This window comes from Rhinoderma darwinii, chromosome 2, assembly GCF_050947455.1.
Source record: "Rhinoderma darwinii isolate aRhiDar2 chromosome 2, aRhiDar2.hap1, whole genome shotgun sequence".
Classification (NCBI taxonomy): Eukaryota; Metazoa; Chordata; class Amphibia; order Anura; family Rhinodermatidae; genus Rhinoderma; species Rhinoderma darwinii.
In genome coordinates, this window is record NC_134688.1 from 9,080,512 (window position 1) to 9,224,690 (window position 144,179).

At 41.4% G+C, this 144,179-nt stretch overlaps 1 protein-coding gene across 2 annotated transcripts; it reads left to right on the forward strand.

Annotated features, from left to right (window-relative positions):
• Nucleotides 1-33,422: 33,422 nt before the first annotated feature.
• On the forward strand, nt 33,423-118,171 carry P2RY6 (pyrimidinergic receptor P2Y6). 2 transcript variants are annotated; one of them, XR_012880631.1, is made up of 2 exons: nt 33,423-33,617; nt 95,991-96,115. XR_012880631.1 is itself a non-coding variant. In XM_075849926.1 (2 exons), exon 2 carries the CDS (start codon nt 115,226-115,228, stop codon nt 116,204-116,206), a length of 981 nt encoding a protein of 326 aa, XP_075706041.1. In that variant the 5' UTR covers nt 33,423-33,617; nt 115,183-115,225; the 3' UTR covers nt 116,207-118,171. The 2 variants fall into 2 exon arrangements, 1 of the variants encoding a protein (XP_075706041.1); XM_075849926.1 differs by lacking the exon at nt 95,991-96,115 and adding an exon at nt 115,183-118,171.
• The last annotated feature ends 26,008 nt before the right edge of the window (nt 118,172-144,179 follow it).

The window sequence follows — 144,179 nt, forward strand, 5'->3', positions numbered from 1 at the left end:
AAACGCTGCGAAAACCTCTCCGTCGGAACAGAACGCCGTTTTCCGACTGAAATCAATGGGCAGATGTTTGGAGACATTCTGCTTCCGATTTTTCGGCCATTTTTTCGGGCGTTTACGGCCAGAAAAACGACCGAAAATAGGCCGTGTGAACATACCCTAAGGGAGCCAGCGCAGCACCCCCTTCCACCTGCTGGAGTGATGTGCCCTGTGCAATGGCACAGGTCGCACACCCCCAAGTCCGGCCCTGAGTGCAATCGTACCTACTAGTTTATTTTTGGACATATGACAGATACTATAACCTAAAGGGATCGTGCCGTAGTGATGAATACCCTTAAGAGACATGTAAAAATTACTTGCAGAAGGACCATCTCGGATATTTGACCATTAGCTCCTGTCTCTTTCCAATTCTAATCTCACATGTGACTCTATTGCATCCGACCGTCCTCACATCTTCAATGAAATCTTAGAATACCCTTCAAAAAGGTCCAGACCTCCTTGTAGGGACTAATGATAAAAACAGGACATCCTTAGACTAGATCCCCCAGTGCGGCCTGTACCAATCTGATCACGGAAAAGACAATCGACTTTCAATATGTATTACAAAATGAATCAGCACAGAATTTGCACCTATTAAGAGGAAATACAATGAAACTACAATATAAACCTTCCAGTGCAGATCACAAACTCATTTCCATATCACATTTACACTATGTTGAGAAGGATCTGGGTGTACTTGTAAATCATAAACTAAATAACAGCATGCAATGTCAATCAGCTGCTTCAAAGGCCAGCAAAATATTGTCGTGTATCAAAAGAGGCATGGACTCGCGGGACAGGGATGTAATATTGCCACTTTACAAAGCATTAGTGAGGCCTCATCTAGAATATGCAGTTCAGTTCTGGGCTCCAGTTCATAGAAAGGATGCCCTGGAGTTGGAAAAAATACAAAGAAGAGCAACGAAGCTAATAAGGGGCATGGAGAATTTAAGTTATGAGGAAAGATTAAAATAATTAAACCTATTTAGCCTTGAAAAAAGACGACTAAGGGGGGACATGATTAACTTATATAAATATATTAATGGCACATACAAAAAATATGGTGAAATCCTGTTCCATATAAAACCCCCTCAAAAACCAAGGGGGCGCTCCCTCCGTCTGGAAAAAGAAAGGTTCGACCTGCAGAGGCGACAAGCCTTCTTTACAGTGAGAACTGTGAATCTATGGAATAGTCACCGCAGGGGCCGCCACAGCAGGGACAGGAGATGCTGCAAAAAAGGGTTAGATAATTTCCTAGAACAAAAAAGTATTAGCTCCTATGTGTAGAAATTTTTACCTTCCCTTTTCCCGTCCGTTGGTTGAACTTGATGGACATGTGTCTTTTTTCAGCCGTACTAACTATGTAACTATGTAACTATAAAACCAATTTCTTAGAAAACTGTGGGACTGTCTGACAGTGGTTCATACTCCATGGCGGAATCGTGTGTGGTCTAATAGTCACATTGGATATCTGAAACCTGGAATTCATGAAATTGTCTCTATACAAAGTAACACAGTGTTTTACAGGAAAGCCGATAACCCAGCGGACAGATAAAGAACGGGTCTGGTGCCGATCCCATACAAGGGAGCATTGTCCAGTTCATGTTTGTAAATCACGCTCCAACAAGTCCATGGAGGACGCAAGATCTGCTGCAAGACCTGGCCCGGTTATATATCTGAGAGCCTCATTGTCTGATTCTTGTATTACGTCCAACCGAGAGCAATTCACACCAGAGAGAAAACAATGTTTCCCGAGTGGATTTCTTCTAAAATATATAATTGTCCAAAAAAATTCTAAATGTTTTTAAAAGACATTAGTTTAAGATGGAAAAAGACTAAACCAGAGAAGTCAAAAAGTTAGTAATTATAGTAGTTATATTCTTGTATATAGGTGGGCAGTATTATAGTAGTTATATTCTTGTATATAGGGGGCAGTATTACAGTAGTTATATTCTTGTATATAGGGGGCAGTATTATAGTAGTTATGTTCTTGTATATAGGGGCAGTATTATAGTAGTTATATTCTTGTATATAGGGGCAGTATTATAGGAGTTATATTCTTGTATATAGGAGCAGTATTATAGTAGTTATATTCTTGTATATAGGAGCAGTATTATAGTAGTTATATTCTTGTATATAGGGGGCAGTATTATAGTAGTTATAATCTTGTATATAGGGGGCAGTATTATAGTAGTTATATTCTTGTATATAGGGGCAGTATTATAGGAGTTATATTCTTCTATATAGGAGCAGTATTATAGTAGTTATATTCTTGTATATAGGAGCAGTATTATAGTAGTTATATTCTTGTATATAGGGGCAGTATTATAGTAGTTATATTCTTCTATATAGGAGAAGTATTATAGTAGTTATATTCTTGTATATAGAAAGCAGTATTATAGTAGTTATATTCTTGTATATAGGGGGCAGTATTGCAGTAGTTATATTCTTGTTTATAGGGGGCAGTATTATAGTAGTTATATTCTTGTATATAGGGGCAGTATTATAGTAGTTATATTCTTGTATATAGAGGCAGTATTATAGTAGTTATATTCTAATATATAGGAGAAGTATTATAGTAGTTATATTCTTGTATATAGGGAGCAGTATTATAGAAGTTATATTCTTTTAAATAGGGGGCAGTATTGTAGTAGTTATATTCTTGTATATAGGGGCAGTATTATAGTAGTTATATTCCGGTATATACGGGGCAGTATTATAGTAGTTATATTCTTGTATATAGGGGCAGTATTATAGTAGTTATATTCTTAAATATAGGGGCAGTATTATAGTAGTTATATACTTGTATATAGGAGCAGTATTATAGTAGTTATTTTCTTGTATATAGGAGCAGTATTATAGTAGTTATATTCTTGTATATAGGAGAGGTATTGTAGTAGTTATATTCTTGTACATAGGGGGCAGTATTATAGTAGTTATATTCTTGTATATAGGAACAGTATTATAGTAGTTATATTCTTGTATATAGGAGAGGCATTATAGTAGTTATATTCTTGTACATAGGGGGCAGTATTATAGTAGTTATATTCTTGTATATAGGGTCAGTATTATAGTAGTTATATTCTTGTATATAGGGGCAGTATTATAGTAGTTATATTCTTATATATAGGAGAAGTATTATAGTAGTTATATTCTTGTATATAGGGAGCAGTATTATAGTAGTTATATTCTTGTATATAGGGGGCAGTATTGTAGTAGTTATATTCTTGTATATAGGGGCAGTATTATAGTAGTTATATTCTTGTATATAGGGGCAGTATTATAGCAGTTATATTCTTTTATATATGAGCAGTATTATATTAGTTATATTCTTGTATATAGGGGCAGTATTGTAGTAGTTATATTCTTGTATATAGGGGCAGTATCATAGTAGTTATATTCTTGTATATAGGAGCAGTATTATAGTAGTTATATTCTTGTATATAGGGGCAGTATTATAGAAGTTATATTCTTGTATATAGAGGCAGTATTATAGTTGTTATGTTCTTGTATATAGGGGGCAGCATTATAGTAGTTATATTCTTCTATATAGGGGGCAGTATTATAGGAGTTATATTCTTGTATATAGGAGCAGTATTAGGGCATGACCACACATGGCGGAATTCCTCCGCAACTGTCCGCATCAATGCCGCACAGAATCTGCGTTGCAGATTCTGCAGCGGATCTGCACAAAATGTGCAGAAAATTGATGCGGACTGGCCGCTGCGGACTGCAGGAAAAGTGCTTCTCTTCTCCCTATTCAGTGCAGGATAGAGAGAAGGGACAGCACTTTCCCTAGTGAAAGTCAAAGAAATTCATACTTACCGCCCGTTGTCTTGGTGACGCGTCCCTCTTTCGGCATCCGGCCCGACCTCCCTGGATGACGCTCCAGTCCATGTGACCGCTGCAGCCTGTGCTTGGCCTGTGATTGGCTGCAGCCGTCACTTACACTCAAACGTCATCCTGGGAGGCCGGACTGTAGACAGACGCAGGGAGTTCTCGGTAAGTATGAACTTATATATTTTTTTACAGATACATGTATATTGAGATCGGTAGTCACTGTCCCGGGTGCAGAAAGAGTTACTGCCGATCGCGTAACTCTTTCAGCACCCTGGACAGTGACTATTTACAGACGTCTCCTAGCAACGCTCCCGTCATTACGGGAGCCCCATTGACTTCCTCAGTCTGGCTGTAGACCTAGAAATACATAGGTCCAGCCAGAATGAAGAAATGTCATGGTAGTAAAAACAATACGCTCCGCAGCACACATAAGATCTGCGGACTTCATTGCGGAATTTTGACTCTCCATTGAAGTCAATGGAGAAATTCCGCCATGAGTCCGCAACCAGTCCGCCACTGCTCCGCAACAGACAGAGCATGCTGCGGACACCAAATTCCGCTCCGCAGCCTATGCTCCGCAGCGGAATTGTACGCATCGTGTAAACGAACACTGCTAAATTAAAGTGAAAGTCAATGGAGAAACGGCTCCGCTGCGGATTAACGCTGCGGAGTGTCCGCAGCGGAATTTAAGTGAAATTCCGCTATGTGTGAACCCGCCCTTATAGTAGTTATATTCTTCTATATAGGAGCAGTATTATAGTAGTTATATTCTTCTATATAGGAGGCAGTATTACAGTAGTTATATTCTTGTATATAGGGGGCAGTATTATAGTAGTTATATTCTTGTATATAGGGGCCGTATTATAGTAGTTATATTCTTGTATATAGGGGCAGTATTATAGTAGTTATATTCTTCTATATAGGAGAAGTATTATAGTAGTTATATTCTTGTATATAGGGAGCAGTATTGTAGTAGTTATATTCTTGTATATAGGGGCAGTATTATAGTAGTTATATTCCGGTATATACGGGGCAGTATTATAGTAGTTATATTCTTGTATATAGGGGCAGTATTATAGTAGTTATATTCTTGTATATAGGGGCAGTATTATAGTAGTTATATACTTGTATACAGGGAGCAGTATTATAGTAGTTATATTCTTGTATATAAGAGCAGTATTAGGGCGGGTTCACACATAGCGGAATTTCACTTAAATTCCGCTGCGGACACTCCGCAGCGTTAATCCGCAGCGGAGCCGTTTCTCCATTGACTTTCACTTTAATTTAGCAGTGTTCGTTTACACGATGCGTACAATTCCGCTGCGGAGCATAGGCTGCGGAGCGGAATTTGGTGTCCGCAGCATGCTCTGTCTGTTGCGGAGCAGTGGCGGACTGGTTGCGGACTCATGGCGGAATTTCTCCATTGACTTCAATGGAGAGTCAAAATTCCGCAATGAAGTCCGCAGATCTTATGTGTGCTGCGGAGCGTATTGTTTTTACTACCATGACATTTCTTCATTCTGGCTGGACCTATGTATTTCTAGGTCTACAGCCAGACTGAGGAAGTCAATGGGGCTCCCGTAATGACGGGAGCGTTGCTAGGAGACGTCTGTAAATAGTCACTGTCCAGGGTGCTGAAAGAGTTACGCGATCGGCAGTAACTGTTTCTGCACCCGGGACAGTGACTACCGATCTCAATATACATGTATCTGTAAAAAAAAATATAAGTTCATACTTACCGAGAACTCCCTGCGTCTGTCTACAGTCCGGCCTCCCAGGATGACGTTTCAGTGTAAGTGACGGCTGCAGCCAATCACAGGCCAAGCACAGGCTGCAGCGGTCACATGGACTGGAGCGTCATCCAGGGAGGTCGGGCCGGATGCCGAAAGAGGGACGCGTCACCAAGACAACGGGCGGTAAGTATGAATTTCTTTGACTTTCACTAGGGAAAGTGCTGTCCCTTCTCTCTATCCTGCACTGAATAGGGAGAAGAGAAGCACTTTTCCTGCAGTCCGCAGCGGCCAGTCCGCATCAATTTTCTGCACATTTTGTGCAGATCCGCTGCAGAATCTGCAACGCAGATTCTGTGCGGCATTGATGCGGACAGTTGCGGAGGAATTCCGCCATGTGTGGTCATGCCCTTATAGTAGTTATATTCTTGTATATAGGAGCAGTATTATAGTAGTTATATTCTTGTATATAGGAGAGGTATTATAGTAGTTATATTCTTGTACATAGGGGGCAGTATTATAGTAGTTATATTCTTGTATATAGGAACAGTATTATAGTAGTTATATTCTTGTATATAGGAGAGGTATTATAGTAGTTATATTCTTGTATATAGGGGGCAGTATTATAGTAGTTATATTCTTGTATATAGAGGGCAGTATTATAGTAGTTATATTCATGTATATAGGGGGCAGTATTATAGTAGTTATATTCTTGTATATAGGGAGCAGTATTATAGTAGTTATATTCTTGTATATAGGGGGCAGTATTGTAGTAGTTATATTCTTGTATATAGGGGCAATATTATAGTAGTTATATTCTTGTATATAGTGGCAGTATTATAGCAGTTATATTCTTTTATATATGAGCAGTATTATAGTAGTTATATTCTTGTATAAAGGGGCAGTATTGTAGTAGTTATATTCTTGTATATAGGGGCAGTATTATAGTAGTTATGTTCGTGTATATAGGGGCAGTATTATAGTAGTTATATTCTTGTATATAGGGGGCAGTATTGTAGTAGTTATATTCTTGTATATAGGTGCAGTATTATAGTAGTTATATTCTTGTATATAGGAGCAGTATTATAGTAGTTATATTCTTCTATATAGGGGCAGTATTATAGTAGTTATATTCTTGTATATAGAGGCAGTATTATAGTTGTTATGTTCTTGTATATAGGGGGCAGTATTATAGTAGTTATATTCTTGTATATAGGGGGCAGTATAATAGTAGTTATATTGTTGTATATAGGGGCAGTATTATAGGAGTTATATTCTTGTATATAGGAGCAGTATTATAGTAGTTATATTCTTCTATATAGGAGCAGTATTATAGTAGTTCTATTCTTCTATATAGGAGGCAGTATTACAGTAGTTATATTCTTGTATATAGGGGCAGTATTATAGTAGTTATATTCTTGTATATAGGGGCTGTATTATAGTAGTTATATTCTTGTATATAGGGGCAGTATTATAGTAGTTATATTCTTGTATATAGGAGAAGTATTATAGTAGTTATATTCTTGTATATAGGGGCAGTATTATAGTAGTTATGTTCATGTATATAGCGGCAGTATTATAGTAGTTATATTCTTGTATATAGGGGCAGTATTGTAGTAGTTATATTCTTGTACATAGGGGCAGTATTATAGTAGTTATTTTCGTGTATATAGGGGCAGTATTATAGTAGTTATATTCTTGTACAGAGGGGGCAGTATTATATTAGTTCTATTCTTGTATATAGGGAGCAGCATTATAGTAGTTATATTCTTATATATAGGGGCAGTATTATATTAGTTATATTATTGTATATAGGGAGCAGCATTATAGTAGTTATATTCTTGTATATAGGGGCAGTATTATAGTAGTTATATTCTTGTATATAGGGAGCAGTATTATAGTAGTTATATTCTTGTATATAAGGGCAGTATTCTAGTAGTTATATTCTTGTATATAGGGGCAGTATTATAGTAGTTATTTTCGTGTATATAGGGGCAGTATTATAGTAGTTATTTTCTTTTATATAGGAGCAGTATTATAGTAGTTATATTCTTGTACATAGGGGGCAGTATTATATTAGTTATATTCTTGTATATAGGGAGCAGCATTATAGTAGTTATATTCTTGTATATAGGGAGCAGCACTATAGTAGTTATATTCTTATATATAGGGGCAGTATTATATTAGTTATATTCTTGAATATAAGGAGCAGCATTATAGTAGTTATATTCTTGTATATAGGGGGCAGTATTATAGTAGTTATATTCCTGTATATAGGGGCAGTATTATAGTAGTTATATTCTTGTATATAGGAGCAGTATTATAGTAGTTATATTTTTGTATATAGGGGCAGTATTATAGTAGTTATATTCTTGTATATAGGAGCAGTATTATAGTAGTTATATTCTTGTATATAGGGTGCATTATTATAGAAGTTATATTCTTGTATATAGGGAGCAGTATTAGGGCGGGTTCACACATAGCGGAATTTCACTTAAATTCCGCTGCGGACACTCCGCAGCGTTAATCCGCAGCGGAGCCGTTTCTCCATTGACTTTCACTTTAATTTAGCAGTGTTCGTTTACACGATGCGTACAATTCCGCTGCGGAGCATAGGCTGCGGAGCGGAATTTGGTGTCCGCAGCATGCTCTGTCTGTTGCGGAGCAGTGGCGGACTGGTTGCGGACTCATGGCGGAATTTCTCCATTGACTTCAATGGAGAGTCAAAATTCCGCAATGAAGTCCGCAGATCTTATGTGTGCTGCGGAGCGTATTGTTTTTACTACCATGACATTTCTTCATTCTGGCTGGACCTATGTATTTCTAGGTCTACAGCCAGACTGAGGAAGTCAATGGGGCTCCCGTAATGACGGGAGCGTTGCTAGGAGACGTCTGTAAATAGTCACTGTCCAGGGTGCTGAAAGAGTTACGCGATCGGCAGTAACTGTTTCTGCACCCGGGACAGTGACTACCGATCTCAATATACATGTATCTGTAAAAAAAAATATAAGTTCATACTTACCGAGAACTCCCTGCGTCTGTCTCCAGTCCGGCCTCCCAGGATGACGTTTCAGTGTAAGTGACGGCTGCAGCCAATCACAGGCCAAGCACAGGCTGCAGCGGTCACATGGACTGGAGCGTCATCCAGGGAGGTCGGGCCGGATGCCGAAAGAGGGACGCGTCACCAAGACAACGGGCGGTAAGTATGAATTTCTTTGACTTTCACTAGGGAAAGTGCTGTCCCTTCTCTCTATCCTGCACTGAATAGGGAGAAGAGAAGCACTTTTCCTGCAGTCCGCAGCGGCCAGTCCGCATCAATTTTCTGCACATTTTGTGCAGATCCGCTGCAGAATCTGCAACGCAGATTCTGTGCGGCATTGATGCGGACAGTTGCGGAGGAATTCCGCCATGTGTGGTCATGCCCTTATAGTAGTTTTATTCTTGTATATAGGGGCAGTATTATAGTAGTTATAGTCCTGTATATAGGAGCAGTATTATAGTAGTTATATTCTTGTATATAGGAGCAGTATTATAGTAGTTATATTCTTGTATATAGGAGGCAGTATTATATTAGTTATATTCTTGTATATAGGGATCAGCATTATAGTAGTTATATTTTAGTATATAGGGGCAGTATTATAGTAGTTATATTCTTGTATATAGGAGGCAGTATTATATTAGTAATATTCTTGTATATAGCGATCAGCATTATAGTAGTTATATTCTTGTATATAGGGGCAGTATTATAGTAGTTATATTCTTGTATATAGGGGCAGTATTATAGTAGTTATATTCTTGTATATAGGGGCAGTATTATAGTAGTTATATTCTTGTATATCGGGGGCAGTATTATAGTAGTTATATTCTTGTATATCGGGGGCAGTATTATAGTAGTTATATTCTTGTATATAGGAGCAGTATTATAGTAGTTATATTCTTGTATACAGGAGCAGTATTATAGTAGTTATATTCTTGTATATAGGGGGCAGCATTATAGTAGTTATATTCTTGTATATAGTAGCAGTATTATAGTAGTTATATTCTTGTATATAGGGGCAATATTATAGTAGTTATATTCTTGTATATAAGGGGCAGTATTATAGTAGTTATATTCTTGTATTTAGGGGCAGTATTATAGTAGTTATATTATTGTATATAGGGGCAGTATTATAGTAGTTTTATTCTTGTATATAGGAGCAGTACTATAGTAGTTATATTCTTGTATATAGGGTCCAGTATTATAGTAGTTATATTCTTGTATATAGGGGCAGTATTATAGTAGTTATTTTCCTGTATATAGGAGCAGTATTATAGTAGTTATATTCTTGTATATAGGAGCAGTATTATAGTAGTTATATTCTAGTATATAGGGGCAGTATTATAGTAGTTATATTCTTGTATATAGGGGGCAGTATTATATTAGTTATATTCTTGTATATAGGGAGCAGTATTATAGTAGTTATATTCTTGTATATCGGGGGCAGTATTATAGTAGTTATATTCTTGTATATAGGGGCAGTATTATAGTAGTTATATTCTTGTATATAGGAGCAGTATTATAGTAGTTATATTCTTGTATACAGGAGCAGTATTATAGTAGTTATATTCTTGTATATAGGAGCAGTATTATAGTAGTTATATTCTTGTATATAGGAGCAGTATTATAGTAGTTATATTCTTGTATATAGGGGGCAGTATTATAGTAGTTATATTCTTGTATATAGGGGGCAGTATTATAGTAGTTATATTCTTGTATATAGGGGGCAGTTTTATAGTACTTATATTCTTGTATATAGGGGGCAGTATTATAGTAGTTATATTCTTGTATATAGGAGCATTATTATAGTAGTTATATTCTTGTATATAGGAGGCAGTATTATAGTAGTTATATTCTTGTATATAGGGGGCAGTTTTATAGTACTTATATTCTTGTATATAGGGGGCAGTATTATAGTAGTTATATTCTTGTATATAGGAGCATTATTATAGTAGTTATATTCTTGTATATAGGGGGCAGCATTATAGTAGTTATATTCTTGTATATAGTAGCAGTATTATAGTAGTTATATTCTTGTATATAGGGGCAATATTATAGTAGTTATATTCTTGTATATAAGGGGCAGTATTATAGTAGTTATATTCTTGTATTTAGGGGCAGTATTATAGTAGTTATATTATTGTATATAGGGGCAGTATTATAGTAGTTTTATTCTTGTATATAGGAGCAGTACTATAGTAGTTATATTCTTGTATATAGGGTCCAGTATTATAGTAGTTATATTCTTGTATATAGGGGCAGTATTATAGTAGTTATTTTCCTGTATATAGGAGCAGTATTATAGTAGTTATATTCTTGTATATAGGAGCAGTATTACAGTAGTTATATTCTAGTATATAGGGGCAGTATTATAGTAGTTATATTCTTGTATATAGGGGGCAGTATTATATTAGTTATATTCTTGTATATAGGGAGCAGTATTATAGTAGTTATATTCTTGTATATCGGGGGCAGTATTATAGTAGTTATATTCTTGTATATAGGGGCAGTATTATAGTAGTTATATTCTTGTATATAGGAGCAGTATTATAGTAGTTATATTCTTGTATACAGGAGCAGTATTATAGTAGTTATATTCTTGTATATAGGAGCAGTATTATAGTAGTTATATTCTTGTATATAGGAGCAGTATTATAGTAGTTATATTCTTGTATATAGGGGGCAGTATTATAGTAGTTATATTCTTGTATATAGGGGGCAGTATTATAGTAGTTATATTCTTGTATATAGGGGGCAGTTTTATAGTACTTATATTCTTGTATATAGGGGGCAGTATTATAGTAGTTATATTCTTGTATATAGGAGCATTATTATAGTAGTTATATTCTTGTATATAGGAGGCAGTATTATAGTAGTTATATTCTTGTATATAGGAACAGTATTATAGTCGTTATATTCTTGTATATAGGGGGCAGTATTATAGTAGTTATATTCTTGTATATAGGAGCAGTATTATAGTCGTTATATTCTTGTATATAGGGGACAGTATTATAGTAGTTATATTCTTGTATATAGGGGCAGTATTATAGTAGTATATTCTTGTATATAGGGGCAGTATTATAGTAGTTATATTCTTGTATATAGGAGCAGTATTATAGTAGTTATATTCTTGTATATAGGAGCAGTATTATAGTAGTTATATTCTTGTATATAGGAGCAGTATTGTAGTAGTTATACTATTGTACAGTGAGGGCAGTATTATAGTAGTTATATTCTTGTATATAGGGGCAGTATTTATATTCTTGTATATAGGGGCAGTATTATAGTAGTTATATTCTTGTATATAGGGAGCAGTATTATAGTAGTTTTATTCTTGTATATAGGGAGCAGTATTATAGTAGTTATATTGTATATAGGGGCAGTATTATAGTAGTTATATTCTTGTATATAGGGAGCAGTATTATAGTAGTTATATTCTTGTATATAGGGGCAGTATTATAGTAGTTATATTCTTGTATATAAGCAGTATTATAGTAGTTATATTCTTGTTTATAGGGGCAGTATTATAGTAGTTATATTCTTGTATATAGGGGGCAGTATTATAGTAGTTATATTCTTGTATATAGAGGGCAGTAATATAGGAGTTATATTCTTGTATATAGGGGCAGTATTATAGTAGTTATATTCTTGTATATATGGGGCAGTATTATAGTAGTAATATTGTTGTATATAGGGGGCAGTATTATAGTAGTTATATTTCTGTACATAGGGGGCAGTATTATAGTAGTTATACTATTGTACAGTGAGGGCAGTGTTATAGTAGCTATAGTCTTGTACATAGGGGGCAGTACAGTTTTGTAATTGACCTTATGTTACAAAAATGCTCTAGTTGTGAGACATTCCCTTTACTTCAATATAATGACGCCCCCTGTTATTTAATATGTATAGTAATGTTTACGTTTTCCTTCTGAGCTAATTGAGGAATAATACAGATGTTCACCTTCTTTCTCTAACTGCCACCAGCCAATAGAAAATGCCTTTTCTGCTTGTCAATAATAAGTAGAGAAGAAGCTTTTTGTTAATAACACAGCTTGTAGTGGATGGAGACATACACCGTAGGAAACACACAGGAGAGCCAGCAGTTTAGATGAATAGATTGCCTGTATACAGCACTACTTATATACAGCCTTGAGCTCTCCGTTTTCCTGCTTCCTTCTCACTGTGTGTAAGCTGCAGGCTCTCCCTCTTCTTCAGTTATATAGGACTTGGCTCTCCCTCTTCTTCAGTTATATAGGGCTGGGCTCTCACTCTTCTTCAGTTATATAGGACTGGTCTCTCCCTCTTCTTCAGTTATATAGGGCTGGGCTCTCCCTCTTCTTCAGTTATATAGGGCTGGGCTCTCCCTCTTCTTCAGTTATATAGGGCTGGGCTCTCCCTCTTCTTCAGTTATATAGGGCTGGGCTCTCTCTCTTCTTCTGTTATATAGGGCAGGGCTCTCCCTCTAAAAAGACATGTAATGGGTGTCATTTTTAAAGCTTCTTCTAGAGAGAAGGCAGTGAAACAGAACGATCTGCCTACTGTATATCGGGCAAACTAGCGTTCATACAAATGCTCGTTCATCGACTAATCATTTATGCCGCAAAAAAAATGATTGCTTGTTGGTGGCATCTTCCTGTTGTTTTGCTTAGCCATTAGGTCTCAGCAGAGATCTGTGGCTCAGATGGGCATTCTCTTCTTTTTATGTGGACAACTATCAGTGAAAGAAGGAAGATTTTTTTGTCCAAGACCAGACTCTTTTTGTATTCTGACATCTGTGTAAAGGATCTGGCACCTCCCTGTCTGTCCACTTACAATCTTATTCTCTGCTGTTGTTTTAAGAAGGAAATAGCTGAACTTCTGGATGCTTCGGGGTTCATACTGATATATTTTTGAGCTGTACAGACCACCATTTCTCTTAAAGGGAGTCTGTCAGGTCTTTTATGACAATGAAACCAATAACAGCGTAGGTAGGGGGCTTAAAGGAAATGTTGATATCAATTTGCATTTAGTGTTTTATTATAAAATCTTTTATTTATGTGTGTGTTTGTGTTTTACTTTTTTATATTTTGTAACTTTTTCTTCTCTATGGGGGCTGCCATTTTTTTTGCCATCTCTGTATCTGTCGATTAACGACACATACAGTGATGGAATACGGCACACACACATCCCCATAGTGAATGCGAACGGGAGACGTTCCATCCACTATAGCGTACGCGGTCTGTGTGGGAGCGGCGCATGCGCAGCTCCCACACAGACCAAAAGTCAGGTCTTCGCTAGAGCGAAATCCGGCGCCATGTTCATGTCGACCGGAAGCCGCGGCCAGACTGTGAGATGACGACTTCCGGTCGCGGCTTCCAGACTTGTGTTCTGAAGCAAGCACGAGGAGCGGAGGGAGCAGACGGAGCGGAGGGAGCGGCGGCGGCAGGAGCAGGTAAGTTAGGTCTGTGTATGTACGTGTTTTACTGTGTGTTTACTACTGTATGTAAACCTACTACACTGTGTGTTAGCTCAAAAAATGGCGACACACAGTGTAGCAGGTTTGACTGTTCAATCCCCTCCTTTCTCCCGGCACTAGCCAGGATAAAGGAGGGGGGATTCTGTGAGCTCACTAGAGCGAGTGTGTTTACACCAAATTTGCAGCATAAAGCAATGTGGTTGCTTTACCACATGCAATGCTGCAATTTTGGGAATTGCTCCATCTAGTGACCAGCACTGGGAAATGTTATAAATTAGAATCTAATTTATAATATTTCCTGACTCGTGAAAAAAATTAAAACAATTTGGACAGTGTTTAAGCATTCATACACTAACTGTTTAACTAAAAAAAAAACATTTTCTAGCGACACATTCCCTTTAAGCATCCGTTCAAACATACCTTTGTGGTCGACAGCATTTCAGAAAAAAATTACTCAATTTGCATATGAAAATAAGGTTGCAAATCCTCAGGGCTGTCCCAGGTCCGACAAATCCTTCGGCGACGTCACTGTCATCGATCGAACGCTGGAGCTGTCAATCAAGGCCAGGGGGCAAGCGTTGGGTGGAGTTTACTCACAAAAGCCAGAGCTCTCTTGCAACCTAATTTCCATATTTGGGAACTTGCGACCTATTTTGCATATGCATACTAATTCCTTTATTTCTGAAATACTTGCCAGTATGCTCTTAATTGGATACATCACATAACTTTTCCCAAATATTCTTCAAATCCAGCCAATACTCCGCACTATGACTGTAGAAGTAGATGGTGGAGGAGGGAATTTTTTTTCCCTAAGATCAAGCAGATCCTCGGTGATGCACTATCATAAAGATCTTCACTTGTGATGAAGACCTTCCCCAATCTCCAGAACTGCAATGCTGCAGCTAATGCGTACGCGGGGTTTAATAGCTATGTGCAAAATATTTTTTTTATTGCTCTATTGCATTTAAAAAAAAATAATAATCAGCAAGTATACCAATAGTCTTAATTAGAAATCGCCTACCATTTTGTGTATACAGCTACTATGCATAACTTTGTGTACAGTATTTATGTCTAAGGCTAGCCTAGCACATGACTGCAGGATCAGACAAAACCATGGAGACACATAGATCTGCATAGGAGCTGTATACAGAGCACAGAAGGAGTTGTTTTTTTTTAATCAAGACAAAGTTGTTCATTTTTTTTTTACCATGGTTGGCATCGCTGGAAATGTGTGCTAAGGTTGGCACCAGGGTCCAAACATTATCACTGGCAGTTGACACCAGACTAAAACCAAACTGACTGTCCCACATCTTCCCTTATTGGGGAATTTTTTTAAGCCAGATCTTTTGTTACCCCTGGATATAAGTGGTGCCAGGTGTCTAGTAGCCATCTTCGTTTATTGAATTATTATTAATGGTTGGTCAAACGTACATGTTTGTGCAGAAATTGGGCAACATAGTTATCTATGTGTATATAGAGCTTTAAGGGGTATTCGAATATTAATATTTATGGATTTTTAATAAAAATGTCTATCAGTGTGTTTGGTGCAACTTTATAATTAGTTTTTATTAAAAATTATTTTTACTTTTTGGGATACAGCTGCTTTGTATCCTGTATACAGAACAGTTGAATCATTCGCTGAATCCTGTACTCGTCACGTCAGCGGGACTGACAGGTTTAGTGTCAGCGGGTCCTGTGTGTCCCAGACCGTTCAGAACTTAGATGTGATCGATAATAGGTGTGTAACGCTCGTGGGGTATGTGGACCCACTAGGAAGCTCCGCCGTAGCAAAGTAGCTGCTGGCCAAACTATAGTCAATGAAAGACTTTAGGACAAGTGTACCTGGATATGAGGCGTGGCAGACACTTGGCACCGATGGCACTTGGCACTGATGACGTGAAAGACGTCCGAGGCCCATGGGCCGGCACATGCACAGATGGTGAACTGCACTCCGCAACTAGACTTTGCACTGGAACAAACACAATTACTGGATACAGGATAGAGAATACGGGAACACAGGATACAACTAAGGAACCATTTGCTAAACGAACATGGGTAGACACAACAACGCTCAGTCACAGAGAGGATGGCAGGACTGAATAAGTAGGCAGGGGTGCACAGGGATAGGCTAGGGAAGGTTTTAGTGGTGCGCGCAGTGGCCCTTTAAGAGGTCCAGAGAGTGCACGGGCACCTTACGGGAGCGAGCAGCGGGCAGGAGAAGTACACGCCGCCATCCCCGGGGAGGAGGAGGGAGACGTCGGCATGGAAGAAGTAGACACTGATCGGCAACGGTGATCAGCAACCGCCAGCATAACAGTGTGGATCAGCAAACGATACAGCTGCTCTATACAGGATACAAAGCAGCTGTATCTCTAAAACTAAAAATTATTTTTAATAAAAAATAATTATAAAGTTGCACCAAACACACTTTGTTTTGTTTTTAGTTTTTTTAAATCCCTTTTAAAGGTGTACATAGCTTTTAAAAGTAATTGTGATATAACTAGCACCAGCATCACTGAAACTATGGATGAGACAAATCACTGGCAGCTGACACCAGGTTCACCGCCATATCCCTGGCACTTGGCTCCCGGGACAAGTAAGTTTATATAACAAGCAATGAGCAAATAATTACAGAATAATTCTTATATGAATCTCAATTTTTCTGGAGTTTTCCTTTATTGTGGTTCAACCCGACTGGTATATTAGAATGTGGCTTTCCTCAGTATGAATAAATTATTTTCTAAAGATGCTCATACACATTAGACACAGCCCGGCCGATCCCACCGATTTCTGTGGGACCGGCCAAAGATCTAATGTATATGGCGGTCATCTGACTATCCCCTGGCGGCAGATGTTGTGGAAAGGAGGATGTTGGATTTAGCTCGCCCAATCCTTGGTTCCGATGAGAGATAAGCCACTGCCAGAGGGCCCTGGCAGAGATTTATTCCATTCAGGCTGAGCATGAACATTTATGGGGGAGATGGGAGAAATAAGGGTCGGCCAAAAGTTAATTAATGTGTTTGACCACCTTTATGCAAGCAGAGAATTGACGGGAACAGACTCAAGAAAGTCTTCTCAAAGTTGCACCCTGCCTCAAAACTGTCATATTGGGCGCCGAGAACCAAGTGGAAATAATAGCACACCGTACTCTGAATACATGAATATAGAAGTAAATAAATGTACAGAATAAATCACCGTGGGCACTTAGCATCAATGATTAATGAGGTATTCTGTGAAATACCAGGAGGTCCCCACTTGACTCTTGGTTCCAGCCGTGGTTTTTGCATCGGAGCGCTGAGATCAGCACATATTATAGTAGGTGCCCACTTCTATCAAACTTTAATTGCAGTGATGTTTTTCTACTTCAGTCTATCCAATCTGAAGATAGAGGTTGTAGGGTAGTCAGGAGCCCATCCTAAAGCTGGCCATGCATGGAGACATCTATGGTCACCCATGGTCAATGAGACATCTCCCTATACTCAGAGACTTCTATGCATAGACATCAAATACGACATCTCATGATCTCAGCTTGTCAGCTGTATGGCGTTATCTACAGGGGGGCTGTATGGCGTTATCAAAAGGGGGGGTTTGTAAAAAAGACACTATCTACAAGGGGGGGGGGTTGTGTGACACCCAGGGGAGGGGGGGGCCCAGTCAAAAGTTTGCTATGGGGCCCAGTCTTTCCTAGTTATGCCCCTGGTCCCAATGTGATAAATATTTCAAAATGTTTTTGGCTTGTTATAAAGTTCTTGAGAGGACGCACTGAGAACCTTTGTTACCCATTGGCAAAAAGCCCCAGACTACAAAATACCACAGAGGGATCGGTGATTGCCAAGAGGCACAAACTCGTGGTCTGCACATAGAGAAAGGAGGGCGATAGGGAACAGAAAACACATTCCATACAGACATCTCTTCAAAATGAATTCAAATATTTTTGTCCCATTTCAAGAGAATTTAAAAAAAAAAAAAAATTGCCTTTAAATGGACACTAACCTTTTAAACAACGTATGCTAATCTATTATTATACCTGATACAGACCAACTTTGCAACTTACTTACTGTTCATTTAGTCATTTTATCCATGCAAATTTTGTGTGAAATTACTGCCACTAGGTGTCTCCCTTTCTGTAATCTGCTGCCCACCCCCTGTTGTCAAGAAAAAATCCATCTCTAGTCACAGAACAGAGGAGTCGTACTGCAGGAATTGGAAGGGGTTGTCTCTTCACCGCCTGCTCATAGAAGTCTATGGAGAGGGGAGAAGGGGAGATGCAGAAGAGAGAGAGACAAAGGCATGCTGCCCATAGAAGTGTATAGATAGGGGGAGTAGGGAGAGAAATACACAGACATGCTGCCCATAGAAGTCTATGGTGGGGGAGGAAGAAGCAGGAGTAGGGAGCAGAAAGAGAGAAACACAGACATGCTGCTCATACAAGTTTATAGAGAGTGGAGGGGGAGCAGGAGGAGGGACCAGGGAGAGGAGACACAGATGCTGCTGCCCAAAGATGTCTGTGGGAGGGGGAGCAGGAGGAGATGGGAGCTGGAGCAGAGAGAGAGAAGAAACGGGCAGGCTGCCCATAGAAGTCTATGGAGAGGGGATGGGGAGCAGGAGCAGATAGAGGAGAGAGGAGACACAGACACTGTTGATAGAGGTCTATGGAAAGGGGAATGGGTAGCAGAAGGAGTGAACAGAGTGAGAAAGACACATATACGCCCTGCCCATACAAGTCTATGGGAAGGGGGGGGGCAGGAGCAGAGAGAGGAGACAAAATTGTGCAACAGCTGAAGGTAAGAGTTATATCCCACATCAGTGCTGGATTCACAGCTACTATGCAAATTACTGATGTATAATATATTCTATTCTGAGGGTGGTGCAGTGAGGAGTATCTGGGGGTTTGGGTCCCCTGTTCTCAAGATTAGTGGGGGTCCCAGCAGTGGGGCCCTCAGCGATCAGAAAATTATCACCTATACTGTAGATAGGTGATAATTTATGATTTTATGATTTTGGGACAACCCTTTTAAAAACAAAGAAGTAGTGGCATAACATGTGTTAATATTGTATTCCTGGCTGTCTTATGCGTGATCTTTCTATCCGCATAAAGTTTGATAGTCCAGAACATCTGATATTTCAGCACCCATCAGGTCTTGTTAATGGCGACTTTACTGTATATTAATATTTCAGTAGAGCGAATGGAGGTAACTGACCTCTGGCACCGCTTATCTCTAATGAGAAAAAAGGAGTGGACAGGAAAAAATCCTTGCAATACGCATCATCTGCCCTAAGGTAAGCATCTGCCAGGTCCCATATACAATTGGGTCAGGGTTGTGACGAAAACCAGTAGGACAAATAGCAAACTCTAAATGCATTTACCAGATGAAAGTGAGGGCACAGTTACCGCCTAAATCACAATAAAAAAACACAACTTCTGTAAAAGTACAACTCCCAGCATGACCTGACAAGAGGAGCATGCTGGGACCCTCACACAATCAGCCGCATAAGTACAAAATGCAGTATAGGGGCATGGGAGGCACCAAACCCCTAAATCCATTTTTCTCCAAGATAAGGCCCTAAAATAAATCCAGTCCCCAAGACCAGTCCCAAAAATCATATTCAGACCCCCAGACCCTTAAATTATTTCATACTCCAAACCAGAACCCAAAAAATAAAATCCAACCCCAGACCAGACCCCTTTACTTAATTACCGCTCCTTGGTCCTGGCTTGTCTTCATTTCACTTCTGGGCGCAACTGCCACACATAAACTCCTGACGCTGGCCAGGGTCACTACCTTGTATTCGGTCCGGTGGGATGTTCTCTCTATGTTTGTGATAGCCCAGTGTATTAGACCTTTCGATATGCCTATTAGAACAGTGATGAGTCCTCTTCATGTCCCTAGTAATCTATTGGATTAGAGTCTAGACCATGCTTGGTAGTATAGTGAGATTCATTTTCGTCCTGTCCATGGGGTCCGAGTGGACTATAATTTTCCATATGCCTGGGGATAAATGTGATTGGCACTCTTCATAATCCTGGTTGACCAGTAGACTAGTCTTTCCATTTACTTGGTGATAAAGTTTGATTATTAATCTTCATAATCCTGGTGACCCAGTGGACTAGTGTTTCCATATTCTTGGTAGTATAGTGAGATTAATTTTCTTCTTGTCTCTGGGAGCCCAGTGGACTAGACTTTCTACATGCTTGGGGATAAATATGATTGGCACTCTTCATAATCCCGGTGGCCCAGTGGACTAGTTTTTCCATATACTTGTTGGTAAAGTTTGACTAGCAATCTTCATAATCCTGGTGGCCCAGTGGACTAGTGTTCCCATATACTTGGTCGTAAAGTTTGATTAGCACTCTTCATGATCCTGGTGGTCCAGTTGACTTGTTTTTCCATATACTTTGTGGTAAAATATAAATAGAACTCTTATCAATCCTGATGGCCCAGTGGACTAGTCTTTCCATATAATTGATAGTAAAATATGATTAGCAATCTTCATAATCCTAATGGCCCAATGGACTAGTCTTTCCATTCATTTTCTTCTTGTCCCTGGGGGCCCAGTGGACTAGACTTTTCTAAATGCTTGGGGATAAATATGATCTGCCTCTTCATAATACCAGTGACCCAGTGGACTAGTGTTTCCATGTACTTGTGTTACGGCGCTGGTCGTGCTCATGTTCGAAATACCAGACAATCGCTATCACATGGGTGAAGAATGCATCAATAAAGACAGATATCAAAAGTAAATCAACAGTGGATGAGCGGAACCAAATACTGAAGGTAGTACAAGATGGAGAAGATGCATAAATGGAGCTGATGGCAGATGAAAAGCATGCAAGCAGTTAAAAGATAAATAGACAGCAGACAAGAATTAACAGGACTCACAGACCCTATCTGAATACTATTCCACAGTAGGGTAAGACAACAGCTTGGTAGCACACCAAATGCACAAGAAAGGAAAACAAACCAGTGGAAATTCTGATCCCGGGATACACATAAAACCACTATACAAAAACTAGATCTCTCAGAGGACCAATAGATCCCACAATACAAACAAATACATAAAAAAGAACAAAATCACAAACTAAAATCTGGAAAGAGTTTAGCACATGCCAGAAACAGTGTAACCAGCATCTGAGTAATGCATGCCTGAAGTATATACAGTATAAGCCCAAGAAAAGTACTCTGCCATAATTAACCAGGCAAAGCTAAATGATGACCAAATTCAGACTCAGACTAAAGGCATTTCCTAGCAGACCCCAAACACAGAGATAACAGAATCATTGATTAGCAGAAGTCCAGATGCTAATCGTAAACTTGGTGGTAAAGTATAACTAACACTCTTCATAATCCTTTGACAGTAAAATATGATTAGCAATCTACATGATCCCGGTGGCCCAATGGAGTAGACTTTCATATACTTGGTAAAGTCTGATGAGCACTGTTCATCCCACTGGTGACCCAGTAAGTATAAAGCTGTAAAAATAAATATATATTTCCTCAAATATTGAAAAAAAATGCTTCTTCCAGGACAAAGCAGTGCTTTTGAAATTTTAGTTGATCCCTTTGTAATTCACACAATTTATAACGACAAAGTAAACTTGTTTCACTAAATATCCTTTTCCTCTTTTTGAAGTAGCCTCCAACTTGTCGTCTGTTTCCTGATGATTTTGATTCTGGCCTCCGGAAATTACCTGTGAGACAAGAATATCTTCTGTTGACAGCCGAAAGCCTTTATTCTGGTTTAGTTGATTATTAACACTGACATGTAATTATTGTGTTGTAATGTACAATGTGCTATAATAAAAAAGTAAAAAAAATAAAAAATTAAAACATACTTATTTTATTCCGGTCAATGTGTTGCCCTCTTGTTTTGCTCATTATGGGGTGGGGGGGGGGCTGTAGTTGAGGTCATGACTGCTCTACCCTGATACTACAGGTTCTGTTACACCGCAGTCCATCAGAATGTGTTACTGGTTAACGTGAGACTTCAGAAGATCTAGCTATAGAGCTTTCAGCAGGATCTGTCTACAAGATATTGACTATGGGAGTTGCCAAAAACAGATTGAACTGGATGGATATGTCCTGCTTCCTGTAGACATAATTGGCACCAGAGATTTCAGGTAGACACTCACCACCTCCATCACCCACTCTATTGAAATATTGTGCATTTTTGTAGGGGGTCTCAATTGAAGAGCGCCCAAGTCTAAGGAGACAACCATTTTTTTCTACTGCATGTGAAAGAATGTTTGACAAAAAGTGGTGGTGCCTTTGGTTTTTTCGTCCCTATCCCTTTAAATAAGCCCCTCCAGTCAAACATGGAGAACACCATTTGAAGATAGTCCTCTGCCCGGTTTCTTTGCCAGGTTTCTTCAAAACCACTTCAGGAATTTGCAGATCAACAAATATGTAAGTGTCCCCATTTTTTTAATTTTAGCCGGGGGCGTAGCTAAGGGGGCAGGCGGCAAATGTGCCCTGGGCGTAATTAGGATGGAGGGCAAGGGAGGGGCAGCGGCCGCAGGATCGTGAAGTGGGATTGTGACCCGATACCTCCTGCGCTATATTGTATTCACGTTCTTAGGACGCAGATACTATGGAAGAGCCTCACTTAGCGTGGCAGGTGCAAGGAAATTTTCAGTTTCCTACCCCGGCATTTTGGCGCCTTTATTGTGATGCAGGCGGGACAATGACCTTATCCTGGCTGGCGCCTGCGCAGGAGCAGGCCTGGTCACAAGAGGCCAGGTCTGCATCGCAGGATGACAGCAGGGAGACATGCACAGGTGAGTGGGTTTGTGGCTGTTTGATACTTTCTACAGGGAGCACTATGGGGCACTAGCTAGATGAGGCACTGTTGCACTATCTACAAGGGGCACTGTTTGACTTTATCTATAGGGTACACAGCGTGTGGCAATCTGTAGAAGGGGCACAGTGTGTAAGTGTGGCACTTCGCTTTGTTTGCATAAGGCACAGTATGTGTGTGTGTGTGTGTGTGTGTGTGTGTGTGTGTGTGTGTGTGTGTGTGTGTGTGTGTGTGTGTGTGTGTGTGTGTGTGTATGTATGTTGTGTGTGTCTTTTTAGCAGGCACTGTGTGTGTGGCACTTTATTTTCAGGAAACACAATGTGTTTCATGATTGTAATCAGTGGCACAGTGTGTGACATGATGACTTGTCATGGCAGTCTAAATCGGATGGAGAAGAAAAGGAAGAAAAATTATTCCAATCAGAGAAGATGTCATCTGTGAGTCACTGAATGTAAATGTTTATTCTCCCTTTGACTGATCAGTACTGGATTCACTGTATGGCCTGCAGGGAGATGATGGGTGGTATCATTATTTTTTGTGAAACAGCAACTTCCAGCATATACTTAGCTTTGTTCAGGCCATACTGGGCGTTGTAGTTTCAAATGGCACAAACGTACATGACAGGGGCTAACCTGAATTTGCAAATGATCTCTGCACTGAGCTGTTGTAGCATCCATGGCCGCGGGCTGTCGGGTTTACTCACCTCCCGACGCCCGCAGCCATGGATCCGCTCCGTTCGGCTGTGTCCCGTAGGGTGCGCGCGCACGCTCGTGCCCGGCCTTAAAGGGCCAGCGCGCGCAAATAGGAAGTCGTCATCATCATCAACTGCCACGATTTCATGGTCTATAAGAAGGCCCCTGGCCTTCTAATCCTTGCCTGAGCGTTGTTAGTTTTCCCAGTCTGTCTTGCAAATGGTCCCTTAGTGTTTCCCGTTCCAGTTGTGACCCGTGCCTTGTTCCCCGTTCCTGTTTCCCGTGCTGTGCCTTAGTATCAAGTCGTGCCACGTCCTGTGTCATCTGCCATGTCCGGAGGAATCCGCCACGTTCTGTGTCATCTGCCACGTCCGGAGGAATCCGCCACGCCCCGTGTCATCTGCCACGTCCGGAGGAATCCGCCACGTCTGGCGCAACTTGCGGCTCCTGTGTCATCTGCCACGTTTGGCGCTATCTGCTGCACCCATCTCCATCTGTGCCAGAGCTGCGGCCACCATCTGGACTATCCAGGTACCCTTGTGCGGGACATTGTATTTCTGGGGTGTCCTGTTGTTTGGCCAGCTGCCTCCCCGCTACGGCGGTACGGCCTAGTGGGTCCACTACCCGCTTCGTGACAGCTGTATTTCTGCTTGTATTGTATATATGTACTGAGCTTGGTTCTTTTACTTAATTTATGTACTGAGCTTGGTTCTTTATAAATGTACCGAGCTTAGTTCTGGAGCTGTATATATGTACTGAGCTTAGTTCTGGTGCTGTATATATGTACTGTGCTTTCTTCTGGTGCTGTAATTATGTACTTGATTATAGTACTGTATATATGTCCCCCTTGAGCCTCCATATAGTAGTTAGGTTCCTCTTTGGGCTCCCTTATAGTAGTTAGGACCCCTTTGTATCCTCATGTTAGTTAGGTCACCATAGGTGCCCACATATAGTAGTTAGGTGCTCCTTTGGCCCCCCTTATAGTACTTAGACCCCCTTTGTGCCTCTATATAGTAGTAGGACCCTTTGTGCTCTATATAGTAATAATGCCCCCTTTGTGCCCCTATTCAGTAGTTAGGCCCCTTTTGTTTCCCTATATAGTAGTTATGCCCCCTTTGCACCCTTAGGCCTCATTTACACGAGCGTAATATACGCGCGTGCTTTTCACGCGTGTCGTACGCACCTATATTACTCTATGGGGCAGTGCAGACAATGCGTGAATTTTGCGCAGCGCGAGTGCGTTGCGTAAAACTCACGAGATGTTCTATAATCGTGCGTTTTTCGCGCATCACGCACCCATTGAAGTCAATGGGTGCGTGAAAACCACGAAGGTCGCACGGAAGCACTTCCGTGCGAACTGCGTGATTCGCGCAAGAGCTGTCAAACTGAATGTAAACAGAAAAGCACCACGTGCTTTTCTGTTTACAAACATCCGAACGGAGTGTCTTAGAGATGAGCGAACCGAACTTCACCGGGTTCGGCCGAACTCGTTTTGACCGAACCCGGCAGGAGACAGTCACTGTGCAGGGTGCTGAAAGAGTTAAACTGGTTCAGCACCCTGGACAGTGACTTCCGATCCCAATATACGTGAACGTGTAAAAAAAAAAAAAAGTTCTGACTTACCGATAACTCCCGGCTTCTTCCTCCAGTCTGACCTCCCGGGATGACAATTCAGTCCAAGTGACAGCTGCAGCCAATCACAAGCCAAGCACAGGCTGCAGCGGTCACATGGACTGCCGCGTCATCCAGGGAGGTGGGGCCAGATGTCAAGAGAGGCGCGTCACCAAGGACGCGTCACCAAGGACGCGTCACCAAGGCAACGGCCGTGAAGTTCTCGGTAAGTACGAACCTCTTTTTTTTTAAACAGGTTACTCGATATGGTGATCGGAATTCACTGTCGAGGGTGCTGAAAGAGTTACTGCCGATCAGTTAACTCTTTCAGCACCCTGGACAGTGACTGACGTCGACTAGCCTCATCTCTATGATGGCGGCTGCGCGAAAATCACGCAGCCGCGCATCATACACTGATGACACACGCAGCTGTCAAGTGCCTTTTGCGCACGCAAAACGCTGCGTTTTTTGCGTGCGCAAAACGCACACGCTCGTGTTATATTGTAACAAATGGAGAACATTACTACTGTATGGGGGCACGAAGAGTGACATTACTACTGTGCAGAAAGCAGAAAACGGGTCACTATTGCTAAAGTTATTAGACCTTACCAATATGAAAAAGAAGGTCAGATGGGGGTGGGAGCAAAATGAATCTTTGCCCCGGGTGCAGGTAAACCTATCTATGCCTCTGTTTTAGGTTAAGCGTCTCTTTAAGGCAGACAGACCCTGAGATCCTTGCCAGGGATGGAGGGCTTGGGAGTTGATGGTATCACAAGAAGCAACGGAAGGAGATAAAGAGACACATCTGTCAATTACACAGACAGAACCTGTGACTTCATTGGACTCACAGATGACCCGGGGTCTTACTATGGGTCTATAGAGAGTTTATGGCATAGATTGTGCCTGTATCAGATCTCATCGAGCAGAGTGGAAACTTCTGATCCAGATTAGTGTAACAGAAGACGAGATAACGTGTCTATAATCACAGAGATTGTCGCTATTTCTGGTTTGTTACTAAAAAGGAAGCTAAACAGTAGAGTAATACAGAAAAGCAATTTATGTTTAGCGGCTAACATACAGTATGGGTTGATTTTTATAGAAAAAAATCTGTTATAGAGTTGCACTGTTTCCTTGCAGTACTGGGGTCCTGGGCTCGAATCCGACCAGGGTCGATATCTGCAAGTTTTTTTGTATTTTAAAGGGTAACTAAACTTTTGAAAAACTTTTGACATGTGATAGTGACATGTCAGAAGTCCGAGCATGGAGACCCCCATCGATCAGTAAAACAAAGCATCAGAAGCGCTGAGGTGATCGCTGTGCCGCTTCGTTTCTGATCAGCTTTCCTCGGAAAGGCTGAGTGAGCGCTGTGCTAGGATATGCCATTGCTTTCTGATCGTTGGTTGTCCTATCTCTGGGACCCCTGTGGATCCTGAGAATGGGGGGTTTAGCACTGTGGCCCCTTGTTCAAGTGATTAACGCCGTGCTGCAATACCCTGCACAACTGGCGGCCAGCAGCGCAGCTGTGCAGGGAGAATCTTTCAAGGAGATGCAGCAGTAAAGCAGCACTGCGGCGCCTTAAACTCAGGATCGGCAGGGGTCACAGAGGTCAGACACCCCATCCGACTGTCATGGCACGTCCTGGCACTATGTCATCACTTACTACCATGGTAATACCCCTTTAACCTACAGTGTCAGTATGTTTTATACTTTGAGCTCACAATCTCCGTACAGATGGTGTCTCTGGACAGATTCGTATCCAGGACCCGAGCGCTGCAAGTAACATGGACCTTTAATCCGTTTCAGGCTGTTCAAAGTTTTTAAATATCAGGGTTATCCCCGAATATCTTATCAGTGACATATTTAACCTAAATCCCTATCAAAATAACTTCCTGGACCTTAATGCAAAATCGGTACCAGGTCCCCATCTATGATGCATCATTTATAGTGCGAGTCTCCTCATATGGAGCATTTGGGCTACCACAGGAATCAGGGACTACCTCAACCTCAACCTCGGCACCCCCTAGTTATGCCCAGTGCCCCCTCTATATGGCTCCCTGTCATTAACCTCTTCAGGATACAGAAGTTTTTTTGTTTTTTTGTTGTTTTTGCGTTGCCGTTTTATGAGAGCCATAACCTTCCTATTTTCTGTCAAAATCTTTGTATGAAGTTTGTTTTTTGTGGGATATTTATTTGAATGGCGCCATTTTGGGGTATATATAATTTATTGATTAACTTATATTCATTTTTGGGGGGAGGTGGATACTTTATATGTATTTTTTTCTCCTTTCTGCAAAGTAAATGGATTTTACTTTGGCCACTTTTAAAAAAAAAATAAATACCTAATTAAACTTTTTTAATCCCACTAGGAGGACTTGAACACGGGATCCTGCAATCGCTTATCCTATATTACAATACCATTGTATCGCCAACCTACCGTGCCTGTTAGTAAAGACAGTCGTCAGGCACACGACTGCCATGGCAGCCCGACAATCCCACTCCCGCTATCAACCTACTTTGGTGCTGTGGTCGCTATTGACCCCTGACGAAGCACCAGCGAAACGCGCGTTGTGTTAAGCAGAGGTCCCCCTCCTGGTCTTGATCTCCTATTTATCCTCTTATACGCAGGTGTAGGTATACTACTTTGCATGTCGTTTTTACTTAGATTGTACCTTATATATATTCTCTATACTTATTTATGTGTTCATCTGTGCAAAGCGTACCATGCCTAGTAGCTGCTTATCAATATGTACTTATGCACTTTAGCCATATATAGGTTGTGTCAGACCATTTTTACATCTGGGGGGCTACTCTGCTTTTACGTTCGGATTCCGTTTGTGTTCGAGGGTCCATGGCATTTTATTATGTCTAAGTGTTATATGTTGTCTCCATGTGTCTAATTGACTTTAATAAAGATTATTTGTATTTTTTCAAACACCTGGTCGTGACTTGTTTCTTGTTCTGGTTTGGTCGCTATTGACCGCAGCATCTAAGGACACGCAGGACGCGCTGTCACTGAACTCGCCAGTCCCGCGGACCTGACGGATACAGGATTCAGCACAAGATAAAGCTGATCTGTACACAGGATACAAAGTAGCTGTATCTCAAAAAGTAAAAATAATTTTTTGATAAAAAGTATTTAGAAAGTTGCACCAATCACACTGATAGACTGTTTTATTAAAAGGCGCTCACTGATCGCTCGTTCCCGATCACTGTCCTTTGTAATCAGGGCAACGATCAGTCGATGAACAAGCAAACGCTCATTCATTGACTGATTGTATCGTTTATGCAGCCAAAAATATTCTGGTTGTCGGCAGCACATCTTGGGAGACATGATAGAAATGTATGGGGATTAGCGATCGTAGTACCGATCGCTCGTCCCCATACATTACTGATCATAGCTCCTTGTGAAAGGAGCAAACAAGCGCCGATCATTAAGCGGTCTTGTTGATCAGCGCTCGTTTACACGGCACCACGTCGGGCTGTGTATAAAGACCCTAAAAGCAAACCCAGATCTGGACTAAATGTCATAAAAGATGCAGCAAAATACCCCGTAACTGAGGCTTATATGGTAGGGGCAGGGGCAAACTGGTGTAAGAAATAAATCTATGGTTACAATGTCTTTTATGACCTCAGGAGGGACATACGGAAAAAATATAATAAATCTATTAATGCAAATATAGATATAAACAAGCAAAGTAATTATAAGAAACCTAAACATATCACATATTAAATAAAGGTCTAACCACAGGGACACTCAACGAGGGTGAGAATAAAGGGGTCATGGGGCTCAGTATAGCACAGCAGCCCCTTTGGCTTTTCTCCCAGGACCTGGACGACTGGGACTCTGTTTCTTGACGAGGTCCCGGGTTTCGGAACCCCAGTAATCACACGTTGACGTCCTATTGTAGTCGCTGGGCTCCATAATAATGGCAGAACCTGCTTGTATGGCACTTACACGGCTACAACTCTCTGAATGGTAGAGAGGGGCATTGGTTGGTCCCGGGGGTGAATTTGGCAGAGGATGTTTTGCTTTTGGCTCATACGTGAAATCAGTTATAGGTCACGCAGGAAACAGACATGAGATTTCTTGATTACAATCTGCATGACAAGGGAGAAAGTGATAAAAAACAGAAAAGCTAATTTTTTAATGCCGTTGACTCTCGGTACAAGAGAAAATCATATTGATATTGATGGGATCCGCTAAACATCTGTTTGATCTACAAGACAGTCCTCCGACATTGGCCGTGGGGGAAACAAGGATACCACAGGTTCAATTCTGTCCTGTCAGATTCTTTTTTTTTTAGATAAAAGGCGCCCAAGACGTCAGGTAGCTGCTTATCTCCACCTCTATTGAAGTAACATGAGCAACTGACCAAGCCAAACATATAAGATGTAAAAGTTGTGACAGATATCTCCTGCCCATGAAACCTGGACCTTCTGACCACTAAACGTGGTGCTTGTGGTGGCCTCGTGTCATTGTCACACCCCTGTTAATGAGGGAGAGGCAGAATAAAGTTATAACAAAGAGGCTGTTAGTATCCAACATCTCTATAGGGGATAATTCCCACCAAAATCTATACAAGGTGGGTCTTCCCCCACCAGAAATTCCCATATTAAAAACTGTTACCCTCAGTATCCCAAAGGGGCGTAGTCCTGCACACACAGCTGAGGTTTTGTGACAATTGTATCCAGTCTAGACTGATACATCTTACCTGCTCTGATAGATTGTAACAAACTATCAGGACAGAGAGAGAGATTTGTGCTTCTGATGTATTTCCCTCATGGAGGATTGTCTAGACTGGATACAACTGTAACAAGACCTCAGCTGTGAGAAGTATTAAGTCTGTACAGGTTTTCAGCCTCTGGAGGTAAATAAGAATGTTTCCATTCACTGACAGCAATAAGAGATCTTGACAATAGTGAGAAATTTAAACACAAAGTCTATTAGAAAGTTGTAGAACTTTTCATTATACAATGACTAAGATTTCTTGACACAAAACTGGAACATTAGATGTTCTAATAAACAGTTCTAGATAAACTTTTTACAGTGACATCACATGATCATGGTAGCCAATCACTATCACGTAATGTCAGTGTGGATGAAACCGCTCAGCAGCAGGTGTTCATTGGTTGGTGTGGCCACATGACATAACTTTTTGGTATACATGTTGTAAACCAGAAGGTCTGCGGGCCGGCAATGGGCATCAGCGCAGAATTTTTCTTTATAGGTATTAGACCTTTTGTATTTTTTTTATAAAATTCCCTACCTCTCCTCTCCGCTATCTAGAAAGCTGCCATCTTGATTCTGACTTAAAGAGGCTCTGTCACCAGATTATAAGTGCCCTGTCTCCTACATAATCTGATCGGCGATGTAATGTAGATAACAGTGGTTTTTATTTTGAAAAACTATAATTTTTTAGCAAGTTATGAGCAATTTTAGATTTATGCTAATTAGTTTCTTAATGCCCAACTGGGCGTTTTTTTACTTTTGACCAAGTGGGCGTTGTGGAGAGACATGTATAACGCTGACCAATCAGTGACCAATCAGTGACCAATCAGCGTCATACACTTCTCTCCGTTCATGTCCATTTGTACTCAGCACAGCGTGATCTCGCGAGATCACGCTGTGCTCTCACATACTCCCACATTAACGTCACTGAAGTGTATTGAGTGTGAATAGACATCACCACCAGCCAGGACGCGATGTCTATCACACTCCTAACACTTCGGTAAAGTTTGTGTGGGACTTAATCACAGCACAATGTGATCTCGCGAGATCACGCTGTGCTGCGAGAGCAAGTCCCACAGAAACTTTACCGAAGTGTCGGGAGTGTGAATAGACATCGTGTCCTGGCTGGCAGTGATGTCTATTCACTCTCAAGACACTTCGGTAAAGTTAATGTGGGTGTATGTGAGAGCACAGCGTGATCTCGCGAGATCACGCTGTGCTGAGTACAAATGGACATGAACGGAGAGAAGTGTATGACGCTGATTGGTCACTGATTGGTCAGCGTCATACACTCCTCTGTACAACGCCCACTTGGTCAAAAGGTAAAAAAGCCCAGTTGGTCATAAGCAAGTAATTAGCATAAATCTAAAATTGCTCATAACTTGGCCAAAAATGATCGTTTTTCAAAATAAAAACCACTGTTATCTACATTACAGCGCCGATCAGATTATGTAGGAGATATAGAATTTATAATCTGGTAACAGATCGTCTTTAAGTTTCAGATTTAAAGGGGCCATGTTGTTGATTTTTTTTACTCCACCCTTCCACCTTCAGCATACACAATACCGCAGAACCGAAATATGCATCATAAATTCTTTCTCTGTAATAAATGACCCCTAAACCTGCGATGTGATAGCGCAGCCTCGTTTTAGTCATGTGTCTGCATTCCAAACATGGAGCGATAAGAGGGAAACGTTTCCAGAATTTAATATCTGACACGGCTGAAATTGGAAATAGCAGAAATTCCTGCGCAGGTGAAATTCTCGAATCCCCTGAGATGTTCCCATCTCCTCTTCGCTGCAACGTTCCACTCACTGCATTCACTTTAATATTGGAAGTTGCAGTTTTGAGCATTTCGGACGTTAATTGTTGCGTCTGTAATACCAAACAAAAATGGTTTCCAACCCATTTAAATTTTTGGGGATCCTTTGCAAAACTTTTTGGATATTTTTATAAAGGGTATATAAACTTTTGAAATCTTTAGTCTGATCTTGTAAGACATAAATGATTAAACTTTCTCTACTCGTGGGAGCAGAAGCATTGGAGCAATAAAAACTTGTACATTATTATAGGGTTGTAAAAGTATACATACCCTATAATATTTCCCTTACTCACCGATGAGTTGTCAGTGTTTTATGAACATTAGTTCATTGTAATTAGTGGAAACAGCCTACGAAAATGGTGGAGCTCCCCCTAGTGGTGTCTGCAGGCAGCAGAATGTTATCATATAACTAAAGGAACTGTATATAGTGAGCTCCCCCTAGTGGTGGCTGCAGGCAGCAGAATGTTATCATGCAACTCTATAGGGACTGTATATTTCTGTGTGTAGTGAGCTCCCCCTAGTGGTGACTGCAGATAGTGAGAATGTTATCATTTAACTTTATGGAAGCTGTAAATATCTGTATGTAGTGAGATCCCTCCAGTGGTGGCTGCAGGCAGCAGAACGTTATCATACAACTCTATAGGGACTATATATTTCTGTGTGTAGTGAGCTCCCCCTAGTGGTGTGGCTACAGGCATCAGAATGTTATCATGTAACTCTATGGAAGCTGTATATATCTGTAAGTAGTAAACTCCCCCCTAGTGGTGACTGCTGGCAGCAGAATGTTATCATATAACTAAAGGAGCTGTATGTAGTGAGCTCCCCTAGTGGTATCTTCAGGCAGCAGAATGTTATCATATAGCTCTATCGGAGCTGTATATATCTGTATGTAGTGAGCTCCCTCTAGTGGTGACTGCAGGCAGCAGAATGTTATCATGTAACTCTATGGGAGCTGTATATATCTGTATGTAGTGAGCTCCCTCTAGTGGTGGCTGCAGGCAGCAGAATGTTAACATGCAACTCTATGGGAGCTGTATAATCTGTATGTAGTGAGCTCCCCCTACTGGTGACTGCAGGCAGCAGAATGTTGTCATGTAACTCTATGGGTGCTGTATATATTTCTGTATATAGTGAGCTCCCTCTAGTACCTAGCGGCAGTATAATCTTATCATGTAACTCTATGGGAGCTGTATACATCTGTATGTATTGCAGGGGCAGACACTGACAACAAAGGGCCCCTGTTCAAGAAGTGCATCTGATCCCCTTTGCCCTGCTGTCCTGTTCTTTGATGGTGGGGTGTGATAGCAGGAACCACCACCAGCAGGGGGCCCCATTTTGACATTTCTTTTGGAGCCCACCTGTTCTATGGATACCATTGGCTTTTGCCTTTGTTGGCCATTTAATGTGTAGTAACCTATAGTACGATCGCGGCTTATAAATGAAAGGGCACTGGCCACACTTTTATTTGTAGTTGCCCCAGGATAATTGCAGATCCTTACAGGCTCCCAGCCCCCGAGCGGAGAAGTCTGAGCAGTGAGGATCTGCATGGAGTCCACTCCTACATGTGTTGGCTTCAGCTTCTGTGTAAGAAAGGGGAGGGAGAAGTAAAGTCCAGAGCAGGGACTTGTAGACCGGGGATCTGCAGACCTTCTCTGTACTCAGTCCCTGGATAAGGAATATTCCAAGGAGCAGGAGGTGCCGGTGCCCTGGGCTGGGACATACCGACCATTTATATAGGGATCTGATTACATTTAATGACCTTGTCTATTCTGGAAGAGCTGAGTATTGAAGATCTACAGGACACGGCTCTGCTGCATGGGGTATATGGCAAACAGATGACGGGATATTCTGGGACCCCTCTGCTGTAAGGTAAGGGGGGCTTCGCTGTACTCGCCGCATACTTACTATACTCCGGTACCTACTATTTATGTAGCAGATCCAGCAGACTCATCCGGAATATATTGTATATTTACTGTTTTACCACATCATAGTAGGCGGGGTGCTTCCATAATGCCCCATAAGAAACAATAGTAACAGTCTGGAAAAGTGTTACATTTTGTGCAAAATCCCCCCCAGAATAAAGGGGGATTTGTTACAATTGTATCGAGTCTAGACAATACTGCAAGTCTGATACATTTTATCTGCACTGATACATTGTAGCAAACTATCAGGACTAAAGAGAGATTATGTTGCTGATATGTTTACCTCACAGTCTAATGTCTGAGAGACGAAGTTTCTGACTGTCTCTTTATCTGAATGGAACACGCAGAAATCCACGCACATAATAACACCCATTCACATGTACGGGTTGCATTTTCCGTCAAAGAAATTTCCTCAACAGATCTGCCCCGTGTGTACATACCCTAACAAACCCTCAGCTGTGAGAAGAATTAGGACTGTACAAGATTTTCGCCTCTGAGTATAAACAAAAAAAAATCTGTTCACTGACAGCAAGCATCGATCTTGCAGCTAATGAGGAATTGAAAAACAAACGTTTCACAACTTTTATTATACGATAATGAAGCTTTATTTACGTCAAACTGCTTTATATTTACATGTTCTAATAAACTTTGCATTTCAATTAATCACTATTTTCAAGATCTCTGCATGCTATCAGTGAATAGGAACATGTTTGTTTACATCCAGAGGCTATAAAAACCCATAGAGACTTAATCTTATCACCGTTTAGGGTTTGTTACAATTGTATTCAGTCTAAACAATCCTCTGTGAGATAAAAAGCCTGAGCTCCAGACTGATCCATTTTACCTGCACTGATACATTGTAACAAACTATCAAGACAGCAGAGATTTGTACTGCTGATGTATTCAGGTCATAGAGGTTTGTCTAGACTGGATACAGCTGTAATAAACCCTCAGCTGTGAGAAGGCAGGTTTTTAGCCTCTGGATTAAAACAAGAAGGTTTCCGTTCACTGACAGTCATCAGACATTTTGAAGCTAATAATAAGATCAAATGAAAAAACAAAAAAGGAATAAAAACTGTCTGTTATACCGAGCATTGACATTATAAATGACTGGCATATGTGGTACGAACATCCCAAATCACTGGTTGGTGGAGTAAATTAGGGGACATCTACATGGGCGTAGCTGTTGAGTCCCCGCAGTCCCCTATATTTATTGTGTGATCTAGGGGCATAGTTATGGGGGCTGGCAGGTCATGTGCCCCGGGTGCAGGGTGCCAGAGGGAGGGGTGCCAACAAATCTCTCTGGGCAGCTCACAGATTGGCGGCATGCACCTGTTATAGGGAAGGTGCCCTTTAAGGGAATATCATGCAGAGCGTTAACGGTGCGGCTGTGTTGTATTTACACGTCGATTTTGTCACCGTTTTCCCACAATTTGGGGTCGCGGATTTGAATACAACAGAAAATGCGTCTATTTGAAGGTGCACTGCGGGAAAAAACGGTGTTTTTTGTGATACGATACGGCGGCTCCATTACCGCTGCGTGTCAATATACTCTTAAAGGGCACCTCCCCCATAACAGGCACTGCCAGACATACTTGTTACATAATCACTTCATAAGAAACCAATGATATCAATTCGCTGACTCCAAAAATGGCGCGCTAAAACCGTTTCTACCCAAAATCCCGGTACTGATGAATAATTGTTGAGATTTCACCCAGATTTTCACAGACCCTGAATGGCAGATACAATGCAGGGTCCATGGAAAGCTGGGTGACCACTCCGACAGGCTCAGTAATGTCATTAGTGGTGGTCACTCCGCATGTACCAATGGAGCAGCCATCTTGAGGGGTTATCTTGGGGGGGCTTATATTTAGGGCGATTTTTTATTTTTTTTTAAAGGGAAAGTGATCTTAAATCTGGTGTAAACAGAAATCCCATTTAGAGGCCGCTCTATCCTTAAAATATTTCCACATGTGACTGGTATTTGAAGAATTCACATTTTGCTCATATTAATAAACACACAAAGAAAATTGACTTCAGGTCGGCTCTAAGAAAGTTAGAAAAAAGTTGCAAAGTTTGGAAATGTGTGACATAAAGTATCACTAGGTAGTAAAATTCCATTTGACCGGCACCTGATAGTCTGGAATGCACCTGAGCATAGAAGCAAAGTTCCGGATTACTGGACTTGGATTTTCATCTCTCTTGATTGTCAGAATTGTTGTTTGAAGATGTCCGATAGTCCAGAAAATCTGATAGTCTGGAGGCCAAAAACTGAAACTTGCCCTCCCGAAACCTTTACACATCAGGGGCCCCCACTTTTGAGACGGTGCTCTCTTCAGCGGCCATATTAGCCAATGGAAAGGGAGAAGGAATTGTGTCGGACATCTCCCCGGTCATGTTCTGCCGCTTTTATATTATGTTCTGGGCTTGGAAACCAATTGACTTATTGCAGTTCAAATATCTAGAGCCATAAAGGGTGTGTAAACTTTTGTGTAATAACTTTTTTTTATTGCTCCACTGCATTTAAAATAAAATATGCTAAAACTGTACAGATAGCCTTGTTTAAAAATGTCCTACCGTTTCATGTATGCAGGCAGGGACGGCCATAGGGCTTTGCGAGCCGTGCGAGCGCTGCACCCTCCCAGCATGTAGGGGGCGCCACTGGGCTCTGCCTTTAAAGATCATGTCCTATTTCAGGCCGTAATTACGGTACGGGCAGGCCCATAAAAGTCTATGGGGCTCCCATAATTACGGGAGCGGTACTAGGCGACGTCAAGGGATTTAAATGTTTGAATAAAGAGAAGCAGAGAAAATGGCGTCTGAGCGATGATGTGACATGATTTCCAGACACCTTTTTTTAAGGGTCCGTAAATAAGGGTTAAATACGGGTTCAAAACGTGTGACAAAGGACCTGTATTTACCGCCAGTATTTACGGGAGTGAAAAAATACGGTCATGTGCATGGGGCCTTAATAAGAGCCGAGGAGCAGGAGCAGAGGAGGAAGCTCCGCCCACAGCCCGTCCCGCACAAAGCCTGTGACCCTGTCAGCATGGAGAGATGGTGAGTGTCTGTGTTTATACAGTATGTGTCTCTGTGTGTATATGTGTGTGTATACAGTATGTGTGTGTGTGTGTGTGTATATATACAGTATGTGTCTTTGTGTGTATACAGTATGTGTCTGTGTGTATACAGTGTGTCTCTGTGTGTGTGTGTGTGTGTGTGTGTGTGTGTGTGTATATACAGTATGCGTCTTTGTGTGTATACAGTGTGTCTCTGTGTTTGTGTGTGTGTGTGTGTGTGTGTGTGTGTGTGTGTGTGTGTGTGTGTGTGTGTGTGTGTGTGTGTGTGTGTGTGCCTCTGCATGTGTTTATGTCTCTTTGTAAAGTGTGTGTTCAATATTAAAGTAGAACAGATAAAACAAAGATATACCCTGATGCCTCTTATATAACCTGCTGCCTCCTATATACCCTGCTGCCCCTTATATACCCTGCTGCCCCTACTCGAAGATATCTGTGCTTCCTCCTATACACCCTGATGCCCCTATATACCCTGATGCCCCTATATACCCTGCTGCCCCTTATATACCCTGCTGCCCCTTATATACCCTGCTGCCCCTATATATACTGCTGCCACTTTTATACCCTGCTGCCCATTATATACCCTGCTGATTCCTCTATACCCTGCTGTCCCTTATATATCCTGTGGCCCCTTATATACCCTGCTGCCCAAATATACCTTACTGCCCCTATATACACTGCTGCCCCTACATACCCTGCTGCCCCTATATACCCCTGTGGCCCCTTATATACTTTGCTGCCCCTTATATACCCTGCTGTCCCTATATACCCTGTTGCCCCTATATACCCTGCTGACCCTTATATACCCTGCTTCCCCTATATACTCTGCTGCTCCTTATATACTCTGCTGCCCCTTATATACCCTGCTGCCCCTTATATACCCTGCTGCCCTTTATATACCCTGCTGCCCCTTATACACCCTGCTGCCCCTTTTACACCCTGGTGCCCCTTATATATTCTGCTGCCCTTATATATATGCCTCTGTGTGTGTGTGTGTGTGTGTGTGTGTGTGTGTGTGTGTGTGTGTGTGTGTGTGTGTGTGTGTGTGTGTGTGTGTGTGTGTGTGTGTGTGTGTGTGTGTGTGTGTGTGTGTTAGTGTGTGTGTGTGTGTGTGTGTGTTTATATGTGTCTGTGGGTACAGTTATCATCTACTACATTATCTGTTCTTAGAGAGTTATCCCTGTGTTATCTGTGGTGTTACATAGGACTGCAGGTAACGTCTACTACATTATCTGTACTGTGTTATCTTGGGTGTTACATAGGACTGCATGTGAAATCTTCGAAATTATTTGTACTCAGAGTTATCACTGTGTTATATGTGGTGTTACATAGGACTGCAGGTAACATCTACTACATTATCTGTAATCAAAGAGTTATCACTGTGTTATCTGTGGTGTTACATAGGACTACAGGTAACGTCTACTACATTATCTGTACTGTGTTATCTTGGGTGTTACATAGGGCTGCATGTGAAATCTTCAAAATTATCTGTACTCAGAGTTATCACTGTGTTATCTGTGGTGTTACATAGGACTGCAGGTAACATCTACTACATTATCTGTACTCAGAGAGTTATCACTGTGTTATCTGTGATGTTACATAGGACTGCAGGTAACCTCTACTGCATTATTTATACTCAGAGAGTTATCACTGTGTTGTCTGTGGTGTTACATAGGACTGCAGGTAACGTCTACTACATTATCTGTACTGTGTTATCTTGGGTGTTACATAGGGCTGCAGGTAACATCTACTACATTATCTGTACTCAGAGTTATCACTGTGTTATTTGTGGTGTTACATAGGACTGCAGGTAACATCTACTACATTATCTGTACTCAGAGAGTTATCACTGTGTTATCTGTGATGTTACATAGGACTGCAGGTAACCTCTACTGCATTATTTACACTCAGAGAGTTATCACTGTGTTATCTGTGGTGTTACATAGGACTGCAGGTAACATTTACTGCATTATCTGTACTCAGAGACTTATCACTGTGTTATCTGTGATGTTACATAGGACTGCAGGTAAACTCTACTGCATTATTTTTACTCAGAGAGTTATCACTGTGTTATCTGTGGTGTTACATAGGACTGCAGGTAACATCTACATTATCTGTACTCAGAGAGTTATCACGGTGTGTTATCTCTGGTGTTACATAGGACTGCAGGTAACTACTACATTATCTGTACTCAGAGAGTTATCACTGTGTTATCTGTGGTGTTACATAGGACTGCATGTGAAATCGACTACATTATCTGTACTGGGTATATATGGGTCTGTTTGTGAATGTGTCTTTGTGCTTGTATATATGTGCCTTTTATGTATTTGCATATGTTCCTGTCTGTGTATTTATCTGCCGGTGTGTGTGTATATATGTGTCTGTACGTCTATATATTTACCTGTATGTATATATTCCAGAATATGTGTATGTATATTTGCATGTATGTCTAAATATCTGTCTTTATGTATATACAGTATATATGTTCCAGTATGTGCGTGTCTATATATGAGGTTCATTTTTGGTTTGTGTAGGGGGCGGCAATAAAGAGTCCCGCACAGGGCGCCATCCAACCTAAAGCCAGCCCTGTCTGCAGGTCCTACGCAGACCTATGTGTCTCGATGGTTACAGACTACATACAAGCCTCGTGTAGTCTGGTCCTGCAGTCATGTGTTACTCCACTCTCTCTGTCCCTCTACTTGATACACTACAGACAGTAGAAGAGAAGACAGATGGAAGATTCAAGATTAGACTACGCAGGGCTTGTTTGTAGTCTGTTACCAGGGAAACACATGGGTCTGCAAAGATCAGCTGTATACATAAAACCTTAGGAGAGTTAATAATCAAGACTAATTGCAGAGCTACTTCATTTTCATTTACATTTTAGATAAATTGGAGCAATAATATAGATAGATAGATAGATAGATAGATAGATAGATAGATAGATAGATAGATAGATAGATAGATAGATAGATAGATAGATAGATAGATAGATAGATAGATAGATAGATGAGACAGATAGATATGAGACAGATAGATAGATAGATAGATAGATAGATAGATAGATAATTTAATTTTTTTATTTTTTTTGCTGATGGACACTCCTTTCCATGTCCAATTTGCCATAAATGTTTCATAGGCGCGGGTCCCTGCTCTCAGTTTGTGCCTGCTTAGGGTCCCATTCTGACGGAAACCTCCGACGGAATGTCAGAACGGGACCCCAATGCAGATGTGAACAGAGCCTAAGATGTGAAGACATTTTCTGTCCCTATAATTATCGAAAATCAGGGAACAAAATTTTTTTCTTCAAAGCAAAATAGGTACATGTAACCATCATTTAAAAAAATAAAAAAAAAAACTACATCAGAGACAAACACAGGATTTGTAAGTGCAGTGGCGTCCATGATAGAAGCAGTAAAATTCTCCATCTTTCTGCTCCACAAGTGCAATATGACACATTTTTACATATCATGGTTTAGTGTTTAGTAACATTTTCCTGTAATATCCCGGGAGGTCTGAAGTGGCTTAGCCTGTTAATACCTGCAGCTGCCACTAGGAGATGCTATTGAACTTAGTTTTAAATCAGTATGCAGTGAGCTCCCCCTAGTGGCCACAGATTTTTTCATTTATCTTAATGTTTCCTCCTGAACAAAGGGATGTTTCCAGGTGCTAGAAAAATTTGTTGCGCCAATTTTTTTTTCTTTCTAGGTTTTATGTTATAAAGCTCGGATAATGTATTTTATTGCTGTAAAAAAAACAATGAAAAAAAAAAATTACTTTTCTACCTATTTAATCATCAATATCTCCAGACATGCTCTACCAAAAACAGCCAAACGGATATATTGCGATTAGTAGAACCACTGTGTTCGAGTGAAATCACAAATCATTAAATTGTTGAGGGTTAGATTGTGATTGGAATTCCTTATTTGTTTGTTTTTCTTAGTTTTCTTTATGAACAGAAAAATTATTATTTGTAACAATTTTTACATGAAAACAGAAAAAAAAAATACAATACCAAAATGCTGTAAAAATACCATGTGAAAGAGTTACAAAACAATATGCAACAAAACCCTGGCTTATATTGCGCCAATTGGACAATTTCTTCCTTTCTGGACTCGTTTTATACTGTCTGAAGTTAAGACCCTCATGTGTGACTATACATTGTAGTATTTCTGCGCCACAAATCTTCAGCGAAGAAAGTGTTTTTAAAAATTAAAATAGCAAAAGCACAAGGAAACCTGCACTTGTGGTTTGTATTGTGCTACCATTGAAGTCAAAAGCAGGAAAAGTGCAACATAAACAAAGCAAAAATAACAGCAACATGCGCCAAAAAAATATTAGCTTTTTATTTGGCGATTTATTTCTTTATTTTTGTAAAATAAAATCACAATGCAAAAATGAAAGCTTTATCATAGCGTTATTGTCCCTTTAAATACGGTAATTTGACTTATTTGACTAATCCAACCAGATATTTGTTACACAGTAGAGATCAGCCGCGATATTGTTACTATAATCAGTTATATAAATTGTCATAAACACATTCATATTATACACGATATTAATAGCCAAACACAACACACTTATAAGTGTCAACAACAGCTTAAGAGTCTCTCTGATACATGAGATCATATCCCAGTCCCCCTATATACCCGGGAAACAGCCACGTCCAAGAAAATATGAGAAGAAACATCCCCAGCAAGGTCAACACAGCCGCACTAAACCTCAGACTATTACATTATTATAGTAGTTATATTCTTGTATATAAGAGCAGTATTATAGTAGTTATATTCTTGTATATAGGGGGCAATATTATTGTAGTCATATTCTTGTACATAGAGGCAGTATTATAGTAGTTATATTCTTGTATATAGGAGCAGTATTATAGTAGTTATGTTCTTGTATATAGGGCAGTATTATAGTAGTTATATTCTTGTTTATAGGGGGCAGTATTATAGCAGTTATATTCTTGTATATAGGAGCAGTATTATAGTAGTTATATTCTTGTTTATAGGGGGCAGTATTATAGTAGTTATATTCTTGTATATAGGAACAGTATTATAGTAGTTATATTCTTGTATATAGGAGAGGTATTATAGTAGTTATATTCTTGTACATAGGGGGCAGTATTATAGTAGTTATATTCTTGTATATAGGAGCAGTATTATAGTAGTTATATTCTTGTATATAGCGGGCAGTATTATAGTAGTTATATTCTTGTATATAGGAGCAGTATTATAGTAATTATATTCTTGTATATAGGGGGCAGTATTATAGTAGTTATATTCTTGTATATAGGGGCAGTATTATAGTAGCTATATTCTTGTATATAGGAGAGGTATTATAGTAGTTATATTCTTGTACATAGGGGGCAGTATTATAGTAGTTATACTCTTGCATATAGGGGCAGTATTATAGTAGTTATATTCTTGTATATAGGGTGCAGTAATATAGTAGTTATATTCTTGTATATAGGGGCAGTATTATAGTAGTTATATTCTTGTATATAGGAAGCAGTATTATAGTAGTTATATTCTTGTATATAGGAGCAGTATTATAGTAGTTATATTCTTGTATATAGGAGCAGTATTATAGTAGTTATATTCTTGTATATAGGAGCAGTATTATAGTAGTTATATTCTTGTATATAGGAGCAGTATTATAGTAGTTATATTCTTGTATATAGGAGCAGTATTATAGTAGTTATATTCTTGTATATAGGGGGCAGTATTATAGTAGTTAGATTCTTGTATATAGGAGCAGTATTATAGTAGTTATATTCTTGTATATAGGGGCAGTATTATAGTAGTTATATTCTTGTATATAGGGACAGTATTATAGTAGTTATATTCCTGTATATAGGAGCAGTATTATAGTAGTTATATTCTTGTATATAGGAGCAGTATTATAGTAGTTATATTCTTGTATATAGGGGCAGTATTATAGTAGTTATATTCTTGTATATAAGGGCAGTATTATAGTAGTTATATTCTTGTTTATAGGGGCAGTATTATAGTAGTTATATTCTTGTATATAGGGGGCAGTATTATAGTAGTTATATTCTTGTATATAAGGACAGTATTATAGTAGTTATATACGTGTGTGTGTGTGTGTGTGTGTGTGTGTGTGTGTGTGTGTGTATAAAGGGGCAGTATTATAGTAGTTATATTCTTGTATATAGGGGCAGTATTATAGTAGTTATATTCTTGTATATAGGGGCAGTATTGTAGTAGTTATATTCTTGTATATAGGAGCAGTATTATAGTAGTTATATTCTTGCATATAGGAGGCAGTATTATAGTAGTTATATTCTTGTATATAGAGGGCAGTATTATAGTAGTAATATTCTTGTATATAGGGGCAGTATTATAGTAGTTATATTCTTGTATATAGGAGCAGTATTATAGTAGTTATATTCTTGCATATAGGAGGCAGTATTATAGTAGATATATTCTTGTATATAGGAGCAGTATTATAGTAGTTATATTCTTTGTATATAGAGGGCAGTATTATAGCAGTTATATTCTTGTATATAGGGGCAGTATTATAGTAGTTATATACTTGTATATAGGGGCAATATTATAGTAGCTATATTCTTGTATATAGAGGGCAGTATTAAAGTAGTTATATTCTTGTATATAGGGGCAGCATTATAGTAGTTATATTCTTGTATACAGGGGCAGTATTATAGTAGTTATATTCTTGTATATATTAGCAGTATTATAGTAGTTATATTCTTGTATATAGAGGGCTGTATTATGGTGGTTATATTCTTGTATATAGGGAGCAGTATTATAGTAGTTATATTCCTGTATATAGAAGGCAGTATTATAGAAGATATATTCTTGTATATAGGGGGCAGTATTATAGTAGTTATATTCCTGTATATAGGAGCAGTATTATAGTAGTTATATTCTTGTATATAGGGGGCAGTATTCTAGTAGTTATATTCTTGTATATAGGAGCAGTATTATAGTACTTATATTCTTGTATATAGGGGCAGTATTATAGTAGTTATATTCTTGTATATAGGGGCAGTATTATATTAGTTATATTCTCGTACATAGGAGGCAGTATTATAGTCCTTATATTCTGGTATATAGGGGCAGTATTATAGCAGTTATAGTCTTGTATATAGGAGCAGTATTATAGTAGTTATATTCTTGTATATAGGGGGTAGTATTATAGTAGTTATATTCTTGTATATAGGGGCAGTATTATAGTAGTTATATTCTTGTATATAGGGGCAGTATTATAGTAGTTATATTCTTGTATATAGGGGCAGTATTATAGTAGTTATATTCTTGTATATATGAGGCTGTATTATAGTAGTTATATTCTTGTATATAGGGGCAGTATTGTAGTAGTTATATTCTTGTATATATGAGGCAGTAATATAGTAGTTATATTATTGTATATAGGGGCAGTATTATTGTAGTTATTCTTGTATATAGGGGCAGTATTATAGTAGTTATATTCTTGTATATAGGGGTAGTATTATAGTAGTTATAGTCTTGTATATAGGAGCAGTATTATAGTAGTTATATTCTTGTATATAGGGGCAGTATTATAGTAGTTATAGTCTTGTATATAGGAGAAGTATTATAGTAGTTATATTCTTGTATATAGGAGCAGTATTATAGTAGTTATATTCTTGTATATAGGAGCAGTATTAGGGCATGCCCCCACGTGGCGGATTTCCTCCGCAACTGTCCGCATCAATGCCGCACCTAATCCGGGTTGCGGATTACGGCTGCGGATCTACCCAAAATGTGCAGTGAATTGATGCGGACTAGCTGCTGCGGACTGCGGAAAAAGTGCTTCCCTTCTCTCTATCAGTGCAGGATAGAGAGAAGGGACAGCACTTTCCCTAGTGAAAGTAAACGAATTTCATACTTACCGGCCATTGTCTTGGTGACGCGTCCCTCTTTCGGCATCCAGCCCTACCTCCCTGGATGACGCGGCAGTCCATGTGACCGCTGCAGCCTGTGATTGGCTGCAGCCGTCACTTAGACTGAAACGTCATCCTGGGAAGCTGGACTGGAGACAGAAGCAGGGAGTTCTCGGTAAGTATGAACTTCTATTTTTTTACAGGTTGCTGTATATTGGGATCGGTAGTCACTATCCAGGGTGCAGAAACAGTTACTGCCGATCGCTTAACTCTTTCAGCACCCTGGACAGTGACTATTTACTGACGTCTCCTAGCAACGCTCCTGTAATTACGGGAGCCCCATTGACTTCCTCAGTCTGGCTGTAGACCTAGAAATACATAGGTCCAGCCAGAATGAAGAAATGTCATGTTAAAAAAGCAAGACGCATCCGCAGCACACATAACATGTACATGACAGCTGCGGACTTCATTGCAGAATTTAGAATCTCCATTGAAGTCAATGGAGAAATTCCGCCATGAGTCCGCAACCAGTCCGCCACTGCTCCGCAACAGACAGAGCATGCTGCGGACACCAAATTCCGCTCCGCAGCCTATGCTCCGCAGCGGAATTTTACGCATCGTCTAAACGAACACTTCTAAATTTAAGTGGAAGTCAATGGAGAAACGGCTCCGCTGCGGATTAACGCTGCGGAGTGTCCGCAGCGGAATTCAAGTGAAATTCCGCCACGTGTGAACCCAGCCTTATAGTAGTTATATTCTTGTATATAGGGGCAGTATTATAGTAGTTGTATTCTTGTATATAGGGCAGTATTATAGTAGTTATATTCTTGTATATAGGGAGCGGTATTATAGTAGTTATATTCTTGTATATAGGGGGAAGTATTATAGTAGTTATATTCTTGTATATAGGGGCAGTATTATAGTAGTTATATTGTATATAGGGGCAGTATTATAGTAGTTATATTCTTGTATATAGGAGCAGTATTATAGTAGATATATTCTTGTATATAGGATGCAGTATTATAGTAGTTATATTCTTGTATATAGGGGCAGTATTATAATAGTTATATTCTTGTATATAGGGGCAGTATTATAGTAGTTATATTCCTGTGTATAGGGGCAGTATTATAGTAGTTATATTCCTGTGTATAGGAGCAGTATTATAGTAGTTATATTCTTGTATATAGGGGGAAGTATTATAGTAGTTATATTCTTGTATATAGGGGCAGTATTATAGTAGTTATATTGTATATAGGGGCAGTATTATAGTAGTTATATTCTTGTATATAGGAGCAGTATTATAGTAGATATATTCTTGTATATAGGATGCAGTATTATAGTAGTTATATTCTTGTATATAGGGGCAGTATTATAATAGTTATATTCTTGTATATAGGGGCAGTATTATAGTAGTTATATTCCTGTGTATAGGGGCAGTATTATAGTAGTTATATTCCTGTGTATAGGAGCAGTATTATAGTAGTTATATTCTTGTATATAGGGGGCAGTATAAGGGCATGACCACACATGGCGGAATTCCTCCGCAACTGTCCGCATCAATGCCGCACAGAATCTGCGTTGCAGATTCTGCAGCGGATCTGCACAAAATGTGCAGAAAATTGATGCGGACTGGCCGCTGCGGACTGCAGGAAAAGTGCTTCTCTTCTCCCTATTCAGTGCAGGATAGAGAGAAGGGACAGCACTTTCCCTAGTGAAAGTCAAAGAATTTCATACTTACCGCCCGTTGTCTTGGTGACGCGTCCCTCTTTCGGCATCCGGCCCGACCTCCCTGGATGACGCTCCAGTCCATGTGACCGCTGCAGCCTGTGCTTGGCCTGTGATTGGCTGCAGCCGTCACTTACACTGAAACGTCATCCTGGGAGGCCGGACTGTAGACAGACGCAGGGAGTTCTCGGTAAGTATGAACTTATATTTTTTTTTACAGATACATGTATATTGAGATCGGTAGTCACTGTCCCGGGTGCAGAAACAGTTACTGCCGATCGCGTAACTCTTTCAGCACCCTGGACAGTGACTATTTACAGACGTCTCCTAGCAACGCTCCCGTCATTACGGGAGCCCCATTGACTTCCTCAGTCTGGCTGTAGACCTAGAAATACATAGGTCCAGCCAGAATGAAGAAATGTCATGGTAGTAAAAACAATACGCTCCGCAGCACACATAAGATCTGCGGACTTCATTGCGGAATTTTGACTCTCCATTGAAGTCAATGGAGAAATTCCGCCATGAGTCCGCAACCAGTCCGCCACTGCTCCGCAACAGACAGAGCATGCTGCGGACACCAAATTCCTATGCTCCGCAGCGGAATTGTACGCATCGTGTAAACGAACACTGCTAAATTAAAGTGAAAGTCAATGGAGAAACGGCTCCGCTGCGGATTAACGCTGCGGAGTGTCCGCAGCGGAATTTAAGTGAAATTCCGCTATGTGTGAACCCGCCCTTATAGTAGTTCTATTCTTGTATATTGGAGCAGTATTATAGTAGTTCTATTCTTGTATATAGGAGGCAGTATTATAGTAGTTATATTCTTGTATATAGGGGCAGTATTATAGTAGTTATATTCTTGTATATAGCAGCAGTATTATAGTAGTTATATTCTTGTATATAGGGGCAGTATTATAGTAGTTATATTCTTGTATATAGAGGCAGTATTATAGTAGTTATATTCTTGTATATAGGGGGCAGTATTATAGTAGTTATATTCTTGTATATAGGAGCAGTATTATAGTAGTTATATTCTTGTATATAGGAGCAGTATTATAGTAGTTATATTCTTGTATATAGGAGCTGTATTATAGTAGTTATATTCTTGTATATAGGAGGCAGTATTATAGTAGTTATTTTCTTGTATATAGGGGCAGTATTATAGTAGTTATATTCTTGTATATAGGGCCAGTATTATAGTAGTTATATTCTTGTATATAGGGGCAGTATTACAGTAGTTATATTCTTGTATATAGGGGGCAGTATTATAGTAGCTATATTCTTGTATATAGGGGGCAGTATTACAGTAGTTATATTCTTGTATATACGGGGCAGTATTATAGTAGTTATATTCTTGTATATAGGGGGCAGTATTATAGTAGTTATATTCTTGTATATAGGGGCAGTATTATAGTAGTTATATTCTTGTATATAGGGGGCAGTATTATAGTAGATATATTCTTGTATATAGGAGCATTATTATAGTAGTTATATTCTTGTATATAGAGGGCAGTATTATAGTAGTTATATTCTTGTATATAGGGGCAGTATTATAGTCGTTATGTTCTTGTATATAGGAGGCAGTATTATAGTCGTTATGTTCTTGTATATAGGAGCAGTATTATAGTAGTTATATTCTTGTATATAGGAGGCAGTATTATAGTAGTTATATTCTTGTATATAGGGGGCAGTATTAGTAGTTATATTCTTGTATATAGGGGCAGTATTATAGTAGTTATATTCTTGTACATAGGGAGCAGTATTATAGTAGTTATATTCTTGTATATAGGGGCAGTATTAGTAGTTATATTCTTGTATATAGGGGGCAGTATTATAGTAGTTATATTCTTGTATATAGGAGCAGTATTATAGTAGTTATATTCTTGTATATAGGGGCAGTATTATAATAGTTATATTCTTGTATATAGGAGAAGTATTATAGTAGTTATATTCTTGTATATAGGGGCAGTATTATAGTAGTTATATTCTTGTATAAAGGGGCAGTATTATAATAGTTATATTCTTGTATATAGGAGCAGTATTATAGTAGTTATATTCTTGTATATAGGGGGCAGTATTATAGTAGTTATATTCTTTTATATAGGGAGCAGTATTATAGTAGTTATATTCCTGTATATAGGGAGCAGTATTATAGTAGTTATATTCTTGTATATAGGAGCGGTATTATAATAGTTATATTCTTGTATATAGGGGCAGTATTATAGTAGTTATATTCTTGTATATAGGGGCAGTATTATAGTAGTTATATTCTTGTATATAGGGGGAGTATTATAGTAGTTATATTCTTGTATATAGGGAGCAGTTGTAAAGGATCTGCCAGGCACAGCGGGGTTAACTCCCAGAACTAATCAGTCAGCACCTGAGAATACATCCCTGAGACTGACTCCTGCTTCCACCATTCAGGCTGGCAGGCTTAGGAGTGGGAGAGCCTATCGTAACCTGGCCAGACTCAGCTAGCTCCCGCCCTCGGTCTATTTAAGCCTGCACTTCCTGTCCCTCGGTGCTTGTTATTGCTTCTTTCCTTATGGTTCCTGGCCCAGCTACAGCTCCTGCTATTTTTGATCCTGCTCCATACCGACCCTGGCTTACCGACTACTCTTCTGCTTTTCGTTTTGTACCTCGCACACTCCTGGCTTGACTCGGCTCGTTCACCACTCTGGTTGCTCACGGTGTTGCCGTGGGCAACGGTCCCTTTTCCTTGCTTGTGTTCCTTGTATGTTTGTCGTGTTTGTCGTGCACTTACTGAGCGCAGGGACCGCCGCCCAGTTGTACCCCGTCGCCTAGGGCGGGTCGTTGCAAGTAGGCAGGGACAGAGTGGCGGGTAGATTAGGGCTCACTTGTCCGTCTCCCTACCCCCTGCCATTACATAATAACAAGCCCATACCTTGTCTACCCCTGGTCCCTGACACCACTATGGATCCCCGTGAGACCCTGGCTCAGCAAATGCAGGGTCTCTCCCTACAGGTCCAGGCCCTGGCTCAGAGGGTCAATCAGCCTGATGCTACCCTGGTAGTTCCCCTCACCGCACCTCTTGAACCCCACCTCAAGTTGCCCGACCGGTTCTCAGGGGACCGGAGGACTTTTCTCTCCTTTCGGGAGAGTTGTAGGCTTTACTTTCGTTTAAAGCCTCATTCCTCAGGTTCTGAGAGCCAGCGGGTGGGTATAATTATGTCCCGGCTCCAGGAAGGGCCCCAAGAGTGGGCCTTCTCCTTGGCTCCTGACGCCCCTGAACTTTCCTCCGTTGATTGTTTCTTTTCTGCTCTCGGACTTATTTATGACGAGACTGACAGGACTGCCTTTGCCGAGAGTCAGCTGGTGACCTTAAGTCAGGGTAAGAGACCTGTTGAGGAGTATTGCTCTGACTTTCGGAAGTGGTGCGTAGCTTCTCGGTGGAATGACCCTGCCTTAAGGTGCCAGTTTAGGTTGGGTCTGTCGAATGCCCTGAAAGACCTGCTAGTTAGCTATCCCTCTTCTGACTCCCTAGACCAGGTTATGGCTTTAGCGATACGACTTGACCGACGTCTCAGGGAACGACAACGTGAACGTTTATGTGTTTTCTCCTCCGACTCCCCCATGATGCCTCCCGAAGCTCCGTTGCTTCGTTCCTCCCCGAAAGATTCAGAGATACCTATGCAACTCGGGGCCTCCGTGTCCCCCCAACAACGTAGAGAATACCGCAGGAAGAATGGTCTCTGCTTCTACTGTGGGGACGACAAGCATCAAGTGAACAACTGTCCTAAGCGTAAGGTTGCAGCCAGAGAACTTCCGCGTCTAAGTGATCATCGGGGAGGTCACTTGGGCGCACAGGTATTTCCAGTAAATATGAAATGTACTAAGATCTTGCTTCCCTTTCAGGTCTCTTTTGGTGGTAGGTCTGCTACCGGCAGTGCTTTCGTGGATTCAGGGTCCTCTACTAATATCATGTCTGTGGAATTTGCTATGTCCCTTGCTATGCCTCTTATTGATTTGCCTAAACCTGTCCCGGTAGTGGGTATCGACGCCACTCCTCTTGCTAATGGTTATTTTACACAGCATACCCCTGTTTTTGAACTCCTTGTTGGCTCCATGCATTTGGAGCAATGCTCTGTACTGTTGATGCAGGGATTATCGTACGATTTGGTTCTAGGTCTTCCCTGGTTGCAGTTGCATAATCCCACGTTTGACTGGAATACGGGGGAGCTAACCAAATGGGGTAATGAATGTTGTACGTCATGTTTTTCTGTTAATTCTATTTCTCCCCCTAAGGAGGCGAATACGCTACCCGAGTTTGTTCAGGACTTCGCTGATGTTTTCTCTAGGGAGGCCTCCGAAGTGTTACCTCCTCATAGAGAATACGATTGCGCTATCGAATTGGTACCAGGAGCTAAGCTTCCTAAGGGTAGGATATTTAATCTTTCTTGTCCCGAACGTGAAGCTATGAGAGTGTATATCCAGGAATCCCTGGCCAAGGGTTACATTCGTCCCTCTTCTTCTCCGGTAGGTGCTGGCTTCTTCTTCGTGGGGAAGAAGGATGGTGGTCTTAGGCCATGCATTGACTACCGTAGCCTGAATAAGGTCACGGTAAGGAACCAGTATCCCCTTCCTTTGATTCCTGATCTCTTTAATCAGGTTCAGGGGGCCCAATGGTTTTCTAAATTGGATCTACGGGGGGCGTATAACCTTATTCGCATCAAAGAGGGGGATGAGTGGAAGACTGCGTTTAACACGCCCGAAGGCCATTTCGAATACCTCGTCATGCCCTTTGGGTTGTGTAATGCCCCTGCGGTCTTCCAGAATTTCATAAATGAGATTTTGAGAAATTACCTGGGGATTTTTCTGGTAGTGTACCTTGATGACATACTGGTGTTTTCCAAGGACTGGTCCTCCCACGTGGAGCATGTCAGGAAGGTGCTCCAGGTCCTTCGGGAAAATAAACTGTTTGCCAAAACCGAAAAATGTGTGTTTGGGGTACAGGAGATTCCATTTTTGGGTCAAATCCTCACTCCTCATGAATTCCGCATGGACCCCGCCAAGGTTCAGGCTGTGGCGGAATGGGTCCAACCTGCCTCCCTGAAGGCGTTACAGTGTTTTTTGGGGTTTGCTAATTATTACAGGAGATTTATTGCTAACTTCTCGGTCATCGCTAAGCCCCTTACGGACCTCACTCGCAAAGGTGCTGATCTCCTCCACTGGCCTCCTGAGGCTGTCCAGGCTTTTGAGGTCCTTAAGAAGTGCTTTGTCTCGGCCCCGGTGCTGGTTCAGCCCAACCAAATGGAGCCATTTATCGTGGAAGTTGACGCATCTGAGGTGGGAGTGGGGGCTGTCTTGTCCCAGGGTACCAGGTCCCTCACCCATCTCCGCCCCTGTGCCTACTTCTCCAGGAAGTTTTCGCCAACTGAAAGTAACTATGATATTGGCAACCGCGAACTCTTAGCCATTAAATGGGCATTTGAAGAGTGGCGCCACTTCCTGGAGGGGGCTAGGCACCAGGTAACGGTCCTTACCGACCACAAGAATCTGGTTTTCCTAGAATCTGCCCGGAGGCTAAACCCGAGACAAGCTCGATGGGCGTTATTTTTTACCAGATTCAATTTTTTGGTTACCTATAGGGCTGGGTCTAAAAATATTAAGGCTGATGCACTGTCGCGTAGCTTCATGGCCAGCCCTCCTTCGGAGGAAGATCCTGCTTGTATTTTGCCTCCAGGTATAATCATTTCCTCGATCGATTCTGATTTAGTCTCTGAAATTGCTGCTGATCAAGGTGCAGCTCCCGGGAACCTTCCTGAGAACAAGCTGTTTGTTCCCCTGTAATTCCGGCTAAGGGTACTTAGGGAAAATCATGACTCTGCACTATCTGGCCATCCAGGCATCCTGGGAACCAAACACCTCATTACCAGAAATTATTGGTGGCCTGGGTTGCCTAAAGACGTTAAGGCCTACGTCGCCGCTTGTGAGGTTTGTGCTAGGTCCAAGACTCCCAGGTCCCGACCAGCGGGCTTACTGCGTTCGTTGCCCATTCCCCAGAGACCTTGGACACATCTCCATGGATTTTATCACCGATTTGCCTCCATCCCAAGGCAAGTCGGTGGTGTGGGTGGTGGTGGACCGCTTCAGTAAGATGTGCCCCTCAAGAAACTACCCAACGCCAAAACGTTGTCTACCTTGTTTGTCAAACACATCCTGCGTCTCCATGGGGTCCCTGTCAATATTGTTTCGGACAGAGGGGTACAATTTGTTTCATTGTTTTGGAGAGCCTTCTGTATGAAGTTGGGGATTGATCTGTCCTTCTCCTCTGCCTTCCATCCTGAAACCAATGGCCAAACGGAGAGGACAAATCAGTCTCTAGAACAATACTTAAGGTGTTTTGTCTCTGACTGTCAATTTGATTGGGTCTCTTTCATTCCCCTCGCCGAATTTTCCCTTAATAACCGGGTCAGTAACTCGTCAGGGGTCTCTCCTTTTTTTTGTAATTACGGGTTTAATCCACGGTTCTCCTCTGTTTCACCTGGTAGTTCCAACAATCCTGAGGTAGAGGTCGTTCATCGGGAACTGTGCACAGTCTGGGCCCAGGTTCAGAAAAACCTAGAGGTGTCCCAGAGCGTACAAAAAACTCAGGCTGATAAAAAACGTTCTGCTAACCGCCTGTTTATGGTCGGGGATCTGGTGTGGTTGTCGTCTAGGAACTTGCGTCTCAAGGTTCCGTCCAAGAAGTTTGCTCCCCGGTTTATTGGGCCGTATAAGGTCATTGAGGTCCTCAATCCTGTCTCCTTCCGGCTGGAGTTACCCCCATCTTTTCGGATACACGACGTGTTTCATGCCTCCCTCCTCAAACGCTGCTCCCCGTCCTTGGCTCCCTCGAGGAGACCTCCTGTTCCCATCCCCACCCCGGAGGGGGTGGAATTCGAGGTGGCCAGGATTGTGGACAGCAAGATGGTCCAAGGCTCCCTCCAGTACCTGGTCCATTGGAGAGGATACGGGCCCGAGGAGAGGACTTGGGTACCCTCCCGGGATGTTCACGCTGGGGTATTGGTCAGGAGGTTCCACCTGCGTTTCCCCAGTAAGCCAGGTCCACTTAGAAAGGGTCCGGTGGCCCCTCATAAAAGGGGGGGTACTGTAAAGGATCTGCCAGGCACAGCGGGGTTAACTCCCAGAACTAATCAGTCAGCACCTGAGAATACATCCCTGAGACTGACTCCTGCTTCCACCATTCAGGCTGGCAGGCTTAGGAGTGGGAGAGCCTATCGTAACCTGGCCAGACTCAGCTAGCTCCTGCCCTCGGTCTATTTAAGCCTGCACTTCCTGTCCCTCGGTGCTTGTTATTGCTTTTGTTTCTTTCCTTGTGGTTCCTGGCCCAGCTACAGCTCCTGCTATTTTTGATCCTGCTCCATACCGACCCTGGCTTACCGTCTACTCTTCTGCTTTTCGTTTTGTACCTCGCACACTCCTGGCTTGACTCGGCTCGTTCACCACTCTGGTTGCTCACGGTGTTGCCGTGGGCAACGGTCCCTTTTCCTTGCTTGTGTTCCTTGTATGTTTGTCGTGTTTGTCTCCCTACCCCCTGCCATTACAGCAGTATTATAGTAGTTATATTCTTGTATATAGGAGCAGTATTATAGTAGTTATATTCTTGTATATAGGGGCAGTATTATAGTAGTTATATTCTTGTATATAGGAGCAGTATTATAGTAGTTATATTCTTGTATATAGGGGCAGTATTATAGTAGTTATATTCTTGTATATAGGGGGGCATATTATAGTAGTTATATTCTTGTATATAGGAGCAGTATTATAGTAGTTATATTCTTGTATATAGGGGGCAGTAATATAGTAGTTACATACTTGTATATAGGAGCAGTATTATAGTAGTTATATTCTTGTATATAGTGGGCAGTATTGTAGTAGTTATATTCTTGTATATAGGGGGCAGTATTATAGTAGTTATATTCTTGTATATAGGGGGCAGTATTATAGTAGTTATATTCTTGTATATAGGAGGCAGTATTATAGTAGTTATATTCTTGTATATAGGAGCAGTATTATAGTAGTTATATTCTTGTATATAGGAGCAGTATTATAGTAGTTATATTCTTGTATATAGGGAGCAGTATTATAGTAGTTATATTCTTGTATATAGGAGCAGTATTATAGTAGTTATATTCTTGTATATAGGGGCAGTATTATAGTAGTTATATTCTTGTATATAGGAGCAGTATTATAGTAGTTATATTCTTGTATATAGGGGGCAGTATTATAGTAGTTATATTCTTGTATATAGGGACAGTATTATAGTAGTTATATTCTTGTATATAGGAGCAGTATTATAGAAGTTATATTCTTGTATATAGGAGCGGTATTATAATAGTTATATTCTAGTACATATGGGGAAGTATTTAAGTAATTTTATGTTTTTTGTATATAGGTTTGGTAAAATCAGTCTTTAGGGGATGTAATATTTGTAGCTTTTTTATTTTTTAATCAATCTCCAATGCTATCTCTAAAAGGGGGATGTGTTATGTTAAACTCTGTGGTAATATCATTGATAATCAGGATGTTTTCTTTCAGACACATAATTTAATTAGGCTGCATACTAACACAAAGACCAAATGTGTCTCTGTGACTCCCCGATCACTTAGGTGCTTACAAAGGAAATGTTTTAGATGCCAGACGGCAAGACTCCGGTACACACATCTATAGTAATGGCTATATGGGATAAAGAAAATATAAACTTTTTAAGTCAGAAACAAGCTTTATATAACCCAGCTAGGTGTATATATGATCCCAGAACTTAGTTGCTCCTCGGGTCTCGAGCGCAGGAATTCTCAGCCTTGAGAGACCCCAGAACTGAATGAATATTGGTTCAACTTATTAATATTTCATGTAGTTTGGGAAGCCTCGGTTGGTCAGGATATGCTCTGGAACTTGTCGGACATAATATCTCACTAGGAGATTCCTATAAGGATTTATGATAGATTAGAATTGCGTCCGGCAACTTTCCCTGTTTTGCATGTAATTAACCCTCCTCCTCCTCCTCCTCCTCTCATCTGACCAGGAGGAGGGGTGAGGGGTCTAGTGTGGACCCTTTAAAATGGCAAATGAAGAAACACATAGTGTCAGACCATGTTGCAGTTCTGTCCAAATTAAAGCCATTCTCCTCAGCGGGATCTCGCACCGATCGAATTAGTAACAGGTCTGTTATTCTTTATTCCTTTTTATTTTTGTTAATGTTTTGCTTTTTGTGATTCATTTTTATTATACCATTTTGTAACCTTTTTAGGCTATGGACACATTTGAGGGCATTTTTATTTATTTTTTATTTTTATTTTTTTTAATAAATAGATTAGTCAGTGTGTTTAGTGTAACTTTGTCATTTGTCTTTATTAAAAAATCGTTTTATTTTTGGAGATACAGCTGTATCGCTTGTTTTACGCTGAATTCGTCAGTTCCAGCGGACCTGATGGCTTCGGTGTTGGCGAGAGACGCAGGATCCACCTGTAAACGATCACATCTATGTTATGAACTGTCACAGACATGCAGGACCCGCCGACACTGACCGTGTCATGTCAGCGGGACTGACGGATTCAGTGTAAAACGAGTGATACAGCTGCTCTGTATAGAGTAAGGACTGCACTTTTGTCAAATAAATCTGAAAATTGATACGTCTGTGCCTTGCTGCTCCAAACCAACCCACAACCTCAAAGAGGAAAAGCGTTACCTGTTTAATCCTATACAGATCCAGTGTGTGCCTGTGTGAACGTGTGCAGTACCAGGAGGAGGCTCTAATAGGGTAAGTGGTGGCAGCGTTGTGTGTGGATGCGTGACAGTGGCGTCAGGGGCTACTCCTGGAGCGGAATCCCTGGCCACAACATGGCCAATGCTCTGGTTGGGGATTTTGCTCGTAGAGGGAGCCCCAATGGTGCTATCTACAGAGGGGGGTAGCGCTATCTACAAGGGGGCTTGTGGCACTATCTACAGAGGACAGTGTGGTACTATAGAGGGGCACTGTCTACAGGGGACAGTGTGGTACTATATAGGGGCACTCTCTACAGGGGACACTGTGGAGCTAACTAAATGGGCACTGTGTGTGGCACTATCTACATGGGCACTGTGGCACTATCTATGTGTGCACCGGCAATTTATATGTGGGCACTGGCACTAGAGGCAGCTATGGGGGCATTATACTGTATGGGGGCAGCTAAGGGGGCATTATACTGTATGGGGGCAGCTAAGGGGGCATTACACTGTATGGGGGCAGCTAAGGGGGCATTATATTGTATGGTGGCAGCTAAGGGGGCATTATAATGTATGGTGGCAGCTAGGGGGCATTATACTGTATGGGGGAAGCCTTGGGGGCATTATACTGTATGGGGGCAGCTAAGGGGGCATTACACTGTATGGGGGAGCTAAGGGGGCATTATACTGTATGGTGACAGCTAAGGGGGCATTATAATGTATGGTGGCAGCTAGGGGGCATTATACTGTATGGGGGAAGCCATGGGGGCATTATACTGTATGGGGGCACATATGGGGACATTATACTGTTTGGGGGTATCTGTGTGGGCATTATACTGTATGGGCATCTGTTTGGCATTATACTGTATGGGGCAGCATACTGTATGTGGGTAGCTATGGGGGCATTATGCTGTATGGGGGCAGCTAGGGGGCATTATGCTTTATGGGGGCATCTGTGTGGGCATTATACTGTATGGTGGCAACTAAGGGGGCATTATAATGTATGGTGGCAGCTAGGGGGCATTATACTGTATGGGGGAAGCCATGGGGGCATTATACTGTATGGGCAGCTATTGGGGTATAATACTGTATGGGGGCACCTATGGGGAAATTATACTATTTGGGGGTATCTGTGTGGGCATTATACTGTATGGGGCATCTGTTTGGCATTATACTGTATGGGGCAGCATACTGTATGTGGGTAGCTATGGGGGCAGCTAGGGGGCATTATGCTATATGGGGGCATTATACTGTATGGTGGCAGCTATTTGGCATTACACTGTGTGGGAGGCACTATGGGAGCATGATACTGTGTGGGCTGAACTGGGTGTGTATGGGCGGGGTTAAGCTGGATTAGAGGCGTGGCTTAAAAGAGGTTGTACCTCTTTGCAATACTTGAAAGCGGGGAGCTATGCGTAAATCAACCACTTAATTAGAATTGATTGCTACACCATTTACATTAACTACCACCCGACTTCTGCTGTATATATACGGCAGAGGTCGGGTGGGGGACTATAGAGCGGGCTCAGGGGCTGAGCCTGCATTGTAAGGGCATGGCCCCACGTGGTGTATTTCTTCTGCTACTGTCCGCATCAATGCCGCACAGAATCTGCGTTGCAGATTCTGTTGCGGATCTGCCCAAAATGTGCAGTAAATTGATGCGGACTGGCCGTTGCGTATTGAGGTGAAGTACTTCCCTTCTCCCTATCAGTGCAGGATAGAGAGAAGGGACAGCCCTTTCCCTAGTGAAAGTAAAAGAATTTCATACTTACCGGCCGTTGTCTTGGTGACGCGTCCCTCTTTCGCCATCCAGCCCGACCTCCCTGGATGACGCGGCAGTCCATGTGACCGCTGCAGCCTGTGATTGGCTGCAGCCTGTGATTGGCCTGTGATTGGCTGCAGCCGTCACTTAGACTGAAACGTCATCCTGGGAGGCCGGACTGGAGACAGAAGCAGGGAGTTCTCGGTAAGTATGAACTTCTATTATTTTACAGGTTGCTGTATATTGTGATCGGTAGTCACTGTCCAGGGTGCAGAAACAGTTACTGACGATCACTTAAAGAGGCTCTGTCACCAGATTTTGCAACCCCTATCTCCTATTGCATCAGATCGGCGCTGCAATGTAGATAAGAATAACTTTTTTTTTTGTAAAAAAACGAGCATTTTTGGCCAAGTTATGACCATTTTTATATTTATGCAAATGAGGCTTTCTAAAGTACAAATGGGCGTGTTTAACGTTAAAGTACAACTGGGCGTGTATTGTGTGTAATATCTGGGCGTTTTTACTACTTTTACTAGCTGGGCGTTCTGACGAATCGGCATCATCCACTTCTCTTCACAACGCCCAGCTTCTGGCAGTGCACAGACACACAGCGTGTTCTCCAGAGATCACGCTGTGACGTCACTCACTTCCTGCCCCAGGTCCTGCATCGTGTCGGACGAGCGAGGATACATCGGCACCAGGCGACAGAGGCTACATCGACTTACCTGCAAACGCTGATGCTGCTGCAGAATCAACTGTAGCCTCTGGTGTCGATGTCCTCGCTCGTCCGACACGATGCAGGACCTGGGGCAGGAAGTGAGTGACGTCACAGCGTGATCTCTGGAGAACACGCTGTGTGTCTGCACTGCCAGAAGCTGGGCGTTGTGAAGAGAAGTGGATGATGCCGATTCGTCAGCATCATACACTTCTATTCACAACGCCCAGCTAGTAAAAGAAGTAAAAACGCCCCGATGTTACACACACAAGACACACCCAGTTGTACTTTTGAAAGCCTCATTTGCATAAATATAAAAATGGTCATAACTTGGCCAAAAATGCTCGTTTTTAAAAAAAAAAAACGTTACTCTTATCTACATTGCAGCGCCGATCTGCTGAAATACGAGATAGGGGTTGCAAAATCTGGTGACAGAGCCTCTTTAACTCTTTCAGCACCCTGGACAGTGACTATTTACTGACGTCGCCTAGCAACGCTCCCGTAATTACGGGAGCCGCATTGACTTCCTCAGTCTGGCTGTAGACCTAGAAATACATAGGTCCAGCCAGAATGAAGAAATGTCAAGTTAAAAAAGCAAGACGTATCCGCAGCACACATAACATGTGCATGACAGCTGCGGACTTCATTGCGGAACTTAGAATCTCCATTGAAGTCAATGGAGAACTTCCGCAATGAGTCCGCAACAAGTCCGCCACTGCTCCGCAACATCCATTGTATGCTGCGGACACCAAATTCTGCACTGCAGCCTATGCTCCGCAGCGGAATTTTCCGCATCGTCTAAACGAACCCAACCACAAAGCTGTGGAAGGCAATGGAGAAACGGCTCCGCTGCAGATTAACGCTGCGGAGTGTCCGTAGAGGAATTCCAGAGCAATTCCGCCAAGTGGGGCTTTGCCCTAAAATGTTAAAAAAATTTACTTAATTGGTATCACCACGTCCATAAATGTCTGAACTATTACAATATAACATTATCTAACCCGCACGGGAAACGCCGTAAACAAAATGTAAACGCCAGAATGACTGTTTTTGGTCACTTTATCTCCCAGCAAAAATGGATTAAAAAGTGATCAAAAAGTCTCTTGCACTCCAAAATGGTACCAACTCGCCTCGCAAAAAACAAGTCCTCTTACAGCTCAATCCATGGGAAAATAAAAAATAAAAATAAAAAATGATGTCTTTTGGAAGGTGGTGAAGAAAAACCAAAAGTGAAAATCCGAAAAATGGCTGTGGCGGGAAGGGGTTAATATCATTTGCGTTGGTAAATTCCACTTTTTACTTGCCCCCTGTTGGGCTGTGAGTTGTACTGTTCCAGTTTTTCCTTCATCTAATTGCATTTTACTCACGAGAAGTTCATTGTTGGCGGCAGGAACGCGGACGCAGAGAAAACCTCTATTCAGGAAAAGCATAAAAGCGTGAAGAATAAATAATGAATGTTTCAGGAGGAGAAAAGTCCTAATAAAGGACATTCTATGAAGGATATCACTATATTTATGACATGATTGTTTATCTGTCCTGAGAACTGAACGGCTTACTTTGCGCAGTGATCCAGAGGTTGTGTAATGTTCTGCGCTGACACAAAGGACCAAACACTACGCTCATTTATGAAAGCACAATACAATCGTGCCAGACGCTGTGTGCGTCAATGGAGGAATTAAATCAGTCGCTAAACATGTATTTGGAACAGACCGCGGATACAGGTTACATAGAAGTCTAGAATTTAAAGGGTGTGTATAGTTTTACAACTAAGTTTTTTTTGTTTTTTTTTATTAAATAGGAAAAGTTAATGGGTAACTAAACTTTCAAAAAACTTTTGACATGTCACAAGTTTTGATCGGTGGGAGACTGAGCACTGAGACCCACACCGATCGGTAAAAGGAAGCGGCAGAAGTGATCGGGGGAGCGCTGAGCCGTTTTGCTTCCGATCGGCTTTTCTCGGAAAGACGTGCAATTGGGGTACGGGCTCAATAAAAAGTCTTTGAGCCCGTACACCTAATGCTCGGCTTTCCGAGAAAAGCCAATCAGAAACGAAGCGGCTCAGCGCTCACCTGATCGCTTCTGTGCTGTGCTTTAGCGATCGGTGAGGGTCTTAGTGCTCAGACCCCCACCGATCAAAACTTCTGACATGTCAGAAGTTTTTTTATATGTTTAGTTACCCTTTAAGCAACTGTGCATATAGCCATGATAAAAATTATCCCATTGTTTAGTCTATACAGCTAAATAAGAGCTGTGTGTCTCCATGGTTACAGACTACAAAAAAAAAACAATGTAGTCAGGTCCTGCAGTCATGTGATACTCCAATTTCTCTGCCCTCTCTTCTTGATAACCTACAGACAGGGGAAGAGGAAAGAAATGGAGTGGAGTGACACATTACTGCAAGATTACACTACTATAGGTGTTATTGATTTATAGTCTGTATCCAAGAAGACACATAGGTCTGCTAAGGAACTGTATACACAAAACGGTAGTCATTTTTTTTTGCAGTTTATTTGCAAAGTTACGTATTTTGTTGCTTCTAATACATCATCTGTTTTCTCACAGCATCAGGGGCGTGACAATAATGGGTGCAGAGGTTGCAGTCACACCTGGGTCCTTGAGTCTGAATGCGGCCATAAGGTCCCTCTGCCCCATATGAAGAGGCAATACTGTAAATTACACTTCGTAGTTGGGGGGCCCCTGTTATTGGTTTTGCATTGGGGCCCAGGAGCTTCAGTTACTGCACAGTAATAGAGTGTTTAAGGAGATGATGGAGTGATGTTACAGACTGAGGGTATATAATGGAGGAGTCCCCTAGCAGAACTGAATATTTCAGGATGGCACACAGTTGCACCACTACCCATGAGGAGAAAAAAAACGCATGCTACCACCCCATGTGAATTAGGCCTTAGAGCTGCACTTTTAGGTCACAATCCTGCCAATGTGGAGAAGATTAATCATTGATTGTTTCTAAGGGTAACTCGTAGAACTCAGAAAACAGCTCTGGATGTGAATGGAGAGAATCGGCACAAATATATAAAACTTATATAAATGAAATATAAGTGATACTTTGTACTGTGTAACATTCATGGGTCCGTTACTGATACAATGTTGCCTTTGATAAATATTAAGATGGTAAATACAACAAATCACAGTAAAAAGAGGAGGCTCAGCCTTTATTAAATAAGTAGCAAAAACAAAGGGAAAAGGTGGAGCAGATTGATTGATGTCCTCTGAGCTCCATTTATAAGGCTGGATGTTTACATTGTAACCTAAGTGCAGATATAGCCTGTCCCTAATATACTGGTCCAGTGGTTGAACATTGTCACATGCCTTGTGGTCAAGTCAGAATAACAGCATCTGAGCCCTGGTGGTCCGGTGGTTAAACCAGAAGCGTAGCCAAGTTTTCGAGCACCCGGGACAAAGATTCAGTTTGGTGCCCCCCCCCCCCCCAGCTTCTTACCCGTGATCTCCTTTCCCCTCGCCATGTTTAATTTCTCTACCAATCAATGAGGTGTCATTTTTTTCCCCACTTTTTTTTAATGTAACTCGAGCATAAAACTGTTTGTACATTTTACAAGCGATATAGTTCTATAAGGGAGATAACACAACAATAAATTATATCTAAATAAATAAAGAGGTCAGTGCCCGACTAACACAGATTGTATAACTGAGGCTAATGAGACTATATGGTGACATAATGAACAGCCCCCCTGTAGATAGTGTCAAACCCCCCAGCTGTAGATAGTGCCACACCTTCCGGTGTAGATAATGATATTTAGCCCCCTGTAGATAGTGCAACACCTCCCCCTGTAGATAGTGCTATACAGCCCCCTGTAGATAGTGCAACACCTCCACCTGTAGATAGTGCTATACAGCCCCCTGTAGATAGTGCCACACCTTCCGGTATAGATAATGATATACAGCCCCACTGTAGCTAGTGCCACACCTCCCCCTGTAGATAGTGCTATACGGCCCCCTGTAGATAGTGCAACACCTCCACCTGTAGATAGTGCTATACAGCCCCCTGTAGATAGTGCCACACCACCCCTTGTAGATAGTGCCACACCACCCCTTGTAGATAGTGCCACACCTCCCCTTGTAGATAGTGCCACACCTCCCCTTGTAGATAGTGCTATACAGGCCCCTGTAGATAGTGCCACACCCCAGCCCTGTAGATAGTGCCACACGTCCCCTTGTAGATAGTGCTAGACAGCTCCCTGTAGATAGTGCCACACACCCCCCTTGTTGATACTGCCACACACCTCCTTGTAGATACTGCCACCCCCTCTGTAGATAGTTCCACACAGAGCCCCCTTTAGATAGTGCCACACACCCCTTTGTAGATAAAGCCACACAGCCCCCTTTGTAGATACTGCCTCATACACCCCCCCTGCAGATAGCGCTACATTCCCCTCCCTGTACATAGCACCATTGGGGCTCCCTGGAGGAGCCTCTGATGTCACTGTCCATATATGGACAGGGATGTCATGGGCTCCCTCTAGGTGCGGAATACCTGGCCAGAGCATCGGCAACGCTCTGGCCTGGAGAAGCCCTTGATGCCCGTGTTGCATGCCCCTACATTCCCTCCTAGTTGCGCACTGGGCACATGCTATGCGCATGCCCCCTATCTATGCCCCTTGTTAAATAATGCCACATGCATTGTGGTTAAGTCTGAATAATAGATTCTGAGTCTTGATGGTCAAGTGGTAGCACAGGGTCATATCTCTTGTGATGTACTGGAAATAGCAGTTCCCTTATAGAACAACCTTGGTAATCTTGTGGTAAACAATGTCACATCTCTTGTGGTCTAGTCTGAATAATAGCATATGAGACCTGGCGGTACAGTGGTTAAGCAGTATCATATTCCTTGTAATCCAGTGAGACCTAAGCCCTGGTGGTCTAGTAGTTAAACCATGCCACATCCCTGGTGGTTCAGTCAGAATAACACCATCTGAGCCCTGGTGGTCCAGTGGTTAAACAGTATCATATTCCTTGTAGTCCAGTAAGAACTGAGCCCTGGTGGTCTGGTAGTTAAGCCATGTCACGTCCCTGATGGTCCAGTCTGAATAAAAGAATCTGAGCCCTGGTGGTCCAGTTGTGTGGTTAAATAATGTCACATCCCTGGTGGTCCAGTCAGAATAACAGCATCTGAGCCCTGGTGGTCCAGTGGTTAAATAATGTCACATCCCTGGTGGTCCAGTCAGAATAACAGCATTTGAAGCCTGGTGGTCCAGTGGTTGAATTGGTGGTCCAGTCAAAATTATTAGCATTTGAGCCCTGGTGGTCCAGTGGTTGAATATTGTCTATTCTCTGGTGGAAAAGTAGTACACGTGGCATTACAAGTCCACTGCTGATGCCTTCATATACCCCCACGTCACATGTACCTAGAACTAGTAATGTACCCTCTTGGGAATTGCCCCATTATCATCCAGCTGGTAAATGACTCTACCACTGACCCTCAAAGGGCTGGCTGCAGCAAGGACCCCATACCCAATGATTAAGGAGAAGTGTAGATGTCACTTTGCATTGGCACTTTACTGCCCATCACAACACCGGCCACGGTGCCAACCCTGTGAAGCGACACGTAGCATTGGTTGTACATAGTGCATTCCAATCTATGTGACGCTAATGAGGATTATTACATCCATAGCAACCGAATTCTTGTGTCAGGGACCTCTGCTGTGCAGCCAAACAAATCCTCCAACTACAGAACCTCAATTGTTCTCCTGGGCAGATTGGGAAACACAGAAACCAATCAGCACATGAGTCATTAATGGCCAAAAATGACATGGTTGTCCCAGAGCACATGAGGCACAAACCCCCTACTGTATAACTCCTCACAGGGGGGCTTATAACATCCGACTGCTTAGTAAGAGGAGACCGGAGTTCAAGGTGAAAAATAGGTCATGTATTAAAGCCTATGGGGGAGGGGGGTAATCGGAGGAGACCGTTATTTCTGCAAAGAACAGTCCAAAACCCTAGGGATACCCTTATCCCCCCCCCCCCCTCCCAATCTCCATGCCCAACAAGTGTCAGTAGAAAAGTCCCATGTTCTGTATGTGTGATCTGATAAATCTGTCCCTTATAATCCAATATGTCCCGTGCCTGGTTGAAAATTTAAAGGGGAACTCCACTTTTAAGCAACATTTTATTACCCTTCCCAGGCGAAATCTAATGTTGAGTCACTTTGTAAATATTTAGCTTCTCTTATCTTGTACTGATCTTGAGTTACAACCCATCTAAGAAGGTCATAGACCTAAAAAGAGACGCCCATAAACATGCCCATGAGGCTTGGCAAGGGTGAAAAAGCGGATGCCAGGCACATGTGGCACCACTTATCTCAAGGAAAACAAGGAGGGATGAAATCTAAACTTTCTAATCAGTGACTGATCACCTCTCCTGACCAGCTGTCAGATCAATCGCCAAACATGTCATTGGCCAACTTCATACTTTAGTCCCATCCAGAGCTGCATTCACAATTCAGCCGACTCACTAGATTTTTCTCTGCGGACTAAAGTACTTGTATTTTAAAGGAAATGATCGTTAAGACCTAAAATATAACCAAGATACACGCTGCAAAACTTGGTAACTCGGGACCTTCTCATGCCCCCGACCCCATGGCCGGTGCAGGTCATTTCATTGGAAGCAGAACCCGTATCTTTGGACGGTTTAAGGGCGGCGTATGTGGAGTCTGGGTGAAGTTGATTTTGTTTTTAAAGGAGAATATAGACAAGTTGTTCTTAGAGAGATGCAAAAAAAAAAAAATGTCAGACTTAATTTTTCTAAATCCCGTGTTATTATAGAACAAGTAGAAGATTAGCACCATAAGCTCCTCATATTTGTGTCTGGAGACTGTTTATAATCATTCTGTCCTTGCAGTAATGGAAACCAGCTCTTCAATTACTGACTGTCTGCTGAGCCGATGTATGTACACAGCAACCAATCTGAACAAGCAGAGCTGCAGTGTAAAGCATGGGGGTACAGAGACACAGCCTGAGTCTCTGCTGAGACAAAAAATAAACTTCAGATGCCAATAGATATGCGGCTAAGCTGGAGTCACTGATCATAGCTGTGCCTTAATGAAGAAAAGCTGTAGTGTAAAGCATGCGGTGGGCAGAACAGCAGCCTCAGCCTCTGAGATAGGAGGTAGATTTTAGACAACTGCAGACAATGCATCTAAGTTAGAGTCAGTGATCATAGCTGATCCCTAATGGATCAGAAGAGCAGTGTAAATCATAGGGGCATAGAGTCACTGATCAGAGCTGCATCCTAATGGAGACAAACTGCAATGTAAAGCATGGGAAACAGAACAGCGACCTGAGCCTCTGATGAGACAGAAGGTAGATTTCAGACTAGAGGGGCTCAAATAGACAATGCAGCTATACTGGAGTCACTGAGCTTAGCTGTGCCCTAATAAGGCATAGCTGCAGTGTAAAGCATGGTGAAAAAATATAGCGGCAGCTTAAGCCCCTGATTTCAGACTAGACCAGACTCCAGTAAAAAATGTAGCAATACTGGAGTCACTGATCATATCTGTGCTGTAATGAGGCAGTGCTGCAGTATAAAGCATGGTGAGAGAATATAGCACAGTCTAAGCCCCTGCTGAGACATGAAGAAGATTACAGAGTTAACTGGACTATAATAGACAAAGCAGCTATACTGGAGTCACTGATCATAGCTGTACCATAATGAGGCAGCGCTGCAGTGTAAAGCATGGTGAAATAATATAGCACAGACTAAGCCCCTGCTGAGACAGGAAGTAGATTACAGATATAGCTGAACTCTAGTAGACAATGCAGCTATGCTGGAGTCACTGATCTTAGCTGTGCCCTGATGTAGCAGAGCCAATAAGCATCACGTACAGGTAAAGTATATCATTTCCTGGACATCTAATGTAACCACGGCACTGGCATTTTAATAGAACTCTGTTCCAAAAAGTTATTTCCTCCAGATCAATATATTTAAAATATGTATCTGAGTCGGGTTTGTTAATTGATCCCCATGATTTATTCAGAAGAAATGGGTGTAAAGGCGGATCTGCTCTTATCTGTGATGCCAGCGCCCCAGGAACGCTGTCGCCCGATCAGCAGGTTCAATAATGGAACAAAGTGGTAACTGGCACCAAGAAATGATCGATCCCTGAAGTTACTGCCACTGCTTATATTACACGTGACTGCGGAGGGAACACTGGTATACAGCAGAGTCCCAATGACTTATGGGAATGATAAGGATATCTAATATGGAGCAGTCACCACTTCTGGGGGATATTTCTGGTTTTCTCCTTCAGTGTTGGCTGCTTTTTATCTTCTAGCCATTACATTTCTACTTATCCTTGCTTTACACTACAGCTTTGATCCCTTAGGACACAGCCATGATCATTGACTCCAGGTTAACTGCATTGTCTATTGGAGTCTAAGGTAGTCGGAAATTCACCTCCTGCTTCATCAGGGGTCCCGGTTTTGTCGTACTCCCATGCTAGACACTGATGACACCGTAAATATGGGCACTCTGATTGCACTATTAGTGGGGCACTCTCACGGGACTATTAATGGGGCACTCTGATGTTACTTTTATGTGCGGGCGCTCTATAAACAGGGAACACTGATGGTACTATTAATGGGGGCACATTGAGTAGGTGCTCGAGCCAACATACCCCCCCCCCAGATATGCCCTTATGGCATTGTGGTCCTTTACTGAAATCAGGGTTTATTAGGCCCCTCAGACACTAGAGCCCCGGTGCAATCTCAACCTCTGCCCCCTTTTACTTGTATCACCGTCGAGGAGATATTTGTTGCTATTTAGGGCTCGTCCACACGCAGCAGAATTACGAACGGAAAATACGCAGCGGATACAGTAGCAGCAAAGTGGATGAGATGTAACAAATCTCCACGCGCTGCGTAAACTTTCTGTGCAGAAATTGACCTGCGCTGCGTATTTTTCGTACATGTCAATCTCCGCTGCGGAAAGTGCCCAGAATTGCTTCATTTTTCAGAGGAGATGTCACCATCCCCCAATATTGTGGAAAAACGCCGCAAAAAACGCACCATTTTCTGCAGTCGAAAACACAGGAAATGGTGCGTTTTTTCCGCGGCGGAAAGTGCGACTTTTAACGGATTGCTGCAGAACTTTTCTGCAGCAATTCCGTTATGTGTGGACGAGCCCTTATAGTTCCATATAGTTCCTTATAGGTCCTTATAGTTCCCCCTCTAATACTTTCGCCTTGTAATTGTACATTTTCATTGTATACCAGCAGGACCGGCCCTACATAAAGACCCCAACAATTTATAATCTAGATATTCAGTCCATGCGCAGGTCCCGCTCAGGACTGTCCCCCGTCTGTCCCTATGGGATAATCCCCTGTAATGTGTCCAGATCCGTCTTGTTATTCCCAGAGCTTTGTTTATTTCTTGTACAATCTCTATGAAGACGTGAGAAAACTTCAAAGAGGGGTTCACATACTTATAGCACATCTTTGATTATCGGCAGGCTATTTATAACACGAGGGTCACTGTACACGTACCGCTGCCCCGGAATACTACATCTGCGCGGCAGCGGACTTGTTGTAGTTATTGTATACTTAAAAGTTCTGAGTCTTCCTAATAGACTTTGTGTTTCAATTCTTCACTATTTTCAAGATCTCTGCTTGCTGTTAGTGAACGGGAACGTTCATTGTATAAATTTAGAGGCTAATAGACAGTCCTGCTTGCACAGCTGCAGCGTTTCCTACATTCTGTGATTCGCTCATCAGCTGCGTGAGCGGGACCAGGTCAAGAACACGTTCCGTTCTGGCGGGTACATGATGTCAGAACTGTCGTCTAGTAACTTCCATGATGTCATGGGATGAGACCTGGTACGAGGCTGCCAAAAAATGAGCACCTTCGATTTAGGCAAAACCTTTCTTGTGTTTTTCGCTGTGGGAATATTAAATCCAGCGATAAACGCAGCCCGCGGCATAATTACCTGCTTTCCAGAACCGTTTTTAAGGGGACGTCATTACTACATAAGACCTGCCCAAAAACACCGGTCATGCCCCACAACAACAGCCTGGGAGCACCCAATATAGCTCCATCACAAGGGCCCCCGATTAACAATGTTATCATAAGTGCCCCCAAAGTGCACATCGGGATGGGGGGGGGGATATTTACTGTTGGTGATTCAGATTATGTCATGTAGATAATTTGTTACCAATTGCAAAAATGAAAGGATGTTATGTAATGCCAGACATGATAAATATGATCTATCTGTAGAATTCTTTATAAATACTTCCATTAATGTCAGCACAGTGTCCCCCATCTACAGTGTCAGCTGAGCATCCCCATCTACAGTGTCAGCTGAGCGTCCCCATCTACAGTGTCAGCTGAGCGTCCCCATCTACAGTGTCAGCTGAGCGTCCCCATCTACAGTGTCAGCTGAGCGTCCCCATCTACAGTGTCAGCTGAGCGTCCCCATCTACAGTGTCAGCTGAGCGTCCCCATCTACAGTGTCAGCTGAGCGTCCCCATCTACAGTGTCAGCTGAGCGTCCCCATCTACAGTGTCAGCTGAGCGTCCCCATCTACAGTGTCAGATGAGCGTCCCCATCTACAGTGTCAGTTGAGCGTCCCCATTAATAGTGTCAGCAGTGTTTCCCCCGTTATAGTGTCACATTAATAGTAATAGCAGAGTGTCCCTCATTTATAGAGCCACCTGTGTGCCCCTATTGATAGTATCAGTAGAGTGTCTCCCAATTATAGTGTCAGCTTAGTGCTACTATTAACAGTATCAGCAGGATGGTCCCTTTGTAAAGTGTCCGCTGAGTGCCCCATTAATGGCGTCAATAGAGTGTACCCCACTTATAGAATCAGCTGAATTTCTCCAGTTATAGTTTCAGCAGAGTCTCCCCATTAATAGTATCAGACGTGTGTCCCCATAAATATTATTCAGCCACAAAATACAGATCTCCCCTATTTCTTGAGACTCCGGGAGCGTTGGAAAGCATGGGCGGTGGCTGTGCGAACACTGGTGTCCTTTACATCCGTCCCTGGACTGCATTGTTTTCTGTCCTTGAGTCGCCCTCTTTTGTCAAACTCCATTCAACGGTTTCCTAGCCATATCTCTACACAACGAGGCTGATTTGCCACTCAGGGCTCTAGCAAAGATGGGTGATGCCCCCTAGAGGATCTGGTCAAAATAAATTCATTGACTCGCAAAGACTGCACGCTAGAATTATTATAAGCGACGTGAAGAAAGAAGTCACCATGAAGGGCTCTTGGCTCGGGTCATAAAGCGTCACTGATGACTGTAAACACCCCGTCGTGTCCCCTTTAAGGGCTGCGTTTCGTTTGCTCAGCTGTGTAAATCCATGATGGTTTCGTGTTTGGTATTGATATTGGCATTTTCTTTGTTTTCTGACATCATGATGAATAATAGTCTCAGGTCCCCGTCATCTCCTGAGCGCAGGGTATAAAGTCCTCACAAGGTACAGATGCTGGGAGCTCGGGGAATTTACATCAGTGCTGCCGGCAGGAGCAGTGAGTAGTGGAGAGCGCACTCCTCTCCTGAAATACTCTGTGCTGCTGGGTGGTACCCTGCTCTTTCCATTATGTGACTCTCAGTCTGTAGCCTCCCACAAGATTAGTACACTCCTCTTCTGAAATACTTTGTGCTGCTGAGTTCCCTGTTCCTTTCACTATATAAATCTCAGTCTGTAACATCTACTAGTCTACATTCCCGTCCTCATTTCATGACTCTGCCTTTGTCACATGCAGCCTTGTCCCCAGTAATATAATCATGAATGCCAGAATAGTGCCCCCTCATAAACAGTACCAACATAGTGCCCTCTTATTTACAGTGCCAGCCTAGTGCCTCCTCATAAACTGAGCCAGCATAGTGCACCCTCGTAAACAGTGCCACAAAAGTGCCTCCTCATAAACAGTGCCAGCTTAGTGCCCCCTCATAAACAGTGCCAGAACAGTGCCCCCTCATAAACAGTGCCAGAATAGTGGCCCCTCATAAACAGTGCCAGCATAGTGCCCACTCATAAACAGTGCCGGCATAGTGCCCCCAAATAAACAGTGCCAGCATAGTGCCTCCTCATGAACAGTGCCGACATAGTGCCTCCTCATGAACCGTGCCAGAATAGTGCCACATAATCAGTGCCAGCATAGTGCCCCCTCGTAAACAGTACTAGCATAGTGCCTCCTTATTTACAGTGCCAGCATAGTGCCCTCTCATAAACAGTGCCAGAACAGTGCCTCCTCATAAACAGTGCCAGAACAGTGCCTCCTCATAAACAGTGCCAGAACAGTGCCTCCTCATAAACAGTGCCAGAACAGTGCCTCCTCATAAACAGTGTCAGAACAGTGCCTCCTCATAAACAGTGCCAAAACAGTGCCTCCTCATAAACAGTGCCAGAACAGTGCCCCCTCATAAACAGTGCCAGAATAGTGCCCCCTCATAAACAGCACCAGCATAGTGCCCCCTCATAAACAGCACCAGCATAGTGCCCCCTCATAAACAGCACCAGCATAGTGCCCCCTCATAAACAGCACCAGCATAGTGCCACCTCATAAACAGTGCCAGCATAGTGCCCCCAAATAAACAGTGCCAGCATAGTGCCTCCTCATGAACAGTGCCAACATAGTGCCTCCTCATGAACCGTGCCAGAATAGTGCCACATAATCAGTGCCAGCATAGTGCCTCCTCATAAATAGTGTCAGATTAGTGCCCCTCATAAACAGTGCCAGTATAGTGCCTCCTCATAAACCGTGCCAGAATAGTGCCAGCATAGTGCCTCCTCTTAAACAGTGCCAGCATAGTGCCTCCTCATAAATAGTGTCAGATTAGTGCCCCTCATAAACACCGCCAGCATAGTGCCCCCTCATAAACAGTGCCAGCATAGTGCCCCCTCATAAAAAGTGGCAGCATAGTGCCCCCTCATAAACAGTGCCAGCATAGTGCCCCCTTATAAACAGTGCCAGCATAGTGCCTCCTCATAAACAGTGCTACACTAGTGCCTCCCTATAAACAGTGCCACAAAAGTGCCTCCTCATAAACAGTGGCAGCATAGTGCCCCCTCATAAACAGTGGCAGCATAGTGCCCCCTCATAAACAGTGGCAGCATAGTGCCCCCTCATAAGCAGTGCCAGCATAGTGCCCCCTCATAACCAGTGCCAGCATAGTGCCCCCTCATAAACAGTGCCAGCATAGTGCCCCCTCATAAACAGTGCCAGCATAGTGCCCCCTCATAAACAGTGCCAGCATAGTGCCCCCTCATAAACAGTGCCAGCATAGTGCCTCCTCATAAACACCGCCAGCATAGTACCCCATCATAAACAGTGCCAGCATAGTGCCTCCTCATAAACAGTTACAGTATAGTGCCTACTCATAAACACCGCCAGCATAGTGCCCCCTCATAAACAGTGCCAGCATAGTGCCCCCTCATAAACAGTGCCAGCATTGTACCTCCTCATAAACACCGCCATGATATGATTCAAAAATACAATTTTCGCTTCCTGCTGCCACCACTAGTGGGTGCACAACACATAAAGATTTATTTTTAAGTCAATGGGAGCAATATAAAGACATAAGCAGCAAAAGTGGCAGCTTTCAGCAACTTTAGCAGCCAATTTGCCTACTCTGACGGAAGGCTGGATATCTCTGCTATTCCGCAAGACTTCTGGACAATCCAGCAGAGTAGGCAAATATCTGCTGTAGCCTGTATGTTGTCTAATGCCTCAAGCAGTAATATACTTACGTAGTTACTGACTTGTTGGGGAAATAGACCAAGTAATCTGGATTCAGTCATATCGCACACACTGTGACAGGAGGCAGCTATTGGCGCAATACTTGATGGCTTTTAGGTTTTCAGCTCTGGCTGTAGCTCAGATGAGTGATTTATACAACGGCTGCAGTTATTCAACACAGATTACACTAGTCAGACCCAAAGTGTCCTGCAAACAAGAAAGACAAATATGACTAAAGCACGAAATACCCAAAACCAGATGAAAAAAAACTGATTTTAAAGGGAAATTCCACCTTAAAGTCGATCTCTAAAATTCTGTACTGTTCCCTATGTACAAGAATATAACTACTATAATACTGCCCCCTATATGCAAAAATATAACTACTATAATACTGCCCCTATATACAAGAATATAACTACTATAATACTGCCCGCTATATACAAGAATATAACTACTATAATACTGCCCCCTATATACAAGAATATAACTACTATAATACTGCCCCCTATATACAAGAATATAACTACTATAATACTGCCCCCTATATACAGGAGTATAACTACTATAATACTGCCCCTATATACAAGAATATAACTACTATAATACTGCTCCTATATACAAGAATATAACTACTATAATACTGCTCCCTATATACAAGAATATAACTACTATAATACTGCCCCTATATACAAGAATATCACTACTATAATACTGCCCCTATATACAAGAATATAACTACTATAATACTGCCCCCTATATGCAAAAATATAACTACTATAATACTGCCCCCTATATACAAGAATATAACTACTATAATACTGCTCCCTATATACAAGAATATAACTACTATAATACTGCCCCCTATATACAAGAATATAACTACTATAATTCTGCCCCTATATACAAGAATATAACTACTATAATACTGCCCCCTATATACAAGAATATAACTACTATAATACTACTCCTATATACAAGAATATAACTACTATAATACTGCCCCTATATATAAGAATATAACTACTATAATACTGCTCCTATATACAAGAATATAACTACTATAATACTGCCCCTATATACAAGAATATAACTACTATAATACTGCCCCCTATATACAAGAATATAACTACTATAATACTGCCCCTATATACAAGAATATAACTACTATAATACTGCTCCTATATACAAGAATATAACTACTATAATACTGCCCCTATATACAAGAATATAACTACTATAATACTGCCCCCTATATACAAGAATATAACTACTATAATACTGCCCCTATATACAAGAATATAACTACTATAATACTGCTCCTATATACAAGAATATAACTACTATAATACCACCCCTATATACAAGAATATAACTACTATAATACTGCCCCTATATACAAGAATATAACTACTATAATACTGCTCCTATATACAAGAATATAACTACTATAATACTGCTCCTATATACAAGAATATAACTACTATAATACTGCCCTCTATATACAAGAATATAACTACTATAATACTGCCCCCTATATACAAGAATATAACTACTATAATACTGCCTCCTATATACAAGAATATATCTACTATAATACTGCCTCCTATATACAAGAATATAACTACTATAATACTGCTCCTATATACAAGAATATAACTACTATAATACTGCCCTCTATATACAAGAATATAACTACTATAATACTGCCCCCTATATACAAGAATATAACTACTATAATACTGCCTCCTATATACAAGAATATATCTACTATAATACTGCCTCCTATATACAAGAATATAACTACTATAATACTACCTCCTATATACAAGAATATAACTACTATAATACTGCTCCTATATACAAGAATATAACTACTATAATACTGCCCCCTATATACAAGAATATAACTACTATAATACTGCCTCCTATATACAAGAATATAACTACTATAATACTGCCCCTATATACAAGAATATAACTACTATAATACTGCTCCTATATACAAGAATATAACTACTATAATACTGCCCCCTATATACAAGAATATAACTACTATAATACTGCTCCTATATACAAGAATATAACTACTATAATACTGCTCCTATATACAAGAATATAACTACTATAATACTGCTCCTATACACAAGAATATAACTACTATAATACTGCTCCTATATACAAGAATATAACTACTATAATACTGCCCCCTATATACAAGAATATAACTACTATAATACTGCCTCCTATATACAAGAATATAACTACTATAATACTGCCCCTATATACAAGAATATAACTACTATATTACTGCCCCCTATATACAAGAATATAACTACTATAATACTGCCCCTATATACAAGAATATAACTACTATAATACTGCCCCTATATACAAGAATATAACTACTATAATACTGCCCCTATATAGAAGAATATAACTACTATAAGGGCATGACCACACATGGCGGAATTCCTCCGCAACTGTCCGCATCCATGCCGCACAGAATCTGCGTTGCAGATTCTGCTGCGGATCTGCACAAAATGTGCAGTACATTGATGCGGACTAGCTGCTGCGGACTGCGGGAAAAGTGCTTCCCTTCTCCCTATCAGTGCAGGATAGAGAGAAGGGACAGCACTTTCCCTAGTGAAAGTAAACGACTTTCATACTTACCGGCCGTTGTCTTGGTGACGCGTCCCTCTTTCGGCATCCAGCCCGACCTCCCTGGATGACGCGCCAGTCCATGTGACCGCTGCAGCCTGTGCTTGGCCTGTGATTGGCTGCAGCCGTCACTTACACTGAATCGTCATCCTGGGAGGCCGGACTGGAGACAGACCCAGGGAGTTCTCGGTAAGTATGAACTTATATATTTTTTTACAGATACATGTATATTGAGATCGGTAGTCACTGTCCCGGGTGCAGAAACAGTTACTGCCGATCGCTTAACTCTTTCAGCACCCTGGACAGTGACTATTTACTGACGTCTCCTAGCAACGCTCCCGTCATTACGGGAGCCCCATTGACTTCCTCAGTCTGGCTGTAGACCTAGAAATACATAGGTCCAGCCAGAATGAAGAAATGTCAAGTTAAAAAAGCAAGACGCATCCGCAGCACACATGACATGTGCATGACAGCTGCGGACTTCATTGCGGAACTTTGAATCTCCATTGAAGTCAATGGAGAAATTCCGCCATGAGTCCGCCACTGCTCCGCAACAGACAGAGCATGCTGCGGACACCACATTCCGCTCCGCAGCCTATGCTCCGCAGCGGAATTGTACGCATCGTGTAAACGAACACTGCTAAATTAAAGTGAAAGTCAATGGAGAAACGGCTCCGCTGCGGATTAACGCTGCGGAGTGTCCGCAGCGGAATTTAAGTGAAATTCCGCCATGTGTGAACCCGCCCTAATACTGCTCCTATTTACAAGAATATAAATTAGTGTTAGGACAGGAGAACTGACCCGTCTCTTGCGTATCCCTGGGTATCCTAGAATCACACGGAGCCCCCTCCTCTTGCCCAGTTCTCCCTCATGAATTCTCTATACTAGCGTTTCCCCAGTCAGTCGGGGTTCATCATGGGACAAAATAGGGATAAAAGACATATAATACCAGATCAATACACAGAGATATAGGGTAAGATGGCCGGACAGCATGACACAACCGCAGCAAGGCCCCAACTATCCAAAAAGTAATAAGGGCGACAATTACCAGGCCCACAATGTAGACACTCACTCAAAACCACGTGCCGATAATTTGGCATCACTGTTTTCCCACTATGGGTATAATATATGCCCCCTATGGGTAAGATTGTGATATAGGTGAGAACTTTTATTAAAGGTTAACTAAAATTTTAGAAAACTTCTGATATGTCATAGTGATATGTCAGAAGGTTTGATCGGTGGGGATCCGAGCACTGAGACCCACACAGATCGCTAAAACGAAGCGGCAGAAGCGCTCGGTCGAGCGCAGAGCCGCTTCGTTTATGATCGACTTTTTTTTGGAAAGCCGAGCAGTTAGTTTACGGGTTCATAGACTTCCTATTGAGTTTATATACAGTTACCTTGGCTTTCCGAGAAAAGTCGATCAGAAACAAAGCGGCTCTGCGCTCACCCGAGCGCTTCTGCCGTTTCCTTTTAGCGATTGTTGGGGGTCTTAGTGCTCGGAACCCCGCCGATCAAAACTTCTGACATGTCACTATTACATATCAGAAGTTTTCTGAAAGTTTAGTTACCCTTTAATTATATAGATATTTCTTTTCCTGGAACGTTTCTTCATATTTTTCTCTGTCCTCCGGGAATATTACTCGTTGTCTGTACTGTATATGGAGAAAGATGCTGGGTGATGGGATCGGATCCGGGTTCTGCCCCCTTCTCCCTGTGACATCAGCTGCTCCTAGAAGACCAAACCTAAAGATCTTCTCTTGCTGCAGGGAAAATGTTCAGATCTGAGGATTGACAGGCAGCAGCACAGTGTCGGATGTTAGTGACCCCCCTCCCCTTTCTAAATGTCGCCCCCCCCCCCCCCCATGGCATATGTTCATGTCATCATTACCTCTACATCCATACATCACCTGTTATCTCTACTTTCCCACAGAACTGCAGAGACTATATACTTAGTGAGTTGTCACAAGAAAAAAAAATACAACATAACCTCAACTCTGCTACATCTGTCATCTGTATAGAGGGGAACTTTTCTCAGGTATGTCAGAACTTACAATGTCAGGTGCAGTAGAGCTGAGTTTGTCACATGCTTTTACATAGAACAGTAAGTCACAATGCGAATGCAAAAAAGAATATTCTAAAACAATTAAAAGACAAATTTATCTTCGCTACATTTGTAAATAATAATGTATCAGATTTTTATCTGATGAATCCGACATGAGTTTGTTAATCGATCTTAACGGAAACTATAAATAAAGCATTATCTATTGTCATGATGCACAAACAGTGCAGCCCCTAGGAGTTAAAAAAGCTAATTCTGCTCTGCTACATCTGTATCTACTGTACGTACATCTTAAATTACTCCTAAAAGCTGAGCCGTCATCTCTTCTGACGTCTTTTAGTAAAATCTTGAATTCCCCATAAAATAACAATTCTAAAGTTAGAACTCTGCATTGTACCGTTCCTCTGTTACTCCTCCTACAAATTTATGAATAAATTGACAACTGGGTGTTACCAGTTGGGGGTGTGTCTTTACACAGATGGACACTGTCCAATCAGTGCTCAAATTCTTAGACTGTGTAGGGACACTCCCCTTTGACGAGGGGAATGGTAACAGCCAGTTGTCAATTTATTTATACATTTATAGGAGGAATAACAGAGGAAACATTGAATGAATTGTTATTTTCTGGGGAATACATGTATTCCCCATAAAATAACAATTCTAAAGTTTCTAAGAACTCTGCATTGTACCATTCCTCTGTTACTCCTCCTTCAAATTTATGAATAAATTGACAACTGGGTGTTACCAGTTGGGGGTGTGTCTTTACACAGATGGACACTGTCCAATCAGTGCTCAAATTCTTAGACTGTGTAGGGACACTCCCCTTTGACGAGGGGAATGGTAACAGCCAGTTGTCAATTTATTTATACATTTATAGGAGGAATAACAGAGGAAACATTGAATGAATTGTTATTTTCTGGGGAATACATGTATTCCCCATAAAATAACAATTCTAAAGTTTCTAAGAACTCTGCATTGTACCATTCCTCTGTTACTCCTCCTTCAAATTTATTAATAAATTGACAACTGGGTGTTACCAGTTGGGGGTGTGTCTTTACACAGATGGACACTGTCCAATCAGTGCTCAAATTCTTAGACTGTGTAGGGACACTCCCCTTTGACGAGGGGAATGGTAACAGCCAGTTGTCAATTTATTTATACATTTATAGGAGGAATAACAGAGGAAACATTGAATGAATTGTTATTTTCTGGGGAATACATGTATTCCCCATAAAATAACAATTCTAAAGTTTCTAAGAACTCTGCATTGTACCATTCCTCTGTTACTCCTCCTTCAAATTTATTAATAAATTGACGACTGTGTGTTACCAGTTGGGGGTGAATCTTTACACAGATGGACACTGTCCAATCAGTGCTCAAAATCTCAGACTGTGTAGGCTTACTTTATACCAGTGATGTGCAACATCGCTAGCTGTTGTGGGACTACAACTCCCAGCTTACTCACTGCTAGGTCATTCTGGGAGTAGTAGTTTTACAGCGACTGCAAGGATCACTCCTCTACACTATCTGTTAGTTAGTGCATTGTAGCACCAGCAAACTCTGCATTGTTATATCAAGCAGCTGGTGTCAGGTAGGTGGATGTAAAGATAACTAAAAATATCATTTTGGACAAGCGCTTGACTTCTGGATACGTGAGGGGCGCGGTGACTCTCCTCGGCAGACAACTCAATACCAGGAATTATCCTGTATATACCGGGTACCGATGACTTTCCCTATTGTTTCCGGTTCTAGTGAGATACAATATTTACTATACTTAGTGTCAAAACAGCCGAAACCTGCACAGCGAGGTCACATGACGGCGGCAGGTATTTATAACCGCTACAAACAAAACTGTGAAAAATCCCACAGTCTGGAGGAATTCTATTTTTTTATATAAATATACATAAAACCCGACATGTCTGATTATAGCAAGAAACACAAAGAATCCACTTCAAAGAAAAGCAAAAATCAGTTAAGTTGGGAATGAAGCCGTAAAGTGATAGTCCCGCAATTCAATTTATATTGAATCCTTCCCGCTACCTGTAAGCTGGAGACCTCATATGTAACTACAAGTCCCAGAAGTTTCACAAGAACTGAAAAAACGACCATTACATTATAGTAGTTATATTCTTGTATATAGGGGGCAGTATTATCGTAGTTATATTCTTGTATATAGGGGGCAGTATTATAATAGTTATGTTCTTGTATATAGGGGCAGTATTATAGTAGTTATATTCTTGTATATAGGAGCAGTATTATAGTAGTTATATTCTTGTATATAGGGGTCAGTATTATAGTAGTTATATTCTTGTATATAGGAGCAGTATTATAGTAGTTATATTCCTGTATATAGGAGCAGTATTATAGTAGTTATATTCTTGTATATAGGAGCAGTATTATAGTAGTTATATTCTTGTATATAGGGGCAGTATTATAGTAGTTATATTCTTGTATATAGGAAGCAGTATTATAGTAGTTATATTCTTGTATATAGGGGCAGTATTATAGTAGTAATTTTCTTGTATATAGGGGCAGTAATATAGTAGTTATATTGTATATAGGAGCAGTATTATAGTAGTTATATTCTTGTATATAGGGGCAGTATTATAGTAGTTATATTCTTGTATATAGGGGCAGTATTATAGTAGTTATATTCTTGTATATAGGGGCAGTATTATAGTAGTTATATTCCTGTATATAGGAGCAGTATTATAGTAGTTATATTCTTGTAGATAGGAGCAGTATTATAGTAGTTATATTCTTGTACATAGGGGCAGTATTATAGTAGTTATATTCTTTTATATAGGAGCAGTATTATAGTAGTTATATTCTTGTATATAGGAGCAGTATTATAGTAGTTATATTCCTGTATATAGGAGCAGTATTATAGTAGTTATATTCTTGTAGATAGGAGCAGTATTATAGTAGTTATATTCTTGTACATAGGGGCAGTATTATAGTAGTTATATTCTTGTATATAGGGGGCAGTATTATAGTAGTTATATTCTTGTATATAGGGGGCAGTATTATAGTAGTTATATTCTTGTATATAGGGGGCAGTATTATAATAGTTATGTTCTTGTATATAGGGGCAGTATTATAGTAGTTATATTCTTGTACATAGGGGCAGTATTATAGTAGTTATATTCTTGTATATAGGGGGCAGTATTATAGTAGTTATATTCTTGTATATAGGGGGCAGTATTATAGTAGTTATATTCTTGTATACAGGGGGCAGTATTATAGTAGTTATATTCTTGTATATAGGGGGCAGTATTAGGGCATGACCACACGTGGCGGATTTCCTCCGCAACTGTCCGCATCAATGCCGCACAGAATCTGCGTTGCAGATTCTGCTGCGGATCTGCACAAAATGTGCAGTAAATTGATGCGGACTAGCTGCTGCGGACTGCGGTAAAAGTACTTCCCTTCTCCCTATCAGTGCAGGATAGAGAGAAGGGACAGCACTTTCCCTTGTGAAAGTCAAAGAATTTCATACTTACCGCCCGTTGTCTTGGTGACGCGTCCCTCCTTCGGCATCCAGGCCGATCTCCCTGGATGACGCGGCAGTCCATGTGACCGCTGCAGCCTGTTATTAGCCTGTGATTGGCTGCAGCCGTCACTTAGACTGAAACGTCATCCTGGGAGGCCGGACTGGAGACAGAAGCAGGGAGTTCTGGGTAAGTATGAACTTCTATTTTTTTTACAGGTTGCTGTATATTGGGACCGGTAGTCACTGTCCCCGGTGCAGAAACAGTTACTGCCGATCGCTTAACTCTTTCAGCACCCTGGACAATGACTATTTACTGACGTCTCCTAGCAACGCTCCCGTCATTACGGGAGCCCCATTGACTTCCTCAGTCTGGCTGTAGACCTAGAAATACATAGGTCCAGCCAGAATGAAGAAATGTCAAGTTAAAAAAGCAAGACGGATCCGCAGCACACATAACATGTGCATGACAGCTGCGGACTTCATTGCGGAAATTAGAATCTCCATTGAAGTCAATGGAGAAATTCCGCCATGAGTCCGCCACTGCTCCACAACAGACAGAGCATGCTGCGGACACCAAATTCCGCTCCGCAGCCTATGCTCCGCAGCGGAATTTTACGCATCGTCTAAACGAACACTGCTAAATTAAAGTGAAAGTCAATGGACAAACGGCTCCGCTGCGGATTAACGCTGCGGAGTGTCCGCAGCGGAATTTAAGTGAAATTCCGCCACGTGTGAACCCAGCCTTATAGTAGTTATATTCTTGTATACAGGGGGCAGTATTATAGTAGTTATATTCTTGTATATAGGAGCAGTATTATAGTAGTTATATTCTTGTATATAGGAACAGTATTATAGTAGTTATAAACTTGTATATAGGGGCAGTATAATAGTAGTTATATTCTTGTATATAGGGGGCAGTATTATAGTAGTTATATTCTTGTATATAGGGGGTAGTATTATAGTAGTTATATTCTTGTATATGGGAGCAGTATTATAGTAGTTATATTCTTGTATAGGGGCAGTATTATAGTAGTTATATTCTTGTATATAGGGGCAGTATTATAGTAGTTATATTCTTGTATATAGGGGCAGTATTATAGTAGTTATATTCTTGTATATAGGGGCAGTATTAGGGCATGTTCACACGTGGCGGAATTTCACTTAAATTCCGCTGCGGGCACTCCGCAGCGTTAATCCGCAGCGGTGCCGTTTGTCCATTGACTTACACTTTAATTTAGCAGTGTTCGTTTAGACGAGGCGTAAAATTCCGCTGCGGAGCATAGGCTGCGGAGCGGAATTTGGTGTCCGCAGCATGCTCTGTCTGTTGCGGAGCAGTGGCGGACTCATGGCGGAATTTCTCCATTGACTTCAATGGAGAGTCAAAATTCCGCAATGAAGTCCGCAGATCTTATGTGTGCTGCGGAGCGTATTGGTTTTACTACCATGACATTTCTTCATTCTGGCTGCACCTATGTATTTCTAGGTCTACAGCCAGACTGAGGAAGTCAATGGGGCTCCCGTAATGACGGGAGCGTTGCTAGGAGACGTCAGTAAATAGTCACTGTCCAGGGTGCTGAAAGAGTTAAGCGATCGGCAGTAACTGTTTCTGCACCCGGGACAGTGACTACCGATCTCAATATACGTGTATCTGTAAAAAAATAGATAAGTTCATACTTACCGAGAACTCCCTGCGTCTGTCTCCAGTCCGGCCTCCCAGGATGACGTTTCAGTCTAAGTGACGGCTGCAGCCAATCACAGGACAAGCACAGGCTGCAGCGGTCACATGGACTGGCGCGGCATCCAGGGAGGTCGGGCTGGATGCCGAAAGAGGGACGCGTCACCAAGACAACGGCCGGTAAGTATGAAAATCGTTTACTTTCACTAGGGAAAGTGCTGTCCCTTCTCTCTATCCTGCACTGATAGGGAGAAGGGAAGCACTTTTCCCGCAGTCCGCAGCAGCTAGTCCGCATCAATGTACTGCACATTTTGTGCAGATCCGCAGCAGAATCTGCAACGCAGATTCTGTGCGGCATTGATGCGGACAGTTGCGGAGGAAATCCGCCACGTGGGGCCGTGCCCTTATAGTAGTTATATTCTTGTATATAGGGGGCAGTATTATAGTAGTTATATTCTTGTATATAGGGGGCAGTATTATAGTAGTTATATTCTTGTATATAGGGGCAGTATTATAGTAGTTATATTCTTGTATATAGGGGGCAGTATTATAGTAGTTATATTCTTGTATATAGGAGCAGTATTATAGTAGTTATATTCTTGTATATAGGGGGCAGTATTATAGTAGTTATATTCTTGTATATAGGGGCAGTATTATAGTAGTTATATTCTTGTATATAGGGGGCAGTATTATAGTAGTTATATTCTTGTATATAGGGCGCAGTATTATAGTAGTTATATGCTTGTATATAGGGGCAGTATTATAGTAGTTATTTTCTTGTATATAGGAGGCAGTATTATAGTAGTTATATTCTTGTATATAGGGGGCAGTATTATAGTAGTTATATTCTTGTATATAGGAGGCAGTATTATAGTAGTTATAGTCTTGTATATAGGGGCAGTATTATAGTAGTTATATGCTTGTATATAGGGGCAGTATTATAGTAGTTATATTCTTGTATATAGGGGGCAGTATTATAGTAGTTATATTCTTGTATGTAGGGGGCAGTATTATAGTAGTTATATTCTTGTATGTAGGGGGCAGTATTATAGTAGTTATATTCTTGTATATAGGAGGCAGTATTATAGTAGTTATAGTCTTGTATATAGGGGCAGTATTATAGTAGTTATATTCTTGTATATAGGAGCAGTATTATAGTAGTTATATTCTTGTATATAGGGGGCAGTATTATAGTAGTTATATTCTTGTATATAGGGGCAGTATTATAGTAGTTATATTCTTGTATATAGGGGCAGTATTATAGTAGTTATATTCTTGTATATAGGGGCAGTATTATAGTAGTTATATTCTTGTATATAGGGGGCAGTACTATAGTAGTTATATTCTTATATATAGGAGGCAGTATTATAGTAGATATATTCTTGTATATAGGGGCAATATTATAGTAGTTATATTCTTGTATATAGGAGCAGTATTATAGTAGTTATAGTCTTGTATATAGGGGCAGTATTATAGTAGTTATATGCTTGTATATAGGGGCAGTATTATAGTAGTTATATTCTTGTATATAGGGGGCAGTATTATAGTAGTTATATTCTTGTATGTAGGGGGCAGTATTATAGTAGTTATATTCTTGTATGTAGGGGGCAGTATTATAGTAGTTATAGTAGATGTTTGTTTGTTGTCAGTGAATGAGAACACTAACGTTTACATTTACAATCTGCATACCTGTACATAGCTAGTCCTGCTAGGTAGTGAATACATTTATATGTAGTCTGGACAATGCTCTGTGAGCTAAACAGCTTGGACTCCAGACTGATATATTGAGCTCACAGTCATGTTCAGATCATTATTGGCTGCAATAGTTATATGTATAGTGGTTAATACTGGAGGTAATCACGTAGGCCCCATGCACATGGCCATAATTTTGATTCGCAATTACGAACCGTAATTGCGGATCAAAGTACGGACCCATTCATTTCTATTGCTCACGGACACCTTCCCGTATATTTACGGGCAGGTGTCGGGGCCGTAGATCGGCTCCACAAAAAATAAGACAAGAAAAAAAAATGTTTTTTTGAATTTTACAGACCGTGCTCCCTAACTTTATAATGGGTGCACGGACCGCAAATGTGGGTGACTGTCCGTGGCCGGCCAGTCCTTTAATCACGGGCGGTGATTACGGGCACGGACGTGTGCAGGGGTCCTTAAAGTCTCTGAATCTTTATTCTCTAGTTTACTCAACCCTTAGTGACCTTCCTGGATATTGATCATACATGTAATGTCTCTATTCTATTTTTGGGCCCTGTGTTTACTTTGCTGATCACCAGATCATGAGTGATCGCATGAGTTTTGAGATAAGTAAAAACAAGTATCACTCCATACATCATCTTGAGTATAATCAGACGCCTCGTGTCATCTCTGCGTTTCATGTTTTATAAACTGTTTGAAATTGTCTCTTTTATCTTGTTTATTTGGTCGTCCCTGACGTGTCACGAGATTCTAATTTCCAAATATGATCCGAGTGCTAAATTCATGTAAAATTTGGCAGAATTTTTTGTCTTTTACTGATGATTATTGTGGGAGAATTAGGTGCTCGGTGTCGAACTGGGGTGCCTGTGTTCCACCGGTAAAGGAACAAGAAAACATGGCGCTCCATAGCGTGACATTGCACCGGCGTGATAGATGAGGAGGTCTGTGCTCCATACGCTCACCTTGATTAATTGCGCAAGTCGGGCACAATATCGTAAGGAGTGCGTCAGTCTGAAGAAGGATCTGCTGCCGATGCACATCTTTCCCGGAACAGGTATATTCAAGCAATGCAGAATGGAGTAAAAACATAGGACACTATAGTCCTGAAGTTGGAGAAGAAAGAAGCTAGATTGGCGGTGGGTTACGTTGCAGTGTGTGGCTTTGGACTGAGCACAGAACCCCGCTCAGTCCTGAGACAATACATGCCCGTATCTCCACTCCAGGGCCCCCATCCTCCAATTGAAGCCTCTGTTGATCCTGCCATCTCTGGACCCCAATGCGGCGGTGTGTTGGTTCACACATGGCATGGTAAACTGTTGCCAATCTGGCTGCTTTCTTTTCCAAATTCAAGTTAATAATGTCCCACTGTGATAAGCAGTCTTCAATGGCCAGGGTTATACAGTATATGGCCAAAAGTATCTGGACGCTGCTAATTATTACGTTCAGGTGTTCCAGCCACACACAATGCAGACGGGTGCATAAAATCAAGCACACAGTCATGCAATCTCCATAGAGAAACTAGATTGCTAGTCGTACTGAAGAGCTCATTGACTTTACACGTGGCACTTTCATAGAATGTCACCTTTACCTTTAAGTCAGTTGATGAAATCTTGGCTCTTCTAGGTCTGTCGTGGTCACCTGTAAATGTTATTATTATCTGCTGGATCTGCCGTGGTCACCTGTAAGTGTTATTATCTGCTCGATCTACCCCAGTCACCTGTAAGTGCTATTATTATCTGCTCGATCTACCCCGGACACCTGTAAGTGTTATTATTATCTGCTAGATCAGCCCTGGTAATCTGTGTTAGTATTATCTGCTTGATCTGCCCAATCACCTGTAAGTGTTATTTTTATCTGCTAGATCTGCCGTGGTCACCTGTAAGTGCTATTATTATCTGCTAGTTCTGCCCAATCCCCTGTAAGTGTTATTATTATCTGCTAGATCTGCCCCAGTCACCTGTAAGTGTTATTATGATCTGCTAGATTTGTTCCAGTCACCTGTAAGTGTTATTATTATCTGCTAGATCTGTTCTGGTCACCTGTAAGTGTTATTATTATCTGCTAGATCTGCCCCGGTTATATGTAAGTGTTATTATTACCTGCTAAATCTGCCCCGGTCACCTGTATGTGTTGTTATTATTATCAGCTAGATCTGCCCCAGTCACCTGTAAGTGTTATTATCTGCTAGATCTGCCAGGTCACCTGTAAGTAATATTATTATCTGCTAGATCTGCTCCAGTCACCTGTAAGTGTTATTATTATCTGCTAGATCTGCCCCGGTCTCCTGTAAGTTCTATTATTACCTGCTAGATCTGCCCCAGTCACCTGTAAGTGCTATTATTACCTGCTAGATCTGCCCCAGTCACCTGTAAGTGCTATTATTATCTGATAGATGTGTCAGGTCACCTGTAAGTAATATTATTATCTGCTAGATCTGCTCCAGTCACCTGTTAGTGTTATTATTATCTGCTAGATCTGCCCAGGTCTCCTGTAAGTGCTGTTATTACCTGCTAGATCTGCCCCAGTCACCTGTAAGTGCTATTATTATCTTCTAGATCAGCCCCAGTCACCTGTAAGTGCTATTATTATCTTCTAGATCTGCCCCAGTCACCTGTAAGTGCTATTATTATCTTCTAGATCTGCCCAGTCACCTGTAAGTGCTATTATTATCTGCTAGATCTGCCAGGTCACCTGAAAGTGTTATTATTGTGTTGAAGAAGCGTATAAGTATAACAACAACTCAGCCATGAAGCAGTAGACCACAAAACTCACAGAGCGGGACCACCAAGTGCTGAAGAGCGTGTTACGTAAAAATCGCCGATTCTCTGTTATAGCACTCACTGCAGAGATCCACACTGCCTCTGGAAGTGACATCAGCACCAGCACTGTGCATCTGGAGCTTTATGAAATGGGTTTCCATAAGCGCTGCACACAAACCTAGGACCACTATGCACCATGACAAGTGGTTGCTGAACTGGTGTAAAGCACATCATCACTGGACTTTGTAGCAGCAAGTTCTCTGGAGTAATAAATCACGGCTCACTATCTGGCAGAATGATGGAGGAATCTGGGTTTGTGGATGCCAGGAAAACGCCACCTACCAGACTGCATAGTGCCTACTGTAACATTTGGTGGAGGACGGGTGATGGTCGAGGGCTGTTGTTCAGGATTCAGCACAAAGGCATTTTACAAACTCATATAGGTGTGATAGATCAGGGACCACATACTTTTGGCCATATTGTGTAGATCATCACACCATGGAAACCTCTCCCCATTCTATGATGAAATTCAAATATATTTTTTAAAGAAAAAACGTTTACTTGTAAGGGGCCATGTCCTTAACCATTCCAGTTCCGGCTCTGAATCAGCTGCATGTACATTTATCAGAGAAATCTTCTGCTACAAATCCCTCCTCTACCTACTTCTCCAGCTGGACCAACATTAATCAAGCACCCTTTACATATGTCCATCCACCACCACGCCACCTCTTCCCTCTACAATTGATAGTGCAGCCTACGGCTCATACTTCAGATCTGGCAATAGAGGAAACAGCCCAAAAACACCCCTTACCTAAAGCACTTGGGCAAACATGGTGGTTGGAGAAGCAAAGATCAGTGCTGAGGGCCTTCCACCATCCGGACCCCATGGCAGTTGTATATTTATTTGGCTCCTTCTAGACCTGTCCTCTGCTTTCGACAAACTCGACCACCCCCTCCTGGTACAAGTTCTCTCATTCATTACAGACTTGGCCCTCTCCTAGACCTCATCATACCTCATCAACCGAACATTTAGTGTCTCCCACCCAAACACCACCTACTTGTCTCGTCCTCGCTCTATTGGTGTCCCTCAAAGCTCTGTCCCGGGACCCTTGCTCTTCTTCATCTACACATTTGATCTGAGACAGCTGATAAAATCCCATACATTTCAGTACTACTTCTCTGCTGATCGGGATAATATTACATTCTGCCCTGTCTTTCAAACCGCACAGTTCTTACCACTTCTTGCCGCCTCCTCCAAAGTGCCAGCTGGGGAAACCATAAACGGACTACCCAAGGGTGCCAGCATAAAGCCAGACTACACCTTGACACTTTTTTGGGACAATGAGTTCCCTTGTCCTGTCTGGGCAGTTTGTACAAAATTCCACTCATATGGCCGGAGCTTGTTACATGGCACTATTAGTGGAAATATTGTTAATCTGGCAACCCGATGGGGGGTTTCTCTACAATCTCAGAAATTGGTGTGTTCAATTGCTTCCCACAACCCTGCCGTTGGATTGAGATCTTGAGGCTGATCTTTTTAGGCTGCTGAATAGCCTTTTTCAATCTTGAGGGGTCTAAAGTTCCAGGAGCCCATTCCTACACTATAGACAGCAGGCTACATCCAAACAGACTATTACCAGATGAAACCATGTAGCTGTGTGGCACAGTGCCAATGGTGCCAGAAATTGGCGCAGTGAGGCAATGAGAGCCCAGAATGAAGACGCATTCTACTAAAATTGGTCAGATTGAGGCATTTTCAATTTCTTTTTACATTAAAATAAGGTATTTATCCCCTTTCAGTTATCTTAAAAGCAGTGAATAGCACAGACTGTATATGAAGCAGCTCTCTCTGCCTCTCTCACAGCAGGAAATCTCAGCACAATAAGCATTAGTATATAAATTACATCAGATTGGATGTTGTAATCACATCTCTTTCTGTCTATGTCCCCTGACCGCTAGGTATTATATCCCACACCAAGCAGGCTCTGGCAACCAGCAGAAACTTCCATGTGGAAAATATAAGTTATGTTTTTGATGGAGGGAGCATTAATTTTGTTATCGAAAACCATGGGATAAAATGGGATGTTTATGTCTTGATAGATGAACATTGGATCTTAATATTCCATTTGATCATTTTGCTATTCACAACCCCAGGCAACAAACAACTCCGGAAGAGGCCCCATGTCTAACCTGTTCTGCTTCTAACTTTGTAACTTCTTAAGTGTTTTTCCTGCAAGTATTGGCTTGTGATCAAGATCAGTAAATCATCTGTGGAGGAAGGAAGTTTTCTACATATGTGCAATCCATTGTGGACGGCCAGGTACTGGGGATGACAGGAATCAATGTGAGACCTTTCCTCACAAATACTTTTAGCCTTACGTGGTATTTTCAAAGAAAGCAAATTTCCACAGAAGTAGTTTATTTGCTTTGGTACATGATTGATCGTCTCTATTGTTGTCATAAGGTCATATTTTTTTTTTAGTTAAATAATGTTTCCTATTTCTTCGGAACTGTGATGGGAAGGTCTGACAATCTCTATCTAGTGACGCTTGGGGGAGAATATTTAAGTAACCTAATTTACTTTACCCTTTTGCCATAGCAAAAACTAGTCACATAACTATCATTCCCCTCCTAAAAGGATGGCAAACCACTGCTGGAGGTAAGTGCTCATCGAGAACATCAGTAAATCCCAGGCCAGTTTGCGGACACTGCTCCAGATGAGATCAGGTATCTCAACCACACCTATTGCAAAACCGTGCATAAAATCAAGCACACAGTGATGCACTCTCCATAGACAAACATTGCTAGTAGTATAAGTGGTGCTGAAGAGCTCAGTGACTGTACATCTGGCACTGGAAGAAAAAGCAATAATGTCAGCATTCCAAAAATGTGAATCTTTTTATTGTCCCCATAGTACAGACACAAGCAACATTTCGGCTCTAAGGGAGTATTTTTCTAGGCACTGTCATCGCATGCCACCTTTGCCCCAGGTCAGTTGTGAAATTTCTGAACCACTAGCTCTGACCCAGTCACCTGTAAGTGTTATTATCTGCCAGATCTTCCCCGGTCACCTGTAAGTGTTATTATCTGCTAGGTCTGCCCCAGTCAGCTGTAAGTGTTATCATTATCTGCTAGATCTGTCCCAGTCACCTTTAAGTGTTATTATTATCTGCTAGATCTGCCCCGGTCACCTGTAAGTGTTGTTATTATTATCTCCCCCGGTCACCTGTAAGTGTTGTTATTATTATCTGCTAGATCTGCCCCAGTCAGCTGTAAGTGTTAATATTATCTGCTAGATCTGCCCCGGTCACCTGTAAGTGTTGTTAATATTATCTGCTACATCTCCCTGGTCACCTGTAAGTGTTATTATTATCTGCCAGATCTGCCCGGTCATCTGTAAGTGTTATTATTATCTGCTAGATCTGCCCAGTCACCTGTAAGTGTTATTATTATCTGCTAGGGATGTCCAACAAGCTTATATAGGTTAGATGGTCAGGGGCCCAAATATTTTTGGCCAGATAATGTAGTCAGCAGACTGAGGAATCCTGTCCTCATTATATGACAAACTCCTCCAAATATGTTTTTGAAAGAAAAAAGTTTTATTTGTGAGGGACATATACTTCACACTTCTGGTTCCAACTTTGGATCAGCTGCAGAAACATTCATCAGAGCAATCTTCAGCCACACATTCCTCCTCCACCCCTTCCCAGGCGAACCCACAATTACCAACCACTCCTTACATACGTCCATCCACCACCACTCCACCTCTGCCCTCTACAATGGGCAGGATGTAAACTAAGACTGGTTTATCTTATTTGAGTCTAAGGAACGGAGATAGTAGGAGGTATTTCCGCCAAATTTTAAACTTTCTGATATGAGTCAATATTTCAGATCTGAAAATTAGAATTAGGAGGCTACAGCCCAAAATCACCCCTTCTCTAAAAAACTTATGTTAGAATTAGGCAGGCATGAAATTTGGGGAGCAAAAGACACAATCCAAAATCTATAGGAAAGTCTTCCCAGAAGCCAACTCCATAATAACCCAAATGGTTTTGGAATAGCATGCCCACCAAGCTCATATAGATGTAATGGTCAGGAGTCCACATACTTTTGGCCAGTTCGTGTATTTTGGAGTTGCAGGAGAAACATTTAGAGATTTCTCTTGTTTAGTAGGATCCAGATCCCATTATGCTCATACAGCTGCTTTAGGATTTCTGGAGGAAATGACCTACGGCTGATTCTGTCCCTGAACATGTAGAACAGACTTGGAACCAGATTGCCAACCCCTCGTTTATAGGATTTATGTTCATTTGGAGACTCCGTTCGACAGCAACCAAATGATGCCCAATGAATTAATCTTATTTAAGTCGAGAGTAATAAAATTAGGAAATTGTTTTTGAAAGGAAATGAAATATGTATTGCAACAATTTATGAGATTATGGAAAAATGGAAATTGTTCTGTGTCACATTATCTGCTAAATAAGAGCACTCAAAAATGTCCTTGTCTCCCAATCATTTTAGCAGAGAGACGCGGGCACCTCCCCATTGGGGCTAAAGACTGGCACGATGGAGGTCCCAGTTATTGTCCCCACAGACCAGATTTTGATGTCTGATTGACATGTCATAAAAGTATTTTTTTGACCACTCCAAAATTTTCCAAAAAGTTTCTTTAGGATGGAATTTCCTTTGATAATTGACTTTAAAATGTATCCAATTTCCATGCAAAATGACATGTACCTGTATTCACTCTTCTGTCTAAATAGTTTTTTAATTACTACACTGTAAATCTTTATGAAATTACAAAATTGACAAAACTGCAATTTCACAAAATGGTAGAAAAAGAACTTTAACCCCTTAGAGACCCAGCCAATTTTCAATTTTTCATTTTTGTTTTTCCATCATCGAATTCCAAGAGCCATAACTTTATTATTTTCCGTCAACATAGCCGTATGAGGGCTTGTTTTTGCGGGAAGAGTTGTAATATTTAATGGCACCATTTAATATACCATATATTGTACTGGAAAATGGAAAAAAAAAAGAATAATTTTTTGTTGGTTTCATTTTTACGGCATTCATAGCGTGGGCCAAAATGACATGTTATAAAATATAGGCACATAAGAATGTGAAACAACAACTTATAGAAGTCGAAAAAAAAAATATTCTTTGTATAAATATTGTAGTATACAAAAACACTATACGGGTCAGTTCACACAGAGTTTTTTGACGCGGAAACCGCGTCGGAAAGCACACCAAAAAACATCCGAAAATGCCTCCCATTGGTTTCAATGGGAGACGGAGGCGTTTTTTTCCCGCGAGCGGAAAAAACTGCTCTTGGGAAAAAGAATCGACATGCCCTATTTTTGGGCAGAGAAAGCGTATTTCCCGGCGTTTTTGGCCATTGGCGCTTAATGGCAGAAGGCGAAAAACGCTGCGAAAAATGGCTTGCAGGCAGAGTAAAATCTGCCTCAAAATTGTATCTCTATACAAAATGACATGTTACCTTTATTCTGCGGATCAATACGATTATGGTGATACCAAACTTATATTGTTTTTTAAGATGTTATACTTTTACAAAGAAAAAATAATTTTTGTTAAATTCTTGGGTACATACAACTTATTAAATTAATTTTATTACATATTTTGGCAAGGCTTAATAATAGAGCACTGGTAGCAGATTTGGTTTATATGAGCCTTTCCTCTGTGTACTAAACCAAGTGGGCACATGAGCATAACTAAGGGCATAACATACACAAGAAGGAAAGACATAGCAATAAGATAAGGGGAGAGAGCAGGAAAATGTATGCAATTGTATTTAGGTGGGTGACTGGGTGACCAAAGACAGCTCTCCAAAGCTTCCAAAATGGGTGACCATGATTTCAACTTCCTGTTATTAGTTAAATTAGATGGTGGTTGGATGTTCAGCCTGACAAAAACTCTATAGAGCAATTTTATAGAGCTCTCCTGCTCGCTTCACCAGTTACCAGGACTTGTGTGGCTGTACCTTAAACCACAACAATAAGAACCATGGGGCAGATTTACTATAAAGTCCAAAATGAAGACCGCGTAAACTTAGACCAGGCAATCTGAAGATGCGTCAAATTTATCACAGTGGTGCACGCAATATAATACATTTGGGGCATCTTGCTAGACATTTTTCTTTCCCTTATACCAGCTCTTGACTGACTCCCTGACTGACTTATTTTGTACATTTAAGCCAGGCCCATTCCAGCTACACCCAACCCCTTTTCTAGAAGTCCCTAGTGAGCGCAAAAATCTGTTCTTAAAATAGTTTATTGAAATGTGCAAAATTATGACAAAATTTGGTGCATTTTTTTGACAAATTCTAGACACAGACACAGTAAATTTGCCCCATTGTAATGGCAGGAAGGAGGTGAAGGGAAAGTGAGCCCTAATCTACCCACCGCCCTGTCCCTGCCTACTTGCAACGACCCGCCCTAGGCGACGAGGTACAACTGGGCGGCGGTCCCTACGCTGTCTAAGTGCACAGGAAAACAAACAGGGAACACGCAAGGGAAGGGGCAGGAGCCACGGAACGCCACGAGGAAACGGAGCGGCGAACGAACAGTCAGGACCAGGACGAAGTGAGTACACCCGAGCGGGTACGGAGACAGAAGCAAGCCAGGGGCAAAGCAAAGCAGGTCAAGCAGAACTGCAGCAAGGCAGAAGCACGGCAGAAGCAGGCTGGAGCAAGCAGCAGTGGGGCCAGGAATCCAAAAGAATTACAAGCACTGAGAGAGAACAGGGCAGGTAATAAAGGACAGGGGGCGGAGCTAACTCCGACAGACCAGGCCGCGATAGGCTCTCCCACTCCTGAGCCTGCCACCCTGGTTGGTGGGAGATGGTGTCAGTCGAACAGGTCTGGCCTCAGGTGTGGATTGATTAATCCCAGGAGTATACCTAGATGAAGTACCTGGCAGATCCCTAACACCCATGTCTTCCTTATCTCCATGACGTTGCTTTCCTTAGGCATATCAAATGGCAGATCTTCAAAAACTTTCCATTCGGTCAACCATAGGCATAGAGGTAGATTCACTGCATCTAGAATGTCTCATAAAATTTCCAAAAATTTTGCGCAATTTGCCACAATTTTGCACATTTCATGTTAGTTATTTTTCATTTAACAGATGTTTGCACCTCACTAGACACTTTTAAGAAGTGTCTAGGAAAGAAGGCATGGCTTAGTGGGGAATGGGCGTGGCTTCAATGCGCCAAAATGCACCAAATTGCGGAAAACCGCGCCAAGCTAAAACTAAGTTAACCAAGAATCGGTATATGGAAGATCTTCTGACTGCCTGGTCCAAGTTTACACTGTCTAAATCTTACACAGCTCAGTAAATCTGCCCCAAAGTCTCTTATAATAACTGTGAATAAACTAAGAAAATAAACAAGCACCCCCCCCCACCATCGTTTCCCTGCAATTGATTAGATGTAATTCCGCTTTGAATTAGGAAACCATCAGCTGGTAGAGGGGGCTGGGGTAGGATTTCTAGTAAGTCCTTCTTCAGAACCTATAAGACCTTAACAGCTACTTGGAGGCCATCATTCTTATTCCCAGACGTCTCAGGGGGACGTAGGACAGTAAGTGTCTGTCATAGTCTAATACTAACCTGACCCCCGGACTCTCGGACCCCCACCCACACCCACTTCTGCATTATGTGCTGGAATTTTGGCATCCTCTCCATCACCGGCTGCTAATAGAGAACTTGGATGAAATCCATTTTTGCTAATGGATCTGTGACGCTTCAAAATATTTTTTGTGTTTTATATTATAGATTTTTCACTATGTTTCTGCAAGGTAAGCTCTCCCCAGCCGGAGGGAATATTTCCAATTCTGCTCCGTAGATCCTAAACTAGAAATCTGTGCGAATGATTCAATGGAATAATAAGGCATACAAAAATTCCAAGGCAAATAACACCGTCATAATGTGCACAAAAACCAAATAGTACCATGTATTACATAAATAATGCCGCCATACAGAGGCCAAACAGTGAGAAAGTAGCGAGTAGCGAGCTAACACGGAAAATATCTGGTGAGGCAGTTGGTTAATAATATTATAACAGGTTGTTCATAGGGTTTATAATAATATCTCAGGTGAACTAAAAGGTTAATTAAATACTTGCTAGTGTAGTGTGAAAGTAATAATATCCTAGATGATCTAGAGGAGTAATAAATACAATTCCAGATGGTTTTTTTCTGCTGAGATCTCTGAAGTCTACGTAGGAATATAGACATAATTATCTGCATCGAGCGGTAAGCCTCAGTAACTGCTGCACAAGGGGTTGTGAAGGTACCCATAGCCATCCCCTGGATATTCTGGTTGGTCTTGGAAGGTGCAAGTCTATAGAGCACAACATTTTACAAATTTAGCAATAAGTTATCATGTGCATACATATCATCAAGGGCAAGTATGTAAAAATACCCTCTATTTGCCTTATTCATGATCCCAAGTTTCAGAACCATTGTGGTCTAGAAACAAAATTCAAAGTTTTTCTAATTGTGTTGGGTCTTCCTACTTAGGCTATGTTCACACAGAGTTATTTGCAGAGGAAATTTCTGCCTCAAAATTCCGAGATTTTGAGGCAGATTTTGACCTTCCTGCACGCGGTTTGCCGCTTTTTTCGCTGAGTTTTTTGCACCATTTTTCTCTCGTTCCCATTGAGTGCTACGGGCAAAAAACTCTGCGAAATACGCTTTCTCTGCCTCCCATTGATGTCAATGGGAGGTCAGAGGCGTAACCGCGCGAAGATAGGGCATGTCCCTTCTTTCTCCCGCGAGGCGGTTTTACCGCTCGTGAGAGAAAACCGCCTCCGCTTCCTATTTAAATCAATGGGAGGCAATTCCGGCCGGTTTTTGACAAGTTTTACGGAGCGGTTTCCACGCCAAAAAAATCGTCAAAATACTCCGTGTGAACAGGGCCTAAGAAGAAAACTTAGATTACAATCAATAGTATAAAAACAATAATATTATTAGTATTTAAATTTTCATTATTATTATTATTTTATTATATTTCTTAGTATTATCATTTATATTATTATTACTATTATTTTTAAATATTATTCTGAATGTTATTATTATTTATATAATATTATATTATTATTACTATTATATCATTATTATTACTATTATTATTATTTATCTTCTTACTGTTATTATATCATTATTATTATTACTATTATTTTTATTATTACTATTATTATCACGGCTCCGTCAGTCTGTACACAGGACACATTATAATACAGATATTGATGTGATCCCAGTATACAATCTCCATCTGCAGCTGCGGAGTCCTAAGATTAATATCATCTGATTTGTGTGTGTCCTAGACTTCTCCGTGATGTGGGATCGATCATATTCTAGAATTTATACATAGACCCTACCGGACGCTCCCTGCTCTCCGCACCACTACTCTTCTTGGTTGATTCACTCCAGCAAGTGCCGGAATTTGAGAATTTTGGTTACATGGAACCTTTAGGTACATACATTGATATTTACAATATGTGAGTTTTCTCTCCCTCTCTCTCTCTCTCTCTCTCTCTCTCTCTCACTCTCTTAATGATGTAGCAGAGCTGAATTTGTTATTTAACTGTTTGGGGACTGCATTGTTTTAACACAGTTAAAATTTGTAAATATGGTGGTTAAAAATGTGGTGGTTGTTACCTGCAGTCCTAGAAAAACATCACAGATCACACATAGTGATACTATCTGAGTACAGATAATGTGGCTCTTGTTACCTGCAGTAATAACGTAAAACCCTGATAACGTATTTCGGGTCATTTATAGACACTTTCTTAGAATGTAATTTTACTTGTATCAGTTCTATAACATATTAGATAGACAGTATTATTATAGTAGTTATATTCTTGTATATAGGAGCAGTATTATAGTAGTTATATTCTTGTATATAGGTGGCAGTATTATAGTAGTTATATTCTTGTATATAGGGCCAGTATTATAGTAGTTATATTCTTGTATATAGGGGGCAGTATTATAGTAGTTATATTCTTGTATATAGGAGCAGTATTATAGTAGTTATATTCTTGTATATAGGGGCAGTATTATAGTAGTTATATTCCTGTAAATAGGAGCAGTATTATAGTAGTAATATTCTTGTATATAGGGGCAGTATTATAGTAGTTATATTCTTGTATATAGGAGCAGTATTATAGTAGTTATATTTTTGTATATAGAGCAGTATTATAGTAGTTATATTCTTGTATATAGGGGCAGTATTATAGTAGTTATATTCTTGTATATAGGGGCAGTATTATAGTAGTTATATTCTTGTATATAGGAGCAGTATTATAGTAGTTATATTCTTGTATATAGGAGCAGTATTATAGTAGTTATATTCTTGTATATAGGGGCAGTATTATAGTAGTTATATTCTTGTATATAGGAGCAGTATTATAGTAGTTATATTTTTGTATATAGAGCAGTATTATAGTAGTTATATTCTTGTATATAGGGGGCAGTATTATAGTAGTTATATTCTTGTATATAGGGGCAGTATTATAGTAGTTATATTCTTGTATATAGGAGCAGTATTATAGTAGTTATATATTTGTATATAGAGCAGTATTATAGTAGTTATATTCTTGTATGTAGGGAGCAGTATTATAGTAGTTATATTCTTGTACATAGGGGGCAGTATTATAGTAGTTATATTCTTGTATGTAGGGAGCAGTATTATAGTAGTTATATTCTTGTACATAGGGGGCAGTATTATAGTAGTTATATTCTTGTTTATAGGAGGCAGTATTATAGTAGTTATATTCTTGTATATAGGGGTAGTATTATAGTAGTTATATTCTTGTATATAGGGGCAGTATTATAGTAGTTATATTCTTGTATATAGGGGCAGTATATAGTAGTTATATTCTTGTATATGGGGGCAGTATTATAGTAGTTATATTCTTGTATATAGGGGCAGTACTATAGTAGTTATATTCTTGTATATAGGGATAGTATTATAGTAGTTATATTCTTGTATATAGGGGCAGTATATAGTAGTTATATTCTTGTATATAGAGGCAGTATTATAGTAGTTATATCCTTGTATATGGGGGCAGTATTATAGTAGTTATATTCTTGTATATAGGGGCAGTATTATAGTCGTAATATTCTTGTATATAGGGGCAGTATTATAGTCGTTATATTCTTGTACATAGGGAGCAGTATTATAGTAGTTATTTTCTTGTATATAGGGGCAGTATTATAGTAGTTATAGTCTTGTATATAGGGGTAGTATTATAGTAGTTATATTCTTGTATATAGGGGCAGTATATAGTAGTTATATTCTTGTATATAGGGGCAGTATTATAGTAGTTATATTCTTGTATATAGGGGGTAGTATTATAGTAGTTATATTCTTGTATATAGGGGTAGTATTATAGTAGTTCTATTCTTGTATATAGGGGCAGTATATAGTAGTTATATTCTTGTATATAGGGGCAGTATTATAGTAGTTATATTCTTGTATATAGGGGGCAGTATTATAGTAGCTATATTCTTGTATATAGGGGACAGTATTATAGTAGTCATATTCTTCTATTTTGGGGCAGTATTATAGTAGTTATATTCTTGTATATAGGGGGCAGTATTATAGTAGTTATATTCTTGTATATAGGAGCAGTATTATAGTAGTTATATTCTTGTATATAGGGAGCAGTATTATACTAGTTATATTCTTGTATATAGGAGCAGTATTATAGTAGTTATATTCTTGTATATAGGAGCAGTATTATAGTAGTTATAGTCTTGTATATAGGGGCAGTATTATAGTAATTATATTCTTGTATATAGGGGGCAGTATTATAGTAGTTATATTCTTGTATATAGGGGACAGTATTATAGTAGTTATATTCTTGTATATAGGGGCAGTATTATAGTAGTTATATTCTTGTATATAGGGGGCAGTATTATAGTAGTTATATTCTTGTATATAGAGGCAGTATTATAGTAGTTATATTCTTGTGCATAGGGAGCAGTATTATAGTAGTTATATTCTTCTATATAGGGGCAGCATTATAGTAGTTATATTCTTGTATATAAGGAGCAGTATTATAGTAGTTATATTCTTGTATATAGGAGCAGTATTATAGTAGTTATATTCCTGTATATAGGGGGCAGTATTATAGTAGTTATATTCTTGTTTATAGGGGGCAGTATTATAGTAGTTATAGTCTTTTATATAGGGGCAGTATTATAGTAGTTATATTCTTGTATATAGGGGCAGTATTATAGCAGTTATATTCTTGTACATAGGGGGCAGTATTATAGTAGTTATATTCTTGTATATAGGGGGCAGTATTATAGTAGTTATATTCTTGTATATAGGAGGCAGTATTATAGTAGTTATATTCTTGTATATAGGGGGCAGTATTATAGTAGTTATATTCTTGTCTATAGGGGGCAGTATTAGGGCACGGCCAGACGTGGCGGATTTCCTCCGCAGCTGTCCGCATCAATGCCGCACAGAATCTGCGTTGCAGATTCTGCGGCGGATCTGCCCAAGATGTGCAGTAAATTGATGCGGACTAGCTGCTGCGGACTGCGGGAAAAGTACTTCCCTTCTCTCTATCAGTGCAGGATAGAGAGAAGGGACAGCACTTTCCCTAGTGAAAATAAACGAATTTCATACTTACCGGCCGTTGTCTTGGTGACGCGTCCCTCTTTCGGCATCCAGCCCGACCTCCCTGGATGACGCGGCAGTCCATGTGACCGCTGCAGCCTGTGATTGGCTGCAGCCGTCACTTAGACTGAAACGTCATCCTGGGAGGCCGGACTGGAGACAGAAGCAGGGAGTTCTCGGTAAGTATGAACTTCTATTTTTTTTACAGGTTGCTGTATATTGGGATCGGTAGTCACTGTCCAGGGTGCAGAAACAGTTACTGCCGATCGCTTAACTCTTTCAGCACCCTGGACAGTGACTATTTACTGACGTCTCCTAGCAACGCTCCCGTAATTCCGGGAGCCCCATTGACTTCCTCAGTCTGGCTGTAGATCTAGAAATACATAGGTCCAGGCAGAATGAAGAAATGTCATGGCAAAAAAGCAAGACGCATCCGCAGCACACATAACATGTGCATGACAGCTGCGGACTTCATTGCGGAATTTAGAATCTCCATTGAAGTCAATGGAGAAATTCCGCCATGAGTCCGCAACCAGTCCGCCACAACTCCGCAACATCCCTTGCATGCTGCGGACACCAAATTCCGCACCGCAGCCTATGCTCCGCAGCGGAATTTTAAGCATCGTCTAAACGAACACTTCTAAATAGAAGTGGAAGTCAATGGAGAAACGGCTCCGCTGCGGATTAACGCTGCGGAGTGTCCGCAGCGGAATTCAAGTGAAATTCCGCCACGTGTGAACCCAGCCTTATAGTAGTTATATTCTTGTATATAGGGGCAGTATTATAGTAGTTATATTCTTGTATATAGGGAGCAGTATTATAGTAGTTATATTCTTGTATATAGGGAGCAGTATTATAGTAGTTATATTCTTGTATATAGGGGCAGTATTATAGTAGTTATATTCTTGTATATAGGGGCAGTATTATAGTAGTTATATTCTTGTATATAGGGGGCAGTATTATAGTAGTTATATTCTTGTATATAGGGGGCAGTATTATAGTAGTTATATTCTTGTATATAGGGGGCAGTATTATAGTAGTTATATTCTTGTATATAGGAGCAGTATTATAGTAGTTATATTCTTGTATATAGGGGGCAGTATTATAGTAGTTATATTCTTGTATATAGGAGGCAGTATTATAGTAGTTATATTCTTGTATATAGGAGCAGTATTATAGTAGTTATATTCTTGTATATAGGGGGCAGTATTATAGTAGTTATATTCTTGTATATAGGAGGCAGTATTATAGTAGTTATATTCTTGTATATAGGAGCAGTATTATAGTAGTTATATTCTTGTATATAGGAGCAGTATTATAGTGGTTATATTCTTGTATATAGGGGCAGTATTATAGTAGTTATATTCTTGTATATAGGGGGCAGTATTATAGTAGTTATATTCTTGTATATAGGAGGCAGTATTATAGTAGTTATATTCTTGTATATAGGAGCAGTATTATAGTAGTTATATTCTTGTATATAGGAGCAGTATTATAGTAGTTATATTCTTGTATATAGGAGCAGTATTATAGTGGTTATATTCTTGTATATAGGGGCAGTATTATAGTAGTTATATTCTTGTATGTAGGGGGCAGTATTATAGTAGTTATATTCTTGTATATAGGGGGCAGTATTATAGTAGTTATATTCTTGTATATAGGAGGCAGTATTATAGTAGTTATATTCTTGTATATAGGAGCAGTATTATAGTAGTTATATTCTTGTATATAGGAGCAGTATTATAGTAGTTATATTCTTGTATATAGAGGCAGTATTATAGTAGTTATATTCTTGTATATAGGGGGCAGTATTATAGTAGTTATATTCTTGTATATGGGAGCAGTATTATAGTAGTTATATTCTTGTATATAGGAGCAGTATTATAGTAGTTATATTCTTGTATATAGGAGCAGTATTATAGTAGTTATATTCTTGTATCTAGGGAGCAGTATTATAGTAGTTATATTCTTGTATATAGGGGCAGTATTATAGTAGTTATATTCTTGTATATAGGGGGCAGTATTATAGTAGTTATATTCTTGTATATAGGAGCAGTATTATAGTAGTTATATTCTTGTATATAGGAGCAGTATTATAGTAGTTATATTCTTGTATATAGGGGGCAGTATTATAGTAGTTATATTCTTGTATATAGGGGCAGTATTATAGCAGTTATATTCTTGTACATAGGGGGCAGTATTATAGTAGTTATATTCTTGTATATAGGGGCAGTATTATAGCAGTTATATTCTTGTACATAGGGGGCAGTATTATAGTAGTTATATTCTTGTGATTATTCCCCTCAATGATGCAGCGTTATAGAAAAGGGGAAGTTGTACTGTGCACTATATTGAGAGAGGAAATGTTGCTGTGTATCTAAGTGTTTTTGAGGTCACACAGACATAACATACAGAAGAAATGAGGAAGCGGCACATGTGGTCCCCTGCTGTTTCCTACCCACAAACTAATGTCTATGGGGGCTGATGAATTAAATACCTAAAACTGGTGAGGGTTATAATTCCATAAAAAAGTCTCTGCCTTATTCCAGATGGGACCAGGAATAACCACATAACGCAATGTTTTTAAATGAATGCATTTATTTAAATGGTGTGTAATTTTGCAACCTTTTTATGTCTACAAAGTAAGCCCAGCGTAATGTAGGCGCAGCCGTAATGAAGCAAGCGCATGACTAGGTGTTTGGGAGTTCTAGGCTATTATGTATTAGGTATTATGTGTTAGGCTATATTTGTAGGGATGGGAGGGTTATGTGAAAGGGGGCATGGGGCAAAATGTATCTATATGTGGTGGGTGGAGAATAAAGTATATAAGTCCATGCGGGGAAGAGGCAGCCCTCTTTCCCGCTGGACAACAGGAGAAATTTTTGTCCTGTTATTATATTTAAAAGACAAATATACAGATTAATATTTCTACTTACCTGATGGAAGCGGCGATGGAGACAACGATGGCCAGGATCCGCGATGCAGCGATGCAGCACGGCGTGGGATGGCTGGATGCGCTGATTGCCGGGGCTCTTCCTCCGGTTCCAGCGGCTGGAGAGGAGAGTGAGGGACGCAGCAGCAGGCGTTCCAGGCCTCAGGAGAGGCCTTCATCTGCAGAGACGCCTCGGTCTGGTCGGCGCCGAGGGAGCCCCTCCAGGGACCCTCCTCCTCCTGCTGGTCCGGAGCTGCACCCTGGCGTCGGTCCACGGAGGTCTGGGAGGAATCCCATCAGGCGGGCGAGACCGGAGGTGACAGGAGGGGGGGGGCCGCGGCGGCCATCTTCCTCCCTCCTGTCTTCAACAACAACGCCGGAAGTGGAGGCGGGACCGGATGCGCGCGCAAGACCGGATGCGCGCACAGGACCGGATGTGCGTGCGGGGCCGGATGCGCGCGCAGGTCCGGAAGTGACGGCTTTCTCCGGCGCCGATGCTCCAGGTGCCGGAGGAGCTCAGCGGACAGACATCAGGACACCAGCGCCGACCCGCAGGAAGAGGCGGGCGGCATCTAGATGGGGAGCGAGATCGCCTCCTGCAGGAGCAGGGAGGCGTGCGGCGGCGACAGCGACCGGAGGTACCCGGGCAACTTCTTGGAATGACGCCGGGCCCCATCCGGACGAGGGGGGGCAGCGGTCTGCTATACAGGCAGCGACGACTACAAGAAGATTTTATTTTGACAGCCCTGCAGAAGGACTGGATCGGCAGGGCTGTCGTTCTGAATATGCCACGCCACCAGGGGGTGGCAGGATCGTGGACGGGCCGCATTCCGCGGAGCCTAGAGCAGCAGCGACTGGAAGTGCGGGGAGCTACGGGGAGCGTGGGGTGCAGGAGCACCACTCCCTAGGATCGTCACGACCGACGCCTGGATTATCTGGAGTGATGGACGCGTCCGCTGGGAGGTCACCTCAGGGACGTACGGGTGAGTCTACCACTGATGTGGTGCCGGGGATGTGTGGGGGGGATGTGGGGGGGATATTGTCAATGTCACAGATGCAATTGTTGTTTAGAGGGATGCAGGAGTATTTTATGAGAATTGTGCCAGGCGTAGAGCAGTCGCCAGCGAGGGTATGGGGCGCTGCTAGTGAGGCGTCTGCTAGTGCGGCAGGGAGTGCGGTTGCTAATGAGGCGATTTCTGGTGCAGCTGCGGCAGTGATTGCGGGTGTTAGTGAAGTGGCGCCGGTTGTGGGTGCCGTAGTGGCTGTGGGAAAAGCAGTTGACGAGGCGGCTAGTACAGCTAAGAAGGTGGTGGAGGATGTGCGTTTGGCTGACGCCGCTAAAGGTGAGGTTTATGTGTGTTTTGAGGGCCCGCTGGGGGCACATTTGAAGGTGGAGATTAGGGAAAAGATATGGAAAGATGAATATGTTGAGATTTTTTCTTTGCTGCCGTTAGAGAAGTTTAATTTGGACCGGTGGAAACCGGATGAAAGTAAGAAGGAGGAGGAGGAGCGGCGGCGGTATCGTTTGATTCCACGGACTTTTGCGAATTGGCTGCAGGCCTTCGCTATCTTGGCTAGTGTGGTGGGTGAGAAGGCGCCGGAGAACTGTTCGGCGCTATTCTGTTATATGGATTCGGTAGGGGAGGCGTATCGTGTATACGGTGGTAATGCGTGGTTGCGGTATGACGAACAGTTTCGTCAGCGGAAGTCGGTGCGCCCGTCGTTGCGATGGGATCACAAGGATATCAGTTTATGGATGCGTCTGATGTCTGCGCCAAAACAGGGGCAGCAGCCCTTTCGTGATGCGGCCGGCGGTCAGGGGTCAGCAGCGGGTCGGTCAGGATCCTCAGGAAAGGGGTGTTGCTGGCAGTATAATGAGGGGCATTGCAAGTTCGGCCCAGATTGTAGGTACAAGCACGAGTGCTCCGGTTGCGGAGGCGCCCATGGTTTGTCCAGATGCTTCAAGAAGCATAAGGGCAGGCAGGGAGATGCTGAGCAGAAGAGGGGCGACGCCGGTGAGGGTGGAAAGGATGCTCCCGTTTTTAAGGGGCTATCCAAATAAGAAAGTGGCGGATTTGTTGTGGTTAGGATTTTCAGAAGGTTTTCGGATTCCTTGTACGTCGGTTGGACGTGACGGGGTAGTCCGTAATTTGTCGTCTGCTTTGGCGCGGCCTGATCTGGTTACGGATAAGCTGCTGAAGGAGGTGGCTTTGGGCCGCATGGCGGGGCCGTTTTCCTCCCCGCCTGTTCAGAATTTGCGTGTTTCCCCGTTAGGTTTGGTTCCAAAAAAGGAGGTGAATAAATTCCGCCTTATTCATCACTTGTCTTATCCGGAAGGCGAGTCGGTGAATGACGGCATTGATCCGGCCCTGTGCGCGGTCAGTTACACTAACTTTGATGCGGCGGTTGTTTGGGTTCGGAAATACGGGAAGGGCTCTCTGTTAGCGAAAACTGACATTGAGGCCGCTTTTCGTTTATTGCCGGTGCATCCGGATAGTTTTTGTTTGCTGGGATGTTATTGGCAGGAGGAATATTTTGTGGATTGTTGCCTCCCGATGGGCTGCTCCATTTCATGCGCTTATTTTGAGATGTTTAGCACGTTTTTGGAGTGGGTGGTCCGTCGGGAGGCGCAGGTGCAATCTGCCCTACATTATCTGGATGATTTCCTGTTTATCGGTCCGCCGGGTACCTATGTGTGTGCAGGATTGCTACACACTATGGAGAGAGTGGCAATGGATTTTGGGGTACCTTTGGCGCCTGAGAAAACTGAGGGACCCACGACGGTCATTAAGTTTTTGGGAATCATGATTGATTCAGATAACATGGAGTGTCGCTTGCCTGATGATAAGTTGCTGGAGATGAGAGAGTTGGTGGCGAGTGCGCTGCGCAGGAAGAAGATACAATTGCGGGACTTGCAATCCTTGTTGGGGCATTTGAATTTCGCTTGTAGGATTATGCCCATGGGGCGGGTGTTTTGCAGGCGGTTGGCGAATGCTACCGCAGGGGTGCATTCCCCTCATCATTTCATTAGGTTGTCGGCGGAGGTGAAAGCTGACTTGTTGGTGTGGGGGGAGTTTTTGCAGACCTATAATGGGCGGTCGGTGCTCATGTATCAGCCGGTGTCTAGTGTGGACTTGGAGCTGTATACTGATGCATCAGGTGCATGTGGATTTGGGGCTTATTTCCAGGGGCAGTGGTGTGCAGGAGTTTGGCCTGATACATGGCATGAATGTGGTTTTGTCCGTAACTTGGCTCTGCTGGAATTGTTCCCGATTGTGGTGGCTGCGGAGTTGTGGGGGGATTGTCTGCGGGACCGGAGAGTGCGTTTCGTATGTGACAATCTAGGTGTCGTTCAGGCTGTTAATGCGCAGACAGCTAATTCTCCGCCAGTCGTGCGACTATTGCGACATTTAGTTTTGAGAGGTCTGATGTTGAATGCGCATTTTGTGGCAGTGCATATTCCTGGGGTGCTGAATTCTGTGGCTGATTCCCTTTCTCGTCAACAGTGGGACAGGTTTCGTCTGCTGGCGCCGGGGGCGGAGTCTCATGGCCTGCCTTGTCCAGAGCATCTGTGGAAGGTGGTGTGACAATGGCGATGTCGCTTGTGGAAAGGTCGGTTAGTGCGGTCACGTGGCAGAGGTACAGTGCGGTGTGGCAAGTATGGGAGACGTTGTTGGAAAATGCGCAGGCAGGTATTGCAGATCGGCAGGCGTGTGTGCTGTATTTTATAGGAAATGCGTACAGTGAGGGGTCGTCTGCAGCAATGGTCGCTCGCAGTTTGTCGGCCTTGGCTTTTTGGTTTAAGAAGAAAGGTGAGGAGGACGTGACTAAGTCCTTTCTGGTGCGGCAGGCAATGAAGGGTTTCAGGAGGGGTTCCGCAGTTAGGGATCTCAGGAAGCCGGTGTCATTTGAGCTGTTGGTAGCGATTTGTGAATTGTTGAGGGAGGTTTGTGTTTCAGCATTTGAAGTGCGGCTATTTACACTGGCCTTTTCTTTGGCTTTCTTTGGGGCGTTCCGGATATCGGAGTTGGTGTCGGCCAGTAAGAGTGTGGCAGGGGGTTTATTGTATGCTGATGTGGATTTGGATGGCTCCTGCCTTTCTTGTTTGCTCCGTAGATCTAAGACAGATCAGGAGGGGAGAGGTTTTGTGGTGCGTTTGTATGAGTTACCAGGGTCGCGGGTGTGCCCGGTCCGCTGTTTTCGGGAGTTTGTTGCGGTGAGGCCTGAGGGCCCGGCATCCTTGTTGGTTCATGCAGACGGGCTGTCTCTGTCAAAATTCCAGTTTTCACAGGTGTTCAAAAAATGTATCCTGTTGTCCGGCAGAGGGGGAGCAGGTTTTAGCTCTCATTCCTTTAGAATTGGCGCAGCTACGGAAGCAGCTCGGTGGGGTTTATCCCCGGCGATGGTTAAGAAGATTGGTAGGTGGGAGTCAGACAGATACAGGTTGTATGTGCGGCCTCACTTGCTTTGAGGCGGTGGTGATAAGATGTGCTGGAGGTGGATATGGAGTAGTTACGTTGTTGTTTTGTGTTGTTTTAGGTGCAGGTCCCTGCTTGATTTGGATCAGGGGGCACTCCTACGTACACTGGGGAGGTGTGCGTGCTGATGTTCGTCCGGCCGGACGGCAGTTGGGCATGGATCACGCAGAGGTGCAGGTCAGATGGTTGGGCCTGCGGGGCATGCTGTGGTGTAGGCTGTTACCAGAGGTACAATTTTATGCGGGATTGGACAGGGCGCCGGATATCTTAGTGGTGCACCTTGGCGGCAATGATTTGGGCATTCGGTCGTCCAGGGATTTAGTGAGGGATGTGAAGATTGACCTTTTGCGGTTGTGGTCGGCGTTCCCAGGAGTGGTTATTGTATGGTCTGATATTGTGGCTCGCAAGGTGTGGCGGCAGGCACGTTCCATACATAGCTTAAACACAGCGCGAGCAAAGGTCAACAAGGTAGTTGGCAGGTTTGTGGCACGCAATGGCGGTGTTGTGGTGAAGCATAAGGAGTTGGAGGGTAGAGAGGTAGGTTTCCTCAGGGCGGATGGTGTTCATCTAAACGAGGTGGGTCTGGATATGTGGACCTTGGACATTAAGGAGGGCATGGAGAAAGCCCTGCAGTTGTGGAGGGACAATCATGTGTAAGGGGTCACACATGATTGTCGTGGCGGTAGGAGGAGGGGTCTTTGGAGGCACGGAATGAGAAGGAGAAGCAACAATGGAGATTGTTGCAAGAGAACTCGGGGCGTTTAACCCGGGATAGTATTGGAGGGGCTGGGGAGTGGTTACCCAGCTCATATATATTCCTGATGGGCAGGGTCCCCAGGAAGGGAGAGAGAGGTCTTGGACATGGTTGGTGCCCTCGGGTCAGGTGCAGAACGGCTGTAGGGTAAGGGGTCCAGACCTAATAAGGAAACGATGGAGTTTAATGATTGAAGTGCCTTCAAGGATCCTTTATCTGGAGTTGGGAAATAGAGCAGGATGTTATCATGGAGTTATGATGTGTTTATGGTTATGCTCTTTTTCAGAAAAAAGGTGTGTTTAATAAATGGCTGCTGTGGCCTTTACACCAAAATTCATGTGTGGTCTCTTATTGGGGTTTGGGGTGTAAGGTCGTAGATAGCGGAAGCATCAAACATACCTTAAGTCAAGTAAGCCCAGCGTAATGTAGGCGCAGCCGTAATGAAGCAAGCGCATGACTAGGTGTTTGGGAGTTCTAGGCTATTATGTATTAGGTATTATGTGTTAGGCTATATTTGTAGGGATGGGAGGGTTATGTGAAAGGGGGCATGGGGCAAAATGTATCTATATGTGGTGGGTGGAGAATAAAGTATATAAGTCCATGCGGGGAAGAGGCAGCCCTCTTTCCCGCTGGACAACAGGAGAAATTTTTGTCCCGCCCGCCCTCCCAGTATTTTCTCCTGTTTATGGGAATTTGTCGGTTGGGGTTTTGTTTTGTCACAGTAGCAATGGCGGTAGGAGGAGGGGTCTTTGGAGGCACGGAATGAGAAGGAGAAGCAACAATGGAGATTGTTGCAAGAGAACTCGGGGCGTTTAACCCGGGATAGTATTGGAGGGGCTGGGGAGTGGTTACCCAGCTCATATATATTCCTGATGGGCAGGGTCCCCAGGAAGGGAGAGAGAGGTCTTGGACATGGTTGGTGCCCTCGGGTCAGGTGCAGAACGGCTGTAGGGTAAGGGGTCCAGACCTAATAAGGAAACGATGGAGTTTAATGATTGAAGTGCCTTCAAGGATCCTTTATCTGGAGTTGGGAAATAGAGCAGGATGTTATCATGGAGTTATGATGTGTTTATGGTTATGCTCTTTTTCAGAAAAAAGGTGTGTTTAATAAATGGCTGCTGTGGCCTTTACACCAAAATTCATGTGTGGTCTCTTATTGGGGTTTGGGGTGTAAGGTCGTAGATAGCGGAAGCATCAAACATACCTTAAGTCATGCATCCTAAAATAATTAAAATAAAGCAACTTTTAAATCATTTTCATTTTAATTGTGCTCCCGTTTGGTACCTACAGCTCTTATGCAGACCTCTGTGTTTCTGTGGTTACAGACTACAAACAAACCCTGTGTAGTCTGATTCTGCAGACATACTGCCTTTTATCTGCCCTCTCCTAAAGTTTAGTAGGGCGGCTAGAAGTAGGGGATAGATCAGGGGTCTCAAATTCGGCCGGGTAAGAGGGCAACATACAGAAAAGATGGGAAGTTGACGGGTCGCGTTACTTTAAAATTTAATAATACAATACAAATATTGTTAATCAATTACTTTTTTGATTTACTATAACATTATATTACTATAATAATAATATTACATTACTATAATAATATTGCTAGGTTTAAAATTTGAGAGATTTCTCCACGTGCTTATTTCAACAATCCAGTTTTCCAGTTTAAGTGTCGCTAAATGCAGTCCGGCGGCTCAGTTGGCAGACACACATGTCAAGATTGGGCAGCCCCTTTTTAGATAGTGCCACAGTGCCCTCGGTAGATGCTGCCACAGTGCCCTCGGTGGATGCTGCCGCAGTGCCCTCGATAGATGCTGCCGCAGTGCCCTCGGTAGATGCTGCCGCAGTGCCCTCGGTGGATGCTGCCGCAGTGCCCTCGGTGGATGCTGCCGCAGTGCCCTCTGTAGATGCTGCCGCAGTGCCCTCTGTAGATGCTGCCGCAGTGCCCTCTGTAGATGCAGCCGCAGTGCCCTCTGTAGATGCTGCCACAGTGCCCTCTGTAGATCTTGCCACAGTGCCCTCTGTAGATGCTGCCACAGTGCCCTCTGTAGATACTGCCACAGTGCCCTCTGTAGATGCTGCCACAGTGCCCTCTGTAGATTCTGCCACAGTGCCCTCTGTAGTTGCTGCCACAGTGCCCTCTGTAGTTGCTGCCACAGTGCCCTCTGTAGATGCTGCCACAGTGCCCTCTGTAGATGCTGCCACAGTGCCCTCTGTAGATGCTGCCACAGTGCCCTCTGTAGATGCTGCCACAGTGCCCTCTGTAGATGCTGCCACAGTGCCCTCTGTAGATGCTGCCACAGTGCCCTCTGTAGATGCTGCCACAGTGCCCTCTGTAGATGCTGCCACAGTGCCCTCTGTAGATGCTGCCACAGTGCCCTCTGTAGATGCTGCCACAGTGCCCTCTGTAGATGCTGCCACAGTGCCCTCTGTAGATGCTGCCACAGTGCCCTCTGTAGATGCTGCCACAGTGCCCTCTGTAGATGCTGCCACAGTGCCCTCTGTAGATGCTGCCACAGTGCCCTCTGTAGATGCTGCCACAGTGCCCTCTGTAGATGCTGCCACAGTGCCCTCCGTAGATGCTGCCACAGTGCCCTCCACAGATAATGCCACACACACACACACCAAGTATATAGCTCCATTGGGGCTCCCTCTAGGAGTGGAATCCCCAGCCAGAGCGTTGCCGAAGCTTTGGCTGGGGATTCCTCTACTGTTGGAGCCCCTGACGTCACTGTCCATACACCGTAACATCAGGGGTCCTCCTGGACCGGAATGTGATATCAGGGGCAACCCCAGAGCCGGTGTCCCGGAGCAGAGCACTAGAATAGGCTCTGCGCTGGAACTTTGGGGAAGCCATTAACATCAGTGTCCATATATGGAAGTGATGTCAGGGGCTTGCCCAGAGCTGGAGTCCCGGAGCAGAGCCGCTTCTAGCCCTCTGCCTGGGATTCCAGCTCTGCTCCTGACATCACTGTCCATATATGGACATGGATGTCAGGGGCAAACTCAGAGCTGCAGTCCCAGGCAGAGCACTAGTAGGCTCTTCCTGGGGCTCCAGCTGTGCTCCTGACATCACTGGGACTCCTGCTCTGGGGAAGCCCCTAATATCACTGTCGATGTATGGACAGCGATGTCAGAGGCTTCCCCAGAGTCCCAGAGCAGAGCCTATACTAGCGCTCTGCCTGGGACTCCGCTCTGGGGAAGAACCTGACCAAACTGTGGAATTCCCTGACATCGCTATCCATATATGGACAGTGTCCCGGAGCAGAGCCTGTACAGGCGCTTTGCCCGGGATTCTGCTCTGGCGAAGACCCAGACATCTCTGTCCATATGTGGACAGCGATGTCAGGGAATTCCAGAGTCCCGTAGCAGAGTCTGTATTAGCGGCTCTGTGTCCCGCAGACCGCAGATGACAGCCCCAGGGGCGTGCTTGAGACCCCCGGGATAGATGTAAGGAGGGATTTACGGGTTTTTTCATCAAGACGATTTACAAAGTAGATTTTTATTTTATTTTAGGTGCATTGGAGCAAAGGTGCAAAGGTGGACATATTCTTTAAAAAAAAAAGGGGTGCAACAAGTAATTAAACAGGGCAAAGAATAATGAGATTGTGATGTGGAGATGTTCAGGGGCAACAGCAGCTGCACAAAAACACAGCGCAGGGCTACAAAATGGCAGAACTCACAGAATATTTAAATATCTTTTGAAACCAAATCCCTGGAAGAAATAACAGCACAAGAACTGATCATTAGGACCACCATAAATTGGTTTTCTATGACCGAGAAGCCAGATATAAGCCGGAGATCACCATGCACAATGCCAGGCTGCTCCTGTAGAAGTGTAAAGCCACCAACATTAGACCCCAGAGCAGTGGAGACACGTTCTCTAGCGTGACAAACCCACCTCACGATCTGGCAGTCTTATAGGAGCAGTAATGAGCCTCACACAGCGGTTACCCGCCAATCTTACAGCGCCAGCCACGCAGGACCAGCATTGACTAAACTGCCTGAGGAAGGTCAAGGTTTTGACCGAAACGTCGCACTGTCACTGGCTACAAATAAATACATTATTTGCTTGGATAAATAAGTCCATATTGGTGTGCATAGTACTTCTTTTCTCTCTATAGAATAGGACATTATATAATTCATATATTTTATAAGTTTCTGATCATGTTATGTACATTATATCTTTATATATAAACTGTCTAATTGCTGTCATTGTTTACACCCTCTTTGGTCCTTTATGGTCCACTTTGGGGGTGTTTGACAGTCTAAGTGTCTGCTCACCCTTATTCTATGTGTTTTTGCGTTTGTACGGGTTTTGTCAGTCAGACAAGTAGGGAGACGGTAAAGGAGGGTATAACACGGATGTTTTGATATATAATTTTATACAGGTTGGTGAATAATTGCCCGGAAGACTCAGCTCCATTATTCTAACACGGCCGACTATGGCTGCAACGTTTTATCCGTTTTTATATTAGGAAGAGCAGCTCCGGAGCGCAAAATGCTGCTCTACAAAGTGTAATACTGGGCAGACTGAGAAAAGAGCATCATTAATGAACATGTGGATGACTAGAGATGAATGATTACTGGAGATAATCAAATAATTTCATCCATTTGAATGACAGTGACTTTCGTTTGTAAGCGCCAGTTTCGCTGCAGTCGCTTCCATTATTTCGTGCAGCATCTGTGGTTTCCACATTTCATTTCAAAATCATAAAAAAGGGGGAAGTGTAAGCCATTATTAGAGGACGAGCGTCCTCACCGCTCTCATTGTGTCGTGTTCCAGGAGATAGACACTGGATTTCGGCTGAGGAGCTGCAGCTCTACAGAGGGGTCAAGAATCAGGTATCCAATTTTTTTTTATTTTTTTTTTTAGAATTCAGCGCCTCTCAGTGACTCTGCAGGATTAACTATGTGTGGATTTTAATATACCCCCCTATACCTCCAGCTCAGGAACATATCTATGGAGGGTGCCCCTCTGACACATAGGAAGACTAGTTTTATAATTGGCTCATGGTGGGTGAGGAGCCCTATTACGGATTTTGCGCTGCGTCCCAGGAGCTTCTGGTTACCCTTGGAAGATACTATTGGAACTCCTGTGATTAAAATCAGTTTTGTCTTGAAGACATGACCAGCAGTGGTTAAGATGGCGTGACCAGAATATTTAAAGGTTATGGAAAACCTTGGTGCCTTTTTTTTTTTTTTTAATCAAAATGTTTTTAGAATATTCACTTTTGTAATATATTTGAATTGACATTTTTAATCTTTTTCTGTTCTGCAGCTTCTATGTACAGTGGATACATAGAAGCTGCAGAACAAAAACGAAGCAATATTTTTGATAATAATATGTATAAAAAAAATTATAGTATCCCAAAATAATTTCATTAACCCCTCTCTGCCGCAGCCATTTTTGGGGATTTTTTTTTTTTTTTCCTCCCCGCTTTCCAAAAGCCATAACTTTTTTATTTTTCCGTCGACATACCATACGGAGGCATATTTTTTGCGAGCTGAGTTGTACTGTTTAATGGCACCATATCATGTACTGGGAAACTGAAAACAAAAATATTTGTGGGGTGGAATGGGAAGAAAAACAGCTATTTCTCCATTGTTTTTTGTTTTTCATTTTTACTGCGTTCACTATGCGCAAAAAATTGCGTCACTTTTACTCTGCGAGTCAATACGATTATGGCGATACCGAATTTATATTGTGTTTTTTTTATCTTTTACTACTTTCACAAATGAAAAAACTATTTGTTAAAAAAAATAGATTCAGAACTTTGTATATCATTTTTGGTACCTAAAAAATTGGTAGCATTTCTGGGCACATACGACTTTTTGATCAGTTTTTATTCAATTTTTTGGGAGGAGCTAAGATGAGAAAAAAACAGCAATTCCGTCTTTTTTTCTTACAACGTTCATCCCGCGGTTTAAATAATTCTAGAATAGTTCGTACTTTTACGGTAGCGGCGATACCAAATATGTTTATTTTTCAAATTACATTAGGAGAAAAGATTTTTTTGAACTTTCAATATTTTTTATTTTTCTGTACATTACTAAAAACGTTAACTTTAAAAAAAAAAATTTTTTAAAAAATGTTAGTATCCCTTAGGGACTTGACAAACGATCGTTTGATCGCTGGTACAAATACATTGTAATACTTTTCTATTGCAGTGTTTTGTCATTTTTACCGTTCTTCATCAGACCCCCAGGCCGCCATGTTGACCATCGACATCGCACGATCATGTTGCAGAGGGCGATGGTGTGACGGAGGGGGCTCTGACCGCGGCATCTAAGTGGTTAAACGGACAGGATCAGAAATATCTCAGATCTTGGCCATTACAGCGTAATGTCATTTGTTACATACAGTTGACATGCGATGAGTTTGGAGCCCGGACCATACTTCAAATGTCGGGAAGGGGTAAAAAAAACGAAAAAAAAAAAAATCTACAGGTTGCCATAACCTTCTCGTTAACTTCCATAGAGTGAAATGGAAAATGCACCCCTGGCAAATACAACCGGACGTCTTGTAATGGAAAATGAGGATCAAGAAACCCCCCCCCCCCCCTCTCCCAGAAGTGCGACTCTAACCTATCAGACATTAGTAGCCGATCCCTGAAACCTGAAAAAATAAATCCTAAGAAACTAATATTTTACATATGTTTATAAAACTTCATTGCAATCAGAAATCAAGACATTCGGCGTGTTTATTGATGTCGCCGCAGCACGACTGTCAGAAAGAACATTAAATATGCAGATCACATGGAAATATATTCCGCAGCAATTGTCAGATATTTATTCAACATTAAACTAGTGATTTCACGGAAATGATGAGAGAAAACGAATTCCTGCAAATTTAAGTTGAGTGTTTTGTTGCTTGCGCAAATCTTATTATTGTGAGAATCTTTCAGAAGGACACTTGCGCCACCTGGTGGTGAACAGAGAAAATACAAGTGATATATTTTGGTAAACCCTATTGGCAGGGCTGAATTTTAGAGAGGGCAAAAGAAGGGAATGTTCCAGGGGCTTCCACTACCTGGTTCCCTCTAGTCCTTTCCAGACTCTCTCAGCCACAAGACATGAGAGTTTAAAAAAATTGAAGTGCATCTGCTACAAAAGAAAAGCTTTACTATGTGGTATTAGTGGTTATTATGCCGTTTTTAATGATATTTATTACAAGGATCACAGCTCTAATGCCTGTACTGCTAAGTAAAATAAATCAGGAGGGCATTTTTTTTTTTTTTGCTATGGGGATAAGCGTGTGCCAGACACCCCTGGCAACGCTTATCTCAGTTGAGCAAATCTAACATGCTGAACTTTGTTTTCGCCTACAGTAGTCATTGGTGGACAGCAGGCATGACCTCTCACATTGTTACTAGAGAGGAGACCCCTAAATTTTAATAATCTTTAAGAACATGGACATCTGGCTTTGTCAATTTCCGGCTGTTCGATGAAATAGGCCAAATGTATTCAACACTTTAGACCCAAAATGACTTGTAAGTCCTAGAGAAAAAGTGTCCTTCTTGCCCATTGTAACCAATCGCATCTCAACTTCCATCTTCAGGAAAAATGAATCATGGACTTGGTCCAGTTAGTGGACATGGGCGACATGGACACCGTTTCTTTGATTTTTTTGCTGCAGTGTTTCCGAATTATTGGCTTTATTGTTTTTCATCAAACATCTGGTAGATCTCCCCTTTAAGTCTTGTCTTTTCTTTGCTTCCAGATACTGAAGTAACCATGTGATCTCCTCCTCCTCTACCTCCAGAATGGACAACGTTACATCAATCCCCATCGGGAAGAACTCATGTACTTTCCACGAGGAGTTTAAGCAAATCCTCCTTCCCGTGGTCTACTCCACGGTCTTGGTCCTTGGTCTTCCACTCAACTTCATCGTAATCCTTCAAGTGTGTCTTTCGAGAAAGGCTCTCACCCGCACTGCCATCTACACTCTGAATCTAGCGGTGGCTGACTTCCTCTATGTGTGTTCCCTTCCCCTTCTCATATATAATTATGTCCAGCACGACTACTGGCCGTTTGGTGACTTCACTTGCCGTTTTGTCCGGTTCCAATTCTACACTAACCTCCACGGAAGTATCCTGTTCCTCACCTGCATGAGCTTCCAGAGATACATGGGCATCTGCCACCCCTTATCCGTCTGGCACAAAAAGAGGGGCAAAAAGTTTACATGGGTAGTCTGTGGCATAGTCTGGTTTATTGTTGTTGTCCAGTGTATACCCACCTTCCTATTCGCGTCAACGGGAACCCAGAGGAATCGGACAGTCTGCTATGACTTGAGCACTCCAGCCTTATCCTCCCGGTATTTTCCGTATGGCATAACATTGACTATTACTGGCTTTTTGATCCCTTTCATTGCCATTTTAGGTTGTTATTGTGCCATGACCAAAATCCTCTGCCAGAAGGATGATCTTGCCGAAGTGGTGGCACGTCAAAAGAAGGACAAAGCCGTCCGTATGATCATCATCGTGGTGATCGTCTTTGCCATAAGCTTCTTTCCTTTCCATCTCACCAAAACCATCTATTTGGTTGTACGTTCCAAGACCGGGGTTCCATGTTTGGAGCTGCAGACCTTTGCTATTGTGTATAAATGTACCAGGCCCTTTGCTAGCATGAACAGTGTCCTGGACCCTATCTTGTTCTATTTTACCCAGCAGAAGTTTCGGCAAAGCACCAAATTATTAGTTAAGAGGGTCACCACCAAATGGAAGACTGAAGCTACTAAACCATGACAATTGGAGTTGGGTCTCAGAGAAATCTTGAGATTGAGAGCAACTTATCTGTAGGATCTTCCCTGGCAACCGACCCAAGGCAGGATAGCATAATTATATACCACTCTTTATGGGGGAGGGGTCTTTGCCAACAGATAGGAATTTGTGGCCAAGCAACATCCCCTCTTCTTTTGATCTATTTAACGCTGATGGGGTTACAGGAAAGTTCTAGTCATCACAGTAATGTTGACAATTAGGGAATACAACTAGGAATCGTTTCCAACCTCCTAAAACTTTCCCACACTGAGAATATTATAGTGGTCACATGACCAAATACACCTGCCAATTGACAGAAGAGGACATTTCATAAAGGGGTGGAGCCTGACAAATATTTGCGGGTATAATTAAATAGGTCACCTAACAGCCACTAACTGCTACACTATAGCAACCATACTGTAACAGTGAATACAAAGCTTACATAATGTGTAGGAAGGAACACCATATGATGCCTCACATTTGATTGGAGCAATTTAAGTACTGTGGCAGGATAGAAAACATTGCAAATTTTTGCTCATTTCTCGAAGAACAATAAAGTCAGTTCTTCTGATCCATAATTAAAGAAGAATGAACATAAGCAGAAGAAAAAAAAAAGGGATGGCTATGGGGTCAAAACTTACCCCTGACTACTGAACTGAAGTTGAGACCACCAATGCTGTCTCCTCAGGTCCTCCATTTGTGCCACAAAATAGCATCTGCTACCCTAATCTTGTCTGTGTATGGTCAGGACAAGTGATAATGGAAGTATAAGGCAGAAAATACAATGACACATGGAATAGGAAACTTCTGCAAATATGAAGATGCCAAAACTGCAGATTGCAGGAAATTTCAGACTTATATGGTCTCTCTGCCTCACATCAAATCTCTATTGTCCCAGATTGGACGCCATCTCTGAACCGCAGTATCTCTCTGCAAGGTGCTGTGTAAATTGTACATATAAACCATAGGCAGAAATGTAAAGTAAACTAAAAATGTGAATTGATTTACAATATTTTGCTACACAAATCCATAACTGAAGATGAGCAGTACAATATTAGAGACAATATCGTGAGTTCTAATGTGAATTGAGTAAATCCGTTAAAACATAATAACATTTCTTTTTCTCAGTAGCTGTGCTATATCCATTAAACAGCATGCACCGTGTTAAGAAATACACCTACGCTACACTATAGTAACATACCTGCTGACTGCTTGGTAAATATCCCCCACTGTGTACTGTCAGGATGTAGAAATGTTTATCAGAATTAAAAGTTCTGCATTGAGAAATTCCCTGTACCCCCCCCCCCCCACACACACACACATGCATATACACACACACACACACCCACACACACACACACACACACCAATAGAGTGCTGTTTTATTAGTATTTGCTTATTACTGTGCTCGTTTTAGTGTATCTGTTCTTCAGTGTGCATGCTATATTGTGCATTGTTCAGTGTATATTCTATTAGATATGTTCTACTGCGTGCACTCTTTAGTGTATCTATTTTGTGAATTCTTTAGTGTCTATTGTGTGCCTTCTACAGTTTGCATTCTCTAATGTGTGTTCTTTAGTGTACATTCTATTTGTACATTCTGTTATGTGCATTCTTCAGTGTGCATTTGATGTGTACACTCTAAGTGCATTTTTAGTGTGCGTTCTACTGTGTGCATTCTATTGTATGTATTCTATTATCTGCATTTTTTTAGTGTATGTGCCCTTTTGTGCATTCTATTTTGTGAATTCTTTAGTGAGCAATCTTTAGTATTTGATCTATTGTGTGCCCTCTTCAGTGTTCATTCTCTAATGTGCCTTTTCTGTGTGCATTCGTTCTGCACACTCTATTAAGTGCATTTTTATTCTGCGTTCTACTGTGTGCATTCTAATGTATGTATTCTATTATGTGCCTATGTTTAGTATATGTTCTTTTTTCTGCATTCCATTGTGAATTCTTTAATGAGCATTTTTTTGTGTTTATTCTATTGTGTACCTCCTTCAGTGTGCATTCTCTAATGTGTGTATTCGATGTGTACACTCTATTAAGTGCATTTTTTACTGTGCATTCTACTGTGTGCATTCTACTGTGTGCACTCTATTGTGTGTATTCTACTGTGTGTATTCTACTGTGTGCATTCTACTGTGTGCATTCTATTGTGTGCATTCTATTGTGTGTACTCTATTGTGTGTATTCTACTGTGTGCATTGTATTTTATTGTATGTATTCTACTGTGTGCATTCTATTGTATGCATTCTATTGTGTGTATTCTATTGTATGCATTCTATAGTGCGTGTGTTCTATTGTGCGTGTGTTCTATTGTGCGTTCTATTGTGCGTGCGTTCTATTGTGCGTGCGTTCTATAGTGCGTGCGTTCTATAGTGTGTGCGTTCTATAGTGCGTGCGTTCTATAGTGCGTGCGTTCTATTGTGCGTGCGTTCTATTGTGCGTGCGTTCTATAGTGCGTGCGTTCTATAGTGCGTGCGTTCTATAGTGCGTGCGTTCTATAGTGCGTGCGTTCTATAGTGCGTGCGTTCTATAGTGCGTGCGTTCTATAGTGCGTGCGTTCTTTAGTGCGTGCGTTCTATAGTGCGTGCGTTCTATAGTGCGTGCGTTCTATAGTGCGTGCGTTCTATAGTGCGTGCGTTCTATTGTGCGTGCGTTCTATAGTGCGTGCGTTCTATAGTGCGTGCGTTCTATAGTGCGTGCGTTCTATAGTGCGTGCGTTCTATAGTGCGTGCGTTCTATAGTGCGTGCGTTCTTTAGTGCGTGCGTTCTATAGTGCGTGCGTTCTATAGTGCGTGCGTTCTATAGTGCGTGCGTTCTATAGTGCGTGCGTTCTATTGTGCGTGCGTTCTATAGTGCGTGCGTTCTATAGTGCGTGCGTTCTATAGTGCGTGCGTTCTATAGTGCGTGCGTTCTATTGTGCGTGCGTTCTATAGTGCGTGCGTTCTATAGTGCGTGCGTTCTATAGTGCGTGCGTTCTATAGTGCGTGCGTTCTATAGTGCGTGCGTTCTATAGTGCGTGCGTTCTATTGTGCGTGCGTTCTATTGTGCGTGCGTTCTATAGTGCGTGCGTTCTATAGTGCGTGCGTTCTATAGTGCGTGCGTTCTATAGTGCGTGCGTTCTATAGTGCGTGCGTTCTATAGTGCGTGCGTTCTATAGTGCGTGCGTTCTATAGTGCGTGCGTTCTATAGTGCGTGCGTTCTATTGTGCGTGCGTTCTATTGTGCGTGCGTTCTATTGTGCGTGCGTTCTATTGTGCGTGCGTTCTATAGTGCGTGCGTTCTATAGTGCGTGCGTTCTATAGTGCGTGCGTTCTATAGTGCGTGCGTTCTATAGTGCGTGCGTTCTATAGTGCGTGCGTTCTATAGTGCGTGCGTTCTATAGTGCGTGCGTTCTATAGTGCGTGCGTTCTATAGTGCGTGCGTTCTATTGTACGTGCGTTCTTTAGTGTTTTTTCTTTTATTGTATGCATTTTTTAGTGTTCCTTAGTGTGAGTTCTATAGTGTGTCTCACTTGGGCTATGTTCACACGCTTAATGAAAAATGCCTGAAAATACAGAGCTGTTTTCAAGGGAAAACAGCACCTGATTTTCAGCCGTTTTTTTTATCAACTCACGTTTTTCGCGGCTTATTTTACGGCCGTTTTTGGAGCTGTTTTTCTATAGAGTCAATGAAAATGAGTCGTAAAATAACGCCCCATCGGAACAGAACGCCGTGTTTCCCATTTAAATCAATGGGCAGATGTTTGTAGGCGTTCTGCTGCCGAAAAACTGAAAACAGGTCGTGTGAACATCCCCTCAGTGTACAATCTTAAGTGCACGTTATTTCGTATCCGTTCTTCAGCCTGCTCTTTTTGGCGTTATTCTCTAGTGTGTTTTCTCTATCGCTTCTGTTTTTGTGTTTTCTTCCGTGCCCGTTCTTTAGTATTTGTGTTTTCTTTATTGTACATTATGTAGAATAGGATCTGTAGCGGGTGCAGAAAAATCTCACAATAAGAAACTTTCCTGCGACATGTAGTGTAAGGGGCCTAGTAATACTAAAGTGGAGTACTGGACGCCATAGCAAAAATAAAACTAAGCCCACCCCTGCTGCTAGTTCCTACACCCCCTAATCCTGCCCAGAAGGGCATTTATCCGGTTTACCACCTCCCTACCATCCACTGTAAGAGAAACTCTTGCCCAATCAATTTCCACCATTGTAGTGTAGAGGCCTCCTACAAGAAGTCACAAAGGGGGTGGTGTAAATGTGTGCAGGGCCCCCTCTTTTCCTAGGGCCCCATAACAGCCACAGGGCCTGATTCTTTGCTCCTTGCATATAACGTGTAAATATATCTGTGAATGATATTTGTGGCAATCATTAGTGGGGTCCATTTTTGGATTCCACATTGATATCCATGGTAAGCAATCGGAGTCCACGCTTAAAGGGGTATTCCCATCTTTAAAAATGGTGGCCTATTGCTAGGATTATTATGATCGGGTAGTCCGACCTCTGGGAATAAAGGGTCCGCGGCACTGATTTTGCGCTAGGTCTACTTTTTTTTTTTTTTTACCCTGCTCAGCAGCGCTCCAGGCCGCTAGGGCTGTGCAGTGAACTGTACAGGGAATTTCAGTGGGGCTGTACATCATTTTCCTGCTCAGATGGCGGCCGAGGCGTCGCTGTGCAGGGAACAACATAGAAGGGGACACAGTGCTTAAACAGTGCTGCGGCCCCTTCATTCAAAGAGGTCGGACCCCCAACGATCATAAAATCTTAGCAATATGCGAGCACTTTATAAGATAGGAATACCCCTTTAATATTTCCAGTGCCGTTTAGAAAAATGTAAGCTGAGCTCTGGTTGGTTGCAGTTGAGTCCCAGGGAGTCTCGGTAAGCTACAAGCAAGCGCATAGGTGTTTCATTTTTAATGTTTTGTAGATGAAATTGTACATATTCCTCATTATCCGTGCAAACAGCCTCCTTTTATATAATGTGACAGCAGATAATTATACAGTGATCTTGGTCTGTAAATTATAATGTTATAATCAGTGAGTTGTGATCTTAGTGAACTCTATATTGGATTTATAATTTAATATTATAGTCACATACATTACCTCTTATCAGCCAAACCAGAGACTCCTCCAAAAGGCTGTGATCAAATCTGTAGACAGCACTGATTAACTGATATGAGCTAATTTGCATATTTTTTTCCCCATAAAGCACTGCACACTGAATAAGTCATCATGCACCTACTGGGTCTCTTCAATGAGAGCCAGTACTCCTCCTGAGCATGGTTGCACATATATATGTGAGTGTATATATATTTATATATCAAATTAGTGTACTTATCATAGGGGCATGCCATAACACTATTATGGGGTCCCAGGACTGCATATTCTGAAATCAGGGTGTGAGGAGTATTTTGGAGCCGCATTACCACCTGCATCCAGCAAGATCTACAGACCTGCAAAGTTTGGGGAAAATGTTACAACATTAAGTACTAGAGGGAGCAAATTTCGGAAGGGGGTTAGCTCCTGCTATACAAATATTACACAATAGCAAAAAAAAAAAAGGGGATGGCTATGGGGTCAAAGCTCACCCTTGACCACAGATCAAACACTATGGCCGCTAATGCTGTCTCCTTAGGTCCCCCAGTTGTGTCGGGGTTGTCTCTGTATGGTCACTTGTTGCTATGCCACTAACAACAGTAAACCCTTTCTGTCAGAAAACCTTATAGACTCCCGTGTGTATGTGTATATATATATATAAATGTCATTTTAGCATGAAGTACAGAGCACATTACGGTCATAAGTGGTTGTGTATGATAAGGAAAAGATATTTATATGTGATTTACACCTATAAAAAAACAAATACATCACAGTAAACTTTTTTTTACTGTATCCCTCTGCATAGAAAAGTGTAGTCTACTATATAGCAAAAATACAAAGTACGCACTCTTTTGGCATACGCTGGGTGAATGGGGCCCTATGGAGCTTGACCGGCGCGTACGCCAATTGTAGTTCATATACAGAATGTACAGAGTCTTATATGTTCAGTGAATATAACGAATATTTAACATTGTAATCACTTTCTGACATAAACTGTAAAATGTGAATTTTATTTCCGGACTGTAAGTTCTTATATTAATGTTTTGTGGTATAATCTGGTTCTGCAAATAAAGATAAAAAATCATGGATATTGTGAAATATAATGTATAGTTATGGGGGATTTCCATCACATTTACAGCATAAGGGCGCCGCTTTGCTGGAATATTGTGAAAATAGCGTCAAAAAGTACAAATTGAGCGCGACGTTTCAACATACCCTAAATGTCTGATCATTGGAGATCTGAACGATCGCACTCCCCCAGGATCAAAAAGAATGGGGGAGTCCGGAATGGGAGATACAGAAATAAACGAGTGCACCAAAATGTGCAGCTACCTCTCTGCCGGGAACTGGGCACCCCTAGTTTTAGCAGTCACGGCTAAAATAGTAAAACATTTATTCAATTTTCAATGGATATGTCATTGGGCGCCGTTGGTGTCTGTCATGCGACAGATCCGTTACTGACGTTATTCTGGAGGATGGAGCAGAACAATGGAAATAAAGAAGGCAAATGTGAACAGAGCGTAACATGGCGGCCATTCAAATGTGAGCTTTTCTTAGAAAAATTAGAGCTTTCCGAGTTCATTTCTGTGAAGGGTTTTACTGTAATTCTAGAGATTTAGAGGGTCACACTCAGCTTTATTCCAAAAACAGCGCCACACCTGTCCACAGGTCACTTCTGGTATTACAACTCAGTCCCATTCACCCTTTTAAATAAAGTTGAATTAAAGGGGTTGCCCCAATGGGCTGCTGCAGGGTAAATGAACTATTTCAAGTTTTCCCAGCCACATTTGATGCCAATGTCACCAGCACCGGGGCTTAATATCTGAGATCTCACATATAAAAGTGTCTATAAGAGAAATCGGAAAAATAATAAATATGCATGCGTTTTCCTATAGACACAACGGGGAGCTGTAAGTATATTGGGGTCTGAATTTTTCGTTTTCTATGTCTGGTCTGGGGTGCTATTTTTATGTTATTCCCTAGAAACTGCCCTGGGCCCAGCTGACCTGTCGGGGGGCAGCCGTGGCCAGTCAGACATTTACCCTGGAGGGGCAATGCAGTATTAGGCTATGTTCACATCTGCTTAGAAGGCTCCATCGCAGATACAGTCAAAAAATTACGGACACATAACAAAAACCCAGCGGACCCCATTACAGATCCGTCATTGTTCCCCATTGACTTCAATGAGAGGCAGAGGTGTTTCTTCCCCAGGTGGCTTTTGGCCGCTCGCGGTTTCCAGCTCTGACCGAAATCAATGGGTGGCAAAAAAAAACAAAAGTGTTTTTCGCAGCGTATTTTGCCTGCGGTCCTTGCCTTGGCCTCAATGGCCGTGGGTGAAAAACTCTGCGAAAAACGCAGAAAAATTCCTGCAGGAATTCTGAATTCTTCTACCTGCAAAAAAAATTCGGTGTGAACAGGATCTAACACTGAGGTAGATCCAGTGAAACGAGCCGACCAGCACAAAACAGCAGGGGAGGTGGTAGAGATACAGACACTACATGTGTAATATTCATATAGTACAGTATATACATCAAATATCAGACACAGAGTAATTATATAATCATCTGTGAGGACAAATCCCTCTCCTGTCTTGAGAGTTTGTTACAATGTATCAGTGTAGGAAAAATGTTTCAATCTGGAGTCCAGAGTGTCTAATTCACAGAGGATTGTCTAGCCTGGATACAATTGTTTCAAACACTCAGCTGTGTATTAGGTCTGTACAGGTTTTCAGCCTCTGGATGTAAAACATATATATATTTTATTATTATTATTATTATTATTATTATTATTATTAATAATAATAAAAAAAATCTTCATTCACTGATAGCAAGCAGAGATCTTAAAAATAATGAGGAATTGAAACACAAAGTCTATCAGAAATTTGCAGAACTTTTCACTATATAATAATTTCGCTTTATTTACATAGGGCTGTGCGAGCTCTTTACCCATAGGGCCAAGTGCAGACATTTACATCAATGTTTATTACTGGTGTAATATGGACATTGACCAGTAGAGGGCGCTGAGGAATAATAAATGAAGATGATGGATGGTAAGTTTTATGGCTGCAGTGCTGCGAATTATCCATTGATCATATTGATCGGCTGATAATATATCAGCTATAGTGGTCACAGGGGCTACCGTCCCCAAATCCTAGGGGGCCATCACCATAGGTCTACTGAATTGCGACAGTGACATGCAACTTTGGCGCCGCACATGACAGCTGGATTCATAGGAGACGCACATAAAATCTGCAACAAGGAGATGCACAGATGTTCAATTTTCATACAACATTAGCACAAATTACAAGTCACATGACAATTGTGCTCCAATAGGTGAACGGAGACCGAGACATTCACGCAAATGTTACCAATGGCTCTTTCAGTGCGTCCAGATGTATGTGGATTTACGGTGCGGATCTTGCATCACAAATCTGCAGCAATTTACGGTAAAATACAAGTGGATGGGTTTTTACAACGGAAACCATTTGCACCGGATCCATCACCATTGAAATCAATGGTGGTGCAAACGGAAAGCTATGGTTTCCGTTTTTTCAGTTTGGATTCCGTTCATGGGTTCCCCTGATGGAAGGCTCCGACGTAACTCATGACCGGAGTCCAGACGGAGATGTGAACTAAGCCTTACATATGCTCATTTTTCCTTCGATAGGTTGCGGACTTGCAGCGAATTTGTAGCAAAATACACAGCGGAAATTGTCCGCCACTCCTAAGGCCCGCTGCACATGTTGCCGATTTTGTGCAGGGGGCCGGGGCCAAGGCTGGATTCACAGGGGACAGAAATACTGTGGATTTTCCGCAGCGTTTCTGCAGGAAATGTTACCTGCGGAGCCTGCTGTGGTTTCTACCCCTTCGGCTACATTCACACGTTGCGTATTATGCTGTGGAAAATACGCAATACCAGGAGGAAACTGAGAAAGAAATTCGCAGCTGAAGGTGCGTTACTGTGATGCATTTTTCGGTGCAGTTTTTTCAGTTTTGCTGCGTAAATCGTGGCGTTTTCATGCTGCAGGTTTTGCTGCGTATTTCTGTGAGATAGAATTCGCTAGCGGAATTGTGGGATAAATTGACATGTCGCGGTTTGGAAAATACGCACGGTCAATTTACGTCCCGAAAAATACTGCAGCGTGGACATGAGATTGCCTGGAATGTCACTGACTATGCTGGTACTGCATTACGCTGCGGTTTTGGCGCACGCAAATACGCACGGCAATACCGCACGTAATACGCATTGTGTGCATTGACCCTTCTACATTGCAAAGGAGTGAAATCCACAGTGAACATTCAGAATAGTATGAGCAGATTGCGTTGATTTCTGAGGGTAGTCAGCAGGGTCATAGCTATAGGGGGTGCTTAGGTAACATCATCCCGGGACCCTGGCAGGATCAGGATGAAGAACGGAGAAGAATCCAAAAGAAAAGCGAGGAAAGCCGCGTCACAACAATCGGGCTAACGCTCAGAAATTGACCTGCGGTGCAGAGTTTTATTCCGCAGCATGTCAGTTGTATTTGCATAAACGCTGCTTATTTGTTGCGGGTTTTCCCGTTTTTTTTTTTGCAGCAGGTTCGCAGCGATTCCGCCTCAAAAAACGCAACTCAGGAAAAAAACAACAACTGAGAAGTCTATGTCCCTCCCTCCAGCGCGGCCTCCTGAAAGGACGTTTCATCCCAGGTGCCCGCTGCAACCAATCGTAGGCTGTAGCGGCTGTCACATGGGATAAAAGTCATCCCAGGAGGCCGGCCTGGATGACGTCAGAGGGACGGCCTCCTGGGATGAAGTTTCATTCCATGTGACCGCCGCTGCAGCCAATCACAGGCTGCAGCGGTCTCCTGGGATGAAACTGAACTGCAATTTGAGGCGGTTTTTCTCCCGGAATTCTCTGTGGCGCACAGGGCGGATACGCTGCATGCTTTTATGCAGCATATCCGCCCCGTGTGAACTCAGCCTAAATATATTTCCTCACCTTCTGATCGGCTGGCGGCAGTGACGTGAAGAGATGATGCTGGAACGTAGATGCATAAGTTTGTTATAATCACCTTTCTTTTTTACTTTCTGTCCCCTGACGAACCATTTTATTGTGATAGGGAAACATGTTGGGACACTGCCCAAAGAGACAAATTAGGGTATAACAGAATTATTTCTGATTGGTATCGTCCTTATACTAGTCCTAACCAAATAATAGCGTCATACTGTGACTAAATAGTAACACCATGCTGTGCCTAGATAATAGTGCCATACCGTGCCTACATAAAAGCACAATACAGTGCCTGAATAATAGTGCCGTATTGTGCCTAAATAATAGTGCCATACTGTGCCTAAATAATAGCACCATACTGTGCCTAATAGCACAGCACAGTGCCTAAATAATAGTGCCATACTGTGCCTAAATAATAGCACAGCACAGTGCCTAAATAATAGTGCCATACTGTGCCTAAATAATAGCACAGTGCCTAAATAATAGTGCCATACTCTGCCTAAATAATAGCACAACACAGTGCCTAAATAATAGTGCCATGCTGTGTCTAAATAATAGCGCCATACTGTGCCTAATAGCACAGCACAGTGCCTAAATAATAGTGCCATACTGTGCCTAAATAATAGTGCCATACTGTGCCTAAATAATAGCGCCATACTGTGCCTAATAGCACAGTACAGTGCCTAAATAATAGTGCCATACTGTGCCTAAATAATAGCACAGCACAGTGCCTAAATAATAGTGCCATGCTGTGCCTAAATAATAGTGCCATACTGTGCCTAAATAATAGCACAGCACAGTGCCTAAATAATAGTGCCATACTGTGCCTAAATAATAGCACAACACAGTGCCTAAATAATAGTGCCATGCTGTGTCTAAATAATAGTGCCATACTGTGTCTAAATAATAGTGCCATATTGTGCCTAAATAATAGCGCCAAACTGTGCCTAATTAATAGTGCAATACTGCGCCAAAATAATAGAATAACACAGTGCCTAAATAATAGTGCCATACTATGCCTAAATAATATTTCCGTACTGTGCCTAAATAATAGCGCCAAACTGTGCCTAATTAATAGTGCAATACTGCGCCAAAATAATAGCACAACACAGTACCTAAATAATAGTGCCATATTGTGCCTAAATAATAGTGCCATACTGTGCCTAAATAATAGCGCCATATTGTGTCTAAATAATAGCACAACGCAGTGCCTAAATAATAGTGCCATATTGTTCCTAAATAATAGCGCCATACTTCGCCAAAATAATAGCACAACACAGTGCCTAAATAATAGTGCCGTATTGTGCCTAAATAATAGTGCCATACTGTGCCTAAATAATAGCGCCATACTGTGCCTAAATAATAGCGCCATACTGTGCCTAATAGCACAGCACAGTGCCTAAATAATAGTGCCATACTGTGCCTAAATAATAGCACAGCACAGTGCCTAAATAATAGTGCCATACTGTGCCTAAATAATAGCACAGCACAGTGCCTAAATAATAGTGCCATACTGTGCCTAAATAATAGCACAGCACAGTGCCTAAATAATAGTGCCATACTGTGTCTAAATAATAGTGCCATATTGTGCCTAAATAATAGCGCCAAACTGTGCCTAATTAATAGTGCAATACTGCGCCAAAATAATAGCATAACACAGTGCCTAAATAATAGTGCCATACTGTGCCTAAATAATAGTGCCATACTGTGCCTAAATAATAGCACAGCACAGTGCCTAAATAATAGTGCCATACTGTGCCTAAATAATAGCACAGCACAGTGCCTAAATAATAGTGCCATACTATGCCTAAATAATATTGCCGTACTGTGCCTAAATAATAGCGCCAAACAGTGCCTAATTAATAGTGCAATACTGCGCCAAAATAATAGCACAACACAGTGCCTAAATAATAGTGCCATATTGTGCCTAAATAATAGTGCCATACTGTGCCTAAATAATAGCACATCGCAGTGCCTAAATAATAGTGCCATATTGTTCCTAAATAATAGCGCCATACTGTGCCTAAATAATAGTGCCGTACTGTGCCTAAATAATAGCGCCAAACGGTGCCTAATTAATAGTGCAATACTTCGCCAAAATAATAGCACAACACAGTGCCTAAATAATAGTGCCATATTGTGCCTAAATAATAGTGCCATACTTTGCCTAAATAATAGCGCCATATTGTGCCTAAATAATAGTGCCGTAATGTGCCAAAATAATAATACAACAGTGCCTAAATAATAGTGCCATACTGTGCCTAAATAATAGTGCCATACTGTGCCTAAATAATAGTGCCATACTGTGCCTAAATAATAGCGCTGTACTGTGCCTGAATAATAGCGCCATCATGTGCCTAAATAATAGCGCTATACTGTTCCTAAATAATAGCACATAGGGCCTGAATAATAGCACCATCATGTGCCTAAATAATACCGCCATAATGTTCCTAAATAATAGCAGCTTACCATGTCTAAATAATAGCGTATTCTGTGTCTAAATAATAGCGCATATTGTGCCTAAATAATAGCGCATACTGTGCCTCAATAATCGCGTATACTGTTCGTAAAAAATAGTGCCATACTGTGCCTAAATAATAGCACCATACCATGCCTAAATAATAGCACAGCACAGTGCCTAAATAACAGTGCCATACTGTGCCTAAATAACAGCACCATACCAAGCCTAAATAATAGCACCATACCATGCCTAAATAATAGCACCATACTTTGCCTGAATAATAGCGCATAGTGTGCCTAAATAATTGTGCCATCCTGTGCCTGAATAATAGCACATACTATGCCTAAATAATAGCACCAAACTGTGCCTGAATAATCTATGGTTGTGTTCAGACAGCACCGGTATCTTCGGGTGCTCGAGATAGGGTCCCAACCCAGATGTAGGTCAACAATTGTAGTCTGCACACCTTGATTGTGTTCAAAAATATCTTTTTATTTATTTATATCTCAGGATAAATGCCAGAGGCTATACGTGCAACGTCAACGTTTCGGTCGTGAGACCTTCGTCGGGCACTAGAAAAACATATACTTTATAGCATGTCATGAGTTTGGAGAATTACCATATAGTACACAACATAACATAATGTCATATATAGACTAGATATAGTATAATATATACAACTAGGTAAATATTTACAGGATAAGACGTTGATTTATAGCAGCGCTACTACCTACGCAATACACGCTGATCGAGTCCCCAGTACGGCTCAGGTAAGGATAAGATCATCACTCTTTATGAAGGTGCCCATACTCGTTCAGACGCCCTCTTGAAGTTGTTAGTGCTTTGTTTATACCGTTTATTTATCTAGGTACTGCATGATTTCTATCTAGTTCTGTTATGTATGTTTATGATGCAATACACTCAGGGATAACCACAAATACATACTCATTATCACATAGCCCTGGATTCTCTAATATGCACATCCATTCTAGCCTTCTTCTTGTGCCACTTTACAGCAATAGTCTTCATTTAAAGAGACTCTGTCACCACATTATAAGTGCCCTGTCTCCTACATAAGGAGATCGGCGCTGTAATGTAGGTGACAGTAATGCTTTTTATTTAAAAAAACGATCTTTTTTCACAACGTTAGGAGCGATTTAAGTTTATGCTAATGAGCTTTCTTAATGCCCAAGTGGGCGTACTTTTACTTTCGACCAAGTGGGCGTTGTACAGAGGAGTGCATGACGCTGACCAATCAGCATCATGCACTCCTCTCCATTCATTTACACTGCACTAGCGATATAGTTATATCACTATGTGCAGCCTCATACACAAACCCTAACATTACTAGTGTCCTGATAATGAATACACATGACCATCCAGCCTGGACGTCATGTGTACTCAGAATCCTGACACTTCTGACTCTTTTTTTGTGAGATTCCAGCAAGTGAAACCAAATCTCGTTTAGCTCCGTGATCTCGCGAGATTTCGTATCCGTTGTGCCTCAATAATAGCGCCATACTGTGCCTAAATAATAACGCAACCCAGTGCCAATAGCAGTATCATAAAGGGTCCACATAATATTACCATATAGCATCTATGCAGTGAACATATAACATTACCATAGAGTGCTCAAAAAAGTGCTCTATATAGTTCACTCTAATAATACCATTATATGCTACTTTCAATATAGCAGAGCTGCAACTATGACGTTTACGTGGGAAGACATTTATATTAGGGAAAGGGTCAGGTGCTGGAGGAGCGGGGTATTTGCCTATGTTATAATTGTCCATTTAGTAAATGTAGTAATGCCAGAGTAGGGAGGGGGGCGGCACAGAAAAGCTGCCCTATGGGGTGAACCAGCGCAGAATGAAACCCCACCTACACTTGATGGGAAGTGGTTGGGGCTAAATAGGAGTCAGACCCTCCTCCCTGAATGTTACTAGAGTGCCCATCTCTAATATCTACGCCCAGGGGGGGGGGTCATATAATTGTGTACTGCACCTTTAAATAACACTAAACTCGTGAAGAACCTTATTTACACTTTACTAATAAGTGATAACCTCATTACATCAACCGACCTGTGAAGGAATGAGATTCCAGACATACAAGAGCCGTGGACTCAGAGCTTACAATGACGTCGTCGTCGACAAGATTAATCATTAATCTCACAGAAAATACATTCCTTATGCTCTGACTTTAGATACCAAAGCATCACACTGCAACCCGGCTGTAAAGAACCGCACCCCATTCCTGCAATATCGGGGGATAAGCAATAACATTCATTTCTAGACTGGATACAATTGTAACAAACCCTCAGCTGTGAGAAGCTCTGGATGTAAAAAATATTCTCATTCCCTGCATGCAAACTCTTGTTAGTGATGAAGAACTGAAGCAATTCAATTCTTATGGGCCCATATTGTACCTCTGAGTGCCTCCGATTTTATATGGAGGGCCACAGAGTTTTCTACTCACGAATCCCGTATGAATCTGTCAGTAAGAAACATTGTATCATAAACCATAAACTGCATTTGACTTGAAACTGCAGGGATCTAATGCAAATTTTGCAACAGTGCCCCCACCTGGCATGTGTCATTTATAATACCGGGGTCTTCTTATGTGGCAGAGGGGCCTAGGTACCTCCTTAGGTATGAGGGCAAAGGTGCGACGGCTGCCTCTGGACTCTTACAGCTATGCCCTTGCCCGTAGGGATTCCACGTATAGCGATATAGTGCCTGTTCTCAAAGCTTAGCCTTAAAGGGCATGTGTTATATATGTGAATTTTAGTCTTTTTTATTCGATTTTAGTCTGCAGAGGAGAAATAATGTGTTTGTTCTCAATTCAAATGTTGTAGCTATTCATTTTTGTTTATAAAAAGCTTTTCTTGGGCGGCCATATTGGAGACACACCCTACCTGTGTTGTCTGTATGGACAGTGCAGCAGGGTGGGCGTGCTTTACGGCAGCTGCAATTGATGGGAGTCAATTGACAGAGAACTGATGTGAAAGAAGAGATGGAGTACTGCCCTTCCCCCAGACCAGGGAATGACCGGAGCTGCGTACAAAACCTTATCTTTTACACGGGCCAATAATCGGCCAAATGAGCGTTCATAAACATGGCAACGATCACTTGACCAATCGGCTGATCGTATTCTTTATGCAGCACAAAATAATATCATTGTCGGCAGCACGAACAGAGATACGTGCTGCCGACATGATGGAAATGCATGGGGACGAGTGAACGTAGTAACGATTGCTCGACCCCATACATAGCCCCTTGTAAAAGGAGCAAACAAGCACCGATCAACGAGCTGTCTTTTTGATCGGCGCTCGTTTTTACGGCCAATATTGGCCGGTGTAAAAGGACCCTTAATATCCCGCCTTATATGGGTCTCCAACAGTACAATAGAGCTGTCATTAACTCCTCCACCCTCTAATAATAATGAGATGACTCTGCTCATCTTGTCCCAGTCTAAACACTAAATCTGATAAGTAAGCTGCATGAAATGTGTGCAATGGGAGACGGAGGCATTTTTTTCCCACGAGCGGAAAAACCATCTAGCGGGAAAAAGAAGCAACATGCCCTATCTTCGGGCGTTTACGTCTCTGACCTCCCATTGACATCAATGGGAGGCAGAGAAAGCGTATTTCGCTGCTTTTTTGCCCATCGGCGCTCAATGGCCGCGGGCGAAAAACGGCGTGCAGGCAGAGCAAAATCTGCCTCAAAATTCCAACATACCCTAAAGCTTAACAGAGCACAAACTATAATCATAAAACCCTCCGTTGTCTGATGGGTGGTTGACTTCTCAAATGTTTTTGATTTTTCCATCTATTTGTAAGAACTTTAGTTGTTTTCGGAAACCTCGGCTAAATTTCATTTCATTTTGGAACAAATGTAACGTGTAAATCGAGACTTAATAACAACGCTATAAACCGAAATCTTCGTCAGCTGTGGGGAGCCGGCACCTTTCCTGGAAAACGGCACAAAAATCTAAACAGGAAAACGGTCTCATCTTCAGCACGGTCCAATGTTTACCGACGGCAACAAACCCTCCCAAGCTCTGCTCCTCTACACGTCTTGGCTTCTCGTAAAGCTGGAAACTTGGAGAAGTAGTAAATATCCCCGTGCATCTTAATATCCAATTGTCTGGGCTTGGTTCTATGGATGACTGGAGTTCACCATCTGTTTTGGAGTACGTGTGCTTATCATTGTATGCAAGATGTTTACAAGCCGGAGTCACAAAGCTAACGAAAGCCACAAGCGGGGATCCACACGAAGCATGGAAAAAGAAAACTATCGTCTTGCGACCACAAATGACCTCGTTGGAAGAAAATATATTAATTACATGTGATTTACGAGGCTGGCGCTGGATTCTTTTAATCTTCATTACCAAAAATACAATCCCAAACTTGACTGGGATGTTATGGAAATAGTCTGGCATAGAGCTAAGACCCCAAGTGTAAGAACCCAGGGAGGAATCGAGAAGGTTTTGGTTCACCTCCAGTGATTTGAATGACTAACTGTGGTGGAATAATTCTCCTCTTGGAGGCTCCCAGAGAAATCCAACCATGACGGCTTGCTATAGATATCCAACACAGTAAAAACATACCTGCCCAGCAGAGGCATACATAGAGGCGAGGGCATTCTATAGAAAAGATTAGAATGGGGCTCCCTTCTGGTAATGGCTAACTGTAAAGGATCTGCCAGGCACAGCTTCTTTATCAACGCCCATAGGTAATCAGTCTGCACCTGCTTCTATGTCTGTGAGACTGACTCCATCTTCCACCACTCAGGATGGCAGGCTTAGGAGTGGGAGAGCCTATCACAGCCTGGCCAGACGGAGCTAGCACCCGCCCTCTGTCTATTTATACCTGCCTTTCCTGTTCCTCCTTTGCTTGTGAATCTTCTCTGTTGGTTTCCTGGCCCTGCTGCAGCTTCTTGTACTATTTGTCCCTGCCTCGTATTGACCCTGGCTTGCTGACTACTCTCCTGCTCTGCGTTTGGTAACTTGTACACTCCTGGTTTGACTCGGCTTGTTCACTACTCTTCTGCTCTGCGTTTGGTACCTCGTGCTCTCCTGGTTTGACTCGGCTCGTTTACTACCCTTGTTGCTCACGGTGTTGCCGTGGGCAACTGCCCTGTTTCCCTTAGGTTCTGTGTTCCCTTGTCTGTTTGTCTGTCGTGCACTTATTGAGTGTAGGGACCGTCGCCCAGTTGTACCCCGTCGCCTAGGGCGGGTCGTTGCAAGTAGGCAGGGACTGAGTGGCGGGTAGATTAGGGCTCACTTGTCTGTTTCCCTACCCCCATCATTACAGGCTAACACTAACCACCAGACCACCTAGGACAAAAAAAATTGGAGCTTGCCCGCTTATCTTCTATGCATAGATTCCCAACCCCATGTCCGCTATCATTGTGGGGCCCGAATAAAAAGGATTCCTCCTCAGGTCTTTATTACCCATTAAAATATGGGATTGAGCCCCTCCCCCAGGTGTTGATGCCACTCCAGTGGTACAATAGCAGCCATGCTTCGTGTGAATCCCCACTTGCGGCTTTCCTTTTTTCCATCTGTGACATATAGAAGTTTGTCTGGTGCAGATAGAGATAGGCAACAAGGGTGCCCTTGCTGCCAACCTCTACTTGCACCAGACAGTCTCCTACCCTTTACACTACACCCAAGAGTTAATAAGAGAAGTGTAGAAAAATTGACTTGTATATGTCACAGATGGAAGAAAAACAAAACCATACAGCTCACCAAAATTGCACCAAATATTTCCTTGGTGGTACAATATGCTTTGGTACTATGATAGATGGGAAAGAATACCCTGAATTGCTTCACAAACAACACACTGAAATTACACTAGTTTACTATTTGGCAATGTACTCTGTCTGTGTCACAGATGGAAAAAAAACCCTGATATTCTGGATAAGCAGTACATCTAAATTACGAATTTGGGAAAATGTGAGGTAAAAAAAGAAACAATTAAAAAATATATTAGTGAGTGTAAGGGGGATAAGTAATTGTATATGGCTAGCTGGGAATCTTATATTGCTAGTGCTTTATGTACTTTCAAGCTCTAATACACAAGAAGAAGAAGAAAGTTAGAAAAAGAAAGCAAATTCTAATGTCCGCTGTGGCACTATGGCACTGAATGAAGTCTCTGCAGGGCACTCTCCAAGCAAAAAATGGCACCAGAACAGCGCTTTACTGACATATAATGGGGTTGTCTTATGTGTCACATGATTTCACATAACGCTTTTGATTGGCTGTTCAGTTTTGCATTGTTAAAAAGAAAAACAATAATATAAATGTAAATAAATATATTAAAGTGCCTCTTTGCTCTAATGTATACCCATCATCGCAGGTTAAACTTACCCAATGGCCCAATGTCATTGTCGACTGTTACTACTAGATTAGAGAAATGCAGGGGAGGCAAAGATGATGTATTCCCTGCATCCATGTATATAGATATACAGCATGGGCATATTTTTTTCCAGTACCCAGACCACCAATACAGTATTTACATGTTCTGCTAGGACTGCGATTAAATCTCTGATATGAGTAGAACATAAAATTATTTTCACAACTTTCCTTCTTTGTTGTGGGAACTGGTTTGGCCTCATTAGTTCCAGAGAACTTCAGGTATGCATAAATTACCCGGCAGTAACGCCGTGCACTGTAATCACCTTCTTTTCTGCTGATTATTAAGAAACCGTACACCAGGAACGGATGAGAGAAGGAATTTTTATAACATTGCACAACAGGTGGAGAATTACAAGTGGCAGCCGGAGACATGACGAAGCAGAAATGGAAACACTGAAAGAGCCCGCAGTGATTATATCCACATTGTGCACAAATAGGTGAACCTACAGATCTGCTGTATGGGCATATCCACCAATAGTCCAGCATTTCATGGACTGCCTTGTGAACAGGACCAAAAAGAGGCGGGATTTACATATATTTGCATACAAAGGGGGTTAAAGGGTGGGGCTTAAATGTCCTAGTATGGCTACCAACAAAGCGTTTCAACCTATAGCACCACAGAACTGAAGGGGCAACAGATATCCGCATGGGTGGGTCTTTATTTCAGCACCTCCTTGCTGCAAAGCATCATGGTACCAATATCCTGACAATAAAATGCTGGGAGATTTAATGGAATTGCTGGATTGTCTTATTATTTTAAAGGGGTAGTACATTTTGGAAATTCACTTTTATAATACTGGTCCAGCTATTGGGACCTTTTTCAAACTTTTGTCATCATAATTGAACTTTTAAGGTATTGCCCGAGACTAAAAGAAATAGTGTTATTTTTTTTATTTTTTTAGAAAAACTGCAACTCATTCAAGTTAATAAGGTTAAGCTGCAATACCAGGCATATCCTACGGATAGGGGAGGCGCTGTTTTAAAAAAAGCAGAACTTTGTTTCTAATCTCAGACATCCCCTTTAAGTAAAATTAAATATTATACAGTGCCCATTTGACATTTGGGCCAATGGCAATAATCGAGCTGAGCTTGACAGGGCATTTAATTGTGGTGATAGAATAAGCTGATGGTGAAAAAATATGCACCTTCCCCCATATAAACATATCCCAATCCCTACATCAGAAGAATAAAGGGGCCACAGTGTTCCGGTGAGCACCGCGTCCCCTTAATTGTTTACACTGGTACATTGCCTATATAGGTGTAAAACTGATGGTACTGATGGGTAGTGTGAACAATTAGGGGAGTTTAACCCCCACCAATTATACAGTACATTGATGGTCGATTCAAGGATCCTATTTTCCCTATGATTTCCAAGATTTTAGCACAGACAGCTGTGGCTGATACAGCGGTAGCGACGCCACATTCAATAGTATCTGCGACCTTAGAACGCAAATACTATTGAACACTATGGCAGAGCAGGGAAGTATCACCCTGCTCTGCCATAGGCTACAGGCCACGTTTGGCCTGCAGCCAATCAGGTGCAGGAATCCCTGCACAGGCCGGCATAATAACGTCACTGGATCACACCGTCAGCGTTGAGGTGCGGACATTGACGACCAGCTCCGTTCATAGCGGGAACGGGGCCTAGGTAAGTAGAAAGTTTTTCAGGCAGTATTATAGTAGTTATATTCTTGTATATAGGAGCAGTATTATAGTAGTTATATTCTTGTATATAGAGGCAGTATTATAGTAGTTATATTCTTGTATATAGGGAGCAGTATTATAGCAGTTATATTCTTGTATATAGGGGGCAGTATTATAGTAGTTATATTCTTGTATATAGGAGCAGTATTATAGTAGTTATATTCTTGTATATAGGAGCAGTAGTATAGTAGTTATATTCTTGTATATAGGGGCAGTATTATAGTAGTTATATTCTTGTATATAGGGGCAGTATTATAGTAGTTATATTCTTGTATATAGGAGCAGTATTATAGTAGTTATATTCTTGTATATAGGGGCAGTAGTATAGTAGTTATATTCTTGTATATAGGGGCAGTATTATAGTAGTTATATTCTTGTATATAGGGGGCAGTATTATAATAGTTATATTCTTGTATATAGGGGTAGTATTATAGTAGTTATATTCTTGTATATAGGGGGCAGTATTATAGTAGTTATATTCTTGTATATAGTGGCAGTATTATAGTAGTTATATTCTTGTATATAGGGAGCAGTATTATAGTAGTTATATTCTTGTATACAGGAGTAGTATTATAGTAGTTATATTCTTGTATATAGGGGGCAGTATTATAGTAGTTATATTCTTGTATATAGGGGGCAGTATTATAGTAGTTATATTCTTGTATATAGTGGAAGTATTATAGTAGGTATATTCTTGTATATAGGGGGCAGTATTATAGTAGTTATATTCTTGTATATAGGGGGCAGTATTATAGCAGTTATATTCTTGTATATAGGGGGCAGTATTATAGTAGTTATATTCTTGTATATAGGGGCAGTATTATAGTAGTTATATTCTTGTATATAGGAGCAGTATTATAGTAGTTATATTCTTGTATATAGGGGGCAGTATTATAGTAGTTATATTCTTGTATATAGGGGGCAGTATTATAGTAGTTATATTCTTGTATATAGGGGGCAGTATTATAGTAGTTATATTCTTGTATATAGGGGGCAGTATTATAGTAGTTATATTCTTGTATATAGGAGCAGTATTATAGTAGTTATATTCTTGTATATAGGGGGCAGTATTATAGTAGTTATATTCTTGTATATAGGGGGCAGTATTATAGTAGTTATATTCTTGTATATAGGGGGCAGTATTATAGTAGTTATATTCTTGTATATAGTGGAAGTATTATAGTAGGTATATTCTTGTATATAGGGGGCAGTATTATAGTAGTTATATTCTTGTATATAGGGGGCAGTATTATAGCAGTTATATTCTTGTATATAGGGGGCAGTATTATAGTAGTTATATTCTTGTATATAGGGGCAGTATTATAGTAGTTATATTCTTGTATATAGGAGCAGTATTATAGTAGTTATATTCTTGTATATAGGGGGCAGTATTATAGTAGTTATATTCTTGTATATAGGGGGCAGTATTATAGTAGTTATATTCTTGTATATAGGGAGCAGTATTACAGTGGTTATATTCTTGTATATAGGAGCAGTATTATAGTAGTTATATTCTTGTATATAGGGGCAGTATTATCTTAGTTATATTCTTGTGTATAGGGGCAGTATTATAGTCGTTATATTCTTTAATATAGGGGCAGTATTATAGTAGATATATTCTTGTATATAGGGGCAGTATTATAGTAGTTATATTCTTGTATATAGGAGGCAGTATTATAGTAGTGATATTCTTGTATATAGGGGGCAGTATAATAGTCGTTATATTCTTATATATAGGGGGAAGTATTATAGTAGTTATATTCTTGTATATAGGGAGCAGTATTATAGTAGTTATATTCTTGTATATAGGGGGCAGTATTATAGTAGTTATATTCTTGTATATAGGGGGCAGTATTATAGTAGTTATATTCTTGTATATAGGGAGCAGTATTATAGTAGTTATATTCTTGTATATAAGGGCAGTATTATATTAGTTATATTCTTGTGTATAGGGGCAGTATTATAGTCGTTATATTCTTTAATATAGGGGCAGTATTATAGTAGATATATTCTTGTATATAGGGGCAGTATTATAGTAGTTATATTCTTGTATATAGGGGGAGTATTAGTGTAGTCATATTCTTGTACATAGGAGCAGTATTATAGTAGTTATATTCTTGTATATAGGGGCAGTATTATAGTAGTTATATTCTTGTATATAGGGGGAGTATTAGTGTAGTCATATTCTTGTACATAGGAGCAGTATTATAGTAGTTATATTCTTGTATATAGGAGCAGTATTATAGTAGTTATATTCTTGTATATAGGAGCAGTGTTATAGTAGTTATATTCTTGTATATAGGAGCAGTATTATAGTAGTTATATTCTTGTATATAGGGAGCAGTATTATAGTAGTTATATTCTTGTATATAGGAGCAGTATTATAGTAGTTATATTCTTGTATATAGGAGCAGTATTATAGTAGTTATATTCTTGTATATAGGAGCAGTATTATAGTAGTTATATTCTTGTATATAGGAGCAGTATTATAGTAGTTATATTCTTGTATATAGGGGGCAGTATTATAGTAGTTATATTCTTGTATATAAGAGCAGTATTATAGTAGTTATATTCTTGTATATAGGAGCAGTATTATAGTAGTTATATTCTTGTATATAGGGAGCAGTATTATAGTAGTTATATTCTTGTATATAGGGGGCAGTATTATATTAGTTATATTTTTGTATATAGGGGCAGTATTATAGTAGTTATATTCTTGTATATAGGAGCAGTATTATAGTAGTTATATTCTTGTATATAGGGGGCAGTATTATAGTAGTTATATTCTTGTATATAGGGGCAGTATAATAGTAGTTATATTCTTATATATAGGGGGCAGTATTATAGTAGTTATATTCTTGTATATAGGGAGCAGTATTATAGTAGTTATATTCTTGTATATAGGGGGCAGTATTATAGTAGTTATATTCTTGTATACAGGGTGCAGTATTACAGTTGTTATATTCTTTTATATAGGGGGAGTATTATAGTAGTTATATTCTTGTATATAGGGGGCAGTATTATAGTAGTTATATTCTTGTATATAGGGGGCAGTATAATAGTAGTTATATTCTTATATATAGGGGGCAGTATTATAGTAGTTATATTCTTGTATATAGGGAGCAGCATTATAGTTGTTATATTCTTGTATATAGGGGGCAGTATTATAGTAGTTATATTCTTGTATACAGGGTGCAGTATTACAGTTGTTATATTCTTTTATATAGGGGGAGTATTATAGTAGTTATTTTCTTGTATATAGGAGCAGTATTATAGTAGTTGTATTCTTGTATATAGGGGCAGTATTATATTAGTTCTATTCTTGTGTATAGGGGCAGTATTATAGTCGTTATATTCTTTTATATAGGGGGCAGTATTATAGTAGTTATATTCTTGTATATAGGGGCAGTGTTATAGTAGTTATATTCTTGTATATAGGGGGAGTATTAGTGTAGTCATATTCTTGTACAAAGGAGCAGTATTATAGTAGTTATATTCTTTTATATAGGAGAAGTATCATAGTAGTTATATTCTTGTATATAGGGGCAGTATTATAGTAGTTATATTCTTGTATATAGGGGCAGTATTATAGTAGTTATATTCTTGTATAAAGGTGCAGTATTATAGTAGTTATATTCTTGTATATAGAGGCAGTATTATAGTAGTTATATTCTTGTATATAGGGGGCACTATTAGGCTGGGTTCACACGTGGCGGAATTTCACTTAAATTCCGCTGCGGACACTCCGCAGCGTTAATCCGCAGCGGAGCCGTTTCTGCATTGACTTCCACTTCTATTTAGAAGTGTTCGTTTAGACGATGCGTAACATTCCGCTGCGGAGCATAGGCTGCGGAGCGGAATTTGGTGTCCGCAGCATGCTCTGTCTGTTGCGGGCAGTGGCGGACTCATGGCGGAATTTCTCCATTGACTTCAATGGAGATTCTAAGTTCCGCAATGAAGTCCGCAGCTGTCATGCACATGTTATGTGTGCTGCGGATGCGTCTTGCTTTTTTGCCATGACATTTCTTCATTCTGGCTGGACCTATGTATTTCTAGGTCTACAGCCAGACTGAGGAAGTCAATGGGGCTCCCGTAATGACGGGAGCGTTGCTAGGAGACGTCTGTAAATAGTCACTGTCCAGGGTGCTGAAAGAGTTAAGCGATCGGCAGTAACTGTTTCTGCACCCGGGACAGTGACTACCGATCACAATATACAGCAACCTGTAAAAAAATATAAGTTCATACTTACCGAGAACTCCCTGCTTCTGTCTCCAGTCCAGCCTCCCAGGATGACGTTTCAGTCTAAGTGACGGCTGCAGCCAATCACAGGCCAAGCACAGGCTGCAGCGGTCACATGGACTGCCGCGTCATCCAGGGAGGTCGGGCTGGATGCCGAAAGAGGGACGCGTCACCAAGACAACGGCCGGTAAGTATGAAATTCGTTTACTTTCACTAGGGAAAGTGCTGTCCCTTCTCTCTATCCTGCACTGATAGGGAGAAGGGAAGCACTTTTCCCGCAGTCCGCAGCAGCTAGTCCGCATCAATTTACTGCACATTTGGGCAGATCCGCAGCCGTAATCCGCAACCCGGATTAGGTGCGGCATTGATGCGGACAGTTGCGGAGGAATTCCGCCACGTGGGGCCATGCCCTTATAGTAGTTATATTCTTGTATATAGGAGCAGTATTATAGTAGCTATATTCTTGTATATAGGGGGCAGTATTATAGTAGTTATATTCTTGTATATAGGGGGCAGTATTATAGTAGTTATATTGTTGTATATAGGAGCAGTATTATAGTAGTTATATTTTTGTATATAGGGCAGTATTATAGTAGTTATATTCTTGTATATAGGGGGCAGTATAATAGTAGTTATATTCTTGTATAGAGGGGGCAGTATTATAGTAGTTATATTCTTATATATAGGGGGCAGTATTATAGTAGTTATATTCTTATATATAGGGGGCAGTATTATAGTAGTTATAATCTTGTATATAGGGGCAGTATTATAGTAGTTATATTCTTGTATATAGGAGCAGTATTATAGTAGTTATATTCTTGTATATAGGGGCAGTATTATAGTAGTTATATTCTTGTATATAGGGGCAGTATTATAGTAGTTATATTCTTGTATATAGGAGCAGTATTATAGTAGTTATATACTTGTATATAGGAGCAGTATTATAATAGTTCTATTCTTGTATATAGGAGGCAGTATTATAGTAGTTATATTCTTGTATATAGGAGGCAGTATTATAGTAGTTATATTCTTGTATATAGGAGGCAGTATTATAGTAGTTATATTCTTGTATATAGGGGCAGTATTATAGTAGTTATATTCTTGTATAAAGGTGCAGTATTATAGTAGTTATATTCTTGTATATAGAGGCAGTATTATAGTAGTTATATTCTTGTATATAGGGGACAGTATTATAGTAGTTATATTCTTGTATATAGGAGCAGTATTATAGTAGTTATATTCTTGTATATAGGAGCAGTGTTATAGTAGTTATATTCCTGTATATAGGGGCAGTATTATACTAGTTATATTCTTGTATATAGGAGCAGTATTATAGTAGTTATATTCTTGTATATAGGGGCAGTATTATAGTAGTTATATTCTTGCATATAGGGAGCAGTATTATAGTAGTTATATTCTTGTATATAGGGGGCAGTATTATAGTAGTTATATTCATGTATATAGGGTGTAGTATTATAGTAGTTATATGCTTGTATATAGGTAGCAGTATTATAGTAGTTATATTTTTGTATATAGGAGCAGTATTATAGTATTTCTATTCTTGTATATAGGGGCAGTATTATAGTAGTTATATTGTTATATATAGGGGCAGTATTATAGTAGTTATATTCTTGTATATTGGGGGCAGTATTATAGTAGTTATATTCTTGTATATAGCAGCAGTATTATAGTAGTTATATTCTTGTATATAGGAGCAGTATTATAGTAGTTATATTCTTGTATATAGGGGGCACTATTATAGTAGTTATATTCTTGTATATAGGGGGCAGTATTATAGTAGTTATATTCTTGTATATTGGGGGCAGTATTATAGTAGTTATATTCTTGTATATAGCAGCAGTATTATAGTAGTTATATTCTTGTATATAGGAGCAGTATTATAGTAGTTATATTCTTGTATATAGGGGGCACTATTATAGTAGTTATATTCTTGTATATAGGAGCAGTATTATAGTAGCTATATTCTTGTATATAGGGGGCAGTATTATAGTAGTTATATTCTTGTATATAGGGGGCAGTATTATAGTAGTTATATTGTTGTATATAGGAGCAGTATTATAGTAGTTATATTTTTGTATATAGGGGCAGTATTAAAGTAGTTATATTCTTGTATATAGGAGCAGTATTATAGTAGTTATATACTTGTATATAGGAGCAGTATTATAATAGTTCTATTCTTGTATATAGGAGGCAGTATTATAGTAGTGATATTCTTGTATATAGGAGGCAGTATTATAGTAGTTATATTCTTGTATATAGGAGGCAGTATTATAGTAGTTATATTCTTGTATATAGCAGCAGCATATAGTAGTTATATTCTTGTATATAGGGAGCAGTATTATAGTAGTTATATTCTTGTATATAGGGGCAGCATTATAGTAGTTATATTCTTGGATATAGATAGCAGTATTATAGTAGTTATATTCTTGTATATAGGGGCAGTATTATAGTAGTTATATTCTTGTATATAGGGAGCAGTATTATAGTAGTTATATTCTTGTATATAGGGGGCAGTATTATAGTAGTTATATTCATGTATATAGGGTGTAGTATTATAGTAGTTATATGCTTGTATATAGGAGGCAGTATTATAGTAGTTATATTCTTGTATATAGGGGCAGTATTATAGTAGTTATATTCTTGTATAAAGGTGCAGTATTATAGTAGTTATATTCTTGTATATAGAGGCAGTATTATAATAGTTATATTCTTGTATATAGGGGACAGTATTATAGTAGTTATATTCTTGTATATAGGAGCAGTATTATAGTAGTTATATTCTTGTATATAGGAGCAGTGTTATAGTAGTTATATTCCTGTATATAGGGGCAGTATTATACTAGTTATATTCTTGTATATAGGAGCAGTATTATAGTAGTTATATTCTTGTATATAGGGGCAGTATTATAGTAGTTATATTCTTGTATATAGGGAGCAGTATTATAGTAGTTATATTCTTATATATAGGGGGCAGTATTATAGTAGTTATATTCATGTATATAGGGTGTAGTATTATAGTAGTTATATGCTTGTATAT

Excerpts from the sequence above, each read along its gene's own strand:
- P2RY6 (XM_075849926.1), top strand. The coding sequence starts at position 115,226 with ATGGACAACGTTACATCAATCCCCATCGGGAAGAACTCATGTACTTTC.